At 32.3% G+C, this 140,997-nt stretch overlaps 4 protein-coding genes across 21 annotated transcripts; 1 reads left to right on the forward strand and 3 right to left on the reverse strand.

The window, feature by feature from the left end:
• Positions 1-10,570: 10,570 nt before the first annotated feature.
• On the reverse strand, positions 10,571-50,810 carry LOC148602414 (dnaJ homolog subfamily B member 6-like). 16 transcript variants are annotated; one of them, XM_088552926.1, is made up of 8 exons: positions 50,711-50,810; positions 31,923-32,032; positions 27,169-27,278; positions 23,331-23,504; positions 21,776-21,827; positions 18,098-18,289; positions 15,251-15,361; positions 10,571-13,706 (listed from the first exon to the last, which is right to left on the reverse strand). In XM_088552926.1, the coding sequence occupies exons 2-8, from the start codon at positions 31,985-31,987 to the stop codon at positions 13,610-13,612; spliced, it is 801 nt and encodes a 266-aa protein (XP_088409052.1). In that variant the 5' UTR covers positions 31,988-32,032; positions 50,711-50,810; the 3' UTR covers positions 10,571-13,609. The 16 variants fall into 16 exon arrangements, with proteins under 16 accessions (XP_088409052.1, XP_088409043.1, XP_088409051.1 ...); XM_088552917.1 differs by having other exon boundaries at positions 21,776-21,866; XM_088552925.1 differs by lacking the exon at positions 50,711-50,810 and adding an exon at positions 44,599-44,690.
• On the forward strand, positions 49,484-73,629 carry LOC148602415 (polyribonucleotide 5'-hydroxyl-kinase Clp1-like). Of its 2 annotated transcripts, none has more exons than XM_088552915.1 (13): positions 49,484-49,746; positions 52,041-52,112; positions 53,001-53,114; positions 53,845-53,970; positions 54,758-54,871; positions 56,215-56,242; positions 58,617-58,787; positions 61,857-61,946; positions 62,482-62,582; positions 63,536-63,686; positions 66,072-66,152; positions 67,317-67,410; positions 68,813-73,629. In XM_088552915.1, exons 3-13 carry the CDS (start codon positions 53,013-53,015, stop codon positions 68,925-68,927), a joined length of 1,173 nt encoding a protein of 390 aa, XP_088409041.1. In that variant the 5' UTR covers positions 49,484-49,746; positions 52,041-52,112; positions 53,001-53,012; the 3' UTR covers positions 68,928-73,629. The 2 variants fall into 2 exon arrangements, with proteins under 2 accessions (XP_088409041.1, XP_088409040.1); XM_088552914.1 differs by lacking the exon at positions 49,484-49,746 and adding an exon at positions 50,965-51,112.
• Positions 73,630-76,447: 2,818 nt separating this feature from the next.
• On the reverse strand, positions 76,448-87,281 carry LOC148602416 (carbonic anhydrase 1-like). The gene is made up of 7 exons (XM_088552553.1): positions 87,079-87,281; positions 81,392-81,544; positions 80,659-80,822; positions 79,420-79,512; positions 78,812-78,884; positions 78,182-78,330; positions 76,448-77,082 (listed from the first exon to the last, which is right to left on the reverse strand). Exons 1-7 carry the CDS (start codon positions 87,218-87,220, stop codon positions 76,960-76,962), a joined length of 897 nt encoding a protein of 298 aa, XP_088408679.1. The 5' UTR covers positions 87,221-87,281; the 3' UTR covers positions 76,448-76,959.
• Positions 87,282-93,312: 6,031 nt separating this feature from the next.
• LOC148602417 (uncharacterized) lies at positions 93,313-124,532 on the reverse strand. 2 transcript variants are annotated; one of them, XM_088551907.1, is made up of 13 exons: positions 124,239-124,532; positions 120,023-120,047; positions 111,327-111,450; positions 109,376-109,752; positions 108,636-108,789; positions 107,132-107,326; positions 105,211-105,372; positions 104,802-104,927; positions 104,427-104,557; positions 103,468-103,639; positions 100,852-101,115; positions 99,555-99,738; positions 93,313-95,922 (listed from the first exon to the last, which is right to left on the reverse strand). In XM_088551907.1, the coding sequence occupies exons 3-13, from the start codon at positions 111,432-111,434 to the stop codon at positions 95,900-95,902; spliced, it is 1,896 nt and encodes a 631-aa protein (XP_088408033.1). In that variant the 5' UTR covers positions 111,435-111,450; positions 120,023-120,047; positions 124,239-124,532; the 3' UTR covers positions 93,313-95,899. The 2 variants fall into 2 exon arrangements, with proteins under 2 accessions (XP_088408033.1, XP_088408031.1); XM_088551905.1 differs by lacking the exon at positions 120,023-120,047 and having other exon boundaries at positions 124,239-124,530.
• Positions 124,533-140,997: the final 16,465 nt, after the last annotated feature.

Genomic DNA, 140,997 nt, shown 5'->3' on the forward strand with positions numbered 1-140,997 from the left:
CAAGGTAAATATCAAGCTATGACACAAAATAAGTTTGTTTTTGAGGAAAAACAGTAATTTCATGAAAAATAATGCTTCAGAAAATTAAACGAACTCAAAATAACAGTAAAAGTAGGTGGTCCATAAAATGAGATTAAGAAGACATTGATTCTTTGTCAGAGTGGGTAAAGGTCGTGAGGTCTTTAATTTTTGAGCGAATGAAAGTTTTCAGTAGACCAATGAGTGTCAATGCTACAACAGTTTTCAAAGACTCCGATGTGGCCAAAACATTGTCTACTATACATGACAAATATGTTGTCGTACCAGAAGACAAAACCCAAAACAACATAGTTTTTGTCTGCAAAACGTATTACATCCAATTTTTATTATCAGAAATAGACGTAGAAAATAATACAGTGATAAGTCTTATTCTACCTCTACACTCTCCAGAGAAAAGATTACCATAAATATGTGCTATCCTCTTTTGGTCTCTCTACCAAAGACGATGATTGTGATTTACCGTCTATGTACTGGATTCCTAAACGCCACAAGAATCGATACAGCGTTACATAGCTGGATCTGCAAAATGTACCACCCAACCCCTTTCAAAGCTTTTAACTTCTGTACCCAGAGCTGTGAAAGAGGGTCTTCAGTCCTTCCACAACACTTGTTACTCTCGTAGTGGTATTAATTCAATGTGGATCCTGAAAAATTCGAAAGATCTTTTGGAGACAACCGGTTCAAGACAATTATCTGAATATAATAGCATTAAAAATTATGATTTTTCAACACTGTACACTTCTATTCCCCATACTCAGTTAAAATCCCGACTTAAAAAAACATTATATATCGTTGTTTTTCCAAAAGTACACCTAGATACAAATGTACAGTTCTTGGTAGATTCCTCATACCTTGTAAGAAATAATTCCAAATCATCTTCCAAATATACAGAGGAAGATGTTTACAAAATGCTGGAATTTTTAATCGACAACATATTTGTCCAGTGTGGTGGACGTGTTTTTCAACAAACGGTCGGCATTCCAATGGGACAAATTGTGCTCCTTTACTTGCTGACCTATCCCTTCACTCTTATGAGACTGACTTTATAGCTAATCTGATCCGAAAGAAAGAATATCGTTCTGCTAGATACTTTAATCTCAGTTTCCGCTATATAGATGACGTATTATCTTTAAACAATCCTAATTTCGGGGATTTGATACGTCGCATCTACCCCAAAATACTTGAGATAAAGGATACTACAGACACTGTGAAGTCAGTCTCATATCTTGACCTACACTTAGAAATCGGTGGTAAAGGAAAACTATTGACCAAACTTTACGACAAACGTGATGACTTTTCATTCAAAATTGTCAACTTTCCTTCCATCTGTGGCAACATCCCTTCAGCACCTTCATGCGTATGGAGTTTTTGTATCACTACTCATACGTTATACCAGAGCTTTCCGTAACTACGCAGACTTTTTGTATCGTGCCAGATTTCTGGAACAGGATTATGTTGATACAAGATTAATGTCATCACTACAGAATTTTTACGGTCGCCATCATGAACTTATAACCAAGAGAAAACGGACAGCCGGACCCCTTGGACGTTTTTAGTGGGAACAGAATTTTATTTAACTTTAAGTGCTGGACATTGTTTATTTTATCGTTTTAAGATTTTCTTCGTATCTATAGTATCTATATTAATTGACTGACATTTATTTATTTGTAATTTACTTTGGTCGCCCGATTGTTCTTTAATCCCCTGTTAATCTTTATGTTTGTCATTGAGCTGAGAAACCGCCCCTAGCAAAATCTGTCAATACAGCAATTATCGCTAAATGATGCAATACCTAAAAAAATTCGGAATGTTCTAAGTGTTTTATGATCCTCTGTAAAAATATAGAATATGTTTTGTCTAGTTTAATCGCGAGTTTGTCCCTGACTTCCAAACTGTACACATGTATTTTCACCAGATGTAAATAAAGGTGTATATAGTGTATTGGGACTTCGCAATTATTGCATCTCATGCAGTAAACCGTCAATTATAGACCATATACATAAAGACTGTAACCCGTCAGTTTAAAGGGTTATAAACTCCATCTGCAATATGAAAGGTGATTTGTTAAACGTGTCACAGTCTTCCTTTTCTTTTTCATCTACACCGGATTTTACTTTTTATGAGCAACTCGGCGGGTGTTTCTAGAAATCAGAGGATTATTACCCTACCGGTGCACCTGGTCCATGCTCCCAGTTTTTATTTGAGTCTGAGTTGCTCATTTACTTTTGCTACTTTGTATGTATTATTTAGTTACTTTATGTTTTTATTGTGTTTATCTGTTTTCCATGTCTGGTCTTTGTCCCTGGAATACATTCTTTTGATTTCCGCTAGAATCTTGGTTTCTTTGATTACTCTTTAGTTCGACCTAATTTTTTGCCCCACGGGCTTCTATTTTTATGATTTGTTTTTAAATAGACAAGAAGTTCTAACTTTTGACCATGCTTTTCCATTTTGTCAAAAATGATTTTAAGGTTCATTTTAGAAAAATATGCACGAACTTTGGTACACCAGAACACAAGACTGTTATTGAAAACTATCATTTGATATTATTATTTAACTGTTTTAATGAAATGAACAGAGAAAATGTTTTATTGCAAAATGTAATTACTAATTTACTTTTATATATCAGTATAATATAACGAGAATAGGTATGGTGTATATATATGTCAAAGAGACAAAAACCCACGGGGGGAGGGGGATCTTCCTATCTACCAATATACAGACGTGCCGCTGGGTCTGTTTATCTAGAGTTGAAATATATGATTGGGTCATAATTTTTTCCCTTTCCCATGTAAATGGGCTGTCATCTATAAATGGGTCATTTTTCTACAATTAAATGTATAGTTTATTATTTTCAGCAATCTGCTGGAGTCAAAAATGGTCTCTTAAATCAAAAAGATGTTAGGTACGCACAGGGAGTGTAATATTTAGTCCCTGGTACACAGTAGTAGAATATTTGCATAAAGTATATGAATGTGGGTGTTTTTTTTTTGCTCCAGCTGTACCCCCGTACCAAATTGTAGCAAAAGTGTCCCCCACGTGCAACAACCCCACCGGGATGAAAATGTCAGCCCAATACCACCCACCGGTCATCAATGAACGACGCGAAAACCCTCATACCACAAGGCAGGCTGCAGCTGGCCCCAAATTATCATCATACACGGGTACAGCAAAAGAGTTGTCCCTATATATACCCAAGTAACATAAAAATAAATAAAAGGTGAAAAGATATACAGGGGCCTGATATTCCTGACTTGGGACAGTCGCAAAAAATGCGGCGGGGCTGAAGTACTTTGGCGTGATCACAACCCTCCCCCTTTAAAATATTACCTTTGTGGAAAATATTACACAATTAAACCATAGACCTGTTATTAAATTACAATTATAGGCTTCTGATTAAACACACCGAAAACTCAGTTCAAAAAGGTCTCAGCTGTCTCCAGTTACAACGGAAATTAAAAAAATTGAATATAAATTACACAAATGTACAAACTAAAGACTACTAGCAGTTAATTGATACGCCAGCTCCAGCCCAGTTTAAACCTACAAAAAAGTTATGTCTAAATTCATAGACTCGGATCACGAACCATTTAAAATATATAAACAAAAGATAATTGGTATATCGTTCCACAAACACTTCCAAATATTTAGAGTGGGAAATCACTTTTGGAACCACGTGGGGTCAGGGAGTAACGTAACCCTCCATTCAAATAAATTCCCGTGAGGAGACGTAACTAGAAGTAGGCCATCTAGAGAGCAGCCTATGAGGACATGCTCTGACTTGTCATGAGATATTCAGTCAGGTATCAGGTATCCCACGGTCTCCACTTTCTGTCATACTTACAGATTCCCTGTAAGGGGCGGTCGTGCGAGATCTGTAGGATTGTCAAGACCGTAACCCCTCCCCCAGCACCATTCTATCGGCGCCTAAATCAGCAGTCCTCAAAGCCATGTCTCCCCTTAATTTAATCTGGTTATGGCCCTGTCTAGTGAGACGGAATATGCCTATCGTTATCATGATTTAAATATTTTCAATTCAATTTGAGTCAATGTATAATATAATTTTGTTTTCTTGCAAATTGATCGTACATTTTGAATTCAGATATCAACGTTATGTTTTTTTACTCATGCCTATAGCTGTTCTATGTATGATGAATTTACGGGCATGTCTAATTGTCAACGTGCATTATATGTTAATAAATATGTAATTTCATATTGGCCCTCTTATCGGTTTGAGGTCTGTCATATTGGTCGAGGTGGTCGTATTGGTCCCCAGGTATCGCCGAGGGCCAATACGGCGGTCGAGGCCAATATTATTGACAATTTTATCAACCAACTCCACTAAATGATTTGTAGAGCAGTCATTTTCGTGTTTTACCACGAACATACAGGTTTATTTGCATTATTCAGTCTTAAATATCCATTTTGAACAACAAGGAAGATTTTTTTGTGTTTCTGCAGCTTTTAGTCCTGGTGATCACGGTTCATTAAATCCAATTCTAACTCAAAATGGCGGTGTTAAACAACCGGAAGTTATGATGCCGTATAATTGGCTCTTTTTTCATATCGGTCCCGTATAGATGCCCGGTTTGAGTTCATATCAATTGGTCAGTTTTTGACATATTTTAACGTATTTTGGGTAGTTGGTTAATAATTGTTTTTATAGACGAAGTTGTTATTGTTAAATTAGGTTTATTGACTTTATTCCGTTAATAACAATATTATACTATTCTGCAGTGTTGTTTACTCGTCATTCACTGAAGACCCATGGGTAGACTCGAGCTGAGATTGTTCATCCCGGTGGGGTTGTTGTCTCTTTGATATATTCCTCATATCATTCATTATGTCTTTAATTCCTCAATAATGAGACATTTATGTGACAAATTCAACAAGACAAGATTTTGAACGATTTAGAAAAGAATTACTTTAAAAGTTAACTTACTGATAGGAAATTGTGATTTCATTACTTCTCTTTTGGTTAAATTAGAAATATTTTTGGAACTTTATAAATCTTAAGAGTATGGTATTCTCCTGACATTGTTCATTCATAAGGTAGAAAATGAATAAAATCGGTTGTGAAATTGTTACACAATTTGTATTGTTGTTTAAGTAGCAGTCTTTCTAAAATCAGACATGAGGTGATTCTTGTCAAAATCCCACGGAATTTATTTTTATTAGCCCACCATTGTCATCGTTGGTGACGCAGGTAAAATATCACTCGTACAATATTTCCAAATGAAAATCTAATCTGAGTAAAAAAAACATCTCAAAGTATTATTAAACACTGTATCACTATATTTCTGTCACATTGTTTTTGCAAACCTCCACTTCAGTTCGCATTTTTCAAACAAATGGGTATTTTCAGGATCACCATCCACCGTTCCTATGGTAACGTATCATCACACAACATACAACTTCTTTTACACATTTTCGTTTGGAACCTCCAATTTGCATGTGACCATATAGAAATAATGTAGGTACCTACAGCTTTCCCGATGGTGCTCTCTTCACAACCACCTAATGCAGTCCAATATGGACAATAGGTCGAGGAGATTCCTTCCATCTCGTCTAAGCATTGATGAACTACAAAATTTAATATGAATGTTCATTCTTAATTGAACTTTAATTGCACTTTCATACAGCTGTACACACATATGTGTACGGACAACGACATCATCATTCAATCATCTGCGATCATATAAAAATCATTCGGTTTAACATAACATTTCGGTAAGCTGTACACGTGTTTTGAGCAGCAATATTTGAATCATATATAAGAAAATGGATGTTTTTGAACCACATCAAATAGAAACGAATTTGGAATCAATCTGATAAAAGAGTGATCAAGGAAACCAAGATTCTAGCGGAAATCAAAAGAATGTAATCCAGGGACAAAGACCCGACATGGAAAAAAAACATACATAACAAAGAATATAAAATAGCCAAAATAATATAGACAAAGTAACGAAAGTAAATGAGCAACTCGGATGCCACTAAAACTGTGAGCATGGACCAGGTGCACAGGTAGGTTAAGCGTCCTCTGCTTTTTTTAATATTCCAGCCGAGTTGCTCATAAAAAGTCAAGTCCAGGGTAGATGAAAGAGAAAAGGAAAACTATGACACGTTGAACTAATCAGTTTTCATGATGCAGATGGATACACCGTAACGATCCACGAGTTAAATTAGACATAAGAATTGTGCAATATCTAAAATACTCAATACTACTTTTCGAACCTACCAATCATATTTTGGATCCCATCATTGTGAAAATATTGATTCAAAGGCCGAAAGAAAAAACTATCTAAACAGAACGTAGAATACTCTAGAAGGGAGTTTTTCTTTTAAATTCTACATGCAGTCGTAGGTCTTTACTCGTTAGATAACACATTGGGGGTGGGGTTTCAAAATTTAGATTTTGTGCTTTTGTTCAGCAATAGCTGACCGTTAACGATCTGTTTTCTAGGTATAAAGGTGTATAACTGTATTACTGTTTTCAAATATTCAAACCAGTTCACTTGTCAGATTCACAAAGATACTTTTTATGCAGATTTCATAATTTAACATGATAATCCCAAATAATAAGGAAAAAAATAAAATTGTGATACACTATGAATTAAAAAGCACTGTGAAATAGACCCTTTCGTGTTAACTGCGGGTAGTCGATTGTATGGCAAGCCGTTTTCATATCAATTAGACATTTAGATACCTCATATAATATTAATAGGACAATTTATTGGAAATCGTGAATAACCAAAATATTATCACTCGTGCCAAGAACTCTTGAGGATATAACTGGTGTGCGGAAAACGAGTGTGCGGAGTTAAATCCTCAAGAGTTCTTGGCACGAGTGATAATATTTTGATTATCCACGATTTCCAATTGATTATCCTATTTATTATACTTATTTTTAAAATAATTTGTCGAGATTTTCAACATGAATTTTAAATTCTGTGATTGATATCAGAGTTGTTATGTTTTGGCAGGATAAAGTCCGAGAGTGAAATTACCGAACTTATTTCACAGTGTGAATTATTGAAGTTGATCACACTTGGAACATTCGATAAAACACTGCTATCTATATATAATAAATAATATTATTTAAGATGTTTCAATTAATATATTTCTGATATATTAAACAAGAGTAATCAAGGAAACCAAGGTTCTAGCGGTAATCAAAAGAATGTAGGACAAAGACCAGACATGGAAAACAGACATACACGACAACGAACATAAAGTAACTAAAATAATACATACTAAGTAACAAAAGCAAATGAGCAACTCGGACGCCACTAAAGCTGGGAGCATGGATCAAGTGCACCGGTAGGATAAGCGTCCTCTGCTTTTCTAGAAACACCCGCTGGGTTGCTCATAAAAAGTAAAGTTCGGGGTAGTCGAAAGAGGAAAGGAAAACTGACACTTTGAACAAATCAGTTATCATGAAGCAGATGGATACATCGTAACGAACCACGAGTTCATGATGACGACCATAAAACTTCTGTAGTGATGTCTTCAATCTTGTAGCAACATAATCTTGTTCCAGAAGCCTGCTTGTTAAAAGTCTATCGTGATACAAAAAGTCTGCGTAGTTTCGGCAAGCTCTGGCATAACGTATGGGTTGTGATATGAACACCCTATACGCAGGTGCTGAAGGGATGTTGCCACAGGTGAAAAGAAAGTTTACAATGCTGAATGAAAATTCATCACGTTTGTCGTAAAGTTTTCCCTTGCCATCGATTTCTAAGTGTAGGTCAAGATATGAGGCTGACTTCACAGTGTCTGTAGTATCCTTTATCTCAAGTTCTTTGGGGTAGATGCGATGTATCAAATCCCCGAAATTTGGATTGTTTAAAGATAACACGTCATCTATATAGCGGAAACTTAAGATTAAAGGATCTAGCTAAAAGATATCCTTTCTTTCGGATCAGATCAGCTATAAAGTCAGCCTCATAAGAGTGAAGGAATATGTCAGCAAGTACAGGAGCACAATTTGTTCCCTTTGGATTGCGGACCGTTTGTTGAAAAACGCGTCCACCACACTGGACAAATATGTTGTCGATTCCAGCATTTTTTTGGGTAAATTTGGAAGATGATCTGGAATTATTTCTTACAAAGTATGAGGAATCTCTACTCAGAACTATATATTTGTGTCTAGGCATACCATCTTTTTTTGGAAAAAAAACAACGATGTATAATGTTATTAAGTCTGGATTTCAACTGAGTATGGGGAATAGAAGTATACAGTGATAAAAATCATGGGTTTTAATGCTATCATACTCTGATAATAGTCTTAAAATGAGGGTCTCAAGAAGATCTTTCGAATTTTTCAGGATCCACATTGAAGTAATATCACTACGGGAGTAAGTGTTGTGGTAGGACTGCAGACCCTCTTTGACAGCTGTGAGTATAGAAGTTAAAAGTTTTGAAAGGGGTTTGGTGGTACATTTTGCAGATCCAGTTATGTAACGTTGTTTGTATGGATTCTTGTGGAGTTTAGGAATCCAGTACATAGACGGTAAATCACAATCATCTTCTTTGGTAGAGAGACAAAAAGAGGATAGCACAGATTTATGGTTTTCCACAATCTCTTCTTTGAAGAGTGTGATAGCTGAATAGGTCTTATCACTATTATTATTTTCTACGTCTACCTCTGATAATAAAAATTGGATGTAAAACGTTTGGCAGGCATCCCTACAAATTTCCAATTTTGCTAAAATTTCTCAATCAATGGTCATGTTGGTAATTTTCAAACTTATTTCTAGAAAAATTCTTACACAAAATACACTTGTACTGCTGTCCATCCGGGAGACATAATTCATTGGCTTTGCAGCTATGTTGTTGACAACTTCCCGCCAATTCCTTAGATAATAAAAAATAGTCAAAAAAGTTAGATATTCTCATAGAAGCAAATATATATAGTGTTTGTATTATACTTTTTAGTTTTTGTTTCTACAAAAATATATGTTACTTACTGTAGTCTTTCGCGGTATAAGACAATATACTCTATATGTTACAGATTCTTCAAAACTGAAGACCATCTTTTGTCAAAAAAGCTTTTAACTTTTGTTGTAATGAATTTGTTTGTCGGGTCTTTGAATTTCGATGTTTTCCGTTAATACAACTTGGAGTTCGATTCTACGAAATGACAGCCACTTGCAACATTTTTTTCACATTATATGATTTTAGTAGTACATACCCATGGTATATCCTCTCTGAATGCCAAAATAGAATCTCCTTCCGAATGTATGATAGATACCCTGTCTTCTGATATGTGACACATCCGAGTTTTCTGGTTGTATATAATACTGGCGCACGTTTGGACGCTTAGACACATAACAGCGCACCGGTTCAGACTTGATAATTTGTTACTGTATATATATCCCGTAACATACTTCACACCTCGCTGAAACTTGAAAATGTTGACTGAAATAACCAAGACAGTATAATGTTGTACAATAGCTAAAAGACTGACAATTATAAAATGTCTCATATTGTGGAATAAACTACTGCACACATAGTTCTATGAAGCCTTGCTTACAGGTTTGCTGGACACGGGTATTTGTTATCTTTCCATTGGTCTGAGGTATTGACATACATGTAATGTAGAAATGTACCATCGAGATTTTAATGTTACCTAACATTTGTATTAATTTTTAATGCCAATTGTCCCCCTGAAGCTATACTAGTGTTATCAAAGAATTTTTCAATTTTATATTCTCTGTAGACCAGCTTAACGTTGCTACTCCTAACCCAGGCCGCTCGAATTGTAGTGACGATCTATTCTAATATTGGTCGTTGATGGTTTCATCAGTCTTTAATATGGTCTGAGCCAACTTTTAATAACGGCAAGCATTCTTTAAGTTGATATCTTTTTTTGTCTATATGATATATGTTAAGAGGTTAGCGAGGGTGTCCATGTAGAAACCAGACAGTTCCTATTATATGCATAACACATGGTAAAATTTATCCCACTGAATTTCCAATAGTACAGAAATTCATTTAAAACCGTCGATAGATGGCTTTTCATGTAATTTATTACTATTTAACCATTGTAGTCAATCAAAAACCAACATTCCACTTTGAGAAAGAGTAATCAAGGGAACCAAGGTTATAAGTATGGGAACAAAATTAAGGCTTAAAACAGCTCAGACTTTGGATTATACTTAAATGTTTGAGATTAAGTTTGACAAAGAATGAAAGGAATTAAATTTTAAAACTTGCAAGGAGAAATTTCTCTATTTTGTCCCAATATTTATAATTTGTATATTTGAGGTAGAAAGTTAAATTCTCGGAAACGCTTGTTTCAAAAGTGTTGGGTCCGTGACCCATAAAAACAATACCAACCTTCCTCTTTAATTTGGAAGCTCTTCATAAAATTTTATACAGATCAACTAACTTATATTCAAGTTATTACACAAAAATCGGACAACAATATAGACAAAAACAGTGCCAAACCATTATACAACTGAAAAAAATGCAGTCGAACAAAAATGACAATGGAAACAGATAATGCGGCTAAACAAGAAATAACAGCTAAAAGTATAACATTTATTTTCATGAAGTTTCCATGAAAACTCCAGCAATCAATATATGTATATTGTCACCAAATCAGTGACTATCATATATCTGTCCCAAAATATACAAACATTTTGACATTAACAACAACATCACACAAAAAGACGTTTACAAGTTTGCATGTATGCTTCTTCCATACCATCAAATATAGCCAAACATACAGAAGCTGTAATAAATCAATAAAAATTAAACTAGGTCATATCACCTGTTATTGGTTTATTATTGAAGATTTTAGACCCCACCTTATACAGAAAAAATACAGAGAGAAAAAAAGAATTAGTTTTAAAAAAGATGAGAAAAATGCTACGGTTATAAGCTGTATGTTTCTGTGACCAAGCTCACAAAGAGAATAAATACCCCCTGGTTCAAATGGACTTAAATGTAAAATGCATGTTGGATTATCTCCCTTTGGAGTCATCCTTTGTAATTATATTTCTTCATGCACATCTGCATATGATGCCCAATCTTTCTATAAAATTTCATCAAAATCTCTTGAGCAGTCAAGGAGGTGTTGCACTTACAAGGTTTAAACATTTTATACCTTTATTCAGTTAGTTTATCTTCAATTGCAGTCCTCCAACAGTAATTATGTTTTTTTTTGTTCAAATTAACATGAAATTACATTAAAATTTCTTGAGCGTTTTAGGAAGAGTTGGGCTTAAAAGGTTTTAATATGTAAAACTCTTAATTTGGATTATCCCCCTTTCAAGTCCTCCAACATCAATAATGTTCATTCATCTACATATGATACCAATCTTCCTATGAAACCCTAAAGTGGTTTAGGAGTAGCAGCACTTAAAAGTAATGTGGACAGACAGTGATTCCTATATTCCAATATCAATTATGCTGTTGTAGACTAAATGGTTAAAAAAAAAAAAAATATGAATTTATTTAAGAAAGTTTGGCTCAACATACTGAATAAGTTAAGCTGTAATAAAATTACATAATCTGTTGACTTGAAAAGTTGGACCCTTCCTCTTTAAGAAGTTAAAAAAAGAGGAAGACCTCCTACATCCAGTCTTTATAAGGTTTACAGGTATGCTACAGATCGTACAAAATAAAGAGGTACAAATTATTAACAAAAAACCAGATGAAGATACATATTAAGAACTGTTAATGCATGTGACAAAAAAAGGAGGAAGGATTCATAAATAAAAATTACATTATAGAATCACAACATCCATACATAATTAATAACATAAAAGGCTTCATGTGTTACCATGGCAACTCTCAACAATAAAGAGCTTATCTTAGATACTACAGAAAATACATGAACATAAAACATCTAAATAAAGAAAAACAGGTTAGACATTGATAATTCATCAGCTGTTCTTATATCACCATTAGATTAAAGTTTAATACTTGACCTGCTCTGAACCAGTATGTGGTTAGTTCCAACCTTAGGTTTACATTTCAGTATGTGGTTCATACTAACACTTGAACCTCAGATTTAAGTTATATCATGTTCATACCAATACATTAACCTCAGATTCAGATATATACATGTACTTCAGTATGTGGTTCATACTAACACTTGAACCTCAGATTTAAGTTCTATCATGTCGTTCATACCAATACATGAACCTCAGATGTATACTTCAGTATGTGGTTCATACCAACACTTGAACCTCAGATTTAAGTTCTATCATGTGGTTCATACCAACACATGAACCTCAGATGTATAGTTCAATTAGTGGTTCATACCAACACATGAACCTCACATTTAAGTTCTATTTTGTGGTTCGTACCACAATAGTTCATTGCAAATAAAGTAGCAATACAAAATGAACAGGAAGTAAAACAAGCGAAAATAGGTTCATATTTGGAAAACAAGCAGGGTTCCTCCATTACATTGTATCGGAAGGTATCTTTACATCATGCCAGACCATGAATAAGAAAATAATTTCTTTTTATTTCTTCTTGAAAAGGAAACAGACACTATATAACGTACTTGTACGTAAAATTAATGACTAAAGTCCCTGAGAGATATCATTATCTTCTTTAACTTGACAAGTTCTCGTAAACATTCCTAAATTAACCCTATTTCTTTGTGTTCAATTAAAATATGGTCTTTACTACATGTTCTTAAATTTTACCATCCTCGGCCAACGTTTTCGTATATGTAGATTGATTTCCTGTTTGCTGAGTCATCGAAATTGAAATAATGAAAACAAAATATTTTTCATGTTTCAGATATTTACCCCATCAATGAATCAATTTCTTTGGTAAAAGCATATCTGCAAGTCTATGAATGGTAATGACTCTAGATTATATTGTACTGTATCTAAGGTCTTTGTTTACGGGCGAAAAGTCTCAATTCATTACTTTGCGAATGAACAATAGCTATCATCCTAACAAATAACATTTATAATGGTGTTTTATGCACAAAAAAACATCTACGAGTAACTGAAAAGTATTCAGAACAATTCTATGTTGGATTTAAATCATAAAATATAAATTTTTTTAAACCTATATCAATAACAGTTTTCTTCAAAAAAAAAATTTCTGTAATTCTTCACAATAACTTATAAAATTTTTTGAAAATCTTGACAACAGATTGAGCCACACTCATGTAAAAAGACCCAGTTGATTTACATTAGAGTTGAAGATTTACATGCAAGTATGCATCAAGAAAACATAAATATGATTGGTCGACTCAAAAGGTCAACAAAGACTTCAAATGACATCGATGAATCTATGTCAATGAGATGTTTGAAAATTCATTTAACTGGACACTTGTTGAAGTACTCAAGTACTTATAACACAACACATTTTTCTGCACATTTCTGTTAATTAAATAAAATACAATATTTCAACTATACCACAAAGGAAAGTGCTTCTTTGGAAGTTAGTTGAATTTGTGCATCATTAACAAAACCATAAAAATGTATAAACAATGTAAACAATTACTGTCAAGTTTCCAAGGCAACAAAATGTCCAGTTAAAACATCTATATACAAGTTAACACAGAATTGCTTTGTTTTTAAATGTGGTCCCATTAATTACATATTGCCACAGGTTTGCCGTCCACTGTATGAGTTTTGATAACACCGTCTTCTTCGACAGTAACTGTTTCTTTACCATTTTCTACAATTCTGAAAGTGTAAAAGTTAAATAATCTGCTGTAAAATTTTTCTTTGCAATATATTTATTACATATGGTGTAACAGTCTACTTTGTTCATTGGTTATTATGATCATGTGATGCAAAGGATATTCCACTTACATGAAGCTTTGTTTCTATTTATAAATATATTGACACTATGTTTCTATTCATATGTATATTGATGCTATACTTATAAATTTTGATCTGGATATAAACTGTTTCGTTCTGCAATTACTTTCAGCCAATTATGGCAGAAGCACCGCAGACGAAGCAGACAAAAAGAAAATACATTTTCTACATATGAAATGTATAAATTAAGGATTTTCACTCAGACAATACATTATATATGGACCTGATTATACTGACCACGGACTTCATCCTCCATTAATTTAATCAGAGTAGGTCGGTATATAACATACTGACTTTGTTAAAAGTTCATATAACTGATAAATTTATATTCGTGACACTGCTCCATTGGATCAAATTGATACAGGGGAAGATAATGTAAGCATAGAAGGGTCTGAAAAATTCAAAACAAATTTTAGAACTGTCAAATCTATGAAGCAAATTTTTGGTTGTTCCCTCCGCAAGACTCCAACTTGTACTGCTGTGACATCTATGGCAACAACGCCTGTACCAAGTTTTTTGGAAATCATTCGGTGGTTACTAGGTAAAATCTATTTTTGTCTTGGCGTCCCAGACAAGTTTTTGATATGAACACACATGCCGGTATAATTGAACTATCTTTGTCACAACATTCAGGTCAAATTGTTTGAAAGTGCAAAATTAGTTTCAACATTATTCTCATTGGTGGATGGATTTTCCTTTTATGGTCATTTTCATATTACTGCTTTGGTTATTTGGATGAATCATGAAAGGTCAAAACAATGCAAAATCATACAAAATTATATTGTAGTTCTATTTTTAGGTCTTAATGTAATTATTGTTTACTATGTGCTAAGAAATTTATTGGTTTTAAATGACCTAAAAATAGAACTACAATGAAATTGTGTGTTGTGCAATCCTAACCAAGTATTATTACCCCATCTCATAGACAAATATTACAGTATTATTAACAAATACTATTGACACAGATTTGAACATATGGTTCAATCCCAACAATTATGCCACATCATTCAAGCTTAACTGGTACAGCTCTGAATAAGAATTGAGACTAAATGTTTGACACAGCATTCATTTTGTGGTACGACACCTTGTGATATGCTTTCATGCAGACTCAAGTTATTGACCAGATATGAGGAAAATGCTGGTTTCTGGCCCCTTTTTGGCCCTTCATTCCTAAAAAATTCAAATCACCACCCCAAAATCAATCCAAGGCTTCCTTTTAGTGTAATTTCATCAAGATCTATACACTTGTACTCAATTTGTCGAATGGAATTGAAAGTGTCTACGGAGGATGACAGCATATTACCATTAAACTACCAAACCCATCTATCTATAGCTTTAACCTATATGTTAGTATCACATCTCAAGATTTCTTTATAGATAATACATGACAGTTACAAGTTTCTTACTTTTTTGTTACTACTTTTTTCCCATTGACCATTTTCGTTGATGTTGAAGTTGAGCGGAAGTTACCTCCCCCAGACGGACCACCAAATGATGTGCTTGTAAATGTAGACATACTGAAATGAAAAAAAAAAAAAAAACATATTAATTAAACTACCATAAAAAGACTGTATGGAACTATTTATTACACAGTGATGAATCACAATTTTTGTGACAATAATGGGATATTATACTGCACAAGGTTGTGGGTAAAATATTATACTTGGCATGGGATAATATTGTTTAAATACAAATCGACACAAAATTTAGCTGCCAATTGTAGAGGTGGTCCAAGGTGCCAAATAACCCATCAACAATGGTTTTTGGTCTACTTAAATTATGCCATTTTTCGATGTGTATTCAGATCTTGAGAAAACCACACATTTATCTCCATAATCAACCAAAACATTAACTTTTGCAAAGTGACAATTTCATACACAATATAATTTCTATCTCAAAAGTGCAATAACTGACTGGTTTTGTGGTTTGTGCTTCTGTATTTCAAATAAAAGTAAATTTTGGTGGGTTTTTTAACATCCATGAATCACCTCCAGTCTAATTTTGTAAGGACTGCTACTTAAACGCTTGTGTAAGTGCAATTAATGTATATCTTATTCATGGATATTAATTTATATGTCATACAGGAAAAAAAATCGTTTTTTTAGCAAGAAAATTGGTACAGATAGTAGATTTTCATTGGCAAAATACAATCTTCTGATTTTCACTTGAACTGAACAACTAAAATTTGTGATGGAATTAATGTGAACATCTAACATAAAAATCATGATTAGTTAATTTCACATGATTTTCACTTCAATTGAGCAAAAATAAGATTACAGGTTAAATTGGAACCCTTATTTTCCCAAAAATTGATGTTTGCTTCCCAGTAAACTTTTACTGCCTGAACAAAAGCATTAAACCATAAATTTAATTACCTAAATATTTAACTTATCTACACTGAACATTTAAATCATAATCATGATCAAAATAGCTGTTATTCTTTTTACAAAACCAAGAAATAAACTCCCCATTCCAGATGAAATACAAGTGTCTGTGCCAATGTAGACCTACGTAATATTCTATATTCAGAAGTTCAGGCTAGTAGGGACAAAAACATACATTTCATGTGAATTTTACATGGATTTCTCATGAACTGTATTGAATTGTTGAAGCGATCATACTTTGATTAATCAGGACATCCTATTTACTTTTTTTTTTAAATATTGTTTTTTTCCATATTATAATGTATTTAGAAAAAAATGCAGGGGCAGATCCAAAAACTTTGAGAAGGAAGAGTGCCTGCCACAGTTCCTCAGGAATAATGGGGAGGTGCAAGGGCATTACTTGAATCTTTTTGTCAATTTTACACGTGAAAATAACTAATTCAAGTCAAGTAGTTAACTTCAGAAAGATAGAGTTGGTCTCCCCATGAGTTGGTATTCCACATGAATACAAGTGTCTGTGCCAATGTAGACCCATGTAATATCTTCATATTCTGAAACAATTTTGTCCATTTTATCAGAATTCCAGAAGGTTTGATGGGTCTATGTTGGCACAGGCATCACTACTTTGAAAAAAAAGAGATAAATATGTACCAAAATTTAGCCATTTTTGCAAATGTGCACATTTTTAACTACATTTGACTTGTCATTACTCAACAAAAACTATCTAAAAAATCTAATATGGCAATGTTGTTGTAATACATTAAGTCTCTGATGAAAATGCTGATTGGTAACTTTCTATTACCATGTTTAGAATTTCAGACTAGTAGGGGCCAAAAACAATCCTGAGTGTACCCTTGTGCTTTAAACTTTTGATCTTATCAATTGTCCAGTCAACTACCTAAGATATTTTATCAGGTTATACTGTTTGTCATTTAATCAATGGAAGATGAATCCTATCTCCTGAAGTTAACAGTTTTACTTGCTGTAATACCAAGTCAAAAATACTATGCGAGTATGTTTACAGTTTATTATGTTGTTATTGGTCAAGGGACAGAGGAAAGAAACAAAATAATCTTCAATGTTGCATATACTGATACATTATGATGCATGTACTGCATATTTCATGCACTAAACAAATTAGCTTATTTATATATTACATGTACCATACATGTACATTAAGCGCTATACACTACTTATACAATCGACAATAATAATAACAGTCAATTTCATTCCCAACACATTTTTTTATTTATGTACATATTTCTATGGGGTTCCAATCTATGTCATTTTTGTGGTTCACTCAGTCTCTAATTATCGATCAATTTTCACACCTTCTGACCGATGTTGGAAAAAAATTTCTCTTCTCTTGAGGGATTTAAATTTCTCCATAGTAGGGGAAATAATTTAAAAAAAAACAAAATCAATAATGAGAGGAAGATATGGCACAACAGAGGATTACACATACTTATTAACTTTGACCTAAAAAATCCAGTAATGAACAATTTATGCAAGAATTCAATTACATTAAAAATGACATTATACAGTTTAACCACCATGAAAAAAGAAACATTTATATTTTACTTACTTGGTGTCATTTCAAATACAGCAAAACTCATCTAAACCAAACCCTGAATAATCTAAAACCATTCAAAATCAGACATTTTTTGAACTACCTTTTATTTTAATTTTAATGTTTTCTGAACCTTGGTAAACCAAACACCTGTCTAAACTGAACCAAATGTAAAGTCCTACAAGGTTTAGACCAGTTTCACTTTCATACTAAACCTAGCGGAAGTTGTCATCTTTTTTATTAACAAACCGATCTTGGTCTATTAAAGTCATGCTTAAAAAGCTGGCAGAGACAATTACCCAGGATTATTAGGTGTCATCCCAAAGGGATGATTGTCAAAGACAGATGAAAATCCGAATTGGAGAGGAAATCCCGAGTGCAGCATCCCAACATGTTCAATGGGGTGTCCAAAGGAGTGAAATACACCAATTCTAGGTCGCCTGGCCTGGATTTGCGGGTCGCCTCGCCTGCTTCTACTGTTTCTGCGTCGACTGAAACATCACTGGACATTGGAGGCGTCATGTTGATGATAAAAAAAAGGGGGACCCCAAAAAACAAAAACCAAAGCCATGCGGGCGAGTACGACTAACATTTATAATAAAATATCACATGCAGTGCATTCTAATAGGTTCATCTCTCTAACTATTAGTTGTGTTAATTCATAACGATGCTCAGTACTACCAGAACTATGGAAAATTGTTGACATCATTGCTTAGATAGGGATATAAGATTATACCAGAGCTGTGGACACTGATGAATCCCTTGCTTTGATAGGTACAAATACATATCAGGAACCATCCCTCCATTTTCTGGATATTTAAAGGGATGCATTTATTTACTTCGGTATATTCAGGGGAGATTTGGAAGGGAACAAAAGAACTTCTAGAACAGAAACATTCATATGATCTCCGTTATGTATAGGCCATCTAATATTCAAGTTAAAAACATTTCTGAAGATTTAAAAACAGATATGTCACTTAGTTCATCTATAACTGGCCTCCTTTTAACATATTGAAATCAACTGGTAAACAAACTAAGAAATCAATTGGAAATGTTAAGATAAATAATGTATTACTATTAAATACTGCAATTCTATGGGGATTTGGTGTTTGATTGAATAAAATAAATTCTATATCACTAATGGTCATTGTGTAACTGATAAAGTAATTAGTTAGAGACCTTGGCTTTAAAAAGTCAAAATAGATGAAAACGATTGAGATGGAGAACTGTCATTAAATAGTTTTTACAAGATTAAATTATATATACAGACAGTTGGAGTAAATTTCAAATAAGTAAATTGAAGATCAATACCAAAAATCGAGGAGGAAAGGTTGTGCAGAACTGAAATATCCAGTTTCAAAATAGAAATACAGTAAATCCTACTTAAATCAAACTCTGGAAAGAAAGGAAACCTGTATAAACTAGAGATTTTATCAAGTACCTTCATATCAATTTCATTATGTTTTGAAACTGTGTAAACCATACATCTGCCTTAGTTCCAAAAGAGGTTCACTTTAGACAGGTTTCATGGTAATAAATTGCTGTTTTAGAGCCAGAAAGAAGGTGAAAATTATTGTAAATAATTAATACTAGTTATTGAGTGCAAACATTACATGTACATGCAAAAATACAGTACATATGTGATATAAAAAATCATTCAAAAAGGATTTCAATATATGTATTGCCGTATACAGTGCTTACTGGCTTAACTCCCTTGACCAATAACATTTCTCATGGTAGTATTCAGACTTCACGTAAAGATGTTACAGTGCATGCAATGACGATGTTCAAGAAATACAGTCTGTTTTCTGTTGCCCTTACTTCAATACCACATAACTGGAGACATCACATAAGTCTGAACACTATTTATGACATCATTCATATAATCCTAAGACTAATTGAATGAACAAGGATATTCTTCGATGAGTATTTTTTAAGTTTTGTGGCTAGAGTCTGAAGAACTTCAATATGTTGGTTAATTACAACTGCACAATTTAGAAAAAAAGATACGAACTTACTAAAAGACATACATTAAGATTTCATACAGACAAATATACAATATCTAGAGAATTAATCTAACAGGGGATATCTTCCAATAGAAAATTTCAAATCTCTATTCCCTGAACTACCTCGTTGTATGGGCTGTAATAAGTATTCATATACAAGGTTCATGTGAGAGATGCCCACAGCGAAATGTGTACACATACAGACACATTAGCCATAGACACTGGCACACACACCTTATGGTGAAATCTAAACACTACACAAGTTAATAGTTTTATTTTAATCACCAATAGATATCTTCTTTTTATTCCTAAGTAAACTTTGTCAACTGAAATGGACCCTAAACCAGAATAATGCTTCAGTTTGTTTATTTCAGTATATCTTCAGTATACTATGAAAGTATTCTTACATGTGTCAGTTGACTATAGTACATGTATTTCCTTCCAATTCCAAAGATCACCAATAGAAATTACAGCAAATACAATGATGATGCTAAACAGAGGGAGTTTATTTTCCCTTGTTTAATTAACAACTGAGAAACTGCCTTAAAAAGTTAACCGAAAAACAAAGGAGATTCAAACTTACTACTTGATTTTCACAAAAATTTGAAAGAAAATACTGAAATTTAGTACCAGAAAATGGAGTAACTTTCTGGCTTTTATTGGTAGACGTAAGTTTGTTAATAATTCCAGATATCTGAATCTATATCAGAGAAAAAAATTGAAATCCTCTTCTCAATTGTTCAGTTAAGGTTTTCATCAGGTGATTCCAATTTTATCAAGGGAAGACCAACTCCACGAACATCATTGTTATCTTTGCTGTAACACATAATTTCTATGTTAAGCAAGCAAGAAAATGACTAAAGTTGATAATACACAAGTAACAATCCTTCCATAATTGTACATAACACATCCTGTTTATCTTTGTATACCAGATTAATTTTCTGTTAATATGAAAACTGATGTAAAAATTCTAAACCGATAATCACTTAATCAGATAATTGGATAACCACAAATACATTCAGCTTTATGACATGCAAAAAAAAGAAAGACAGAAAACACTAAATGCAACAGAAAAGCTATGAATAAAACAGGGTTTGGAAAATTTGTTGTTTCAATAAAATAGCATTGTTTGTTGAAAATAAAGGCTGAACATTTTTACTCATTTGAATTTTACATTGAATTAGAATTAAGTTTTGATTTTATGAAAAAAATATTGCATAAAGAATTGGCTTTCATGATTTGACTTCAGACTGCATAGTTCAAAATAGTTCATCATTTTCATAATGTGTATTTGTATCCCTACTATCTTGTGTCTGTTTTGTTACTTTTATTTTTTTATTATATAGATAGCAGTGTTTTATCGAATGACCAGTGTAATAAATTTCAATAATTCACACTGTGAAATAAATTCTGTAATTTCATTCTCGGGCTTTCTCCTGCCAAAACGTCACAGTTTTTATATCAATCCGCCAATCACAGAATTAAAAAATTAATGTTGAAAATATCAATTAATTATGAAAAAAATCTATATCATAAATAGGATAATCAATTGGTTATCATGAATAAACAAAATATGATCACTCGTGGCAAGAACGCTTCAGGATTTAACCTAGTGCACAGAACAAGTTCCACACACTCGTTAAATCTAGGCATTCTTCAGCACTCATGATAATATTTTGGTAATTCACTCTATCCAATTAATGATCCTATTATTCTCTTATTTTTTGCCAAAACAGCATTCATACACTGTAAAACATTTATTTTCCTATTTTTTTTTTATTTCAGTTATTAAAGTATGAACCAACTTTGTTAGACAATATAATGTAAACTTCTTTTTTTTTTTAATTAAATCAGATAATTTTCTCAGTAAATTAATTCCAATATTTATGGTTAAAACTAAAAGCAGCACAAAACAAAAGAGGATCTAAGGGGAAAAAGCGGCTATTACATGGGTATATCTCCCCTACTTACCCAGAATCCCCTCCAAAATTGCTAAATAAACCTCCGCCCATTGACGGAAAGCCTGGAAAAGAATTTGTGAAGAAGGAACCACTAGTCTCACCTAAAATCATAAAAAATCCAGTCATTGATAATCAAAACTTTGACATCTACAATAATTATGTATAACTCCCACTAAAAACCATGCATAAGGGGACCAAAAGTGGTTTATGATATTCTCCAATGAAAATATTTTAGAATGCCAAGTTAACAATGTTTAAAAAATGACTGAGTTACTAAAAGTTGGGTTAAGCATTTATTTACAGTTAAATTGAAGAATAACTCTACTACAAAACATGAGTTTAAATTTCATTCAGAATTAATAAACCATTTTATATTATAACCAAAATATTTCTTAAAATATACAGCTTAACAAGAAAACAACTTTGCAGGAATTTTTCAAAGGGTCTACAAAATACATCTAGACTGATAAAAATTTAATTTCACATAGTCTCTGCATGACTTTTAGACAGAACTATACTTAACTCTAACTTTCAATGTCATAGGAACACAAGTACATCTGTGTCAGGAAAGCATACCAAAAAAAAACCTGAGAAATTAGTGAATGATGGCTCACTAGTGATACCTCCAATTCCATCACATAAAAGGAAAATTTATGCATTTTCACCCAACAGCAACCTGTGATTAAAGTAGCTAAAAAATGTGACGAAAATTTTGTTTTATTAACACTGTAAAAGGAAAATTCAAGTATTTTCAGCAAACAGGAAGTAGATGACATACTAGTACCCTAACACATTCCACAATTCACTATGAAACTCAGTATAAAATATCAGTGTAATTTACTGAAGCTGAGAATTTTGTTACAAACAAATGTATTAAGAATGAATGACAGACACAGCCCCCTCCCCCCTTGTCTTCTTTTTCATAAATGCTGCATTATCCATTTCAAATATTATCTTAATATCAATATTAATTGATAAATAAAATCAACAAGGTATCTCCCTTGTTTCTTTCTGGCTAAAAGCAACCTCATCACATTAAGCATAAGAGGATAAAAAGAAATGCCTCCCTATGTAACTAAACTACATTAAACATGGCATTTAGAACAAAGAAATTCACTTTAAATGACCAAAACATATTTCACAAGGAGTCTTTAAATAGATAACATCCTGCCAAGAAAAAGCTGTATTAATATTGAAACAGCCAATCAATATCTTTTGGAGTATTTCCAATGTCATTTCTTTTGTTTCAGAATTTGAAGGTAGAATGTACAAGGTTTCATTAACAACTGAAAAGAAAAATATGTCTGTAACAAACATATTGAGAAAAATTTCAATAATTTATAGGGATCAAAAGAGACAAGAATCAACTAACAAAATTATGACAAACTAACGAAACTTTACAAAAATAATCTGAACAGCTGGATTTACTGACTCTTTTCTTAGTGCATACTTCGCATTTTGCAATATATGTCTTAGAACTTTCCTTTCATTCTCATATTTTAATACACGAAGTCAACTTGCTCCACTCATATTTTTAGCTATTAGCCCCAGTTCCCTAACAATACCTCCGAAAAAATCTTCAAAAGGATCTCGACCACCAAAGAATTCTCTGAACACATCTCTAGGATTGTGGAAATGGAAACCATGAAAGTGGTCGTAGTGGTCGTCGAAGTCATAATCCCTGGCACCATTTATCAGCCCCTCTTTGCCATACTTGTCGTAAATTTCTCTTTTCTTTTCTGAAAAAATAAATATATAAATTAATCTTTGCTGATGAGAAAATATAAAAAATCTTTATTTCAGCTAATCTTTATGAATAGCACTTTGACAATTATTCAGCCCTAAATATGGAATCGTAAATTTGATGAAATTAATTGTCCCCATTAAGGTTAAGGGTTGAACAAGCTACTGTAAAGTGGGAAATTTTGGCCATAGTTTTATTTTGGTTGATTTGGCAAGTCGCTTCAAAGTGCCAAAAATTAAACAAACCAAAATATAAGAAACCTGTTATCCAATGTAAAATTAACCTTTCATAAAAAGTCATGTGACATTGTCAAAGATTGTGATTCACTTCGTATTTTGGTGGAAAAAAGGGTCAGGTATATTAAACTATAATTTAAAAACTTAGCTAATTAAGTTGACAATTTTAACAAATTCCTATAAGATAGATGTTTACTTTATTCAAACATTCCATATAACACCCATGTTGATTAACTATTGAGGGGAGATAACTACAACATTCTCTGCTAACAAAACTATTTATACACATAACATTTTAATTAAAACAAGATGAAAATACCCAAGGAGACAACAAGGAGAAGTTTTAGTACATTATGTATTAAAAAATGACAATATTGACACTTCTTACTGTTATCATTACAAAAACCTCTCCCTGTCAAAGACAGCTGGGAGAAGTGAGCACAAACAAGGAGAAGTTTCCACTCGTTTCTCCCTCTAGATTGAGAACCTGAATACCCAGGTACCTAAAGCAATACACTGAAACATGTCTATATGTAACTAAGAATAAACAACTCGTATCTCTTCAAATTATTCCAATCATTTTGAATTAACCTGTTTACACACGGTAAATCATTCATTGTGTATGGATACAGATTAAACAGAAATGGCACTTAGAAACAAAAATGGCTGAAGGCCATTGGAATATTTCATAAGGAATTATAAACTTCTTCATAATTGGGCTTTTCAGTCCTAAGTACTGATGTTTTTTTTTTATGAACAGAGAAACACATAACAAAAGAAAGACAACTCTGACTCAATAATAGAAGGTCTGAGGAAAATTATGATCAGATCAAAAATGGGCTTGAACTGACATAAAGTACAAATGCATAAAAAAAATAAGTCCATAAGTGTGAAGGATTTTGGTTAAGGATGTTTGCTGATCTGATTAAGGATAACAAGGATTTCAAAGGATTGTGATATCTCCTAAAATCTTTTATGCAAATACAACATACGCAGAAAAAAAAATCATGGGCCAGTGTAGTTGTTTTTGACATATAAGCATTTGAAATTTTGGAGGTAAAAGGATTTCTCTTGATTTTCCATAGGTTTTGTTATAGTATATCTTATCTATTAAAGGATATGTGACACAAAAAATATCAGTTTACAAATGTTTATATTTATAAAACTATAGTTTGATTAGATACTAGTGTAACAAATGTTTTCTCATCAGGTTAGCGCTAAATAAAGTTAGAATGATCCATTTGTGTTTTCATGACAACCTAATCAATAGGCAAAAATGAAAACCAAAAATAATGCTACATCATTAGTTCTCTATCTTCATTTGGGCACATTGACAATGCATACATGTGCCCAAAGAAATAGAACATAACTTGTATACATTATGCAGAGTGGTCCACTGGTCTGTGTATAGGTGCAATAATTGGGTTTAGAAAGTTAGAAGATGAAAGTTCTTGTCATTTTCTGTCCGTTTTTCTTTTTTGTTAAGCATACATCCCTGTGGTAAATACACAACTACTTAGGACTTGAACAGGAGGGTACAACTAAATAGTAAGACTGTGTATTGTTTTTTCTTTGCTGCTGGGTTACATTAATTAACAAGCCCTGTAGACTAATTATGACCAAAAGATATCATGGGCGGCAGCTTTAATAGAATTTTGGTTCCCTTAATTACTCTTTCAATTATAATTGAATAATTGAAATATAATTGAATTTCTTTTGTCTAACAGATTTTGAAATTAAACAATTTACATGGAGAATTTGAAACAATACATAGTAAATATTATAATAGGTAACCCTATGAGAGTTTAAAGGTACAGACAATATTTTTTATAAGTCAGTTAAAATAATTAATTTTAGCAAAAAAAGATTTACGATACGAGGAAACTTCAGCACGAAACCCTGATGGGTTATCAAATAAAATTATTAAAATCATAATAAAAAAATAAACAGGTTCGTATTATCCTCTTTACTGGCAGGGACTTTATATTACACTCCCTGGTACTGGTACGCTTGTCAGGAGTAACGTTCCGTAAAAAAGGGGTGAAATCAATATTTTCATTGAAGATCTGGATTGGAACAGTTTAAATCTTAGAATATGAATTTAATTTACTCCATGTAAAAAGTTTTTACTATTCCTATTAATCTTTGAACAGAAGTGGTGTTGTATCACTGTGGAAAGTCTTCATACATGTAATAATTCAATATTTATGTCATTGTTTATTATTTTCTTCTAGAAGTGGTTTAAATTGATACAACTGTAAGTATATATTCACAGGCAAATCAAAACTTTCAATATTTCATGCTCATTTGTAGAAATCATGTAACAAATGCAGGAGCCCCACGCATTTCAAACACTAGATCTATGAATTGAGAACCAATGACGTGACACTGTCACATGACCACATGGCTTATAATTTGTATGGCTCGGGTCATTATCGATTTTGAATCAACTGATCTGCAATTAAGCAAGTTAAATGACTATAAGGGGTGTTTTGATTATACATATTAGGTGTAATAAAATCAAATAAACAAAAAAATTAATAAAATAATTTTCTGTGTCATGTCTCCTTTAAAAACCCAGAAGTAATAATAAGAATTTGATAACATTTTACGGGCGTGTTTGTGGGGTAATCAGGCAAAAACAAATTATGCTATGAAATGACTGAACATGAGCAGGAACAACATTAAGACAGTTTTGACTGTAATAGTAATTATAGGATGATATACACCTACATTCCTCCCCAGTGACATCTTATCCGATATTATATCTTGTGTGATTAATGATACTGTTACATTCTTGCAGTGGTAGTGCACAGATTCTAATACAGGAAAACATGAAATCATTTATACTGTGTTGCAGTATTTCACTTCATACAGATGTTAAATCAAGTTTTTTAGAAATGTATTGAAAAATCAAACTACAAATGCATATTTTAGCTGGCAAGTATTCAGCAGTTTGTCTCATGAGTATTTCCTTCTAAATGTACATTTTTATGATATTTTGATGTTTCTGTTATTCAAAATCACATTGAAAGTAAAGCCTTTTACACCTTAAACATCACATAGGCTAGTTAAATGTTTTCTCTAATTGTGCATTGTATGCTCACAGCATGATAAGAGAAACAAACTCTTGTCAGGTGTGCAAAACATAAAAGTTCAACTTCCAAGACCATAAAAAAATCTAATATGCCCCCCCCCCCCAAAAAAAAAAAAAAATAAATAAATAATTGAAGTTTTTGACCCAGTTAGTGTCAAACTTAAAAGTTCTTAATTTGAATTGACTGGATGTTGAACCCAGGTCTCCTGTACTTGAGATCAGGATGCCGCACATGACCCCTGAGATGAACATGCCACCAAATGACCCCCTGAGATGAGCATGCCACCACCAGACCCTATGAGGCTGTTACCATGTCCCTCACTTACTGTCTGATAGTACTTCATAAGCTTCTGATATTTCCTTGAATTTCTTTTCAGCTTCTTCTTTTTTGTCTGGGTTTTTGTCAGGATGCCATTTCAGAGCTAGTTTTCTGTACCTATAACAAAGATGTACATCAAATTATGTAAGATAAAGAAATAATACAAATCAGATTTTTTTAAACTCGCTGACATAGACTTTAATGTTCTTAATGAAATTCAAGGGACACTTTTATTTGGAACATCATAAAACAATCATATTTTTAGATATTTTGAGTGACCCTTTTACTGAAGATAAAAGTCTGGTTGAAATTTGTCAAGAATTTCAACCAATCTCCCAATTAAGGAGGTAGACCTAGGGTAAGATAATTCATGAAATCAGTGATATGTTTGTATCATATTCAACTTCACCAAAGCCTTTCAAGCTTTCGTTTCAAGCAGAATAAAATGAATCCAAGTTAATTAGATGCTTACATAAGATTGATGTAAAATGCTGAATACAAACGTTCCAATGATTTTTAAGAGTTGTGTCCCTTACCCTAGGTCTACCTCCTTAAGCAAGAGTAGAAGAGATTATCTTAAAAACAACATGGTCAGCAACAAAACAAGGACACGTTTTTATATGACAATGGATAGGACAATGGATGGTCGAGTGGTCAGTAACTATTTACCAACTTATTTGCAGTAACATCTTATTCTAAACAAGATGACATGCACCTACTTCAAGCTTGCCAACATTTGCTCATAAAAATAAACCGACAGCCAACAGTTACATAACAGATTTATTTACTAATCATGATTTTGTCTATATTTGTCAAATGACTTAACACTAAACATCATGAATCAAAGCTTTAAAGTGACACTGATGAATGTATCTAGGTCTATCTTGTGTTTACATTTAAGGTTTGGGGCCATGTGGTAATTTCCTAGATTATATGATTGACCTCAGACAGGACCTCACATTAAGTACAATGATAATACTGTACTTTAAGTGGTATACATGTACATATATTTAAAGTAATTGTTGATCAAAAAGGTACATGCAGATGAAACCTTTGACATTTCAGGCCCCTCCCCAACCTTCATCATTATTTTTAAACTCAATGTACTTTGACAAGGACCTGCTAATCCTTAACATATTATAATTTTCCTAATCTTTAGTTGTATTTATGAATTTTAATGTAACAAAATGCTCACAACCTATTGACAAAAAAGGAACAAAATATGCACTTTTAATGGATGATTTGGCAGTAAATTATCATTTGATACCTTTAATTTGACCTTTAAAAATTATCTCCCAAAGGGTCTGTAGATTTATTTTTGAAACACTGTGTATGTGTTATTTGGAGGAAAAATAAAAAAAAAATCTGCTTTTAGAAATGTTAAATAAAATTCAATGAAGAAATGTACAGCTGAGGTTTATCACCTGTCATTTGATTATTAAAACTGAAGATGAAATTTAAGTTGGAATTAAAACAAAACTTCTTACATAGCAGTACAAATGTACATGTATTTAAAGTCTTTATATATAATACAAGTTTATTGCCAGAAAATATAAAATTTATTTGATGAGCTTCACAAGGGTTCCCCAAGCTAATTTGACTGTTTCGAGGCAAGTACAAATAAATATATTCATATTTTCAGCAATGTTCATGTATTGTTTTTATTCTGCAACCACATTTTTGAAATAAAACATGTGAAATTTGTCCAAAAAATTTTTTTCAGCAATCTTTCGAGTGCTGTGGTCATCAACAGCACCTTTAAACTTTCTACAAGTTTCCCGTTTTTGACGTTGCTCAAATGTTAACTGAAAAGGAAACCAGAAACGATATTATGCAGTGGAGGAAAAAAACTTTGCATTATTTGACATCCTTTATTTGCATGACAGAAAGCTTAGTGGCAGGAAAAATACATGTACCAGGATACACATTACCATTGGTATGACTAACATGTAAGTAATGTAAATCTCTGCTTCCCTTATATTTACTACAAAGAGTGAGGAAGGGTTCAAAAGTTCAGACAATGTAAACAATTCACTAATTATCTTAAATACTTCATTAGCCATAACATCCTGCAGATGTATATTACAGTAAACAGTTACTACTGACCAGCCATCAAATTGTCTATTAGTAAGCATCTATACATAAAAAAACAGCTCTCCCCAAAGGCCCTACCACTACAATGACTGACCAAAAAATAGAGGAATAAACAGGTCTCCCCATAGGCCCTACCATAACAATGACCAACTAAAAGTAGAGGAATAAACAGCTCTCCCCAAAGGTCCTTCCACTACAATGACTGACCAAAAGTAGAGAAATAAACAGCTCTCCCTAAAGGTCCTACCACTACAATGACTGACTAAAAGTAGAGAAATAAACAGCTCTCCCTAAAGGTCCTACCACTAAAATGACTGACCAAAAGTAGAGAAATAAACAGCTCTCCCTAAAGGTCCTACCACTACAATGACTGACTAAAAGTAGAGGAATAAACAGCTCTCCCCAAAGGCCCTACCATAACAATGACTGACCAAAAATAGAGGAATAAACAGGTCTCCCCATAGGCCCTACCATAACAATGACCAACCAAAAGTAGAGGACTAAACAGCTCTCCCTAAAGGTCCTACCACTACAATGACTGACTAAAAGTAGAGGAATAAACAGCTCTCCCCAAAGGCCCTACCATAACAATGAACAACCAAAATTAGAGGAATAAACAGCTATCCCCAAAGGTCCTACCACTACAATGAACAACAAAAAATAGTGGAATAAACAGCTCTCCCCAAAGGCCCTACCACTACAATGACTGACCATAAGTAGAGGAATAAAGATTGACAGTGACTTTAACAGCAGGAATCTATACTGAATATTACGTCAAAATCTCCATCACATGCCGTGTCAACCCAAGACTCCTATATCACCCCAAGGGCCACCAGCCCACAGGGTGATATAGGTCGAGGGTTGATAAGACATGTGATACAGATTTTGACATGTCATATTCATTATATCATATATAAGTATATATATAAGACAAGTAAAGTCTGCCAAGGGGTGCAATAAAGGGTATGGAATATAGGTCTAGAGGTGTTATATAAGGTATGGGATATACATGTAGGTCTAGAGGTGTAATATAGGGTAAACAAGAACAGTATATGGATTAAACAAACACTTAAAATGTATTATAAACAAATCAGCTATCTAAATATATGATATAAACTGATATCACAATAAACAGTAGCTATTGATCAGATTGTCCAAGTCAAGTACCACCATGTATTCAGATTTGAACAAATGACAATATTTTTTATATGAAAATTACCAATAATTACAGGCGCGGATCCAAGGACTGGCATGCCGGGCGTACGCCCCGCTAAATCGGTTAGAAAAACAAATTTCACCACAAGTTTCACCCCATAATATTTATGTGCATAACCGCCCAATTTTCAAGGCAAAGACCTCTCACATACTAGTAAACATTATCTCATATATAGGCATAAATAATAAAAAAAATCATATTTGATTTTGTCAGGCACATTGCTTTTCATGGCATTCAATTCAATTAATGCCCCCCCCCCCCCACCCCCCCAACTCAAATACTTGATCCACCCCCGAATTAGAGTTTTGCTAATAACAAGGCGAGTCCTTTTGTTAAAATTATTGCCTTTTGAATATTGGAATTTGCCATTCTGCAGAAATGTCTTCCTTTTGATTCTCATCATCAAGGCTTCAATCATGTTTTTCACATTATTTTTGTTACACCACAATTCATTCAATGATTTCTATGGTTTCCTGAATTCTGTAAAAGGCTAACCATTGATTTTCTGACAATATTTTGAGACTATGGTATAATGTATAATATGGTCTAAGGAAAAAATTATCTTGAGATACAGAGAACTTGAAACATTTCAGAGAATACTTGTACAGTGAAACCTGTCTTTAAAAAAAACAGAAAAAAAATCCCAAAACCTGTCTAAACAAAGCATTTTAAAAGTCTTATCATCTATGAGTGTATTCTTAACCTTGGTAAACTGATATCTGTTCAAACAAAGCAGTTTAAGGAGGTAGACCTAGGGTAAGGGACACAACACTTACAAATTATAGGAATGTTTGTATTTACCATTTTATATCAATTTCATGTACACTCCTTGAGACGTTACCCAAACGCACAATAGACAAACGCTCATATTGTGCGTTTAAACGGACAATAGACAAATGACGAAAAATAATAATATTGACATATAATAAAGACAGAAAAAATAGAAATTAAAATTAATGAAATTATATAAATTAATTATAGCAAAAAAATATAAAAAAAACAGTTGAATCAAGGAAATAATCAAAGTACAAAAATAAACGAATCCTTCTATCGGGCGTTTAAACGAATGTTCCCAGTGTGCGATTAAACGAACCCTTCTATTGTGTGTTTAAACGAATGCTCCTAGCGTGCGTTTAAATGAACGCCTCTATCGTGCGTTTAAATGAACGAAAATGATGTGTAAACATACGTCACGAAAAACGACGCTAAAATGGGAAACGTGAACGTCTCTAGGAGTGTAAGTATCAAAGTAATTTGGATTGATTTCATTTCTGTTTCAAATGAAAGCTTGATATGCTTTGGTGAAATTTAATATGATACAAACATACCACTAATTTCAAGAGTTATGTCCCTTACCCTAGGTCTACATCCTTAACCACTTTTAAAGTTCAAGAGGGGTACGGTTCAGACACTGGTTTCACTGAAAATGCTATCAGCCATATTTTACTTACGCTTTTTTAACATCTGTATCACTTGCTTGGCGAGTAATTCCTAAAACTTTATAATAATCCACCATTTTGTCTGTACACTATTTACAAGGGGAATGGAAAGCGGTCAAAGCCTGAAAGAAAAGGAGAAATTGAAAATAAACTAAAATTTTAATAAGATTTAAACCAATTATAAGACCCGCTTGTGTGCATATATTATTTAACCAACTTTTAATACACAATACTTGAGGTTAATCTATTGGTCAGCAGTACAATACACAATACTTGAGGTTAATCCATTGGTCAGCAATACAATACAATCAAGTTTGAAGTTGACCACTTATATAGAAAATCAATACAAATTAGCCAAAAAAGGACAAAACCTAGAATTCCAGAGTTTTCATTCTGTATGTCATAATAGGCATATATATACTAACCAAAGATACAACATTTAAACTTATACAGTCCAAGCCATTTTAAAGTTACCTTTCAAGGGAGACCAAAATTATGGTCACATAAGACAGGTGGTCTGTATATAAAGGTTAATTTTTACATATAAATGTATCAATACATATGCAAATTGCAATATAACACAATCAAAATTTTCAGCCTATTCAGTCATTTTGATTAAAATTTTGAACACTTAATGATTCTTAATGTTTAAGCTGCTACTAATTCTTAGTTTTCAACAAATTTAAAAAATCTGTGTCATCAAGTTTATGACTAAATATGAGGACTGAATAATTCTCATTTTCCCTGTCAAAGAGTAAAATTGCAAAAACTACTACAATGTACTTTCATTTTCCTTTTTTTTTATAACATATACCCTAAAACCCACAACAAAAGGGTATCAGACAGAATTGTAATACCAGCACCTGAAAAAAAGAAACAACTTTCAATAATCCTACCACACTTGTATAACAACAGATATCAAATCCTTTTGACATTCAAGTTTAGCTATAAACTAGCTAAGCTTAACAGTGAACCATATTATGCACATTTAAAACGCTTCCTTATTTATTTCAAGGATGTAAAATCGATAACCCAGTTAAAACTTTTCACAGTCACACAAAAATCAATTCTAGGTAACTCTAGATTGTTCTGTCTAATCTGTGTTTGGAATTTTAAAATCTATATTTATAACCTGTTAATTCTATTTATACATCTTAGCAAACTGAAATTTCTAACTGCAAAAATTCCTTTCATGGAAAAATGGGTCAAAGACAGACATGGCCAGGTTGTTGTAAAGTCAGTAAACAGAAAGTTACTAAGAACTGCAACGGATTTGAAATTGCACCCTACAATATTGGACCCCATTATGAAGTCCCATACTAAACATCTAGTGGCTGTCATTTATAGTTGCTGAGAAAAATGTTACGAAAATATTTTCCCCACCCGCCCTCATGACCAACATTCACCATTGAACCAGTGCAAGGTACACGGCCAAATAATGTGTCAAAAGCTTGGATAATATTATTTTTGCTTCTTTTACAATTTACAGGTCAACTCTCATTATTTCATATCATCTCTCAATAGTAAGCTTACATTACATGTACATGTACATGTACATCTAAACTTAAATGTCAAATCAGGAATATGAAAGGACTACTGGACTAGTATACTATTTTATCCAGTACTATTCACTTGAAAGGATGGACAAATTGTTCTAGTAGTCAGATAGGCATGCTTTGAGGTTAACCCATAATTTGTACTTTGTAAGTGGTAAAAACTTCATTAAACCACAACCAGTTGATAAATGTCAGTACATACTGAAATACTAATACAAGTACATGTATACCTGAATAAGGAGCAATGCATCTCTTCTGATAATTGACACTATATTGATACATGACAAAAAAAATCACGATAAAAAACCAAACACCATGTGTGATTTGAAATCATTGAGCAGTTTAGGTGGAGTTGTGGAATATGTGGAAAGACACACTGACGGACAGACAGACAAACAGACAAATGGGCAGTCAGACAGGGTGATTTATATAATACCCCAATAATTTGTTTGCTGTTATAAAAACTGACAAAAACAGCAAGGATTCTGCTACACAGGCAGATATTTTTCACATGAAATTTACTTAACATGAATTGCATGTAGACAACTAACGTGAATTTTACATGAAGGCTTGATTCACACAAATTTCATGTGAACTCTGACACAAACTTTATTTGCTCAGTTCATGTGGAAACCATGTGAAATTTGTGTGAAAATCATGTGAAATAATTTTGCCTGTGTAGAGTCAAATAATACATGTTTACATTGCATGTCATGTGTAACAGGTGAATGAAATCCGTGATACAGCAAGCATTATATGCAGAAACAGATTCAACCCTAAATCAACATTAACTCTTTATATGTACAAAATAGCAAAACTGTCAGGTCGATGTTCATTTACAGGAGAAGTACTTCAGTCTAGAAATTGCTTTTCAAGATCCAAACCCAATGTTCAGAAATGTCTCCAGAGTTAACAATAATTCAACAAAAGATGGACCAGTAAAATATCAATTCCTTTGGTCCATTATTTGGTGTAAGTTTTTGAAAGAATCAGGTAAAATGGAAAAAAAACATTATACATATATAAAAAAAACACTGTTTTAACAATATAATTCCAGTCAAGGATACTTTCTCTATTTGAAAAGACTATTGTTTGATCATTGTATCACTGGATTTTTTCAGAAGATTTTCAATGGAATGTTAGAAAAATGAGGTTTATGAAGATTTATAAGCCCTTAAAATGTTCAATTTCTGTGCATTTCAATAAAATTATAACTCAATTTACCAAACTGATATGGAAAATCTTGTCTTTTTTCCCTTGATTCTGATGGTAAAACTTTCAAATTGGTGGGTTTTTTAATATGAGGTTTCACCCACTGCCTGATTCTTAGAGACTTTTAAAAGAATGAAAACTTCATTGGACAGTATAGTTCTGCATATAGACTGCAATAGTATACGTGTTGCAGAAGCACTTACAGTTAAAATCTTAATGAACATTTTCATTATACAGAAGTTTTATATTACAAAGACATTTTGGGCAGAACAAACTTAACTTTACATTCTTCAGACAACCTTCATTTGAATACAGGAGGTTTTTGATTACAAAAAGAATTCAATATTACATAATTGTGATGTATTGTTTCAACACTGGTGCCAATCACTTATCATCCAATAAATTTTATTACAATTTTATATACAGTGAAACCTGTCGAAACCAAATCCCTTCTGAACTGCCTACATTGTTCACTTTAGACAGGTGACCTTGTGTTTGGTTTACCAAGGTTCAAAATACATTCAAACTGATACCAAGGGACTTCAAAAAGTGTCCGATGTACATAGAATTTTCAGTTTCTTCAAGGTTTAACATAGAAAATTTCACTGTACATGTACTCTGAACGTATGAATTTTCATGGTGTACTAATTTTCGAGGCAGACAAATAAGCAAATTGCAAAGCTCGTTATATTATCTGACAGATAGAATAATGTTTTAGAATCAGTCCTAAAATCAAACACATTTGAAGTTGGCAACCACAGTTAACAATCCTCCCCCACACAACAAAAGCGTATCACTGACGAACATCTCATCGTCATAAACCAGCAGTAAACATCAGTGTTTCTATTTTTACATGATGAATTATTACATACCTAAGTTTTTGTTTTTGTTTATAATGAAAAAGGTAACTGATGACATTGAACTTATCTTGTTTACTTTCATGAAAATCCCAAAGATTTTTGAACTTTTGGGTACAAGAATATCTCTATAAACCCTCTGACATGATGTGCAGTACAGGTGTACCATGTTTTAAGTTCCATTATTCATAAAAATCAGACAGGAGGTGATTCATACATGTCAAAAACCCACCAAATACACTCTTATTTCTAATTCAAAAACAGGTACATGTACAGACCATATAACCAGTCTTAGTTTGTTGCTCGACTTTCTGAAATAAGTTATAAGTGTTTTCCTTCTTCTTTTAGTTTGATTCGGTTGATGTTCGTGGGAAATAAATGGTTCTCTAATAAAATACAGCTCTAAATATAGAAAGGACTGTTAGCGATGCACCTGTTAGAAATCAGTCCAACTTATAAGCAGAACAAGGCTAGGTTCCAGAAATTGTGGACTGAATTAAGGGGGGTTCGACTTAAAGGAGAATCAACTTATTTGACTTAAGCTTAGGAAAATAAAGCTCTTTGATCTGCTCATAATTTAGTTGATTTGTTAGGGCACTTTGAACATATATTCCACTTTCTAACATTATAATGAGTTCAACATTCAGTTGGAAAAAAATAATTTCTGTGATAAAATTTGCTGTTATCATCCAAATCATAGGATCTCCCTGGTTTCTACATGGACAATCTCTTAAAACATCTAAAAACTAAAGACCACTAACATGTAGTACATTTAAAAGATCAGTAACATGTACTACCTTCAAGGTTTTCTTTACACCAGTCTTCCAAAAGTCATCACTTATTTTGAGAAGACAAAGTACTGGTTAAGGAGGTAGACCTATGGAAAGGGACATAACTCTTGAAATCAGTGATATGTTTGTATCATATTCAATTTTACCAAAGCCTATCATTGAGCTTTCAATTGACACAGAATAAAATAAGTCCAAGATACATTGATGCTAACATGAGGTTGATGTAAAATAGTAAATACAAACATTCCAATGATTTGCAAGAGTTGTGTCCCTTACCCTAGGTCTACCTCCTTAAGAATTGTTTCAGTTCCACCTGAATTTGTTTGAAGCAATTTTCAGTGTTGATTTCAAAGAAATCCTTCCCCAGGAATGAAGTCGGCCATAGAGAAAGATCTATTCATTAAATGGTTTAAGCATCCATTAAAATCATCAAAGATGAGATGATTCACAACTCCAGTATTCATCATAGTTATAATGTAGTATTACTGCAAAACACAAGATCAACTTTTGCATGCCAAGTATAAGTCTACATAACATGGCTTTAAAGATTTGTTTTGTTCAGTGGGTTACTTTCCAATGATGGAACCTGACTGAAGTGTACATTATTTACATGTTAGTAATATTGACCAGTTGCTGAGTAATTGTATTTCTACATCACATAAATCCACTAAGCACCAATTACAGAAAATGAAAAGTAGTATGAATCACATGTCCATCTTACACCATCATTTTATAATAAATCATACTTCTATGATTAACCATATTACATTAGGCTTCAAATCTAAACCTTTAAAGCTTATGCCAAAAATCAATTAAAAAATGTTCAATACATTAATCAGATAAGAATGCAACTGTTACTCATCCAAAGGAGATTAAAAGGAAAACTCTTACTACCAGATTATACAAATTACTTCACACACTAAGAACATATAATATATCAAATAAAACTTATGCCGAGCAAATTGGTTTTTGGAAGGATGAGTTAGAAAGCAATGAAGTCGACTTAGCCTTAAACTTTATTCAATTTGGAGAAAATATATGTCAATTATATTTCAAGAAAGATAGATTGTGGTAGGACGTCCTACGGCAGAATTTTTTTTATGGATTTAGGGATGTGAACAAATGACCAATTGAACAGATCTGACTTTGTACTGGTCTTACTCCCTCAGCCAGATCTTAAATGTGCTAGCACACAGAAGCAACAGCTCACAGGTGGAATGTCACCACTCTGACTCCTAAGCCAGAGTCAACCTTTCTCATGGAGTACTATGTGCTTGGTGGATAAACATTAATTACCAATTTTAAAGTCTTTGGTAAGACTCAGCTGTGGATCCAAACCACCAGCTCCTGCACTCAAGACAAGCAGGCTATCCTTAACCACCCTTAAGAACACTACAGTTATATGTGTTCATTATTATTTCCAGAAAATTTACTTGTAAATTTTTAGCAAGCAAACAAAAAAGCTTCCAAGAAACATCAATTACATCAAAATTACCCTCAAACAATATGCATTTACTTGTACAAAGAAATGTAAATGAGGTAAAAAAAAACCAATGGTTTTAATTAGTATATTGTTACTAATTATCTCCCCCTCAGAGTCATGATGTTCTAACTCCTACATCTAATTACCTGTAAAGGTGTGTACTATTTATAGATTATTAATTATGTTCTTGAAAAAGTAACAGGAGTTGCACTCCTAATGTACTGAGAAAAACAAGAAATAACTTTTGTTTCTATTAAAGTAACATGTGTGGTAAAAAAATAACTACTGATGATGTAATCCAAAAAAAAAAAAAACATGGCACATGCAGCAACACTATTTAAGCAACAGCATAAATAATTAAAGCAACAAATGATGGATATTGACATCATTCAAGTGTGGGGACACAGTCACTTTTTAAAAAAAAATGCTATTGAATATTTTCAGTATTACCTACAATGTACCTTTTGGGTCAGGGATTAAATTTAGGAATACTAGCTGGTAGCCCAGACCATATTTTTGTTTAATAATTTCTATATTTTCCAACTAAATTTTTCCAAAAAGTTTGGTAGCCCACCTCCAAATCTAGTAGCCATGGGCTACTAGGCAACTGCTAAATTTATCTCTGTGGTTCAGTTCACGTTAACTAATGTTTTTCTCATAATTCCTTTCAACAGAGCTCTGCTAAACAGCTTTCGTAGTACAAACAGAATATACATGTAGCAAATTACCAAAGTCTTCTTAAAATGTGTGTACCAGTATATACATGTATGTATGAAACAACAAAATAAATATTTTTTTTTCATTTCAGTTTTATATCTAAAGCAGTATTTAGAAGTACATGTACATATCCAAATATTCATATATATGAGCTCAGCAATAAGTGACAGTAGCTACTTTAAATTTAGTTTTGCTGTATTTTCATAAAGGTCACCGGACCCATGTGTGAATTGACAATTTGGTGACATTTTTTCTTAGTTTTCAGTGTAAGTCTCATAAAAAACTTTTATCACTTAACATCCTTTTCAACATCTCAAAATTATGTTTTTCATTCTTAATTTCATTCTGATTTCAACAACATCTTGTCTTCCATTTTTTTTTATCAAAACTTCACAAATTGCACAATGTACATGTACATGTACAAATTATGGCATGGGTCTAAAACCTTTTACTTCAAATAAATTTCTAAGTCAGTTTCTTTCTTTTTTTCACTGTCAGTAGTTAAAATTTTGGTCTAATTACTTAAGGCATAAAACTAAATCTTTCAACTTTATAACAAATTATTTTGGCATTTTAGAATGCTAACAATAATGATGTGCTCATTTTTATTTTATGCATCATAAACGAAAAAATATAACCGTAACTTTAAAAAGAAACATACCTTCTTAGTTATTTCTCTCTCCCTTAAAGCACCTGATCACAATTACCTTAAACCACCAATAAAAATTTGTAACACATTTCCATTACTGAGAATTGAATCACTTTGATCATAGCTATAGTATTATGTGACAAACCATAACACAATGATAACAGACTAATTTTCACCTGTAATAGTGTCACATTGATGTCATTTCAATACACATCCAATCCACTACACAATAACTGTGGGGATTACCTGATATTTTATGTTTGGTGGGGGAGTATGTTAGATAATAATGCAGTCAACAACCAAGGACAGGGATTAAACTTTACATGACTTGTGTCTCACCTTAATAGGCCAAAGTTATCAAATTTAATGTTACAAAAAATTAAGGATTTCATATTAGGCCAAAAAAAGAGTGGTTCAGGTCTCCAGTTTTGAAATATTAAGGTACATGTAGGTACATGTAAGCAGAAATTATTTTTGCTGATTCTTCTACATGTACATGTATAACCTTATTGGTACATGAAACTTACATATATAGAAAGGGATGTGAAAAATCTCACTTCTTGTATTATTATCAGCATAGTTTTATATACATGTAGATGTGATTTTTTTAAGTAACCATAATCTGGCCATAAGAATTGTGAAACTGAAGTCAACATTTGTCAAGAGTACATAGATGACAAGAAAATTAAAAAATCAAACATCAAAAATTTTCTAAATTCCTTTTTTCAAAACAGAACAAATTGGTCAAAAATTAATCATCAATGTGCAAAATGTATGAAAGATCCATTCTGAAATGCATTTACCTACTCTAAAACCTTTTTTTTTGTCTCCTTGAAAACAGTTTTGAAAATTAAATACACATACATGTATATGCATAAAACTTTTCTTCATGTTTGCCTGAAATTAAACATGTACATGTAATATCTGATAACTCATTGAAATCTTGGAAATTTACACCATACCAAATATTGACATTAGGTTATTCTATTATAGGACAGTCTTTGGATAAAACATTGCTGTACATGTAAAGTGTTTCATATATTCAGGTATCTACAGAGAAACCTGTCAATCCAGACTCCCATACTGATGATATGGTTTCTTTAAAGGTAGAGTGATTCAAAATGCAATGAACCTGTCAAGAAGGGGCTCTTGATAGAAGATGTTTGTATTACACAAGTTCTCAGGTAATTCATGGTTCAGTTCAGACAGGTTTCCAGTAATTAAGGTTTTAGTTTAGAAAGGTTTTCAGTTTATTCTAGAGTTTTGGTTTCTATATATTCCACTGTGATACAGTGTATCCTAAATAAAACTGCGTACATGTATTAAATTTACTTTAAACATATAAAAACACAACTTTAAATCTTAGTAAACATGTGGCCTAAAAGGATAAAAATCAGACTGAAAGCCTTTGTTCATATAGACTTAAACTTGGCACAATATTTACCTTACCAATGAAGAAACAGAGAAAGCATGTTGTTGTTAGTAGAATGTCCTTTAACAGGAAATAAGACCTGAAACCAAGTCAATTACTGTTTTAAAATGTCTTTCTCTTGTTTCACATATACATTTGTGTATATACATGAATATATGTATTTTCTAACTTCTTTTTAGTATGAAATAATTTTCCTCATAATGATCATTATATAATGACATTTAATAACTTGACATGTATTAATTATATGACTTGCATGTATAAAGAAATGAATCATCCAATCACATGTAAGTATAAATGTACATGTAAGAATCATTCATTCCTTTAGGTTCAGAACTTTCAAGGCTGGTAATACTTAAAGGGTCTATCAAACACATCTAAACTACTTATGATTTACAGCAAGTAATATAGCTAACTTCACGAAATATAATAAATGTTCCCTTTGATGAAATGACAATCAACAGATGAACCTATCATAGTAAACTTGACAATGGACAAAGAGATTTAAACTTTCTATTAAACCTCTGAAATTTTAAATCTCCTTATTTCATCAGGTAAATAATGGTCTTCAAATCAAGGGAAGAACAACTCTATTGCATGAAGTTAATCATGTTATTTGCTGTAATATCAAATACTTAAATGATTTTTAGAAAGAACCTTTGAGTTTCCCAACATCCAACATCACTACACAATCTACACACGTGCAGTGACTGTAAACTATAAAACTATTCTAGATCCTTAAAGTTCTGACTCCTGTAAATTCAGAAAGTGTTGCTATGTAATAAGTCATGTGATTAAGGGGATGATGTTACAATGCTTGATACTGGTATTTTTTTTAACTTAATAACATATCTTCAAAACTGCTGTTTTTATTACTAAATGATAAATGCATGTAAATAGATTCTAACATATTGTAAAACCAACTTATTAATAGACTGTATAATCAGGACAAATAATGTCACAGATTTGTAAAAATCCCAAAAATAAACTGCTAAAAAATAATTCCTAAGATAAAATCAAATGGTCATAACATAACTGCTTCCAAAAGTTAGCAATACCCTTTATATTCAACCTTAAAACTTATCAAACTACTCATTCAGACAAAATTACTGGTAAGTAAACTTTTTCTTCCCTGACAAAATAAATTAACTCAAAAATCCTAACATGCTACAGATAAAGGAACAGATCTAGTAAAACAAAACTCCATCGTATAACTACTATATACCTGGCAGGGTTTCTTCTAATCCACAAACATGTTAAGTTTTCATTTTAGATCATTAACATAATAATGTATTTATAAGGTTTGTAAACTACTGTTAGATATATAATAAAACATCCATACCAAGAGAAGTCAGCCTGAACCCTTTAAATCATACTTTGAATAAAGAGAATGTAGGTAAAAATTCTGTTGATGATTTTCACAGATGAGTTGAATATCCTCAATTACATCAGCCATGCAGATGATTGCATGTTATGAGGATGGAAGCTTTCCCTAGGTGGATAATTGAATATCAAACACTCCTTGCTATTCATTCAATTTTCTAGTTAACAAGTAGGCTTTGGAGTGATTTAACAAGTGGAGATAGAAGTATGATAATTTTTTTGCCATTCCAAGATAGATATCTGAAGAGACTATAGATATTTCTGGCAAAGAAATAGGTAATACATGGCCCTTATGACATATAATTATTTATCAAAAGTGTGATACTGTGTATGTATGGTAGTTTTGGGAAATTTACTCAATCATTCTTCAGCATATGAAGTGTATACATAAACTTGGACACAATACAATTCATTGTTCTCATAAACCAAATAACAATGGTATAGAAAAATGCAGAGCAAAATATAAATTTCCTACAGCCATTAGTTTTCCCAACAAACCTGTTTTGGCAGGGTCTGAGGCCCCTATCCTTTTTGACAATTTTTATAAGCACCCTATCCTTCCCTTGTCATTTTCCCTAAAATAGATTTTAATGCTTGCATGCTGTGCCATCAATGATATTACAACTCATTTACATGTGTCACTGCCATGTCAAATCTATTTTACAGTATACATGCAACTAAAAAAATGAACAATACATGCAGTACCATAAATACATGTATTTGTCAGTTCTCAGCACAAAATATACATATATACAATGTATCACCGTAAAACCTGTCACAAATGAAACCCCTTTGAACTCTGAAATTGGTTTTGTTAAAACAGGTGTTTGGTTTATCAAGGTTTAAACTGACATCAAGGGACTGTTGTCTGGTTTAGACAGATTTTACTGTATTAAAATGTCCCAGATACAGCACAATGTATAAAACGAAAAATGATATCCCCCATGTACATCTAGAATGTTCATGTAACATTTTATGAGAAGAATTCAACCTACATGTAGGTATCTTATTAGAACATGGTAACCAAAGGCTATAACATTTTGTTATTAATAGATATTTGTTTACATACAAGCTCACCACCTCTATGTTTGCATTATAAATGATCTGCATTTACATGTCATGTATTTAATGTACATTCAATGTACTGTACAACATGCATGTACATGATAGCAGCAGCTGTAGCATTACATTGTTTAAGTACATTTCAAGATTTCATAATAAACATATTGATCATACAGTGTGAATACATCACTTTAAGACTGGGAGCAATTCATGTTCGCTATTTATCAGCAATCTTCAAAATACCATCATCAATGAAATGCATACATGTAAACCTGCATGTAAATTTGTAGTGGTTATAAAACAGAGTCAATATCACTTCTAGTGAGGAAATCAAAACTTAAGATCTTACAAACATTAATGGCCTTGAAAAATATGATTATAAAGAGTCCTCTCTTTTAAAGTCATTCAATGAAAAGCTTCAGAACATTCAGCACTCCTTTAGAACTGTTGATTGGGATGGGATGAAAAATATTTCTATTCCAGCATCAAAGTAAGGCAATACATATACTGATATTTTTATAAATGCAAACTGTTTAAGGATAGTAAAGTCAACCATCTGCTTCAGAGGCACGTCTTTCATATTACTGTAACTAAAAATACATGTACTGTAAGGAGACTTATAAGATGGTACCACCTACTTTAATTATGATAAACTCTTCAACTGAAATTTAAGCATCACACAATAATTTGCTTCCTTCAACCTTCAGTGTACATGTACATAAAATTTATCAAAACCTTTAGAAACTGCATTTATGAGCAAACTCATCAGCTAAGTTATTGCCCATTCTCAGTATCTACCAAAAATAATTTTCCTCTAAGATTCAAATCTTGAATATCCTTAAAAAAAAGTTCATTAAAAAATCCACTTAGTTAGTTACAACATTAAGTGCAGTAAAAGAAATATACAGGGATTTCAATAACTTTTATTTTAACAGGAGGAAATTAAAATTTAAGAAGGTGACCTCAGATTTAGTTCTGTTTCAGTTTTATAACAAAATTAAAACTTTAACAGGTGATTTCGTTGAAGTGAAGCAGAAAAATTCACCTAGTGCCTCCTCCTGTAGAAAACCCTGAATATCTGCTACCTTGTACTACTGCAGTACATACAATATACATACATGTATGTCACTTCAACTATTTACACGTTATGGTATGGTCACATGTTTAATAACTACTAGAATGCAAGTACCTGAACAAAACAGTGGTTTTACTAATTGCATACCTGTTAATTGAACAATCTTTTTAACTGCATAGGAACTCAAAACACGAAATTATTTCTCTACATCATAGTGCATATGTATATGTACATACATGTATGTTAGTGACATTTTGTAATCAATGCACATGTTTACATGTATATTCAAGAAATTAATCAAAAACATACAAGGCTACCCTTTAAAAACAAAATTTCTTCGCAGCAGCATGTACATGTATCTATTATGTAAAGAAAAGTCAAGGAAGGCTACATGTGCAGAGTAGTATTTAAGTATACTAAATTTCATCTGAAAAATTGAAAAATTGATTAAATAATACTAAATCTACTTACATTTTATTTTTAAGAACTCCCGAACAAAGTCAAAGAGGGGAAAACAGACAGAGAAAAACACACTCCTAATTTAGAGGGGTCTGACTCACAACACAAAACTGCTACAAGCTAAGAGGCAAGGTGGGGGAGGTTTCCATAGCAACTGATTAATTCACATAGTTTCCTTTTTTTTCTCTTTGTGAAAGATTATTTACATCTATCTGTGATTGACAGAATGTAAATTACAATTTGTACATTATTGATTGATTAGCTGGGATGCTTTAGGCTTGGCTATTTTTAATTTCCATCATGAACTGGTGATATCAAATGTTTATGTACGAGTTAATTTATTAGGGTTGAATAATCTCTGATATAGATTGCTGATGCCTCTATGAAATCTCTGAGAGTATAAATAGTCAGCTATGCCTATAATATCATAATGAGTTTCTAAAAATAATTTAACAATAATAAGTTCGTGCATTTGTGTAGGTACATTCTGTAAATTTTGTTTTATTTTTCACTCTGCCTGTCAGTTCAGGTCACCATAGATAAGGAAACAATCAGGTGTTTCATAAAAAATACTAACATTCAAGTTTCGACTTCATGTTTTTCTAACTTGACCTACATGATGTATCAATAATTTATGAAACTGCCAAAACTGTATATATAAACATTAAGATGTACAATGTATGTTATGAATGAAAACTTGAACTACTGGTCATTATCTGCTCTTACAGCAAGTCAAATAGTTAACTAATTATCAATTCGTCATCCACTGACCATAAACTAAGTGTCAAATTCAAATGTTTTTATTTTTCAATTTTGCCTGATTCTCACAAATTCCATCATTCAAGAACTTAATTCAAACTCACTTCGTAATTCATGTTTGGAAATTGAAGAATTTTTAAGATTCCACCTTTTTCCAAACATGAAGTGGGTTTGAATTCCAATCTAGCTTTCTAGGTAGAAATCTGCCCTACATTATACCAATATGTCCTACTTGACTACTATAGAACAACTGTTTGATCTTTTGGACAATGTCCAAAAATTTTGAACAGCTGTAAATTAAGATGACCATAATCTTTATATCTGCCATCCACCATCATAATTGGCAGCTATTTAAACTTAAAAGGACAGTGTCAAAAAGATCACACAGGTGTTCTCTGGTAATTAAATAGGGTAAATTAGAATAATGTAGGGAGATTTTTAAGCACAGAGCTATTTAAATTACTCACTTGCCTACCTAGATTTGTATTGAAATTGCAACCAGTCTATTTCAACTAGCTGTAACACAAACCCTGAAGTTTTACAAGATTTCACATATGCTGTTATGATGTAGAAACTCATTTACACCTCTAACCACTCTAGGTCAGTAACACATGTCAATGAACATGAAATAAAACATAAAAAAAATAAAAAGTTACACCAAGCAGCATGACACACCACAATGGACAGGACACAATATAAGTTTTTTAACACACTTAAGCATAGGGACTTACAATTCATTGTGAACACAACAAATGGTTTAGACACTATATAACATGAAATTTTAAATTCAATTAAAAATTTTCAAAATCCGATCAAAATAAAAAAAAACTGATTTTTTCAGGTATGGCCCCTTTAACCCTTAAAACTTGAAAACCATATGAGATATCTGAATTTCAGATTCTGAAATCTGTATGCAAAATGCAGGCAGAGATTTTTAATGAGTAATCCAGTAAATTTTGTTGTTGAAATCAGACCAACAAGAGGCTCCCAGGAGCCTGAATCGCTCACCTGGTTAAACTTTGCCTTTCAAGGGCAATAAATTAAACAAAAAGTTGTCCAACAATTTTGACTCAAGAAAACTTTGATAGGACTTATCATAAGGATCATTTCAGTAAATGAAAGTCTAAATCTATCATAGTTTTCAAGGCATTGCCCGTCAAGGGCAATAACTCTTATAAGAAAGCGTCTGACAAATTTTATGCCTGAAGACTTTTTGTAGTCCTAAAAATAAGGATCATTTCAGCTATTGAAAGAATTTGGCTAAACCTAACGGTTGCGGAAATATATATGCGAAAAACTACTGTCTGACCCCTGTTCTATTTTTAGTAAAAGTGGCCATGTTTTTCAACGGATAAAAAAAAACCACTTCAATTCTATGCAGGATACCCCAAGGAACACTTACACAGAGTTTTGTTTCAATTGGTAAGATAGTGTCAGAGGAGAAGATTTTTGAAAGAAATAACATTAAAAATAGCAAAACACCTTGAAAAAGAGCAATAACTCCAACATAGCTTAATAGATTAAAATGAAAATTTGACCGCAGATAGATCTCATCATGCTGAACACTTTTACCTCATGTCAGAATTTGACTAAACCTAACTGTTTTGAAGATATATGTGAAAAACTAGTCTGACCCCTATGTTCTATTTTTAGTAATGGTGGCCATGTTTTTCAATGGATCAAAAATCCCCATACCAGTTCTATGCAGGATAATTCAAGGAGCATTCATACTAAGTTCGGTTCCAATTGGTCAAGTAGTTTCAGAGGAGAAGAGTTTCGAAAAATTGTTAACAGCGACGACGGACAATGATGACAATGGATGCCAAGTGATGGCAATAGCTCACATGGCCTTTGGCCAGGTGAACTATAAATGAAAAAGTCGATTTTTTAGGGTGTGGCCCCTTTGACCCCTTACAGCTCAAAAACCATAAGATATATCTGAAATCTGACTGCAAAATGCAGGCAGTGATTATTATGAGGAAACTACTAAGCAAATTTTTGAAATCGGACCAAAAATAAAAGAGTGGATTTTTTGGGTGTGGCTTGTTCCCACTATCAAATATGCAGCCCTGTTAGTATACAACACAATTTCACAAAATGGGTGATCCAAAATTTGGGGGTGCCTAGTTTCAACTAATTTTTTTCAAATAAATGAACAAATTTCTATTTACTAAGGTCTGCAATCACTTTACTGTACATGAATCTAATAAATAAACACAGGTATCACCATCAAATACTTCCACATGTAATTACATCAACACAAAGATTTGTACATTCAAACTTCATATTTATACAATAACTTGGACAAAAAGTGAAACTACTGCAATCTTGACTAGAGACATCTAAAATCTGAATAAAAAATGCAGGCAGTTTAACATCAAACCAAATTAAAAAAGTAGATTTTTTGGGTGTGACCCTTTTGACCCCTTATACATGTGCATTTGTAACTCGAAAACATTACAAAATGCTTCAAATCTGCTGGATACATTTGTAAATTACCAGAATTAAATAAGAAACACAATGAGAAAGAAATAATCAAAATCAGAAGAAAAACAAACATTGCACCTATTTCTACCCTTTTTGGCCCCTTATTCTAAAACGGTAGGGGCTACAAACTCCAAATTATAAAGGAACCCTCCTTAACTTAATTAAAATCATATCATAATTTCATAACAATTGGTGACAAGTAAAGGAATTGCAAGAAAACCAAATGTTTACAGACAATAACACTGAAAATGATAAAACAGAAAACGACACTGAATATACATAATGTACGAACACCATTTTTTTTTGGCAGTTGTATTAAACTTGAGCTACTTCCATAGAATCTAGTGACAAGTCTCAGTAATGTTTACTTTTTCCTGTTCCCTTATTTAAAACATTCATGAACAGGGTTCGTTATTTAATATGTAACATTTATATACATGTTTATCAAATAAATCATCTTTTATACAGGACTTAAAATGTTGTGAAAAGTCATCCAAAGACAGCTATGGCATTAGAACTCAGGACCTCTAGATCTGTCTATAGTCAACAGACTAACTGATTAAACTAAAGAAATGTTTTCAAGTAGCAGTCTTTAAAAGAATCATGCAAATACTGTAATACATGTACATGCATATTTTTATTTTTGTTAGTAAGTTGCTTTATACAAAATGTACATGTACTTGTAGGTCTACATGATAAAATGTATAATTATTTTGTCCAATCTGTCTGCTCTAAGGTTATAACTCACTTTTAAAATCAAACCGTTTCTATTGTATTTCAGTGTCATTTATAGTTATCTCCCTTAATTTTGAATTCTACAGTACATTTTATATAATTCATATCTCTTATGAACAAGGGTCACATGAAAAGCCACATGTTACTGTCTGTTTACTTAAGCATTTTAAACAAAATATCAAAAATAATAATAAGCTTTTCAGCCATGAATCACATTTTGCCTGAATATTAGATGGAGTGTTACTTAAATATCTAGCGAATAGAAAAGGCACTATTGTAGAATAGTTTGAATCGGACAATAATATAAACTTGGGTGTGCTATAAATGAAAAACAACATCAGGCTGCTTCCATACTTGTATTGGTACTGAAAACATTATGAACGTCATAAGGATATGACATACATTATTTAAGTAAAATGATATATTCCTGATATTTTGTGACATATTAGGCAGTTGCGAAGTATGGATTGCTGAACTGACAGGATCCAATAGACTGACAGATAAGCGTACTTTATAGTCCCAAACGAAAATTTCTGTGGTGTGCATCCAATACTATGAGTTCAGAAAATTCATCCTTCCTAGGCAATAGAACTGGAAACTTGGCAGATTCACTATCTGGCATATTATTGATTCTCCCACCTCAACAGATTTTGCTCATGTTGTCCCTTGTATACATGTACAAAATGTAATTTCAGGTGTTTACTAACAAGTGATTTGCTGATATGTTGTTCAAACTTTCATCTACAATCCAGGTAATTTTTTAGTTGCAAGTCTTGGATCCCTGATTTAGATACTATAATAATTTCCTGTACACCTAATTTCCTCATAATTAAGTGTTTTATGTATATAAATTGGTACATGTACATTTGTATGCTGTTATAGTGTTTGGTAGGATCTATATAGTTGGATATCAATAATTTCATTGATACTTTCACAAGATGTACTGGTTTGTTGTGAATTCTTTAAAGTAGTAGACACTTGATCATGTAGAATTGTGTTGAGAATGCAGTATATTCATCAATCTTCCATTGCAGCGATTTCGATTCATCTGTTATCCATTCTGGTCCTTTCATCCAGAAATCAGACTATAACAGGATCAAATTTTACTGGAAATACTCACTAAACGTGAGTGGAATTTCAATTAAGTGAGTTAAAGCTACATCATGCCAGCAAATTTTGGTGAGTGTTTTTTTTTATTGCCAAGTTTCACTTTCGAGCATCTGGATTATTAGAACGCTTGATACGAGGGTTATTTATCCTGCCTTAAAGCATTTTACTGACTGGGTAATACACAAGAAAATTAAACGGCCTTGAAAGGTCAAGGCCATTTGTTACATGCTGATGGTATAATGGGCAGAAATCAGAGGCCAAATACTGTCCCTTATGGCCATAACCAATAGTTGCTTGTTGTATTTTGTATTTTAGCTGTTTAAATTGTTTAATATTACTACATATTAAACAATTTAGCAGGTGACAATTTATTTTAGCATGTAGAAAAAATTAGCACTTGCTTTTTTAGCAAGTGGTAAAAAATGGGGAAATCAATCCCTGTATAATAGCTTCATATTTGTCACTTCTCTTAATAACATAAATGCTTGGTTTGAATCTGTCAAACAATACTTCCACTGATACTCCTTTGTAAAATCTTGCTGACTCAAAAACTGGTAATTGCTATTCAGCAGTAAGCCAACATAGAGTGGTTTGACTGTCATTCCATAGCACGATTCTGATTACATTTTGGTACGATTTCAAGTATTACTCTATCCTTACGGTACCAATATCGTAGAATAGTTTGAATAGGACAGTTTGATTTGAGTACTGAAACATACTGAATGTCAAAAGAACATGATGTAGTAAAATAAGACAGCCTACAATCAGGAACAATGTACACTGTATATTCAACACTGTCATGACTGTATACATGTACATTGAGTTCTACTGACACCGTCCCAGGTGAAAATGAAAGTAATGCATTGTCATTGACCATTGGCATTGTCATTTTCGTAATTTCAAGAACAATCTAGAAAACTTAAACTTAATACATTGGATTTTGTTGCTTTAAATTTGAGTTTTACTAATACAGTCATCAGTCATTCTTTTGACATCATGACAAAAATAACAACAAAACACTAACAAAACTCACCACTTTGATACTGCTGCATCTGAAAGTAGGACAAATCAGTGTAATAGAAACGTTTAAGTCGAACTTTTTCAGTGTATCAAATTTGCACTTTGAATAAACGTTTAGAGGATTTTGAATGACTTGGAGGTTATAAAAACTTCTTAAATTGTTGACCAATGTATGATTTTGGTATAACTTGAAATAATTGTTGTTTATAAATTTGATTTTGGCATTTAATTTCAAAAATACACTCTTCATATGTAAAGAAAAATATTTTGGTTAAACTTAGAGATTAATTTTAAAGATGGCGGCGTCCATGAAAATTTAGCACTGACATAAGATTTTACAACATTTTGTATTTTTTAGTTGTGTACAATAGATTTCTAACATTGCTTCAAGATGGCTGAAGAAAAGAGTGATCAAGTAATTCTATTTTCTTATCTTGCGATCGTCCGCCTCATTTGACCAGACTGACAGCTATTAGCCCGTTAAAAAATGATCTGATAACAGAGTCAGAGACCAATAGTTATCGGACGTTAAAAATCCTCCAGACGTTCTAATGTTTTCGAGTTTAAATCGTGCATTATGTTCTACCCAGATCGAACCCAAGTAATTTAAATGCTGATAACATTTTCAAAGATTTTCATTTTTTATTAACGATTTCGATTATATATTTACTCAACAACATTCAATCTTGATTTTGGGATTCAGTGTTCAGAGTTGTTTTCTGATTTGGCCGCCTGAATCACAGTGTCTTCATCTAACACACTTGACTCCCAGTGTCTCCACTCAACCATGTGGAGTCACCATTTCTAAATATTTTAGTTCGAATTTTTTCAAACCCTGCAACCTTCCTCTTTTTTATTTTGATACATGTATTGATACGATGTATGTCGGGTTTGGGTCAGAACTATGTGCCATATGAAAATTGGAGATTCAGCGGTACCTCTGAGTGCTGCCCATCTACCGATTCTAATGACTTTCAAGTTAAAATCGTGAATGTCACACCTACCTAGTTCAATACCGGAGTCATTTTTCTGTATGCTGATACCATATTAGCTACAAAAATTACATTTTTTGTTGAAGTTTTGATAATTTTTTTAGGAAAGACCCTGCTTTGTTGACACTTTGATTCCTAATACGTGTGAAGTGGCTCGAGATTATACTGAGTGTAGCTTGTTACTTTTTGAAAGGAATCAGTAGCAGACACAATTTTGAAAACCAGAATCTAACAGAAAATTTCATAATTCCTGTGAAAAATTATGTATCTGCTAACATTTTCATTCCAAAAGTACAAATGAACATGTACATTATCTTGCATTTCTACATTTTGTATTTCCAACTATTTCAGGAGGAATACAAGTTGGAAAAGGATCAGGAATTGAGATTTGAGGTAGAGGCTAGAGCAACAGCAACTTTAGAGGTATGATAATAACTTTTGAACTTAGAAAACTTGACTTACAAAAATGTACATGTACTTGTAATCAGAATCATTTATCTGCAGTTCAATAGTATATACAAGTGTACATCTAGATGTATTATATCAGTTTGATGTTGATTAAGCATGCAAGATACACAAACAAAAACAGGACAAGGCATACATTCTGTACATTAGGTTTCTTACCTTATTTAAGGACATATTTAAGGGACATAACTCTTGAAATCAGTTACATGTATCTGTTTGTATCATATTTAGTTTCACCAAAGCGTTTTAAGCTTTTTTTTGAAACAGAATGAAATCCGTCAGAGTTACTTTGATGCTTACATGAGATTGAATGGTGAACACAAACATTCCAATGATTTTGTAAGAGTTGTGTCCTTACCCTAGGTCTACCTCCTTGAACAATTTATTGCATGACATCTACAAGTATATCATTTTAGAAAATACACAAGTCAGGGTTTAGGAAGGAAAGGAGCCATTGGCCATTTGCCCTTTCTGGCAGGAAATGACCTTTTCATCTCATAGCAAACTATAAGTTTTCTTAACAAATTACCCCTTCAAATTGTTAATACTCTTGAAAAATCCTGAAAATGGCCCCTCATACACGTACATGTATAACAGTAGTAAGTAAAGCTAAACTTGAATAATAAATGTCACAAATCTTGCTGTGATTGGCCGGCCTATATTGTCAAACTACACAAATGTATTTACTGCTACCATCTGTTTACACACTGTGTAAATTTTTATTGTAAAAGCTTTTTTTTTTTTATGATATCAGGATTCGATATTTTGTTTTTCAATGATTGCATGGTTTTAAATTAAAAAAAACCACACACACTTGTAAATGATAGATGTTGTTATATTTTTTAGTTGCTGGATGGCATGGCTGAATTGTTTGGTTCAGAATTGACGAAAGGAAAGAAATATTTATTTGAATCATGTTCTAAAGTGGCGGTATATACCTGGCAAGGTTGTCTGGTTAAAATATCCTTTTGTTGTCTATTAATCAAGTGCAGAGATATAATACATGTAACGTAAGTATGATTCTGTCTAAAAACTAGGCAGGGGTGATTTACCATGTCTTAAGGTAATCAATGAAACTGTTCAAATACATTTGTTGCGTCTTTAAAAAAACTCTTCTTACGTTCATTTCTTTTGATCTGCTGTACATCATGAAGTAAAGTTTTACTGGTCAAGTGGTCATAGTGTAAAATTTCTGGCAGGAAATTTTCCTGTACTTTTCTAAAGTAGAACCTAGCCAAAAGTCAAACTTCAAAGTCATACCAAAGTCCAGTGGCCAACTTTCATTTGCACTCTTATTGTCAAACTTATACAGTTTCTATGAGGACTATGAAAGATTTCCAATCAAAAGATTTTTGGATTTAGTTGAATCACTAATTATAAGCTTCTGCCTGGTTTTAAGGCAGAGCTGTACTTAAATAACATGAGAAAAGGCATTGAATTATGAACATTTGCCAAAAATTGAAAAAGTTTAGTTCTAAATTAGTCACTCTGAAAAGTGACACCAAGTGGGAGTTTGAGAATCTTTACTCTCTGGGTGTACTGTATTTCTTGTGTTATTAACTAAACTCAGATGGCAAACAGTGAAAGGGTCAAGTTGATAATTGAAAAACTGAACATAGTTATGATGTAAAGCAGCAATCTCCCATTCCTGAACATGTACAATTATAGCTGATGACCTTAACCTTTGAACTTAGAGGGTAGAACTGAAGTGGCGTACATTGCAGAAAGCACTCCAATGACTATTTATGTCAATGTTCATGCTGCCCTTGAACAAATGAGACAGAAAGCAGAGGAAGAAAGAACAAGAGGTCCCAGAGTATGTACATGTATAACCCTTTTTTTATGATCTATTTATATCGGGTGTTGATTGACAATAGTGTTGAAACTCCTTCATGCTAAGGTATCTTACTGTACAGGCTACAAAATGTTTGTTTTATGTATCACATTTCTTATTGATATTTGCTCCTTCAATTTACCTTTTACTAAATATCTAATTTTATGATTGATTTTTTTTGTATGGGTTTGAAATTTTGCTCCTCTGTTCTTAAAAAGGTGTTTTTATTTTAGCACAGCATAATTTTCCCGAAGTTAGATCCTCTCTGTCCCATTCTATAAAACAATATATCATTTTTCTGACCTTTTAGACATTCCTTACCATACATGTATATTTCCTTATTCAGAAACCACTCATACAGTACACTGTCAATGATATGTACAGTACACTGTTAATGATACAAATGTGTATACAGTACACTGTTAATGAAATTTACAGTACATTGTTAATGATATATGTATATACAGTACACTATTAATGATATGTACAGTACACTGGTAATGCTATACATGTATTTTTAATATTATGTACAGTACATTGTTAATAATACATGTATATACAGTACACTGTTAATAATATATTCAGTAAACTGTTAATGAAATTTACAGTACATTATTAATGATATATACAGTACATTGTTAATGATATGCAAGTTTTCCATTCTCAAACAAGATTCAAATAATTAGAACCACATGGTAACTGAATCAGTACTTGTTAAGAGTGTAGATATCATCTCCATCATGGTATTTCTTTATGTTCAATAATTTAGGTGATGGTGGTTGGTCCAACTGATGTTGGTAAAAGTACAGTGTGTAGACTGCTGTTAAATTATGCTGCACGGTTAGGCAGGGCACCAGTTTATGTAGATCTGGATGTTGGTCAGGTATGTATTTTACAATAATTGTCTATTTGAAATGTACTTATAATATTCAAAGTTCTGCCAGTCAGAGTGAAACATGACTTATTATCAAAAGTTGATAAATATTTAGGAAGAATTGCAACACATGATTTTCATGTTTAAATTAATGGAAACATAGGTTTCAGATTGATTTAGAAATACATGTTTTTGTGCATTTGAAAAAATATGTTTTCAAAAATCATACAAAAACCTTTTTCTATATGATCTATGGTAGGTTATTTATTTCCATATTTTTCATTCTGAACATATAAAATCTAAGTCAGATATATTTTTCTGGTGTTTTTTTCCAAATAAATGAAAATCATGTTCCAGTTTTTATTTTTCTATTTTTTTTTTGTCTTTTTACTTGATTTTGATTGTAACTGATTTTTTATTTTTCTTTATAAAAAAAAACTGTGTTCTGTATTTGTTAACTTTTTACATGTAATATACATGTAGCAGTCTGGTCGACTGGTTTGGGTTTTTTTTTTTTTAGAATATTTACTGTCCACATTGGTTAGAGATTGTCATGTGATACTGGATTTAATCAATTGGTCAGAATGATATACTAGTACCTTTGATTTATCTGTGACTGTGATTTCATTATTATTCATGGGGTATTTACTTTTTTGGGGTTTTTGTGGGCAGTCTGGAACCAAAAAATCAGGAATTTAACAAACAGTTTTGTTTATGGATGACAGGCAACTCAGAGTCACATTGAGTAGTTGATGTCGTGTAAACCCTATTTTCTAATTTAACAACCAGTTGTTAAGTACTTATTAGCACATGTAGCACCAGGGCTATCATAGTTTTTTTAATGTTAATGTAAACATAAATATATCTTTAGAGTGATGTTTGTTATTATCAACCATTTCCATCCCACCACAGCTTATGGATGTGGTAAAAGTGTCATTATATTAACTGTAGATTTTACCATTTTACAAATGTAGTAATGATGCATGAGTTTTCAAATCAGAAGAAATTTTGACTTACATGAACTTTTACTTTACTTAAATTAATGCTTACAAAATACTTGTTATTAGTATCCATCAAAGCAGGTTTGGCTTAAGAAATAATTTTGCAGGAAAAGCAGAGAAATAGTCGATTAAAAGAAAATTATTGACCTACAAACCATGAATTCAAGTACCCCTTGAAATGTCTTTTCCTTTACCCATGAAAATTGATACTCACGAAAATGTAAACATTTAGCTGATATAATTTATTCGTCAAAACTTTAATGACAAAATAGAAAAAAAAATGGGGAAGTAATCTATGGAAAAAATGGTATGTATTTGCATAAAAGAGTGATGTTTTTGTTTTTATTTCAGGGCGAAGTATCCATTCCTGGTACCATAGGTGAGTAAACTATAGCTTAATTTATAAAAAAAATAGTAAATATTAACTACCACAGTTTAATGTTAAAATCGTTATAGGGCAAATCAATTTGAATAAAAATATTGATAAATAAAATATACAAAATATGATCTGAGCTAAATCTTATACTAAAATACTAAATTTAAGAAATGACGAAATGAGACTCCATTTTATCGTTGTTTTTTACCACAGACTGGCCATTTATGTTGCCTTATTGAAACCCAAAAAATAGCGGGAGTAAAATAATGACATAAATGGCCAGTCTGTGGTGGAACAATGATGAAATGGAGTCTCATTCAATTATTATTTAAATGGAGTCTCTTTGATTGTAACACATGCAGTACTAGATTCTTCATATCTTCTAGTTTATGAAAAGACATAGCCTATGTGTTACCAAAATGGTTATATTTGTGGAGCAAAATTCTACTGTTAAAATGGTAAGTTGTACAAAACTTACATGTAGCTATGATGTTTGAGTTGAGACTATCATAGATCTATAATTCTAATCATGAGATTCTTCATGCTTGAAGCCATTTTTGATTGATGGAGAACGTCTTTGCCAGAAAGTTCATACATGCATGAACGCCAGTCAACATGAAACCAATATGGCGGCCTTGTAGTTCGAAAGAGTGTGGCAACAAATTGAACGGCATAATATAGCCGTAAGAATAGTTTATTACATGCACATTGATTTTACCGGTCAAGTTTGTTTACAGAGAGTAATTTTCAGCTCGGGGAAAGAAACTTATAACTGAGTCTGACTGAACCCTTGAAAACACCTTGTTGTAATTTTCCTTCTTCCTTGTTGTATTTCCGTAATAATTATATTCCTGTTGAATTGTTTACATCTCGTATTTTTCAATGCCAACTAACACTTCGTCAATGCCGCCTTCACTGTCGTTATGCTGCTGATTATGTGTAAATATTCATCCGCACTCCCATATGTGTGCAAAGGAATGTGTGTGTATTGAAGCGTAAACATAAACACGGTGTATCAATATAAATGGCTCTCAGAGGGTAACTTTGACTGCCGGATAGAGTTATAAGGATTGAACAGCAATTTCCGGTCGTTCATGCATGTATGAACGGATCTCTCCACTCCCAAACATTACATGAACGGCCTTTGGCCATTAATTGAGTTTGGGAGCTCCGAGATCTGTTCATACATGCATCCACGACCGAAAATAGCTGTTTAATCCTATAATGAATCATATTGACTATCACCATTTTACTGTGACCTATGAAGCATGTCATAAATGTATTAGAATGTGTTTTATATAAGTCAATAATCAGAAATAAAAATGTTACATCTAGAGGTTAGATGTTCAAAGAAAAGTTAAATATTTCACTCCATTTTATCATTGTTTTACCAACAGCTGGCCATTTATGTTAAATTTGTTTACCCTGAGTGAAAGCTAGGGTCTAAATAGCAACATAAATGTTCAGCCTGTGGTAAAACAATGATATAATGGAGTTTCTATGATTCATTTCGATTCTAATAGGACTAGTTTCTTCATATTTTCTAAAAGACAAAACCTTTGTGTTGTGCAGAATGTTGACTGTTATGAAGCAAAATTCTGTTGCGATGTTGGTAAAACTGAGTAAAACTTATCTGTAACATAGGAAATGAGGCTTATATGTCTATGAAGTTGGTCATTTGGTTATCAAAGTTTTACCATGGCTAAGGGTTCAAAGCCTTTGATGGATGTCATATAAACATATTGATTTTCGCGGATTCTGTCAAATGAACCATTGTTTCAAAAACTTGTTAGTATTATAGGGTGTTAAAATCCATTTTGCGGGTACTATTTTCGGCAGCATTCTGTCCAGGGCTAAAATAGTGAAAATTGATACATTTACAGTATATCATTGACTTTACCACCAATATGGTTACTATGATTAATATATTACATTATAAATGTATTTACACAACTAAAGAATTTCTCTCAAACAAGTAATATTTTTCTAAATTTACTCCAGAATGTACCTAAATGGAAAAAAAAACAACACATCATTAGTGTTATAGGGTGTTAAAATCCATTTTGCGGGTATTATTTTCGGCAGCATTCTATCCAGCGCTAAAATAGTGAAAATTGATAGATTTGCAGTATATCCTAAATGGAAAAAAAAACAACACATCATTAGTGATACCACTCAGTTTTTAAAAGTAATTTGTGTTCAACACAATATTTTCTTTTTCCTTTGAACATGCACTAAAACTAACATCTAATAAAACATGAAAAAAAATGATTATATCTGGTAATTGCATAATTTTTTTCTGCCACATAGGCTCTGTGATTAACATTTATTCACTGTAAAATGTACTATATTCAGATAGTACCACTATTGTTTGTAGGAGCCTCTGTGATAGAGAGACCATCAGATATTGAGGAGGGATACAGTCTGAATGCTCCACTGATCTTCCATTATGGCCATACCAGTCCTTCATCTAACTACCCACTGTTTAAATTATTGGTGTCCAGGATGGCAGATTGTGTAAATCTGAAGACAGACAAGTCTAAAAAATGTAAATAATTGTCGTTGAATGGAATTAACTTTGGAATGAAATTATACAGTTCTATAAAAGGAAATCCTAGACTAAGATCAAGTTCTATAAAAGGAAATCCTAGACTAAAACCAAGTTCTATAAAAGGAAATCCTAGACTAAAACCAAGTTCTATAAAAGGAAATCCTAGACTAAGATCAAGTTCTATAAAAGGAAATCCTAGACTAAAACCAAGTTCTATAAAAGGAAATCCTAGACTAAGACCAAGTTCTATAAAAGGAAATCCTAGACTAAAACCAAGTTCTATAAAAGGAAATCCTAGACTTAGACCGAGTTCTATAAAAGGAAATCCTAGACTAAGACCAAGTTCTATAAAAGGAAATCCTAGACTAAAACCAAGTTCTATAAAAGGAAATCCTAGACTTAAACCAAGTTCTATAAAAGGAAATCCTAGACTAAGACCGAGTTCTATAAAAGGAAATCCTAGACTTAAACCGAGTTCTATAAAAGGAAATCCTAGACTAAGACCGAGTTCTATAAAAGGAAATCCTAGACTAAGACCAAGTTCTATAAAAGGAAATCCTAGACTAAGACCAAGTTCTATAAAAGGAAATCCTAGACTAAAACCAAGTTCTATAAAAGGAAATCCTAGACTTAGACCGAGTTCTATAAAAGGAAATCCTAGACTAAGACCAAGTTCTATAAAAGGAAATCCTAGACTTAAGACCAAGTTCTATAAAAGGAAATCCTAGACTAAGACCAAGTTCTATAAAAGGAAATCCTAGACTAAAACCAAGTTCTATAAAAGAAAATCCTAGACTTAAACCAAGTTCTATAAAAGGAAATCCTAGACTAAGACCAAGTTCTATAAAAGGAAATCCTAGACTTAAACCAAGTTCTATAAAAGGAAATCCTAGACTTAGACCGAGTTCTATAAAAGGAAATCCTAGACTAAGACCAAGTTCTATAAAAGGAAATCCTAGACTAAGACCGAGTTCTATAAAAGGAAATCCTAGACTAAGACCGAGTTCTATAAAAGGAAATCCTAGACTTAAACCAAGTTCTATAAAAGGAAATCCTAGACTAAGACCGAGTTCTATAAAAGGAAATCCTAGACTTAAACCGAGTTCTATAAAAGGAAATCCTAGACTAAGACCGAGTTCTATAAAAGGAAATCCTAGACTAAGACCGAGTTCTATAAAAGGAAATCCTAGACTAAGACCGAGTTCTATAAAAGGAAATCCTAGACTTAGACCGAGTTCTATAAAAGGAAATCCTAGACTAAGACCGAGTTCTATAAAAGGAAATCCTAGACTAAAACCAAGTTCTATAAAAGGAAATCCTAGACTAAAACCGAGTTCTATAAAAGGAAATCCTAGACTAAAACCAAGTTCTATAAAAGGAAATCCTAGGTAAACCAAGTTCTATAAAAGGAAATCCTAGACTAAGACCGAGTTCTATAAAAGGAAATCCTAGACGAAGACCAAGTTCTATAAAAGGAAATCCTAGACGAAGACCGAGTTCTATAAAAGGAAATCCTAGACTAAGACCGAGTTCTATAAAAGGAAATCCTAGACTTAGACCGAGTTCTATAAAAGGAAATCCTAGACTAAGACCGAGTTCTATAAAAGGAAATCCTAGACTTAGACCGAGTTCTATAAAAGGAAATCCTAGACTAAGACCAAGTTCCGAGTAACTTTAAATATAGAAAAAGTTATCCTTGACATCTTAGAGTGTAATGGGTTTTATAAATTTATCAAGTTGATATCCTTGGATTTGTTGCTTTTTTTGATTACAGCCTGAATCCTGGTTCCCTTCATTTCCACAATATTTTTAAAATGATATTATTTAAGATCTAAAGGCTAAAAATAATGAAATAAAAAATGATAATATTAATGATAAAATAACAAGCAAAATTGGGATCAGGTTAGGCTATATCAACTGCCTGTTTGACAATTAATATAATGAGAATAAGTATGGTGAAGCTGTCAAAGAGACAACTGCGATGAAAATGTCAGCCCAAGACCACCCACTGGTCTTCAGATAAGTATTTTAAAAATTTTTTTTTAATATGAAATTCCAGTTTTTTCTTATTGCAACTACATATCACAGCTGCTTGATATTTTGACATGTACTGTGAATGTTTTATTGTTTGTAGACTATCAGTTTTCGTGGAATTTTGTAGGTTTGGTTAACCACAAAATTTGGTTCTAATGAAAAGGAAAATTTCCATTCGTTTTTATGATAGAGTTGTCAAATTCACAAATCAAATAATCCACCAACTGATCATTTCCCCTAAACCACGAAAATTGGAACCCATGAACAAAAGTATTTTCACAGTATATGCTTTCTTAAGTTATGTCATATTGTGGATGTACATCAATGAGTTTGCTGATGGTAACATTATTGAACCATTTAAATCTATTTATATTGTTACCACTAAATAAGGGTTACAACAAAATTACCAAACAAAAATCCGATCCATAGTCAAGTCCTGATTGAATCTGACACAGATCCATAGTCTAGTCCTCATTGAATCTGACACCGATCCATAGTCATGTCCTCATTGAAACTGACACCGATCCATAGTCAAGTCCTCATTGAATCTGACACCGATCCATAGTCAAGTCCTCATTGAAACTGACACCGATCCATAGTCAAGTCCTCATTGAATCTGACACCGATCCATAGTCAAGTCCTCATTGAAACTGACACCGATCCATAGTCAAGTCCTCATTGAATCTGACACCGATCCATAGTCAAGTCCTCATTGAATCTGACACCGATCCATAGTCTAGTCTTCATTGAAACTGACACCGATCCATAGTCAAGTCCTCATTGAATCTGACACCGATCCATAGTCAAGTCCTCATTGAAACTGACAACGATCCATAGTCAAGTCCTTATTGAATCTGACAATAAAAATTTCATGGAGTAGCTGGTTCTTACTTGGTACAAGCATATCAAATGAAATAGTAGGTTAAAACAGTTCAACAAAAGTTTAAAAATGCTAAACTAAGACTTGTCTTACTCTGGGTTATCGAGAGTAATTAAAATCAAAGGGAAGTAACTCTGTGTAATTTGTTTTAGGCAATACAAGTGGTTGTATTGTAAACACAGGGGGTTGGATTAAAGGAGCAGGATACGATTCTCTGAAACATATTGCAGGATCTTTTGAAGGTATGTGTTCTAAACTTTTGGTGTTTTGATTATTCATATGTATATATTCTTTTTGATTACGGCTATAACCTTGGTTCCCTGGATTACTCTTTCATTTAATCATGAACACAAATAATTTAATTCAGAAGTAACGTGCTTTCTGATTGGATAAAAAATTTTGTCCATCATCTCATAGACCAAATTTTGTATATGACAGTGACATCATCAACCTTTTTCAATGATTTACAAGATGAATTTTTATACTAAAATTAAAATATAAGGAATGACTCTTATATTTTTGCAGTCGGTTTGAAATAACCTCAGTGTCTGTGGTGCACACTTGAAATAAACTGCTATTCAGGTTATTTAGTGTGCACCAGAGGCATTGAGGTTATTTCTTCATAGGCCGAATAAATATAACAGTCAGTCCTTATTTTAATTCTGGCATTCTTCAGCCCATGTGGTCATATTATTGTTACCAAATTCATAATTTATTATCATGATTATAACCAACTCATCTGTGTTTTTTGTATTTAATCTCACATGTCATTTCCAGTTGATGTCATCCTGGTCCTCGGACAAGAGAGACTTTACAGTGAATTAAAAAGGGACATGCCTGATTTTGTCAATGTAGTGCTCTTACCAAAATCTGGTGGGGTAAGTTGTTATATAAATCTAGTAGGGTAAGTTGCTATATAAATCTGGTAGAGTAAGTTGCTATATAAATCTGGTAGGGTAAGTTGTTATATAAATCTGATAGAGTAATTTGTTATATAAATCTGATAGATTAAGTTGTTATATAAATCTGATAGATTAAGTTGTTATATAAATCTGGTAGGGTATGTTTCTATATAAATCTGGTAGAGTAAGTTGCTATATAAATCTGGTAGAGTAAGTTGTTATATAAATCTGATAGAGTAATTTGTTATATAAATCTGATAGATTAAGTTGTTATATAAATCTGATAGATTAAGTTGTTATATAAATCTGGTAGGGTAAGTTTCTATATAAATCTGGTAGAGTAAGTTGCTATATAAATCTGGTAGAGTAAGTTGTTATATAAATCTGATAGAGTAATTTGTTATATAAATCTGATAGATTAAGTTGTTATAAAAATCTGAAAGGGTAAGTTGTATTTTAAATCTGGTAGGGTAAGTTGTAATATGATTCACCATGCAATGCGTAATCTATAAAAGTATCTGCCATACATGTTGTTTTATTTACTCACTAATTACAGCTAAATTTTAGTTTTAATTTTCTATTTTGAAAAAGTACATGAAAATTCCTTTCCAAAATTAGGTCACAATTTTTACAATATGACTAAGCAATACTGTATGCATAGTATGCTGTTTTCCTAGAGAAACATACATTGCCAGGATTGTTTACTAGTAGAGAAACATACATTGCCAGGATTGTTTACTAGTAAAGGGTCAATTAATTACGTCTAGGCCACTTAAAATTAAATGTTAAAAAGGTGATTAATCACCCTTGGCATGGTTTTAGATTGAACTATAGAATGATCTATGTAGAAATCAGACAGAAGGTGATTCATGCATGTCTACTAAATTGACCAGTACTTTTAAATATCTCCATTTCGAAATAATTTGTAGGTTGTTGAGAGAAATCAACACCAAAGAAGTGATTTCAGAGATCTCAGAGTCCGGGAATACTTCTATGGACCAAAGAAAAACGGTGACGATTCTTTCTTCCCTCATCCTACTGAAGTCAGCTATAATGATATTAAACTCTTCAAAATTGGAGGTAGGATATTGAAAATAACAACAAATGTATCAAAACAAGGCCACAATGCCTCATTCTCATAACAATCAAATTTGGATAAAAGTTTCATGTTTATTTGGATTACTGTAAATTTAGATATTTTATTGGTAGTTATTGGTTTATTTAGTGCTTCTCTTAAAAGTGCCCCTCCTTCCCTTTTATCTTAAGGCAATCAAAATTTATCAACCCTATTATCCTTCTGTCCCATCCCTTTTTTCATTTCATCATCATCATTTCGTGATCATTTTATCATCCCTTTCATGTTCATCGCCTGAATATAGCTGAAATATTGCCGCTTGGGCGTTAAACCCCAACAATCAATCAATCAATCAATCTTAAAATTGCTAATATCAAACACATCAAAATATTTCATTTGTGAACATTTTGACAGCCAATATATATCTGTGTACTAGGAGGTATGGATAAAAGCAAGTAATGTGAAAACCTGACAATTTTAAGGATTTATTTTACAAAAAAACACATTTACTGGCAACAATAGTAACAAGATTCATAAGTGAGCATTTTTTGCTTCATATTTTTAATTCTTTTGACAACTTTTTTTGCAAAAATATAACTCAATTATCGTTGTGATGAATTGATTGCTTTCTCATTAATTTAACAACAATAACAGTCATATTAGTAAACATTCTGTTTAGGATAGGATAATAAAAGATGTTTTTTTATCACTGTGATAACTAATAATAAAACATTTATCATTTTGATTGCACCAAAATAAAACACAACAAAATTAAACATGCATATTAACAAAGAAAGCCACCAAAATAACCCTATCTATTGTAGTGATTTAAGCACAAAACATTTTTTTAGTTATTTATTTTGATTAAGGCTAATGCAATTTTTTCCAAGCCAGAATTTGTTTCAGTAAAGTGGTTAAGGTGTTCATTCAGCTTTAAGATGTTTTTTGTTATACAGCAAGGTAAAAAAAAAAATAAAAAACAACAGTTTGGTTATTTCTCAAGTATTTCACCTTAGTTAATTCAACAACAACCAGTTTTTTAGGTTTTGATCCTGAAAGGATAATAGTTATATTATGTCTCTAGCCTATCAGATACTTCCCTTCTATTTATAGATCATTACACAAAATATAGTCCCAATGTAATTCTTTTTCATTATTCAATAAAATTTTTAAAATCTGTTAATGCAATATTCAGCTGAATAAAAATCTTTCATTTCTGCAAACAAAAAGAAAGATCTAGTCTTGTCATCAATTAAAGATTGAAAAGACTTTTTTATGATCGTGAAAGATGCATCTACAAAATCCAATTCTTGTAAACACACAAACATGTTCTGTGTTTGTTCCTTTTGAAAAACCGTCAAGTCAAAATATTTATTGTTCAATCAATATTTTATCATTACATAAACAAGAATGAAGAGCATTTATTTCACCAATTTCACCAAGAAAATACTTCAAATTGAAAGTGTTTGGTAAATCTGATGTCCATGCTGGAATTTATTTATTGAAATAAAAAATTGCTTTTTTTAAAGGAAAATGTATGATTTAAATAGTGTAGAAATAATTACTCTTACAAAGTATTTGTAAGTAATTAATAATTGTGAATAAATTTTATGTGGGGTTGAAAAATTCAAAGACCAAATGCTTTGTGGTGAAATGATAAAACATTGCAAGTGTGTGATGTTTGATATTGTTCAACTATTGATTTACTTTGTTGCAAAACAACCAACGATGCGTAAACTACTCAAAAGTTGGTTATGCTAGTATAACTTAGTCAAAAATTCAACACAATCCTTATAATTTAATTTCTATTCCATTAAAGTCAAAATTAGGGTTTTCCACTTCAGCAAAGACTTATGTAGTTTAAAATTATTCAAATTGCAGACTGCGGACCAATTAATGATGTCACAGTACAAAGTTAGTTTATGGAAAATAATCTATCTTGCCCAGATGAGAAATTTATTTTTTATATTTTTGAAATCAGTAGTTTAACATCCAGTTTATACATTTAAATACAATGATTCTTTTAAAAATAATTTTGGAAGTACAAATTAATGAATGCACATTTTACTTGCTGCTGACTTTGTGGCTCTGATTTTGTTACATTTTTAGCAATGGTAAACATCTCTCCTGTGGTCACAACACTTTAACATAACCACAGACTTTTATTGTTGCATATATCGAGTGTATAAACTGAAAAATTAGATCTTAACTCAGTGAGTTGGTGGTATACTGTAATCTTGGTCTTTCTGTTTGTTCCAATTTTATTGCAATTATTTCAACTCCCAATAGATACACGTATATGTAGATAGGCATATGTTGTAAGCAATTTTGGGTGTTGTCCAACATCTTAATATTTTTATTTGTATTGACCATACTAATTTCTTTTACAGCTCCTGCCTTACCAGATTCTATGTTACCATTAGGGATGAAGACACAAGACAATAAAACTAAACTGGTCCCTCTTCAACCAGGTAATGCTTAAAATTCTTTTCATCTTCAAATTTGTTTTAATCATCGAGTGATGAAAATAATGTAATACATGACAAAGGTTTAACATATTATAGGGAATGAAGTAGAAAAAAAAAACAACAAGTGAGTTTAAGACAAAAATCTGTACCACAAGAACTTATAATACAGTGAGCAAACTAACACAAAGAGAATCTTCACTTCACATGCATCTCAAAGCAGTTCAATTCTTTATATTGGATTATCTTCCCTTGCTGACTTATTTCACGTATCGCATAATTATATGTGTAAATTCCCTTTAAAATTTCATGAAAATTCATTGAACAGATTAGGAGAACTAGTACTTATAAGATGTAAATAATTGAAACTATAATTATCTTCATGCCATCTACATATAATGCCTGACCATAGTTATAGCCCTTTATGAGTAGTCACTTTTACAAGTTTAATATGCACCCCCAAATAAAAAAGAAACACACAAAAAAAAACAAAACAAAACAAAAGCAAAATAAAAACTCTTTTGTAAGAAAATTATATTAGATGTTTGAGAGTAATCAAGGGAACCAAGGTTATAGTGGTAATCAAAAGAATGTAATCCAGGGACAAAAGAGGAAAAGAAAACTATGACCCATTTATTTGACAGTATATTTTAGTTTTTTAAGATCAAAATAGTTCTTTTTTCAATCAAAATTTGAAACCCAATTTTTCCAAATCCAGATTTTAGCATTCTTTTTCTTTCTTACTGTAAATTTATTTCCGTTTTTTTTTTATTAGCTTGATAAAATTATGTCTGTAAGAAAATACCTGGAAGCTTTCTGATTAATCAGAAAGATATTTCAGCTTCTTGTATATCGCATGATTTCCTGTATATCGTTGATGATGACAAATTTAATTTAGGAATGTTCTGATTTTTGAACAGCTTATACGAAATAACCTGGTTTGCAGCAGTTTACACTTATAAACACTGAATCTGTTTATAAAACGTGTCCAAACCAGGTTATTGAGTATAAGAATTCCTTTTGATTTAATTTCCAATGTGTAACAGACCAAATATTAAGACTTTAATGATCAAAGTGTCAGTTTGTTTGGGATTATTTGAATCACGAAGTGCTGAACAATGAAGTTTCTTTTTTTGTAAACTTATAACTTTAACCTCTTTTTTTTACCAGGTACCAACATACTCCACCATGTTTTCAGTGTCAGTACAGCAAAATCTGTAGAAGACAATGTCTTAGAATGTAATGTGTATGGCCATGTTGTTATGTAAGTATTTAAGTTCGATTTATATTATCATTTATAACTCTGGTCATTAGTTCCCTACCGGTGACTTTCGCAAGGTTTGCACTTTGTCCTTCAGTCCATCAGTTGGGCAAATCAGTTTCTGCTCTTTTTTTGGTCATGATTGCAGATATTCATTTGATATTTAGTACAGCACTTTACCAAGTCAAGTTAAAGTTCAAGTCTTTTCCACTTCATTTATTTTTTTTCTGAGTTAAGGCCCTTGGGCTTAGAATATTTTTGCAATATCTCTGTCTTTCGCACTTTTATTCATCATGCTTGTAGATATTTGTTTGATATTTGGTAGATTGCTTAACCATGGCAAGGTACAGATCAAATTTTTGTTCTGGTCCATTAATGTTTTGCTGAGCTACTTCCCTTGGACTTATAACATTTTGTATGAGATTTACGTTGTTCTCTATGTTAGAAATTTCTTCCAGCCATGTAATACTCTCAAGATGCTTGTTTTATTTCCACATCATGACAAACTTGCTGAAGCTTATTACTGAAATTAAATGACCTGAATTGAAATTTTGCAACACTCCAATTTAACTCCATATGAAATCTATAGATAATATTTAAATATAACATTTCACCAACAATATCTCCATTAAACATCCTTGAGAGCTTTTTTAAACCTTGGATATCAAATTTATCATATCATTTATTATGTAAATAAAAAAGAATCATGGACATGAATTAAATCACAGGCCTAAACAGGAGCATCCATGAATTATTTCAAAACTTATTTGGCTATACAATTTTAAAGCTGTTGTCATCAATACAATAAATCTGTTACACTATAACATGGTAAAAACCAGTATTTGACATAACAAATCTCCTTAATAATTACTTTCCCCAATGAAGTTGGTAAACATATTGTTTTTACTTCTTTTTTTATAATTCTTCCTTTGTCTAATGCCCTGTTGTCAGCAGAACTCATTTGATATGGCCAAATGGATTTTAAGGGAAATTTGCACAAAAATAGGGTGCCATGTGCAGATGTGTTTAAACATTTTTGAAATTTCATACACAATCCTGACTTTCAAAATTTGTCAGAAATAAAAAAAATGTAGAAGAAAGTTCACACTAGGCCACTATTCAGGCATTTGATAGATCATATAATAATTTTGAAAATGGCCCCCATTCCAAAATGGTCACTGGTCTAATAGTACAAAAAATCAAAATTAAAAAAAAAATTCATGGAGGCATACAAAGGGATTAAAAATGCTCCTGTGACACTGGGTATGCTTAGGGATTATATGTAATGCTGTGTGTAACAAATATATCCAGTTGTCTATAACAATGGTCTTCACTTGTTTACCCAAAGCAGTAAACTCAAAGCCTATGTAGGACACCATATTAGACTTTATTTCATATTTTCCAGATCTGGTATGGACCCAGACAAACAGACCTGTACTGTACTTTCTCCATCGCCAGAGAAACTCCCATCTTCTATACTGTTATTGATGGACATGCAGTTCATGGATATTGATATCTGAGACAGAGAGAGTGAGAAAAAACATAAACATGCTGTCAACTGATATGTATATTGACATCTGAGAAAGAGAGAAAAAACATAGACTTGATATCAGCTGATATGGAAATTGACATTTGATTCCAGGAGTTGTAACTGTGTGGATTGCAACAAAAAGTGGATTGAAATGAACTAAGAGTATTGACTGAGTTACAGAGTTGTCCCCCTAAGAAGATCTAACTGCCATAGTATTCCAAGTCATCAAGTTTGATCAGTACAGAGTTGCTTAATTCTTATTTTTTTCTGTCAGACATTGGCTGATAGACAGGGGAAATCTGCCAGTCCTATTAAAGTTTTGCCATTTTTTCGTAAATGTGATGAGAATTTTTGGAAAAAGAGTTGCCAGTCAATGGGTCTGACAAACATATTTTTTTGTCAGACCTGGCAAAATTGTGGTCCATGGGTCCTAAGGTCTGGCAGATTTCAGCAACACTGTCAGTAGATGTGTTGTATAGTAAAGGTCTAATGTTATTGTGATTCTGACTGTCTGTTGAAGAATATTGACTTTGGAAAAATAATATTAAAGGCTGATAATTATTTATTGTATGAAGGAGATATGATATATATATAGTAAAAAGTAAAATAGTACAACCAGAAATTTCTGTCTGTATTTGATGAAATAGTACAACCTGAAAGTTTTGTCTGTATTTGATGAAATAGTACAACCTGAAAGTTCTGTCTGTATTTGATGAAATAGTACAACCAGAAAGTTCTGTCTGTATTTGATGAAATAGTACAACCTGAAAGTTTTGTCTGTATTTGATGAAATAGTACAACCAGAAAGTATTTGATGAAATAGTACAACCTGAAAGTTCTGTCTGTATTTGATGAAATAGTACAACCTGAAAGTTTTGTCTGTATTTGATGAAATAGTACAACCAGAAAGTTCTGTCTGTATTTGATGAAATAGTACAACCTGAAAGTATTTGATGAAATAGTACAACCTGAAAGTTCTGTCTGCATTTGATTATGTTTAATCTGAGAGTCAAATAAGATTATAATATATGTATAAAAAACAACAAATCAACTCTGATTTTTTTTAAAGAATTACAAACTTTTAAGAGGGTGTCTGTGCAAAAACCAGGCAGTGGGTGGCACATGACCAATTTTGTTTTCAAAAATATTTCGCCCATTCATATCACAAATGCATCCTTCCTCAAAGTTTAAGGAGATAGATCTAGGGTGTGGGACATAACTCTTGAAATCAGTGATATGTTTGTATCATATTCAATTTCACCAAAGCATATCAAGCTTTCATTTGAAACAGAAAGAAATCAATCCAAGTTACTTTGATGCTAACATGAGGTTGATGTAAAATGCTGAATACAAGTGTTCAAATGATTTGTAGGAGTTGCCTACCTCCTTAATGTTGGTTTTGGATTAACTGCAATGATGATTTATACATTATGTTTGAACAAATAATTCAGTGGGATAAAAATTTCCCTTGTGCCACCCATATCATAGGATCTGCCTGATTTTTACATGCACAACCTTTTAAAATTAATAACAGTTTTTTTTTACAATTTTGTAGAAAACAGTGCAAAATGGATGAAATATCTAATTTTTAACATTCTACATAACAAGTTATAAAATATTACGTCAAAAGAAGTTTCTGGACCAAGAATTATATTGCAGCAATTACTCTAATACAGGCATTCAATTAGAACTGTTTTGTAAAAACTTGAATTGATAAATCATCACTCCAACATTTGTAATTACTACAAAACTACTAGAGAAGGTTTGACTTAGAGTTAACAGTATGAGATGATTGCATGTTTCTTTTTTAAACTGCTCATCTTCGCAAATTATGAAATATTTACAATAACTTAGAAGCAGAGTTAAATTTTAAGCTAATTTATATACTTTTCAAACTCTAAATTCACAAGCTTTTTGGGCCGAGTTGTATAATTAGATAGACTTCAAATCATAATTTAACAGTTCTATTTGAAAAACAATGACAGATTCTCTTTAGATAATTTTAAATTTATTGTATTTTCCTTGCAAGAATCAGGCAGATGGTGATACACAGAAACATTTTGCAGAACTTATCATAGATGAAATGCATTTAACAAAACTAGAAAATACTCTTGACACATAAAAATAGTGCTTGAAAAGTTTGTCAAAATGAGATAGGCATAATTGAAAATAAAATGGTGAGGAAGTTTTGCAATGTATTTTAACTGAAGTTGAATACTAAAATCTTTCTATATCCAACCCAGACCTTCAATTTAAAGTGTACAGGAGTTGTTCTTAAAGGTTATTGAACTTTGCCTGATTCTTAAAATGTGTATCACTATTACCTTTGCCTGATTCTTAAAATGTGTATCACTATTACCTTTGCCTGATTCTTTAAAAATGTGTATCACTATTACCTTTGCCTGATTCTTTAAAAATGTATAACTACATGTAGAGCTATTCTTAAATAATTAAATTAATGCAGGCAGTGATTTCTAGTGGAATCTTTTGAAGGCAGCTTTATTGTTCGACTTGTATAAGAGTTGTTGAATGATTGAATTGGAAGAAGAAGGATGAAAGAAAGTAGAAAACTGAGTTACTTGTATGTTTTTATTCTGAAGAAAGAATCATTGTGAATACCTGGAAATATTGATTGTATTTTTATTTTTTAATTAATCTTGAGTATAGCATTTAACTACAAGTACATGTAGTATGACATTTTTTTTATGGGTTTCTTGATAGTAAATTTGTTGGGTACTGATTTCATTTAGTTATCTTTTTTCATTTTAAGTTTAATTATTTGTAAGAATCAGGCTATATGGGAAAAACCAAAAGCCAGGCATGTCAAAATCAATCTGACAATGTTATATCACTCAAGGATACTTTCTCTATTTGAAAAGACCATTATTTGATCTCTGCATCACTGGATTTGGTAAGTAATTTTTCAGTAGAATCTTAGAAAAATGAGATTTTTGACAGAGTTGTCTGCACTTGAAATAATCATTTTCAGTGCATTTTAATGAAATTGTAACTCAATGCTCCAGCATAGTATGGAAAATTTTGTCTAACAGGGACTGACACTTAACATTTTATACCCTTTAAAAATAGAAACGTACACAGTGGGACTTCTGATTTTATTTTTGTTGATTTTTTAAGCTTGTTTTTTTTGTATTGTTGTAAGTGTATAACACTTTTTTCTGAATTAATCTCATCAGAAAGTTCATTACTTTATTAAGGGAAAAATCTATGTGTGTTTTTTAAGTTTATTGAATATACTTGAACTTTGCCTGATTTTTAAAATGTGTATCACTATCACCTATGAGATCTGTCTGATTCTTAAAATATGTATAACTATACATGTATATCTATCCTTAAATTCTTCTTGCATCTGTCTAAAGCTAGGAATTTCTGGCCTTTGTATGTATTGTTTCATTTTCGCTTTCAGTTTATTTTTTATGTTGCTGGAATATATTAGGGCAACTATTTCCTTGTTTCTGTGTATAATGTTGTTTTTAGGTCAGAATCAGTCTGCCTGTGGTGTGAGGGTTTCTTTGTCACTCATTGAAGACCCATGGGTTGCCTTTAGCTGACATTTTTCATTCCAGTGGAGTTGTTGTCTCATTTACAAATTCACCGTATTTATTCTCGTTATTATGCATTTAATTTATATTCTCTTGCATTGTACAGAAATTGAAACATGCTGTATTGGTCATGTGACTAGTTGGAATTTCCCTAACAGGCAAAATTTTTCCCTAGCATCACATATACCATCTTTGACATCTCTACCATATTTACAAGATTCTGTTTCATAATTTAAATATTTTTTTTAATAATTTTTTTTCAGTAACATATAATAACCACAGAGCAGGCTGCCACTGGCCCAAAAACATCATTATACACAGTTACAGCGAAATAGTTGCTCCTTTATACCCAAGTAACATAAAAATAGACTAACATTTTCTTTCTGGTGGGGTTGTTGTCTCTGACATATTCACCATACCTTATTCTTCTTGAAATGATGAAAACAAAAACAAAGGCATACAAGGCAAGAAATTCCTGACTTGGGACAGGCGCCAAAAAAATGAGGTGGGGTTAAAGTAGTTTGGAGTGATTACATGCATGTATCTTTAATTCTGTCAACTTAAAACTACTATTTTCATTCTACATCTTCGTTGTTAAGACTGCTATGAATCTTCATGGTTACAGTTTGGTTGATATTTCTTTACTGCTCATTGAGTACATGATGTGTGTTAAGTAGCTGTCTTCATAAGAATCAAGCAAAATCTGAAAAAATGTGATACACCCCCAAAAAGGCTACATATTTTTATTTTTGTAATTATGTTGTTTTGTGGGTCTATTTTACAAAATGTGTAATTATTCATTCAAATCTGCCTGCTCTTAGGAGATAATCAACATTGAAAACCAATAGATTCTTTTGTACTTGAGTGTCATTTACAGAGTTATCTCCCTTACTATTGAATTCTACAGTGCATTCTATACAATTTTTATGTCCTATGAACACGGGTTATATAAAAAAACAAATGTTAATTTCTGTTTACTATAGCATTTTAAACAAGATATCAAAAGTAAAAATATGTAGGCTTTCCAACAATATATTACATTTTGCATGATTCTTAGCTGGAGTGCTACTTAATTGCCCCTATGTATGAATTCTAATTGATAATGATTGATGAATACAAAGAGATCAGAAATAGTGTTGTTTTGTTATTAGAACTTTCTGTTGACTTTCCTTTACCTTTAATGAGGTAGACCTAGGGTAAGGGACACAACTCTTACAAATCATTGGAACGTTTGTATTCGGCATTTTACATCAATCTCAGATAAGCATCAAAGTAAATTGGACTGATTTCATTCTGTTTCAAATGAAAGTATGATAGGCTTTGTTGAAATTGAATATGATACAAACATATCACTGATTTCAAGATTTATGTCCCTTACCCTAGGTCTTCCTTCTTAAGTTACATACCACCAATTAGCATTTGTGACAAACACAAAAATAGGCAAAAATTACTGCTTGTTCTGCACAGCATTGAGAAAAAATTCGCATTTGATTTTAAAATGTGAAACTCTTTCTGAAAGAAAAAAAAACATTTTTGACCTTTTAATAAGTATAGTTTTCCTCTTGTTCAGTAAAACCTCGTCTCCATAATGGTTTCTAAATAAACATCTACTAGTATCTTATCAAGACACTGAAATTTTCCTCGCTATTTATAAATTATACTTTTGCAGATGTAGGGGTTGTTCTTTAAGTTTTGCCAACAGTGCATCTTAATGTAACCCTATAGTGCACCCGAATTCATTTAAAAAAAGTCTGAAAAAGGTACGATGAAAATCCGGAATGTTTCTTTTCTGTCCGGTCACAAATTTCGCCGAGAATCAATAAAGGAATTGAATTGTTTATTGTCAGTATTTGGGCTACTGAAATAGGTTAACGATTTACCATCTTAAAAAGTAGAAAACAAATCAAGAATTTTATCTCACGGTTACTCCAAAATTAGCGGGAATACATAGTAGGATTGTCTCAAGGTTTATTATCCCACATTGACGTCGCAAATCGTTTTCGTGTTGTGATAAAAATAACAATATTAGGACTGGCGACAAGTCTGATGCAAACTGGCTCACTAAATGATGAATCAGATGCTGTAAGACATCATAACCTCACGACTTGGGGATGCGTCTCTTATGCAAGCGCAACTGCATATTAAATGAGTAATTACGATCAGATGAATACATGATCGCCATGAAAACATTTGAGGACAACTGAAATATGCAAAAATTTCCTATTGAGTTCTGCATACTGAAATTCCGGATAAATATTCTTGGTCCAGGAACTCCTTTTGACGTAATATTTTGTAGCTTGTTACGTAGGATGTTAAAAATTAGATATTTCATCCATTTTACATTATTTTTGTACAAAATCGTAAAAAATTGTTATTAATCTAAAAAAAAAGGCTGTGCATGTTAGAATCAGACAGATCCTATGTTATGGGTAGCACAGGGTAAATTTTATACCACTGATGTTTTTGTTCTGACCTAATGAATTAACAATGTGTATGTCAAAATGTATTTAGTTTTTAAATCAACAATGGATGGCTTAGAGAAAATAATTTTTAAAGCAACAAAATTTTACTCAAAGATTTATCTCCCTTTTGCAGTAAATTTTAATGCTTTATATGTAATTTCCACACGTCTTGCAAAATACAAGAAAAGAAAAAAATACCATTCATAATTACACCGATAATTTTGATGTGCTGTATACGTATTTCAACGAGTAACCTATCATCATCAGGATTAGAACCAATTGCAAGTGCAAAGAAATAATTTAATCCAAAAATAGATTGTGTACAAGGGATAATCAAAACAAATATATAGAGCGATGCATTTAAATATAAAAAATGGCAAATATAATGCATGTAGCATAATACCACATGACAGTAGTGATAAGAGAATTTTTACTGTAAATCGTAATTGGTGTTTGCCGTTTTTATACCTATTTCATTATCTACTCCTGTATAATTCTATACAGTGAAACATTTTCTAAACTGAATCCCCTTCTTTCAAATTTTAAAATATCTAAAACACTCAATCTTCCTTATTTGTATTGCACAGAGCTAGAGAGAGTAATCAAGGGAACCAAGGTTATAACGGTAATCAAAAGAATGTAACCCAGGGACAAAGACCAGACATGGAAAACAGACATACACAACAAAGAACATAAAGTAACTAAAATCATACATACAAAATAACAAAAGCAAATGAGCAATTCGGATTCCACTAAAAACTGGGAGCATGGACCGAGTGCACCGGTAGGGTAATGGATTTGGTTTCTATTTTGATGATTTTGGATTTGGGTACTTCTTGTATGCAAAAAATATTTCGATTTAAATCTACCAGTTTATTTGATTCTAACGCTGCTGATGAGAGGTTACTCCTTGCAACACGTAAACTTTAAAGTATATCGAAATTTGCAATATATATATTTCGGCTCGAATTATATCACGGATTATTATTTGTAGTATTACGAAACGCCGAGGCTTCATTCCTCTATTTTACACATTAGAAACTCTCGGTGCTGATTTGACTTCCTATTTCGATATGTTTGGTTATGAGTTCTTCTTGTATACAGGTATTTTTTCCATTACAATTGTATTTGGTTCTAATGTTTCTGACGAGAAGTTACTCCTTGAAACAGCATACCGAAACTTGCAATATCAATACGATTGGTATTTTTGTTGTATACAGTATAGTTAATTGTACTGATTCGTGATGGCAACTTGCACAGTATTTCATGTCTTGCGTAATTTTGAAATTCTCAATATACAGCATATAACAGAAATATTGACGTCTTAAACCACTGGACTTTTAATTCGAGTTTCTTGCTCATGTTAAAAAAGAATAAATTTTTTTTTCATAATAGTGTGTTATCAACAACTAACTAACACCATTCAAAGATAAATCAAGAATAAGTAAAATATATATTTCTAGCTTTTATTTGGGTGCTAATTATAAGATTAAAAAGTTGAGGTAGAAACAGGAATTAATGTGGCGCTAACATGCCCATTAGTTTTTTTAAATTATATAATTTGAACAACAGCAATGTTGAAATATATATTCATTTACTTCTAATGCGTATGCTATAATTATCATAATCAGAAATTGGTTAGATTACAAAACAAAGGATTCTATTTAATCTCATCCCTAAATGGTTTGTATTTTGTCTGCTGTATGATTTTAGGTCGTCGAGATCGGCCTTAAAAACTCTAATCCATTCGTCGGTTCGTTATTTATTTATTTATTTTACATTTAAAATATTTCACCATTTTAGAGCCCATTGTGCACAGAAAGTAAGTTAAAAAATTCACATGTACATTTTTGATTGATTCCAAGTTTTTTTATTCACATCAAGAGGCTGTTCAGTAAAAAAAAGAAAATTTATTTTCAAAACAAAGTAAAATGATAAATAATTATTTCAGAACATGACTCATGTTTTCAGCTATAGTTGAGTCTCAGACTGAGGTAGATCAACGCATAAAATTGCCCTCCACCAATCTAGTACAGGATGATCCTTGAAGTGGACGGAAATTTCCATACTTTGATATCAATTCTCCCTCCTTGTTCTTCAGAGTAAGCAAAGCTCTGTATGCCTGTAAAAATAAAACGTTACTGGACTAGTATCATAAATGAAAAGCCGTTCAAAATTATTTTTTTAGAAATAAAACCACGATTTTCTAAAGCTAGATTTCAATTACTGTAAACCGAACCGCGAAATTTCGCTCTGTGTTTTTTTTGCGATTTCTGCTATTAATCTACTTTCTAACAGTTTTAAATAAGGAATCGTTTCCAAATTCATATTTTAATTCTCGCGACAATTTCATTTTTTGCTTTACAAGTCTTATCGCTAAGTTAGTGAAAGCAAAACTATTATGAAAAGTTCACGGTTTACAGTGTATACATTGCGTCAAATGATTTACGCAAAGAAACCGTTGTTTGTGTCAAATTAATGCATTTAAATAGTCAGTTTTACTACATTTTAATTTATTGAGAACGATTCGATTGTTGGCATATCTACAGGAGTGGACTGTCTCTCTTGACCTTTACAGAAACGAACTGTCTCTCCTTATCTTAACAGAAACAGACGGTCTCTCCTTACTTCTACAGGAATGGACTGTCTTCCCCTACCTCTACAGGAATGGAGTGTCTCTTCTTACTTCAACAGAAGTTAATGTTCAGAAAAGGACTGTCTCTCATTAATTTTACAGAAATATACTTTCTTTTCTTACCTTTACAAGGAATGGACTGTTTCTCCATACATACAGGAATGGACTCTATTTCCATAGCTTTACAGAAACGGACTGTCTCTCTCTACCTTTACAGAAACGGACTGTCTCTCCTTATCTCTACAGGAATGGACTGTCTCTCCTTACCTTTACAGAAACCGACTGTCTCTCCTTACCTCTACAGGAATGGACTGTCTCTCCTTACCTTTACAGAAACCGACTGTCTCTCCTTACCTCTACAGGAATGGACTGTCTCTCCTTACCTTTACAGGAGTGGACTGTCTCTCCTTACCATTACTGGAACGGACTGTCTCTCCTTACCTTTACAGGAATGAACTGTCCTTCCTTACCTTTACAGAAACGGATTGTCTCTCCTTACTTCTATAGAAATGAACTGTCTTTCCTTGCCTCTACAGAAATAAGACTGTCTCTCATTAACTTTACAAAAACGGATCGTCTTTCTTACCTCTACAGAAATGGACTGTCTCTCCTTCATTAATAACCATCTAATGTTGTCTTTGCACGGTGGTACAGTTACAGAACCTCTATAGGTATAAAAATCGCGTTTGTATGGCAGCAACATAGAAGGATTTAAGTCGGCCTTCACAGTTTTGTCTATAAATACAAACAAAGTAGTTTTCAAATATGTTTGAAATATGGAAAGTCCTTACCGAAGTTGGAATTTGGAGGGCGAAGAGAACGGCAATTCAGCGACCTTAGCATATTTTAGTTTTGTAATAAAATTTTACACATCACATTCAAATAAAATTTACTGTTTTACTGCCTTTTAAAGGGGTACACAAAACCTAAGGGATATAAATATGTAAAAATCTGCAAAACGCTTTATTTTGTGACATTCGAATATTAAATTCAAAGCATCTTAGTGATCAAAAGTTTTGTTGATGAGGCTACTACTTTAAAATTGTTCCCACGAAACATGTGGTTAACATTTCTTGAAATTTATATATTTTGCTTCTTTTATCAAGGATAAAAACTGAATAAAATTCCAAGAAAATAAAACGAGCAAAATACATTTTAGAGAAGATCTTAGGTACCCCCTTAAGTTCATATTTAAGGGGGAGAACCTCAAGTTTACCTGATGGCATTTTTACTCGTGGTATAAATGTCTTCATAAAGGTATCGAGGTGATTAGGTGGTCCCCTGCGAACCTGAAAGTGATCAGTAACATTGAGATTGCGAATTGATTTTAATCAAATCAAATGACCAAAGTAACAGTTATTGCACTAATATGAAAGTATAGTTGGTCGTATCTTATGTTTCATTGAAAAGACCTTTATTACATTTCTTACTGAATGAACGGAAATTTGAATGTACATATCAATATATAGATTGTGTATGAAATTGACACTTTTTAGGGGTTATCGTTCTTGAATTGGTTTGATTTGGCTAATTTTAATGGGAGGTTTAAGTGTGGTTTTCTCAAAAGCACAGATCTAAATACAAAAAGGACTATTGTCACATAAAAATGTAGCATATGTAGACCAAAAATGCATCGCTTGTTCCGTGGGATTTTCTTAACTATTGAATCACCTTACCATAGGCAATGTTTGAATTTTATATGGACTGGTATTTAAATGCAAAGTTGGGTTTCACTGTATAGAATCTTGAACCCTAATGGCGTAAAATTGTGGAGAACCCGGTGACCAAATGCATGAACTTTGAACATTTATCGTGAATAATTACCTCAATAAAAACTGCAATGGCAACAATTCCATCAGGCATCATTGAAGCGATCTTTGGCATCCGGTATTTAGAATTGTAATGGACCATGTGGACCTGCCAATTCCAACTATATTATAATTATACTTATCAAAATATAATTCTGTTATTAAACTGATGAGCAGTACTAAGCCCAAAAAAAAACCTTATAAACTCAATGTTAATTCGTTCATGCGTATATCATGTGCTATTCAAACCATTAGAAAATCGCGCGTTAGCTACAAAACATTATCATTATCACTTTTGATGCACATTATTTTTGGCATTTTGTATAGCCTCCTTTTATTAAACAGAACCAAACGCCAATCAGATTCAGTCTCAGATACTCGGAAGATTTGTATAATAAATATTATGTTCATAAGTTGCTTAACATGGTCATGAATTACATACTAGTTAATTGTATGAAATGGAAATCATTTACGACTGATATTTTAAGACTATTGCGGGGAATGAATAAATGTAGCTTTGTTTTCGTTTAATTGGCCGAAATCAAGGGGAAAAACAAAAAAGGATCGGCACTAATCCTGCTTGACACGTTTGTTCTCTTCTTTTGGTCTTAGATAAAACAATGGTTTCTAAATGTGATATTATCAAATATGTAAAAACAATTGACGCAACAAAGAACGAGCAATTTTAAAGGAAATGGGGAAACAAACAACATCCCACCCCACCCCCCAAAAAAACAAAACAAAAAAGAAAAGCAAAAAATATCGCCGAAACTAGTCCTGCATTGACTTTTCTTATTTCATCGTGGACGTTTTTTTCAACAGACGGTCGGTAAATCAATAGAATAAAATGTACTATCTTAACTTGCCAACCGATTCTTTCACTCTTATAAGGCTAACATTGTATCTGAGCTTATCTAAAAGAAATAACACCGTTTAGCTTGATCCTTTTTTTTTTCAGTTTCAACACATTTTATTACCAAATCGGCGAGTGTTTCTAGAAAAGGTTTACCAACGGTACACCTGTTTCATGATCCCAGGTTTTGGTTAAGTTTTCTCATTCACGTCTGTTTTATCTGTGTGTAATTTTGGTTATTTCATGTTTTTTTATATTCTTTGTGTAGTCATTGTCCCTGGATTATGCTTTTTTAAATTACCGCTTCGATCATGGTTTCTTTGTTGATTCCCTCTTTCCTATCAGACAATACATGAAGGAAATCGCATATAAAGATAGTTATCAAAATAATATGTATTGTACCTCTACAGGGAAGAACTGTCCATCTACAGAGTGTTCAGAACCGTGAACCCTGTCATTACCGAAGTGGAAATGGAGATCATTAAGGAGAAATTTGTCCAGCGGCGATCCCGGTACGCCGTACATATATCTGGCTTTTTCTTCGAAGTAAAATGCAATGGTATGGCCTAAATGAATGATTGAAAAAAAAAAGATATTAGGGAAATGATAGTGGTTTTGTCAAAAATATCTTGCTTATACAAGAGTATTATAGCATCATTAGTTCTTGTAACAAAAAAAAACAAAACAAAAACAAAAAAAAAACTTACAGTTGATAAGCGGATGCTGAAGTACATCTATAGTTAATATTTATTTATTAACATGGTTATACAACTCATTCATCTGTATATACAGATTGTATGCATGTACAAGCTAATATTTACAATAATTTACAAAACTAAAAACCTTTAATATCAAAGTTAAAGAAATGGAAAATATATGTTATGTACTATAATCCTTCGACTTATCTTTTGTTATGAATTTAATTACCAATCTCAAAGTGTACTTTAATAGTATGATAACATTGTACAGCCGAAATAATGGTTCGAAATGCATGGTCATGAAAAAAAGTTATTAAGCTATACATCTATAAGGCTTTTTTTGGTAAGGTAGGTTAATTTTCATTTTGGTAATCGCTTCCTCTTTAATCTTGCTAAAACATACAATGGTATTATAGTTATCAAAGTGACCTAAATACCGTTATTGAGCAGGTCTCCGGGAAGTTGCTGGTTCTCCTGGTTGTATTTGATTTGGTATGGGGCACCGTATGAGACATATGTAGTGTTTATCTCGATTGGAGACTGTCTGATAGACCGGCATGTAGGCCATTTTTTATTCCACAACATTGGTCCTGTAGACAGATATCAAATGAATGTCAATTGGTCGAAATTAAAGGTTTTATGTATCTTATATTTGAAAATATTTATGTCGAGATATAGTCGGAAATAGAGAAATGGGGAAAATGATGAATTTCTTTCAATTTTCACGTTTTTAAATTTTAATAGAAAAAAGCCAAATTAATCCAAATACATATGAATCGACATATAAATTATAACAAAGTAGCACAAATTGAATGTTTTATAAAATGTTAAAGAAATAGTGTTATTGTTTTACCTCTTCTGAATGATTTAGGATAATCATTGATGCGAACGTGTCATGCCTTTTAGTTTTAATATATTTTACTGATGATAAGTAGCATACACAAATGGAAAAAAAAACAGCCTTTTTTCACCTGTCTCTGAAATAGGTATATATTCTAATATATTCTATACAAATATAAATATGCTGTATGAATGAATATGTAAGATTAACAAAAGAAATGAAAATCTTTTAAAAAAAATAAAATAGTAGTTATTGTAGTAACACCGATTACATAACACTTCGACATGCAAAATATTAATATCTCAATAATGTATGTTTTATGATCAAAAAAACATAATTCAAAGTAAGTGGGTCAAATGTAATGTTCGTAAATTACGCTTTAATATCAAACTTAACACACTTAACGTGATGACGTCACCCTATTACCAATAAACCTTATGAACCCAGGACACATTAGTTAAGACCTATTGGTATAATTGAACATTAATCTCCAGTAAAGTAAATTTAACATGCGATACTATTTTTATTAAGCACGGACAACGATTATATCAATGAACTCTAAGTCACGCACAGACCAAAACTACTAACTTATATATTTAAAGCAAACTTTTAAAAGTCGATACACTCCAATAAAATTTTATCTCTTTGGACATACTTCGGTTGAACTTGTCGGTGCTCTATTAAGCTTCCTTTTTCGATATTGTTGGTTTTTGGAACTTGTTGTATACAATTCATTTTTTTAAATATTCAACTGCCAAATTGTGTTCTTTCTCATGCTACTACTTGTAACACATATACAGCATACCAAAGTTTAGATATTTAAATGACTGGATAACCTTACCCTGGACTTGTCTTTTTATGAGCAAATCGGTGGGTGTTTCTAGAAAATCAGAGGACGCTTACCCTATCGGTGCACCTAGTCCATGCTCCCAGTTTTCAGTTGAGTCCAAGTTGCTCATTTGCTTTTTTTACTTTGTATGTATTATTTTAGTAACGTTATGTCCTTTGTTGTGATTGTCTGTTTTCCATATCTGGTTTTTGTTCCTGGATTACATTCTTTTGATTTCCGGTAAAATCTTGTTGCCCTTGATTACTCTTGCGTATTGTCATGTATAGTGTAATGACAGAAAAAGAAGCATTATTTGACTATAAATGACGGTAGAAATGCAAATGCAGTGAAGAATTTAGTTATGATTTTGAAAATGCATTTTTAATTTACATACATGTAGTTATTTTTACATAAGCTTTGTAATAATGAACAAAGTTATGTAGTTATGACTTATCACCAACAACAGTACACCATGCAAAGAAAGCACAAGCAAAATACATGGTATTCATTAACTCAAATTTATTTTTATTGAGATTAACAATAAATCCACATCTATTTAATATTAAACTCGTGTGATTTTTCATGTTAAAATACCTTTAAACGAATGCAACGAGGGCTTTATTATTGGATTTTGAATCACTCACATGAACTCGATTGCGCATTTTGTCATATGAACATTTTGACATCATAAGATATTATAACAGAAGAAAAAGACGAAAATAATAAACAAAGCAATCTAATAACAACCTTTTCACAATGTCAGAAAGTTAAAAAAAATGCTTGAATCCTTAAACACACACTTAAGATTATTGAACCACGGAGCAGTCAACTTCAAAATGACGTCACAGTATCATATCAAAATCTGAAAAATAACGTGATTTGCTCAAAGAGAACTGATCAACCAGATAGCTTGATGCATAGCAATTTAAATCGTTTCAAAGTATAATATGCACATTACATTTTAAATTTACATTACAATTTTCAAATGCAAAACATATTGAAAAGTATATTCATTTATCAAAAAAAGTTCCAAAGTATAATATTCAGATATTCCATTTCTACATGCATTATGCAGGGGAAGATGGAATTATGATTTTGATCAGGATGAAGTCCGTTAAATGATTTGTCCACTCTTCATCGGGAACTGCCAAAAAAAAAAGGAAAAAAAAATTACACAGTCCATGATTTTTTTGTAAAATTGAATGGTAAGTAGAGATTAACACAGGCCGTGTTGATTCCTCGGACGTAAATTAAATGAAGTATATTTATTCTATATTATTACTCCTGTTAATACACTTTTGCAAAAATATTTTGAGAATTCGTATAAAAATATCTTGGGTAAAAAACTCGTTTTATTAAAAATGCAGGCAAGTTTGATATTACGTGGATCAGGTGTCCTTTCATAAATACCGACGGTAAAACGACATATTTGTATGTTTATTTTCGCGAAAATGTCCTGTTCTTATACGTGTGTCCCAATGCCAATGTTCTCCATTGACGGTTTTTATGAGATAATTAATTGAAAAAAAAAGTGAATAACGAATGCCGAAGAACGCCTAGATTTAAAGAATGTGCTGAACTTGTTCAGCGCACATGTTAAATCTTTGTGCGTTTTGGCACGAGCGGGAGTAAAATTACCGAATTTATTTCACAGTGTAAATTATCAAAATTTATTACACACTGAACATTTGATAAAATACTGCTGTCTATATAATAATCTGTATGATCAGTCTTTAAGTGCGTAATCTTATTAGCGTTCTACAGACCTTTTGATGTTTATGTTACGCGTGAAATTTAATATTTTGTTTTTCAATTAGTATGACACAATGACCACAAAAGCGTAATGCCTCTCGCTCTAACACTATGTCCATAAAATAAAACTGTTGTTTTACATGATTGTCATTGACCGTTTACTTTGAAAGGGAATAAAGCGTAAACGATTAGATAAATGAAATTATAGTATCGTTCAATCCTGTTTCATACACGGAAAGTGTATACATTTGTAGAAATTATTTACAAAGACTCTATAATTAATAATGAAATTGTTAAATGAAACCCAGGTTGATATCAATTACCGTATAATTATGGTAACTTCACTTCAAAAGATGTTTTAAATAGACCGATTTAAATAATTGAAGTTTCAAATAACACTGAGGAGCACGAAGCAAACTTAAGTCTAGAAATTTCCGAATGATAGGAAACATAACGCTTCCCCCATAAAACGACTAGCACATATCTTAGTACAGAAAAATAGTTATATTTATTTAAGGTCATGAAGTAAATTATATTATAATTTGAAGATAAAGACATCAATTTCTTCATCCGTTAATTCGACCACACGAAAAGTGTGTATTTGTATCTTCAAGTTGCCCTAATGCGCAGATACATGAATATTTGTTTTTGTCTACATTAGATAAGAAAGTAGTAATTAACTAAGTCTTGTTTATAAAAAAATAAACAAATTCAGGAACCGTTTCAGGAAAACTTCCTGACCAATTTCATTAACGTTTGTTTTCCTTATTATACAAAATATATTACGTTGTATGTTTTACAGTAAGTCTTTCAAAATATACATGTATATTTTTTCATCAACAGAAAAAGGCAAAACTAATTGAGAAAAAAAACACACGATAAAATACAATTCGATTTTTGACAAAATAGAAAAAAAATATATAATGAATTAAATATAACAAAATGTTTTATTGAGACATTGCCTCGTTTTAAAAGTATAAATCTTATCCTGCAAAAGGACCAAGGAACGAAAAATGCGTCAACCCAGTCAACAATGTTTTTTTTTTGTAAATAATGTCTTTGTCCTAATTACTTCCATTAAACGTGATCTACATTTTTGTAGTTAGCTGATTCAAATAGTATTACAATGTTACATTTTATTTTAACATTGATAAGGGATTCATACAAATGTTAGATTATGTTGAAAATGAAAAATGACATGATTAGTTTTTTCGCAAGTTTTGTCTGGATTTTACGGTCACTGAACCTCATCAGTTGCGTCATCAGTTCACCTCATGTATCTTTGTGAAGTTTATATTCATTTAAAAAATGTTGTGTGTGTAAACTAAATACTTTAGTAATGAAATTCACGAAATGAATGAAATTTGAAATAAACACGAAAAAAGATTACCAACAGTTTATCAGTAAAACACCAATAAATCCGTCCAGCGAAAAAAGAAACAAAACAAAAACAAAAACAAAAACATCTACTACATTTACATCACAAAATAAATAAATGATATCTTAAGTAAAAGCTTATGAAGAAAGACATCGATCGAAAATAATATTAAACGTTAAGTTTATGTAGATACATATCGTCCAAAATACACGATTAAGCAAAGTGCTGCTACAACTCCTTTGTTCTTTTATAACTACCTAGCCACCGAGATCGCTCGTTTATTATGTTTTTACATTTACTAGTTGCGACCATTGATCAAGTAACAAAATATTTAAAAAAAGAACGGTAATAGCTACAGTTTCGTAGCTAATTCCAGCCTTAATAGATAAATATAGACAGGCGCTCTTTCTAATATGACGTGTTTCCAAACTCTTAAGAACACAGCCATGGTAAAAAAGTGATTGTCACATGACCACCATTTTGTGCAACACATGGGCTTCGTCTGTTTAAAGATAAGAAGAAACTAGTCCTATTAGAATCGAAATAAATCACGGAAAACGCATTTTATCACGATCTGGTCATTTATGTCGTTATCTAACCACCTCGCTACAAAGAGATATTAATGGCCAGCCCGTGGTAAAACAATGATAAAATGGAGTTCAGTGGGTAAAACAAAGAGTCCGTTCTTAACTAATAATTGAAAAGTCACATGACGTAGAAATACCATAAACGAATGATAAAAACTTATTGCATTGCAGAATATTGTTCAGAGTATAAATTCGAGCAGAAATAAAAAAAAATATATAATTCAATAATGCAGGCAAGACAGGAAAAACAGACAGCACAACAAAGAGCATGAAATAACAAAAATAATACGCACAAAGAAACAAAAGTAAACGAACAACTCGGACGACATCAAAAACTGTGAGCATTGACCAGGTGCACCAGTAGGGTAATTGTCTTCGCGAAAGCATGATCAGTTAACTCTAACAGTACGTTAATAGTTTCGTTTAATAATAATTGAATACTTATACAAGATACGTAAAATTACTAGTAGTATATAATTTGACTTTTTATGGCTCATTTTTCATTTGCATCAAGTCGTTAATTTGTTTTAATTACCAACATAGAAAACCATGTGTTGCATGTACAAAGACTAAATATTAAGACACTGACATCAATTATGTTTAGTCAATAAATCTATCTTGATCAAAAGAGATTTTTTTAAAATTCTTCATCTAGAATTTATCTCCTATATCTTAATATAAATTGTAGTTATACGGATACAGTACCGTTTCTTTTTTTTCTACAGCAGGTTTCTCACCTTTTGGAGAACTAGGATCATATCCAAACTCAATTGGCATCTTTTCAGCACCCGGTTCATCTTCTCTGATAAGTGTACTGCCCTTAGTTATTGAGAACTGATGGAGCAGTGCTAAAACGAACGGTAACAGTCCACCCAACATCACTGCGATAACTAGACACGGGCCACACTTCAGATGAACACCTCACTGTGACACTTCAGACATCAGGTAACTATAAATTAACACTGTAGAGTAGAAATTTCAAAAGTACATGTGTTATGTCACAAAGGACAGAAGAAACATCACACAAAAAGGTTACGCAGAAAGTTGTTACAACATGAATTTTATGTTCTACATTTCTTTATATCCGCTTAATTGCAACGATTTGTTTTAGTTTCATACCAGTATGTTGAATTCTTAGTCGATGATCCTTTCCGGGCAACCCCGAACATACATTATACATGTAGTTGTATTTCAGATTCAGATATTAATGTTATGATTTAAAATTTCCTAAAATAGGCAAATGTCACTGACCTTTACCGGAACTATGATAAAGTATATTAAAATAGAAGCAAATTAAAAAAAATCAAAAATACGTAAAAATTCCATATCTTCTTAGTTAATATTAAATAATTAATTGTCATAGTTAATGTATATTAGTCAATAAAGATGCCATTCATTGTTTTGCATTTTAAATTAATGATAATTTAATACTATATCTGATTGACCTAACAATAACTACGGAGAAATGATTTTTAGTGAAAAAAAGTTGCAAATAATTTGTTCTTGCATATTACGTGACGTTCTGTAAGAACTATTGTTCCACTAAACGCTAAAAACCATGTTTACGTCTATACCTATATAAGAACATCTTACACTTTACTTTTTTCTGTATTAATTACACTACCAACAATTTACCAACGTTAGACTTATACATAACCTGGCAGCCCGTTTCACAAGTTTCTCTCAAATATAACCCCAGGTCACCAGTGACGTCTTCTATCTTTTGATTGGTTGAGTGGATATGAAGTTATTTTATTTATTTTATACGTTCTAATTTTCAAATTTAAGAAATCAACGTTTAAATATTTCTTTCAAATTACTTAGATTACCTTTCGATATAAATACACAATAAATAAGTTATTTTAGATAATTTCATCTTGGTTTTTACTTAATTTCATAGGCGGCAATTTTTACTCATATATTGTGCATATCCGTCGCTGATGACCTGAGTCTATGTTTTTAGCGATCCTAAGGTCGCTTATGATATTGACCAGGGAACCAGATTAGGCTTATACATTTCTATTTTGTACTGTAACTATACTGTTATAATGACTACTGAAACAATACTGTTATTTCAATAACGTTACAGTATTGTCATTACAGTAACGTTACAGTATTGTCATTACAGTAACGTTACAGTACTGTTACTTTCAGTACTGTTCCTTTACTGAATTTTACAGTACTGTTTCACTACTGAATTTTACAGTATATTTTAAGCACTGAATGTTTCAATATATTTTCAGTACTGTATGTTTCAGTATTATTTTAGTACTGTATGTTTCAGGAGGTTTTCAGTCCTGTAAGTTTCAGTAGATTTTCAGTACTGTGTTTTAAACTATTGTCTCAGTTCTACATTCTTCAGTATAAGTACAGTCGAGAGAATAGAATATGCTTAAGCGACAATTTATTACTGACAAAAGATAATCATTATCTAGTTGAACATTTTGAATTATGTAAGAATAATCAAGGGAACCAAGGTTATAGTAGTAATCAAAATAATGTAATCAAGGGACAAAGACCAGACATGGAAAACAGACATACACAACAAAGAACATAAAGTACCTAAAATCATACATAAAAAGCAAATGAGCAACTCGGACTCCACTAAAAACTAGGAGCATGGACCAGGTGCACCGGTAGGGTAAGCCTTAAAATAAAGTTAAAGACAGTTTCAGATTTTGCCGGAAAATATGGTTCCGTTAGAAACATTAAAATAGATTCTAACTCAGAACAGTGGACTTATATTGGCTAACGTACCTCTGTCAAACGATCATAACAATTGAAATAGGTACACGTCGCTAAAATAGTAAAATTGAATGATTGATACATTTATAGACATTTTAAACATATATCAGCATTTTATTGTGTATTTATGGTTTTTATTTGAGATATAATGTGTGTTACTTGGAAATATATAAATGAATAAATTAATTTATTACCCATCAAAATAACAACAATGGTGTATGGCGATGAATTCGAATAAAGTGTAAGTAACACAGTCAATACAAGTTATTTACGTGGTCCCTGTTTTCTTTATTATAACTGAATATTGAAGAAACGCTACATCATCCCCGTCACACTGTCAAACAAATGAAATGATGGGTAATAGATCGATGATATATGTTAAGTATTGCAGCTTGATCCTTAATGTAGCAAGTTCAAGTCAGTATCGCGAACACAAATTGTTACTTTTTCGACAATTTTAGCAAAACTGTCAAAATGATTATCATTAGCAAAGGATATGTAGTTGTATATCATTTTAATTACCTATTTTTCAGCAATGCAACGAGCAACATTTCAATCTATGTATTGTGACAAATAAGTACACAATTATATCAATAATAATAATAAAAATACAACACACCCAATCTTATACAGGACAAAATAAAATAGATAGCAACTCTCTAACCTATATCAACATGCTGTAGGGCAAATGTTGCTTATTGCATACTTTTTTGAAAAGTGGTTTATTCGAATAAAAGACACACATGCCTTGCAAATGGTTTTCCTTTTGGCAAACATTTTTGAGTTTCGTGTGTGTAAAAGCCACGGTTTTGTTTAAATTGTTGAAAAATTTCAAATTGTGTTTACGATCCTTAATTTGCTCCATTTCCGACCACGCTTCAAGACTTGACATATACCGTCTAGTTGTATTGGCTATATTATCGAAATGTCAATCTCGACGTTAAAAGCTGTTCCTGAAAGTAAATTTAAGAAACAATATTTAAAGATATACACTGAAATGCTTAAGTAGCAGCCTTTTTAAGAATCATGTAAATTCTGTCATATGTCATACTTTAAAAAAAAAAGAATACAAGAGTTTCATTTTTGTTTTTATATTGCTTTGTGGGTCTTTATGATGGAAAATATAATTGTTCATTCTGATCTATCTGGCCTTTATGAGAGATCCGATTGTTACCGTTGTATTTCAGTGTCATTTACAGAGTTATTTCCCTTGTTTTTGAATTCTACAGTACATTATATTATTTATATCTCCTGTGACCAAGGATTGAAAAGCGATATAATTTCTTTTTTCTAAGCAATTTATACAAAATATCAAAATTAAAAATATGTACGTAGGCCTTCGAATAATGTATACTATCACATTTTGCATAATTCCTAGTTGGATTGCTACTTAAAAGTATCTACTTATTTGTCACTAATTACCACTGGTATAATTATATAAAATATTAAAAAAATATTTAAATGGGAAATGATATAGGGAATCAGTTTGAAATTTAAAGCTCATAAATAGTATGAAATTTTGAAATGTATAAAAATTTCTAAGACACATATATGATGGTATTATAAACAGTTTGAGTCTAGACTCAGGACCTCATAACTAAAAAACTACTCAAATCCGCTCAAAATAGTCTTCTTTCTTGTGACGTCATTAAAAAAATCCCAAAACTTTGATTTGGGTTATCATGGAATAAGATCAAACTTAATTAGAATAATTGGCGGTCCGTAAAGCATAAACTGTCCCAAAGTTGCTTCTATGACCGTTGTGGAATAAATAAAGTAACCTTTATGTTAAAAATGTTACAAACAAATAAATTGTTCAAGCAAATCAAGCTACAGTTTGAGTGTCAGTTTCTGTAAGAATCAGGCAGTTGGTGACACATGGTATGAAAAAAATCACAATGTTGAAAGTGTAATTTTACTATTTGTACCATCAGAATCAAGGAAAAAGACAAGATTTTCTCTATTACTTCGGTAAATCGAGTTGTAATTTCATTGAATTGCACTGAAAATTAACATTTCAATGGCAGATAACTCTAATTTTTTCTAAAATTCGTTTGAATAATTTCCGAATAAATCCATGCAGTGATGCAGATATCAAATAGTTGTCTTTTCAAATAGAGATATCATTATACTGGCAATGCCAATAGTAAAGTGATTCATGGTGTAGAAACACCCACGGAATAAACAATGCTTTTTTAATATACATATGCTATTTATTTACATAACAATATTTATCTGCACTTTGGAGAAAACATCACATTTATCTCCCACTAAAATTAACTAAATCAAACAAAATCAAGAACAGTAACTCATGCAAAGTTCCAATTTCATGTACAATCTATATAACTTTTTTTTTTTCAAAAGAGCAACCACAAAATGAAAAACTAAGGCAGGTTATGTGATGAGGAAGTGTTTCTGAAGGCGAAATTAAACTGAATGCGGTGGGTTTATGACATGCATGAATCACCTTCTGTCTGCTTTTTATAAAGACTGATACTTAATGATAATTGAGGTAGTATCGCTGTTGTTCCCTTTGTAGGAATAAGTCAGGTTTCATCACATTTTATGATGAAACAACAGTGACAAAAATCATGGCTATGATCACTCTCTGACACTCATGATTTCATTTGGTATATATCTGTTACATGTCATGTTCTTAAATTCTTACCTCATGATAGTTTTTCGTAAGGTTATCTTAAACATGTATGATACATGTATGTTATGCGTAGATCTGCTCGAAAATGCTTGTTATCATTTCAAATTATCTTTAAAATAGATCGACGACAAAAAAAGCAAAAAACTACAACAAAAATTGAAGAAAGTTTTTTTTAAAGATTTATTCTATGTTTTATGGGCAATTCTACATTTTTGCCGTTAATATGATAGTATAACTCATTGAAACTTGTCCAAACCGGATTCTTTTTGACTGAATATGAATAAAAAAAAACAATCATATTAATATTGAAAATTTTAGTATGCTCAGCAGCATTAGAACTAAATACTTATGAAGTTCAAGATTAAAAAACAATAAAATACAAGAAATTCTCATAACCAAATACCATTGAAATCCAGCACCGATGAGTTCCATCAAAATATTTCAAAGGATCTACACATATTGTCGTAGCCCTATGTTTAAGTAGCAGTCTTTTTTAAAAATTAAAAAGTAGGTGATTCATGCACGTCAAAAACCCACCAAATCACTTTTAATTCTGATTCAGAATCAGTTACAGATCACATAAGTCATAGTTTTTCCTTCGAATGTTGCGCTTTTGAGAAAAAAAATACATAAATAGTACATGAAATTATCACTTTACAAGAGTTATAGTTCTTGATTTTATTCGATTTGGTTAATTTTAGTGGGAGATAAATGTATGATTTTCTCAAAAGTACAGATCGGTCTATGGAAAGGACAACTGTTACGTAAAAATATAGAATATGTATTTTGAAAAAGCATTGATACGAAAATTGGTAACAATAACTCACACGACCTTTCGCCCAGGTGAGTTATAAGCAAAACTTTAAGAGCTTTATCAAACTTCTAGTGTAATTGATATCAACAAAAAACACAAAACATATGACATTATTAATGTTAAACGAGCATGCAGCAGGATGTGGTCCTTGCAAGAAATTAGTGTTAATCCCTCAGGAGCACCTGCGTCCATCACAGTGTGAAAGGGGTTTATTCTGGTGTGTTTTTGTTGTTTTTATTTCTTTTGTGTTTAAAAATTTGTTTTTCGTATTTATCCCTTTGACGTTCCCGGTGTTATTTCGTTAATTAGTTTCTTCTCATTTCCTCACTTACCTGAATACAAAAATATCAATTACAAATAAATACTGCAAACTTCTGTATACTGTATATATATACTGACTGAACAAAAATGTAATCTTCATGGAAATACCATGCGTGATATACATCCCAACCATTGTGTGAATTTTATGTAAAGGCTTACACGTGATCATATTTTTACAAGAGAGAAAACATACCATTATTGCATGTCAGATAAATATATAAACAATGAAGCGTCATGTAAGGAGAATCTTTAGAACACGCGATAATCGAAAGTCGACCTATGGGTAAATATTATGTAGCATAAAAGGTGATCATTTGAGCTTCTGTATGTTCTGTTGTACTCATTGTATAACAGAACTATCACAGCGAGTGCTATTATCATCTTTAGGGAATAGAGTCGGTCTTCCTTGGATTGAATTACCATAACCAGATGAAATATCATCATATGGTGATTAATTGGACAATTATCAAGATTTACACTCTGCATTCATTGCAAAAATACAAAAGTGAAATGTGTTTTTAACTGAATTGAAAGAAAATACATCTAAGTGAATTTCAAGTGAACTACCTAATGTAATGAAAAGCTAATTCAATCCCACCATATTACTCGCTGTAAAGTAATGTATAAAGTCCATTAACATTTACTTTAACAATTAAAGTATATAAAAGTATTATATATAAAATATAGATTTATTCAATTTATAATGTAACAATATATATATATATATATATGTGGTTTGTTAAGACAACTAAAACAATAAAATGAATGATATATACAGTGTAAAAACTTAAGTACAGCTCAGCTCAAAACCAGACTGAAGTTAGGCATAACTTAAAGCCTCAAAGAAACTGTATTCGACAATACGAGCGCAAATGAAAGTGGGTCACTGGAGATATTAACACTTAAAGTTTGGAAACAATCTACCTCTAGAAAAGTACGGGAAATTTTAATAACATAGCAAGCCAAAAAATATTTCACGATATATAGCAGAACCAAGGCAATGAAAACGTAGAAAACGTTGTTTTTTTATTAACTTAAAAATGTGTTTCATTGATTATCATGAGACATCATGATGAATCACCCCATGTCTGATCTTTAGATAGATCCATACTTAAGACTATAGTGATAAAACCGAATTCTATTCTGAAAGTAAACAGTGAATGAAGTACGAGAACTAAAAATAAAGCTGAAGTTAATGATATATCATTGAGCGAATCTCCGAGACACAGAAGCTGTATATACATTTACGATAATGAATTGACACCTTAACTTATCACAAACTTGACTGAAATACAATGTAACACCGATTTTTGCATACTCAATAAATACACTATCTTCTGTATGATACATGTACCTGTCCCAGAGTAATACCATTTTAAGATGGCGGATAACATGGTTTAACCCTCTCGTAAGGTTCACTGGTGTCACTTCTGTCCAAATGTTCAAATTTGAAATTATTCGCCATAGTCGATTTGACTTAATGCTGTTATTTGAAATCGTCGATATTTTATTTAAGTATCACAGCAGTAACATCAGATCAAAATATTTAAGGAATGACTGTCACATTTTTTTTCGGTCTATGAAGAAATAACCTCAATCAAGTGGTGCACACTAAATAGCAGATTATTTTCAAGTGTGCACCACGGGAATTTAGGTTATTTTAAATAAGCAAAACAAAGTAATAATAATAATAGTCATTACAAAACTTGGTCTATGAGATGATGGACGAGTTTTTTTATTCAATTAGAAATCGTGTTACTTATAAAATCAAATTATTACACAATAAGAACAATGGAAAAAAATATAATGCAATTTACGGTTATATATATATAAGCTGCAGAGTTATGATGATTTAATTTATAAGTAAAGCCAAATGCAATATAAACATTAATATCAAGAGACAGTTAACGTTATCTTTATTCACTTGCTTTTACGATCTTTATGTCAACGGAAAAGTCGGAAAATAATGCATTACTTGTGTAAACACATTTTGTATATATGATACAAATGATTAATACATCGCTTTTGTGCCCTTGATAGAACAATGGCAAAATTAAAATGGCCATGCATGATGTATACATGGCGTTATAGTCTAAATTCAAAGAACATTAAAATATGTTTCTAAGATGTTCTAAATTTAATGCAACAAGATCGTTTGATATTCGAGTTGTAGAAGGTATTGAGGAATACTCAATTTAGATGTGTTAATGATGTCTGCTCTGACGAAAATGCACACTTGATATTTAACCTTTAAAAAAATCATACATTGTAGAAATAAAAATATATTTCTAAGTAGTATATAAGTCTCGTCACGTGACTCTGTGGTCTCTCCAGAATGGTTATAGAAATAAAAAATATATTTCTATGCAGTATATAAGTCTTGTGACGTGACTGTTCTCACGAGAATGGTAACCACTCTACCCAACGTGCATCTGCCATTCAAATGCATGACAATTTGTCATTTACAGAGTATTGAGTTCAGTATTAAAAAAACATCTTTTCGTGTAAAAGTATCGATAAAAACGATTAATATCTACATAATAAAAATGTTAAGAAAAGCATTGTTAGAAGTATTCATTGTAATGAAGGTTTTGATATACAGGAAGTACACAATAACATGCAGATCGGTCTTCGGATTTCAATAGTTCTGCATAAAAAATTACGGAAAAATGAAACTAATATGAGACGTACAACCATATATGTATAACAGCTTTACATATGCAATGAACACTATACACTAACAATACACACTGTTGATTGTAATACCATTTTTAACACATTTCAATCGTCATTCGATGTTTGTAATGAAAGTGTGTTTCTATAGGGATAACAGTTGCTTTTTCTTTTTTTTAAGATCCCTTATTTAGTTATTGTCGACAGTGAATGTCAAGTAATGATATTTTCCCCAAATAATGTCATATTTCAGAATGTGTATATACATGTAACTAATTTATCCAGTGTCGAACAACACGCATGCGTTCTTACATTGCACCTTTTATAAAAACAACATTAGTTTTCTCCTCTACGGACTTTCATACATCAAACCTGAAATGAAAAAAAAATGAAATACGTAAAAACAGTGAACCACAATCCTGTTTATACCAGAATCATGTCTTTGTTTTTTTTGTTCACAATTTCACCGTGTTTTGTTTGGGATTTTGACGTATTTGAATCATCCCACTGCTCACGCTTCGGTATTAATTAAGAAATAATTCGTGGAGGGGGTAGATTTGTACTCATTTTAACATAGATACGGCAGTTATATTCGATTATTTAACACCGAGCGACAAATCTACTCCCGGAAGGAATTATTTCTTTTCTAATTTGATAAATACTGTATTTTTGTGACAAAAATTTCCCTAGGCGTAGCCAAAATAATGGCTGTTCCGTTTAATCTCCCCCGTATGGAAGTTGTATTAATTTTGTATATTTATGTCATCGTATGTGTTAAATGTGTGTACTTATTCAATTTATTTCAATTAGATAACTTCTCAGCCGTTAAATCATCGCGTAAACGTTTTTAAATGAGTGTTTTGTCTCGAAGAGACAGTGCACAGGTAATAAAGGTGTTATTGTACTGACATATACTGTTTGACAATATCAAGACGTTATATTAGAAATGAATTTTAAACCTGGCTAAAGCAAAACAGCTAAACAATAGTATAGTTAAAAGGGATCTGGCTTAAACCGTTTTCATTGTATGAATTACGTTTTACAATGTAAGTCGACAGTATAACGACTAAAATGTCGTGTCTTGTTACAAGAACCATTTCAATTGACAGTCAATTTTTGGAATGGTCTTACAGTATTGGTAATAAAAATACTGAAGCATTTATATTTGGGCTTTTCAGATACATCAAATTTCATGTACATGGCCTACACATGGTACCAGGAAACAGAGACGATCTACATAAACAATTTAGCGAACAGAATAAAATACAACTACTAACAAAAAGATAAGACATCATGCAATAGTCAATATGAACTTCCACAAAAATACAAAACAAAGCAAAAAACAAAACAAAACAAAACAAACAAACAAACAAAAAACTAAAACAAAGAAAACGTGAAGTAAAGACCACCGCAGAGATTTTATTGCATTATCCAAGTATTTATACCTCATAACCTCAAGAACTAATTATTACAGTGTTGTTCACAAAATTTGCCTTTTTAAGATACTGATAGTTCAATTAAATTATTTGATATGCACTATGGAAAAATGGCGGAACCATTTTCCGACACTTTTTCCTATATAAGCAGTCAAAAAATATCTACGTGACAGATGCTTCATGATAAATTTAGATAGCTTTTCGGTCGTTTTTCAGATGTATTGAATATATTTGAGAAAAAAAAACAAAACAAAACAAAACAACAAACAAATAAACAGAAAACAAGCAAACAAACAAATAAAAAAAAACAAATTGAGAAAAGTGACTTGACACCATTTGCCAGATTCTTACGCCGGAAGGTATTAAAATAACAAATAAAGAAGAATATATAACATACAATATAATTACACTATAGGGGGTCAACTTCAATGATTTCAATATTCAAGAACATTCTCAATATTGTAGCCCATAATTATTTATTACCTACATTTAACTCCCGGCATGCAACAACATTAAATGTTAAGTATTAGTCCATATGCATAAAATTCAGACACTACCTATGGTAAGATAATTCATGGTGTAGAAAAACCTACCAAACAAACGATGCCTTTACAGTCTACATATATTACACATTCACATAACGATAATGGTTTCATTCAGATCTACACTTTTTAGAAAATCATACATTTAACTCACACTAAAATTACCCGAATGGAACCAAATCAAGAAATATAACTCCTACAAAGTGCCAACTTCATGTAGAATCTACATAATTTTAATTTCAAAAACGCAACAACCAAATGAAAAACTAAGACTGGTTAGGTGATCAGTAACTGTTTTTGAACAAGAAATAAAACTGAATACAGTTGGTTTTTGACATGTATGAATCACCTTCTGTCACCTTATGTCACAGCTGTACGAGTTCGAGTCCCGCGGAGGGAACGACCAAAAAATTTGCTTCGCAAATTTGACAGTTCTAAGATCGTTGGGAATTTTTCAGACCCTTCTATAAGTTAACGTTATTTTCCCTGTATCAATTTGATCCGATGGAAAAGTTTAGCGAAAAAAGTCGTCACATTCTGAGACGTTGTATAATATTGATTTGTTGTGACATGCATCATTAATTTGATCCTCTATCCTACATAATAACATCTAAATGAACTGTCCCGTACTACCATACATCGTGTACTAAGTTACAGCCCTAGATTAATCCTACGAGGAGGAATGACCCGGCCAGCGAAAGCTGTATTTTCATATAGCCTAGCTGGCCGAGTGGTCTAGGGCGCTGGACTTTGTGCAGGCGGTGTTGCCATAGATGTCACAGCGGTACAAGTTCGAATCCCGCGGAGGGAACGACCAAACATTTGCATCGAAAATTTGACAGTTTTAACATCGTTGGGAATTTTTCAGACCTTTCAATACGTTTACATATCTTCCCTGTATCAATTTGATCCGATAGAGCAGTGTAGCGAATAGAGTCATCACATTCTGAGACGTTATATATATATATGAACGGGCATTTTGTAGGGACATTGTTGACTGGTGATTCTCCTATTTTCAAAAAAGGGCCAAACTTACACTCGACAAAATTGTCGTCGGAGTCGATAAATTATGCGTAACAAATTGCTTTTGATATTTCAAACATAACATGTTAGAAAAAAGTTTAAGAAAATTTTTCAAAAATGGGGTTTGCATGTATAATTGATAATCAGTGTCTGGTTTCATAAAACATAAAAACTGAGATTTTCCTCAAATCCTTCCGAAGCTAAAGTTTCGCCAATCGGAAACTTAAAAAGTTTTTGGAAAACTCAGGAATTGATGATATTCTCAACTTTTTTATGAAACCCATGCCTGGACACTAACGGAATAAATCTCTGTAGAACATTTTTCTTCTATTTTGTATTGGTATATAGGTCTTCCACTTCAAGACAATTCTGTTTTCTTAAGATATTCAGTGTATCACATCATCCTGTAGATGTTTATAAGTATTGCTTTGCTGTGTAGCTTTAAAAACACCAGACGTACGATAAATATAATGATTAATATGCTCCTAATAAAAATAGGAATTTTAATGAACAGTGCATTCAGACCAGATAAGCTACATTTTGCTCCTTGAAACACGTGAGTGTAATTGGGTTGAACAAAACCTGCATATACACGAATCTTCATATCAAAATTTGGCATTTTGAGAGGATGTCCATATAAAGATCAGGCAGATCCTATGATTTGGGTGGCAGAGGTTAAATTTTAAACCACTGAATTGTTTTGTTCCAGTGTAATGTATATATCATATGCATGTAAAATAGTATAGAGTTTATTTTAAATCGACAATGGATAGCTCGGAAAATGGCTGAAAGTTCTCTAACGAAGCAACCAAATTTTTCTCAAACTACTGAGTTATTTTCCTTTTTTCAATAATTTCAATGCTTTCTATGTAAATTATTTCTCTTCAATCATAACAGTAAATCATAAACCAACATTCAACTTTGAGAAAGGATTCATTTGTGATATGAAATATCACTGCCTGGTGTTACCTTGGACTCACTCTTAAAAGTTATAATTTCTTACCAGCTATACTTGCTGTCAGAAAACAAGCAACATTTCCACAGATCATGGCCCGAACAATCACTTTCGTTATATCGTGTTTCCTTGACGGCGCCATTGCTCCCAATGCACCTAACATAATTCCTATGGAGCCAACGTTTGAAAATCCACACAGAGCATATGTTGCTATAACTAATGACCTTGGACTCTGTAAAGACACATACAATAATTTCTTACACAAAAAAGTACCAGTGAAAGTTGACATACATGCAGTGCTTATGTATTACTTGTTTCACCGGAATAGACCATTTCATGCTAAATGTGTCATAGTCGATGAGTGTACGTGGAAAAACATGGTCAATGTATACTTCCGCCGGAGGAAAATTCTTTTTGTTCTACCAAAGCCCTACGTCGCGGAAGTGTATATTAAGCATGCTTATTGACTTATATTTCTTTACTTTACAGCTCTCATCCGAATTTTTACAAAATATGGATGCATGCGTTTACTATCTATTCGCTTTTCACTTATTATATCATTCTTTTTTAGTTTAAAGCTCTAATTCAAATATTTGTCATTGGCCTGCATATATGAACAAATAAAACAGGAGTTAATGAATATTAAATGAACGAAATAAGATTTTATAAAAAAATTGATGAATGTCTTAAAACATTTGTAATAAATGAAGGAGTTTGTGATCAACAGATTACATGTCAATATGAACCATTACTGTTTTCATTAGACACAAGAACTTTTCTTCTAAAAGCACGCTATTTAACCTATGTTATAAGCGCTCAGTGGTAAGATAGCTGCTGAAAATTGGGCTTAAACCGTGAATGTAATTCTCTTTATGTAACTATACCGTTATTTTCTTTTCGTTGAGGACCGTCGGAATAATTTAGCTCAGTATATTTAGTTAAATAATTGGTAGGTTCAAAACGCTTTGAAAACAGCGGTGTTAGGAGATATGCAATCTTGTAATTGGTGAAATATTTACCAGAAATGATTGGACAGTTAAAGAGTAATCAAGAGAACCAAGGTACGAGCGGAAATCAAAAGGATATATTCCAAGAATAAAGACCATACAGAAAAAAACAGATACACACAAAAAGAGCATGAAATAACCAAAAATTACACGTACAAAGAAACAAAAGCAAATGAACGACTCGGAATTCACTAAAATCTGGGATCATGGACCAGGTGGACCGGTAAGGTAAGCGTCCTCTGCTCTTCTAGGAACACCCGAAGGAGGCAGACGAAAAAGCATTTTTTGCTAAAAATCCCCAATATAATTACCAAACAACAAACTTTTATATACATTACCTTTAAAACTCCGCCAACTAAGGTGTGGTTAAAATCTGTGTATGTTATATCTAGTCCTTCATATCTGTAGCCTCCTGTATAATTGCTATGACTTGTGTACCATGTTAAATTTGCATCGTTTTTAATAATCGTTGATAATGAATCATATGCTACAAACTCGTTGATGAATGTCTTTATGCCAATAAGTTTGCCTACAATTCGGCAGTCAGCAGGGGGAACGCCCATCACCCACGATACGGGCCAAAACACATAGGAACAAATGAACTGCAATGAGAATATATCACAGGAAGTGACGTGAGTGTACAGCATTGTAATATATACTATCATATAGTATTAAATGTTTGGCTATTCAATTCAATGAAATGAGTCGATATTTTCCCCCGTTTCTCGCTCTATTAAATAAATTCCTAGAAAAAATACGGATGCGTTCCGAGTTACAATTTTCATATTGCACACTCTGGTTAACAAAATAAAATGGCGGAACATGATACCGCCTATCTTTTCAGCAGAGCCGTATAAACCGAACCCCTAGAAAAAGGAACAAACCAAAGTCAATAAATAGTTGACAAAGGCAAAGTGAAGGTTTTATAGAAAAAGTAAACAACTGTAAACTGTACTTGAAGGGATTTTGAACATGGTGTACAAGTGTCTGGTATCGAACGTTTTCGAAATTGAACGATTCGACAAGGACCCGTATTGAATAACTGTACAATTAACTTAAATTTCAATGTTCTATCAAAGTCACAGTCGTAAAAATGATCATAACCGACCGAGAATGTATATGAAAACTTTTCTAATCGACTCATTTAACAGTTTACAGGACTGAGTGAAAATCAAAATGTTTAAGTTAAAAGAATAAACTTCAAATCTCAGGTACATATAATACTTCAGGAAAATAAGAAAAAAAAACTTTAATTTGAGACAGGTGAAACCCGAGACGCTTCATGACCAGCATTAAATCAGGACATATTTCATATTTTTTTGTCAGCCCTGACAATATAGTATTATTGTGCAAGGTTTTCCATATTGGTTTACTTAATGGTCCAAAGCTAGTCATAATAGACTGAGGCGCAGCCGAAGTTCAATATACATTGCTAACCGAGGACCAATAATTCAGCCAATATAGAAAACCTTACGCAAGTATATCTTAATTGGCTAACTAGTGCAATATGCTATGTCACGCCTAGCCAATATGGATTTTTTTTGCGTATTGGTTCACTTAAGTATTTTGTATTGTATTGACAGTTTGATCATATTAAGGCTAACATTCGAATGTTACTCAATAAAGTATTTTTATTTTATTACCTTCCAATATTACAGTAAATACTGTTTGACAATGGCTCTGGCAGAGAATCATATTATAATCGCACGCTCGTGTATCATGATATATATATATATATACATTATCGGGACATTTTTCACTAATATTCATGCAATTACCCTATTTTATTATCGTATTATATCATATATTTAAATTAAAATATATCTTTTTTGTACCTGCAGTATAAGTGTTTGTTTAAACCCTATACCACATACCATACCCTAAACACACCTCTAGACCTATATTGCATACCGTATATCCTATACCGTATATCACACCTCTTGACCTATATCATATACCCTATATCACACCCCTCACGGACCTATATCGTATATCCTATATCACACCCTCTCACGGACCTATATCGTATACCGTATATCACACCCCTTGACCTATATCGTATACCGTATATCACACCCCTTGGCCTATATCACACCCCCTCACCAACCTATACCGTATATCACACCCATTGACCTATATCACACACCCTCACGGACCTATATCGTATACCGTATATCACACCCATTGACCTATATCGTATACCGTATATCACACCCCTTGACCTATATCGTATACCCTATATCACACCCCCTCACGGACCTATATCGTATACCGTATATCACACGCATTGACCTATATCGTATACCGTATATCACACCCCTTGACCTATATCACACCCCTCAAGGACCTATATCGTATACCGTATATCACACCCATTGACCTATATCGTATACCGTATATCACACCCCTTGACCTATATCGTATACCTTATATCACACCCCTTGACCTATATCTTATACCGTATATCACACCCATTGACCTATATCGTATACCGTATATCACACCCATTGACCTATATTACACCCCCTCACGGAATTGCAGTATAATTAAAATCTATGATATAATGAACATGACATGTCAAAGTCTGTATCACCAGTGGTATCAACCCTCGACCTCTATCAACCCGCGGGCCGATGGCCCTTGAGATGATATTATAGGAGTCTCGCGTTGATACCGCAGATTTTGTAATATTCAGTATATATATTGTACTATAATTAATCAAACTATAATTGATACTATTAATAAAAGCACAATTAATATAAGAAAATTGTAAACAAAGAAAATCGGAGATGTGAAAACCAAGGAAAACTGTTACAATACATTCATAACCAATCGTTTTTTAATTTGTGTCCTAAATCATACTTTCATAACCAATCGTTTTTTAATTTGTGTTCTAAATCAAACGTACCGATCCGATTCTGATACTCTTTTATTTTAATCGTATTAAGTATTACCTCAAACGTAAGTGGTTCTGTGAGACCTGCTCTTTCTCCAAACCAGGTTAGAGTGGCGTTTAAAAACGCCAGTAGTGAAATAAATGCGATAAGATTAACGGCGATATTGGCGACCAGTTTGATGGACTGACTTGCACCATTCGAAGCAGCTTCAACAATGTTACGTTCAGTTCTGGAATAAATGAATTTGTAATATCAACAGCAGAGATTTACCGAATGTTTCCAGTGTAAAAAAATCGATAATTCACACTGTGAACATCAATCCTCACCAATTTATAAAACCACATAGATCTATAAAATATATACAAGTTCAAAATAACAATTCGTGACTTTCAGTTGAATTTTTTAGAACCATTGCACTTGATTCATATACAGTTATGCCCTTTGTGATATTTGAATATAAAAGAAAATAGCCATAATACCTTTGGGTTTTACTATTGTACTTCTTATCAAATTTATTAAAACAATTTTATAGGATCTTTTGATAGCTCTTACAAACATGTTTTTCATTAGAACAATTAGATTTTTTTACTTGTTGGTATTGTATTAACACTTTGTAATATCTTCACAAGAAAGGAGAAAAAAAAACAAATGAAAAATTTTCACAAAGTTTTAAGAAGCATTGAATGATTAACAATCATTTTACTCTTCATCTTTTGTTGACATAATGCATTATCCATAAATACCATTTGAGGCTTTAATATTTTCATAAATAAATCATTAATCATAATGCAATCATAAAATAATCAAAATTACAGGGTATTTTGAAAAGAAATTGGTATTACATTATATTACATGTAATCAGATTTTTTTGCCGATTAATGATTACAATGATTAATTGAAGAAAGGTAATCAATACAGATGATTAACGATTACATTCACAATTACCCCATTTCTGCTTTCCACATATGCATTTGCAAACTGCTACAAAGACAAAATTAATTTTAAATTTTTGTTACCCTTTTTCCATTTCATAGACATCCTTTCCGATTGCTCTTGATTTCTTGGTCTCGGGATAAGACAGTTTCGACATTGCCAGTGCAGCAGGTGCAGACATCACAGAGGCAGACAGGAGATGTTTGGCGGGCACCTAGAAAACATGACGCAGTCTATAGATCAAGTTTTCATAGAAACTGAGCTAAAATGGTTAAATTTGTTTGAAAAAATTAAAAACGGTAGTAAATGTATAAGGAAATTTATGGGTTGATAGACGTAGTTTTCTGTATGAAATAGCCTGTGCATTTATACCGGTGTATACTTTTTCTTTCCTTTTTAATAGGTTAAAACATTTCTAATTTACATGCAAATAGGAACAAATAACCAAAAAAACTTACACCAATCAGAACATAAGCTGCCATAACGCTTCCGGCAATAGTCGCAAATCCTCCTGTCATAACGGCGTGGATTTCAGAATTAGTTAGCCTAGCTAAAAATGGTCGAATCATCAATGGTGCCTCACTCTGAAATCAGAAGCAACTTCTTTAACGACGGTTTCAGACTACAGGAGTATTTACATGTTACATAGATGGTTATTTTGGAGTATATCAATATATTCAACTTCGTCCGCTTATTTTGCCTCATATTATTTTTCGAAGAAATGAGACATTTGGATAATCATCGAACTCTTTATAATGTCTGGTGAATTCCCTGTCTTCACTATATGCAAACTTATGAAAATATGCAGTTTGTTTTGCAGTTTTGTGTTTGTAAAGAAATTTAATGTTTAGAAGACGTATTTTGTACCTGACCAATAAAAATATTTCCTGCTGCATTGAGGGACTCAGCTGGAGATGTTCCGAGTGCAAATGCTAAAGCACGTGCTATATACTTGATTACAAACTGCATCACACCCAGGTAGTATAGAACAGAAATGGCTGTACTGAAGAACACTATAACCGGAAGTACCTGTAATAAAAAGGTAATTCATTTTAAGAACAGTAACCTTTATCTACACATTTTTGGCCTGCTCGAACAATGTTGTCAGTAAACAAACGTACATACCAAAAAATAATTATCTTGTAAACATACTCTTTTGTGGGAGTGACAGAAAATTTACTTGTGACAAATACGTTTTTGTATATGGAATAGGTTTCTATACACGTTTGGTTTCAATAGTACTTATTCGCTTTAAGTGTCAAATGGTAAAGCGGTGCATAACAAACATAGATTAAAGTGTTTGTGGATTTGGAAAATTTCAAGGAAGTGCTGATTTCTAAGGTTGAGCAAAGTTAGATGTGACATCATTGCAGGTAGTTTGTTAACATAAATATTTTTGATCAGGTGGCCGACTTAATATTCAATCAAATTATCTACCAATAGGGTATGTAAGTCTCGTCATGTGACCCCGTGATTTCACGAGATTGGGTCCTAGTCTACCATTCAAAAGCATGGAGACTTGTCATTTAGAGAGTGTTGAGTTCAGTGTTGAGGGCAAACATCTTTTTGTGTAAATAATACCGATAAAAAATAACAATTATCTATTTCTACAAGATAAAGGTAATAAGATGAAGGTGAAACCTTTTAACGCTCCCGAAGAAACATTAATTAAAAACAACTTTAATAATTTTTGTCAGCTCTGATTTGATATTTCATACTTATAACCTTCAAGTATGGCAAATTTTGTAATGATGTATATTTGTCCTAAAGCATTTTACTGATTGTTGTGGTCTGATATGTCTGTTGGGCAATTTGTCCGGTATTTATAAGGAATTAATGGTTACCATGGTCCGAAATGTCTTTGGGTCGAATTGTCCGGCACTGGTTAACATTATGGTTCTTATATTTGCGAAACGTCTTCAAAGATTTCTTTTGTTGCATTTAGTTTCGCTTCATTCTGTTCATTTTGTATAGTTAAATTATGTTTTTATAACGATTTGATTCATTTTATCGAATAGATTCGTTTCGATTCTTTCTTTTATCGATTATTTTCGTTTCGTTTTGGTTCGTTTTCGTTTCGCAATTTTTAGGACCCGAGAATTATGGGTAATATTGATTACGTAATTTTCGTAAACATCTGGACGCCATACTGCAGACTATAAGGCCAACCCTATCTTGGAAAATCTATGATTCGATTTGTATTTAATTATCGAAACTAGCAAATATTTTTAGAGACTGGTTTGGCTCTTAATCGCACATATACAAGTATACGCAAATGAAGCTGCCATTATGCTGTTTTTCAGCTCCTGAAAATGCAGGTACAAACCGGATATTATGCTTTTTCTTGCCATAAGTATACAGAACCAAGTTGATGATACAACCATTAACGCTCCCTTCGGGAGCGTATTAAGAAAAAAAAACATAAAATAGAAGATTTTGCATTGTTATACAGGGTTTCATACAGGGTTTCGAGTACCCGACAGTAAACAATAAATTGCAGATCGGTCCTCGGTTTTCAATACGTTCTACGTCGTAAATTCCGGTAAAGAAAATGAAACTAGAATGAGACTTACATACCCTATGGTTCGAGCACAAAAAAAAATGTCACATAGACATGTGGTATTCTTCAACAGTTTTATGTTGTATGGGCTGACACTAAATGCAAAAATATCTGCACTGTTGTCTTCGTTGATATCGTCAGTATTGCGTAGTTAAATGAAAGACGAAAAAACTTTTACCCAATCAGAAAACATGGTATGTCCGAATTGAAATAGTATCGAGAACGTACCGCAAAAGCGAAGAAATGTTCTCTAAACGTATTTTCACCAAACAAGAATCCAGCTCCTTTATCAGTGTGGGCTAAAAATTCAGTCACCCTGTCACCACACCACTGAAATGCGTCATTGCCTACAGGCCATTTCAGAATACACAGGGCGAAATAAAACTGGATTTCCAGGCCCCAAAAGACAGGTCGCCAGTTCACCTAAAATATCAAATAAAACATACAAAAATCAGAGTCCGTCTGCTCAGTAATCATATATTCCGGTTAACATTTGACTTGAAGTTGGTTAGTAATTGACGAGCTTACCAGCGCGTACAAAGATAGAATCAAAAATAGAGTCAAGCAGCTATAATTTTAGAAAAGACAATGCACCCTTCAGTGTGCAGTCGTCTCACGAGATTAGTATAAAATGAGAATCGATTCCATGACTTCCGACAGTGTAACATGTAGCCGACGATCTGTAATAATAAATGTAAATTTAGAATGTGATCGAAGAGAGATACAACGTTACTAGACCGACATTGTGGGTAAATGATAAACTACATGTATATCAAAACTACTTTTATAGAGAGTATCATTATGCAGTTGACTGCCCACGAAGCAGTGCTATTGCTTGGAATGTTGATAATGTATATCAACTCGCAAGCGAGGGCATTTATCAATGTTAAAGGCATCATTACCTCTCAATAACATTAAAATGCATCGATAATGCCCTCAACCCCAAGAGTCATTAGTGTTTATTTAATTGAAGGATCTGACGCGGCATGACTCAACACACGTGACAATGTTTAGGACTGATAGAATAGCTCATTCGTCTCTGGTGTGAAGCAAAGCATAAAATAAAACGAGTTAATACTTCCAATGGTAAAGTGATTCGTGGTGTAGAAAAACCCACCAAACAAACCATGCTTTTTCAGTCTACATATGCTATATTTTCACATAACGATAATTATTTCTGTATCCAGATCTGCACCTTTGAGAAAATCTTGCATTTATCTCCTACTAAAATCAATCAGCCAAACAAAATCAAGAACGATAAATCTTGCAAAGTGCCAACTTCATATATATAATCTATATGATTTATATCTCATAAGCACAGCAACCAAGTGAAAAACTAAGACCTGTTATGTGATTAGTAATTATTTCTGAACAAGAAATTAAACCGAATTCAGTGGGTTTTTGATATGCGCGAATCACCTCCTGTCTGATTTTTATAAAGACTAATACTTTAAAATTGTTCCAAATGACGATTTTTCTCGGTAACGTCAAGGTATATATTAACTTCACTTAGCGACAAACATTTGTTTTCTGCTTTACTCGCTTACTAAATGTTGGAAAACTCTGACAGTTTTTAAATCATTGACAAATGTCGCATATTTGGGATAAAGTCGTCATTCTCTCTTTTACTTCTAGTATGCAAAGACTCTTGTCATTTCTATTTTGGCTATCTCAGCGTTAATGTAAGTTCCGAACGTCAATCGTCATTCGAGACTCGTTCGAAACGACTTACCCTTGCTGGATTGTGTGAAGTGACGTAGAATACAATGATAAAAGTGGCTACCCCAACCAGGGAGTAAAGATTTTCTATCTCTTTCAATATAACTTCTACGATGATGACAGCAATGTTTCCAGCGATGGCCAGGATAATAAAACATATATGAATTCTAAAAAAAATCAAACAGAAACAAACGATTTAAAAAGACATACATTTTTGTATTGCTTTCAAAACGTTTGAAATGAAAACCACAACTCGTCTTTAAAAATAGAATCGAAATTTAAATTGATTCTTTAAAAAACATTTAAAAAGTTTTATTTTCTTTCAAACTTATATGGTTTGTGACTTTGTATTTTAATTTAAGTTTTGTCCCATGGCATTCAATTGTAGGAAGCTCATTTACTTTCATCTCTTTACTTCCTCTTTGCTTCCATCAGATAAATCTAAAAAGATACTTCTCCGTTTTAGAGAAGTACGGTTTATGTATATTTTCTCTAATTTATTTGTGCATTCTTTTATTCAATTTGTTTTCATTTTTAGTTTATTGTCTGTTTTCTATGTTGAGTTAAACTCGGATTTTGGATGTTTAGTTTGTTATCGTTCTGATCATGCTCCCACCCTTGCCTTTGACGCAATATTCATTAAAATTAATACAAGTCCCTTTTGTTTAATAGGTTAGGGCATTTTAGTGTTTTTGATGTGTAACTTATTAATATCGTCACCATAAGAATGTTCTTTTCGAATATAACACTTACACAAAACCATATTTGTTCATGAATCGATCAAACGAGTTCTCCATCCCGGTGAAATCTGGCTTGCATATGGTGAAGAAAATTTGCAGACATATACCAAGAACGATAACTACTGTCAACACAATCAGTCGTACATTTCCTTCCTCTCCAATCTTTCCCTCTTTGGTTTGACAGTACATACACCAAATAAAATAAGCAAAATAACCTAGAAGAAGTAAAACGTAAAACGAATATTTCACAATATCCTTGTTTTCTTTATGCCATGCGGAAATGGCTGTCTGTATCGAACCAACAGTGTTTGAAAAAATGTTTCCCTCAAAGTCAAGGTCGTCGCTATCTTCATATGGTGGTGCCGGGTCTGACATGCCATTCTGGTCCTCCTGTATATTGAAATTAAGTAAGATAATATACATTTTTTTTATTGACGAAGACCACCGGAAACTACGTAATCAGAACAATTTGGCAGGAGTTTCTGTTTTCCATGTCTGGTCTTTGTCCCTGGATTACATTCTTTTGATTACCGCTATGACCTTGGTTCCCTTGATTACTCTTTCTACAGACAGCAATAGAAACTCAAGTAACTCAAATGTTAAACTCCATATTTCTAGTTTTTTGTAGACCTAAAACTTAAAGCTTTCTGTTTGAATTCTTTTGTATGTTTTTGTTGTTATTATTCCTGTTTTTTCTTTGTCCTTGTTCATTTTAGTTTGCCTTTATAATTAAGTAATGGATTTGCATCGGTTATTTCTTAAATCGATCAATTACCAGTTGAGCAGATGACATCACATCAACAAAGCACGATCTACGGTTTGTACGTATCTCAAGTTATCTTTGTTTACTAAAAGTGTACCCCTTTGCCTTTTTACTTCACCTGGCCTTACGTCATGTGAGCTATTGCCAACACTTGGCGTCCGTCGAAGTATGTCGTCGTAATTTTTTTCTTAAAAAATCTTCTCCTCTGAACCACTTAGTGGATTATTACCAAACATGGTCACTAGAGGCCTTATGGTATTAACTTTTAAAATTATGTCGATTATAAATATATCAAGAATGGCCGCAGTTGCTATATTTAGGCCACAGGGGTCAAGTCACCAATTTCTACATTTATCTAAAAAATAAACTGTAAGAGATATTGGAAAATAAAGGTGACCCCCCTTTTTATAGCTTGGATAGCTCAAAAAAAGCTATTGCCCATGAAAGGCGAAAAATAATATTTTTGCAGCTTTTAATCAATATCTTGAAAAGTATAAAGGATAGAAACTAAAGTTCCCATTGGACCGAAGTTGTAGGAGGACTCCTTTTTAGAGTTATTGTCCTTAAAAGGCGAAGCACGAACCAGGTGAGCGATTGAGGCTTATTAAAATTTTGAATCTGACAATCAATTCAAACATTATAACAGGCCATACTGAAAAATTATATTACTTTAATTTCATAATTAAGTCCGATTTTGGTTAATTTGAGCCTTTTCTCTGTTTTCAGCAGATCCAAGAAGCCGTCAGGAAAATAAAGAAAGATCAGGCCTAACATATGTACAAGCTATGTTTTCCAAATATACTATACTGAATACTTTAGATATGTCAAGGTATTGTTCCACGTATGCCCAATATATTCTAATCTTGTTTCTAATACGGTAGAAACGAGTGTTTCAGTGCGAATAGGCGGCAAATTAACCTTCTTTAGTAGAAATTGGAAATGGGAACGGTCTTGTAATGGGACAATCGGTTTTAAACTGTAGTGAGTGTTGATATACGTGTATTTCAAAATTGTATCGAATTGTATTCAAAACAATAATTTGATTTTATAAATATACAATATCAGTACATATATACCAAGAGCCGTATTTACCACATTTTTTAATGTAAGTTTTGGGAGTTGATGTCACATTAACCTTAAAATGGATTTCAATGTGAAATAAAAACGTATTATCTGATCTGTTATTATCAATATTTTTCACCTCTGGCCCTTCATAAGCTTTGTTTTCGTATCCTTGACCGTTGTGTTTTCCTGTTTTATCTGGATCAATCACGTGTACATGTCGGAGTTGAATGCCGTCTCTTTCCATGACGATTCTTATTTTTCTAAAATGATAAAAAAAACCACCTTTTTATGATTTATATACATATACATTAGCACGGCCCGATATCTATGAAAATTTATTGCCAGCTGTTTACTCTGGTCCCTAATCTGGTTTCCTTGTCAATATCATCAGCGAACCAAAGATCGCTACAATGTACCTCTTTTAAAAAAATATTATACACTAGTCTATGTGTGTGTGCGTTTTTTTTCTGCTTGGATGAGAACGTGATATTTACATCAAAAGATCAGTTAGCATTGAATTTATGTAATACATGTATTACATAGTTTTCGATTTAAACACAGGGTCTCGTTACAATAGGCTGTATGTAGGTCATATATATATTATCAGGACCCCGATATATATATAGTCTTCGCCAGTTGTTTTTATCTAGTTCCGGTAAATTGAAAACATTCGGGTCATCATGGTTACGAAAGAGTACGCAATCATATCATGGGAACCAAGATTTTAGCGGAAGTCACCCGATTTTCGTGCCACTTCGGATGTTGAAAGTAAGCCAAAATCAGTGACAGAGAATATTTGACGGTTAGCGACTTTGAAGACTTCAGTCTTTGTTTATCATAGGCCAGTGTACAATAATGGTCGTTATGGGATGGCACGGTCTAACTTGAAACTCGAGCTGGGTTAACATTACGCAAAACTTCAGGTCCTCTATCAAAATAAAACTTGTACAAAAGTCATTGCAATTTAGAAAATTAAATGACTTAATTACAATAAAAAAGACAAAAGAAAAAAAAGAAAAAAAAAGATAGCATGAAAAGAAAAGAATAGGGAAAAAAATGTCACATCAACAGCGCAAACTTTGGACTGACCATTGGCCCAAGAATTCTGACCACAAGTAGGACTGATTTTCAAAAAAATTGCTCTAATGCCAGAAATTTTTATCAGAATATGTACAGAAAACCCCTTAAGTTTCCCCAAAATGCAACTTTTGGAAAAAAACAGATTGGAAAAAAGTAAAAAAAGATAGCAAAAGTAGTTTTTGAAAATGCATTTCTCACAATTTTGCTCTAAATTAAACAATGAGTCGGGCACTTACAAATGTGCATAGTATAAAACAATTACAATGTCTGTGTCTATGTGTACTATTTAACGCGTTCTGTGATTTCAGAAAATACGTCTTCCAAAAGCCCAAGATGGTTGGTAAGCGCTTTTAGGTGAAAATGTAACTTCTTGGTTACAAAAATAAAACATAGAAGCAGTTAGCCTTATTTAGCGTGTTAAGCTTTAAGCCAACTTTCCCTGTATTTTGTTCACATGACGACCTATCTGCGCGAGCTTTAAATAGCCATCTAATAATTGACTTGCAATGGCTAAAAGTTGTATCTTTAGTCGAATCGGTTTGACCGAGTGGTCTAGGGTTCGATCCTAGGTATCGGAGTATAATTTTGTGAATCAAATCATGCTCTCCCGTTACAATAGAAAAGTACTTACGAGTCAATGCTATACATGTACATGTATAATTAGGAATATAAATATGTCACGAATCAATTTTTCATGTATATTGGAAGCGAATTATTCCTTTTATTATCAATTTAGATCGAAGATCAGAATTGATATACATGTATCAGTCGCCAGGGCCTTTACATTTGTAAAGCCTGACAGCATCTGCAATTATCATACATTACCGCAGGAAGGCAGCCCTATTGGTATAACCCATGGAGGTTCAAATGCGGAAAGTAGGGTCACCTTTGTAAGTATTTCTAATAATATCAATTCAATTCTATGTTTTTTACGTCAATAAACAAACCAAATAAACAACTTTTGCTGCGAACTAAATATACTGATTAATTTGGTTTGTGTTAACAACGGTCCAATTAAAAATAGTTGACCTCTAACCTCTTATCTTTACCTCTTTATTTCTATGCATTTACCCGAATAAACCAGTAGTTCAGTGTCGATGTATTAAAGTTGCTTAGTTATTTTATATGCATAGAAATCTTTTGATGTTTGGCTATAAATTGATCCCTGCGAGATTATAATAGTCATCAATCATAGATTTAAAATATATAGAAGAATGCTGAGTATCAAGGGGAAGAGCTATTTTCAGATATTTCATGCAGGTCCTGGCGGGTAAAAGGGGAGCTGGTTCCGATCAAGAAACGTGTATAAAGAAGAGGGGTTCATGGTATTATTTGCCACTAATATTTTGGCAATTTGTTTACAAAGGGGTAGCATATATGTAAACACAGAAACCATCCTGACGTATCACCCATGCTCTGTTATTACGGTTATCACATCGGAAGCCCGGAAATGAAACTTTGCATGGACGATATCACAGGAATTTCGATAATTCATTCTCGGGTATTGTGTCATGTTTTAAAGTCTAGTGTTATTGCTCTAATCATTCTATTTGACTATTTTGACCATATATATGTTACTATAATAGAGCTGTAGGTGCATGGCTAATGTTCCTGAACACGACATGATTGTTGAAATTATATTCTTTATTGTTTACGGGTATGTTAATTTACGTGTCTTTGGAGCTATGAGTCCAGAAATTATGCGCTTTTACATGACACAGATGTCAATGGAATAACTTGTAGCTATAAAACTTATCAACTGAGAAATTTAGCTAGTTGAGAAGATCATGTATCTAAGGATGTGATTCATTTCAATGATTGTGGCTTTAACAGACAGTTTCGACCTGGAGATCGATAAATTGAATTTCCACCTGAAAATTAAAAAAATTGAGAATGGCCAACTAGTAGTTTGTAGTTCATTTATGCACTATTTCGGAGAGTTTTGTATACATTGATCTAGATGTTCCATGTAAGCCGATATCGAACCTGAATACAGAATGTACACTCCTTGAGACGTTTAGGTTTCCCGCACTCGCGATACCCAAACGCACGCTTAACGAACACTTCTATCGTGTGTTTAAACGAACGCTCCTATCATGCGTTTAAATGCACAATAAACAAATGCTCCTAGCGTGCGTTTAAACGCACGATAGACGAACGACGAAAAATAATAATATTGACATATAATGAAGACAGAAAAAAAGAAAATAATTTAAAAATTAATAAAATTATATAAATTAATAATAGCAAAAAAATATAAAAATTACAGCTAAATCAAGAAAATAATCAAAGTACAAAAAAAAACCGAACGCTTCTATCGTGCGATTAAATGCACGCTTCTATCGTACGTTTAAAAGAACGCTTCTATCGGATGTTTAAACGAACGCAAAACGATGCATGAACGCTAAAATGGGAAACGTGAACGTCTCAAGAAGTGTATAACGCAAACTGGCGCACTGTTACGATGCATCATGAATTTTGGTGTGTATATGTTTTTTTAATGTTCTTCGTGATCAGAATGGTGAATTTAAAAAATAAAAACAGAGAGTTCACTATTTATCATTTATAACAATAAGTTTGTGTGGAGATAGATAGTTTTATTCGATCCCCGTACTCTACATTCAGTCCATTTGCACTTTGACGATAATTTGAAGCGAAAAAATCAAACGAGCGATATAAATTCATTCAGTACATGAGTACTTTGATTCAGTCTATTTCGAAAAACCGTAACTTATGTCTGAACAGTTCAACAGACAATCAAAAATGAAGTATTTTCGAGTTTAGAATACAATATATATATATTACATAGATTATATACGTGTATACAAATGCACATCATACATATCAAATTATTCATGCTCTTCTTTTCTTAAATTTATAATCGGTGCTGTTCTGTATATGTATTGTGGGTCACATGACTGAAAGGCCAATGACCTGGTAATCTAAGTAAGTTTTGAGAAATTAATTCTTGTCTTTGTCGTGCCTTTAAGAGATTGTCGTTGATTTCACGGACTGGTTAAGAAATGATAAAGGAATTATGTCAGCAGTTTCAATTAAATTTCTGCCTTTTATTACAGTATTAGATGATTCGTATATTTCATGCATGTTAACTTTGCATGATCGCCAATTTGTTCCACGTTGGGCTAGGTTTTCACATGAAAATAGTAGACCTAATATTTACAGCGAGTAACATAGTTAACTTCGGGGAATAGAGTTGGATCTTTACTACCAACCTGAGGTAATTATCTATCCACTTGACAAAGACATTTTTATCATTTTAAAGGTATTTTAATACATGCTTTGTCTACAGTTTATATCTCTTTCTCAATTGTCAACGTAACTTCCTCAAGCAGTTCATGAGGTATTGATTGTTCAATCAAGGGAATCAAACTATTCCCTGAAATGAACTCTAATTCTCACTGTAAACAAAACAAGCTTCAGGTGTCATACCACATTTTCTAGTCTCCATTACTTTCTATGTTGCATTCGGCTATTTGTAAGGCTAAAAATCATCAGCACAGATGCTGCTGGAGGGGTTTAATTATGGTGATCACCCTTTATCCTTTAAGAACGGTTAAGTGAAAGCAGATATCACTATTTTAGTTTTGAAATTAAGCCAAATCAAGGAGTCTAGAGTCTTTGTTCAAAACTTTTTTCCCTACACCAAATAAAGAAAATGAAGTTTTAGATTACTGCTGATTCATTCAGCTATCAGATGACACCAAGTTTGTATATATCTACTAAACTAGAAGAATGGTAGGGTACAATAATGGGACTACTTCGTGTCATTAGGAACTACTTTCTTGTATGCGCAGGCGACTGGTTCCCGAAATAGTGATATTACACCTTCAAAGCACATGGTTAAGGAGGTAGACCTAGGGTAAGGGACATAACAAATCATTGGAACGTTTATATTCAACATTTTACACCAATCTTATGTAAGCATCAAAGTAATTTGGACTGATTTCTTTCTGTTTCAATTGAAAGCTTGATAGGCTTTGGTAAACTTTAATATGATACAAACATATCATTGATTTCAAGAGTTATGTCCTTTACCCTAGGTCTACCTTCTCAAACAGTACAGTATTAATAACCGTAATAATGGTTCTAACAAAAAATATGTTTAACTTTACAAATATTGAAAACAATATGATAAAAAATATTATATGAGTATTTGTTTGGAATTCTTGCAGCTTCCATTGACATCTGACAAAACCGTCTGTGTAACGAAATATTTTGCTATAATAAAATAATTGTATGCACATATATGATGTTCGTACAAAATAAGTTAGATTATCATTTCCGTTATATACGCTGAACGTCAATATTTTTACAGTTCAAGAAAGAATAACTTATTTGTCGTCGCCTGCTTTATATGTGCAAATATCCGGCGTCGTTGGAACAAATGATAAATAAAATATAAAAATATTTTTAAACCATGTCCAATAACAATCGCTGAAAGCATAAAAACAGGCTCTCTGGCTTATTTGAGTGTCTAGAAATAGTTAGGGGAGCCGGTGCGACATGGACACACCTAAACACAGTCATGTAGTATTTGACTTATTTATAAATTACAGCACACAATACACACAGTTTTGGTGTACTTTAACATTGGCGGATCCAGAAATTCAGAAAAGAGGGATGCTCCAGTGATCTCAATATGTTTTCTATGTAATCACCCAAATGGAATGGGACTTGGATTCAGCTATGTTTAAATTTAAAAAAAAAGGAAATAGATTTAGCTTTAAAATCGCAAAATGGCAATTGATAGTTGACATATTTCACATGTATATGACAAACTTCTGTGCATACAAAGATATTTCATAATTAAAGGGAGGACTGACAACTACTCAGATGCACATAAAGAGTCCCGGTGATGTGTAGGATAAGGTATTTGCACATAAATTGAAATTCTTTGAAATCTAAATCTGCTGAATGATACTTAAATGTAAAAACATTAAACTTAAAACTCAAATTAACTTATTTTTGCAGGATTAGGACGACAAAACACCTCGCTGTTACATGTACACACATGGAATGCTGAACAGTTATAACATTGTTCGAATCCGATCAAACAAAATAATCCAAAGTTTAAAAGATTAATTAAGCTGTATAGGACACATGATAATGGTGCGATGGACTGGAGATTAGATGCAAGTTGGTGTCCAAATATATATACGTTAAGGACTTCACAACTTCCACGCACATGCATTATTTAAGTACAAATATTTCTAGGAATCAGGCAAACCTAGAAAAATCAAACAAATTACATATATTACCCAATATTCCAATGTAGCATTTACACTCATAACGGTCCCCTGTACTAATTTAAATCGACAATTGTCTTGAACTGTCTTGGACTGGACCTTCAGATAATTTTTTAACAGAAAGTGAAAAATTAGATATTTTAGTAATTAAAAGCATTTCCTTCTTGCCCCTGAATTCTTCATTTCAGGTGAATTTCAATGAAATCATAACTCATCTTACCAATAGAATATGATTGATATTATTAATTAGTGAAATTATAAACTGACAAAGTGGCAGTGTTTTCATGACCATGTTTGACACACACAACTAAATACAACTGCATCTAGATATAATGCAAGATACAAACAGCAAGGCAGAAGACTCAACTTCATCATCGGGTTGTTTCTCAAGCAAGGCATTAGGAGACAAGTCTGTGGAATGATGTCTCGCTATCAGTTATTGCAATTGGTGTATAATATATGTAAGCAATTTAATCTAGTTGTCGACTATAAATAATTATATTTTTAAAGTACGGTAAAAAACAATCTCATTCGTGCAAGTCATTTACATATAATATTGCTAGCGTGACATTATTCCAGACGGGATATATGTCTCCTAATGTTTTTCTTGTATGGTTTATTTTAGAATATCTTCAACCTTGAGGTTTGTATCTTGCAATATGAATATAGAAAAAAGTTATAAATAATAATATATTGACCTGTTTAGAGAATTTGACATTTAACTTGAGTTGTTTATAACGTGATCTAAATATTGTGCATAGCATGTGACAGCTTTCGGTCAACAGGCGCGTAGCTGAGGCCAAATTGAAGTATAGGCAAAATTACGGCAGGGGGTCTGGGGTCTCTTAAGGCCCCAGCAGGTCCAGTTCGCACCCCCCCCCCCCGAAGCTCCGCGGAGATCGCGTTTCAGAACATCATTTATACCTCTCCTGGATGTATTTTATCTCAAAAAAAAAAATAATAATAAATTGGCAAAATTAAGTGCAGGCAAAAGCTTTTTTGCCTAACGGCAGCTACGTGCCTGGTCAAAATATCACGCATTATTATATAGATATCAGTGATTTACCGAATGTTCCCATGCAGTGTTAAAAATCGATAATTCACACTGTGAAATGTTTTTGGTAATTTCACTCTCGCACTTTCTCCGGCCAAAACTTCACAACGCGAATATTAATCCGCCGTTCACAAATATGAAATTCATATTGAAAATAGCGATAAATAATGTAGGAAATCTATAAAATAAATAGGATAATCAATTGGTTACCGTGAATAACCAAAATATGATCAGTCGTGCCAAGAATTAAATTAGATTTAAATCGTGCGCGGAACAAGTTAAATCTAAGCGTTCTTCGGCACTCGTGATAATATTTTGGTAATTCACTCTTTCCAATTCATTATCCTATCATTCTTAATGGCCGCATGATTTTATTGTTAACCTATACTTAAGTAGCACTTCTGAATCAGCTAAGCATCATGCTAAATGTGATACATGATTAAAAATATTTTTATTTTTGATATTTTGTTTAAAATGTAATTTGGAAACGGAAGAAATCAACATGTACCTTTTCATATAGTCATTGGTCGTAGGAGAGATAATTTTTTAGATAAATCTGTAAATGCAACTGTAATGCAAAAGAAATGAATTTTCGATGTGAATTATCTCTAAAAACCAGACCGTTTGGAATGGATTAATTTACATTTCATTATATGGATTCATAAAGCAACGCAACAGCAAAAATAAACATAAATCATGATGCCTTTTTTTTTTGGGGGGGGGGGGAGTATATCACATATCATAGAATTTGCATGATTCATACAAGGACTCCTATCAAAACGGCACGAAACCCGGAAAAGCATACTCTTCCATCATTTTAAATAAATTGAAGTAAAAGATGGGACCTTATAGGAATGACTTTTCATATATGTAAGAGAAACTAGTAACGTTAAAGTATCCAAATTAAAAACTGTTATAAATGAAATTAAATATATATTAGAATAATTTTTACCATTATATTAAATGAAATTAATATGAATAAAACAATTATAAATGTAGATAATATTTTTCTACAGACCTCAAACAGAATTATTTGATTCAAAATTATATCCCTTTTGAAAAAAAAATTCGTTTTCTTGATTTAATCACAATAAAAAATACCACAATTAAATCTAATTTTAAATCCACCGAGATATTTGAATTAATCTAATTGATTCGATTACGCCGTACAGTATGTGAATAAACAACTACTAATTAATGAGGAGTAAAATATTGTACCCCCTCTGGAAGCACCCCTCCTGCTGGTATATAATTATAGTATTTCATGCATTCATTTGTCATGTACTATTGCGATTGCTGCTAGAAACGTGCTTTATAAGAATTAATCGGTTCATTCAAACAAATGATAAATTAAATGTAACAGTACTATTTTATTCCGCCGTGTTTTAATTTTTGTTGACCAAAATTTTCTAGACTGAAGCAGATACAAACCTAGTTTGTCTTTCGGCTGTTGCACCTAAGAAATAAAATTTATAAAGATTGTGTATGAACTTGCCACTTTGCAATATATAACGTTCTTGAACTGGTTGGTTTAAGATGGAGATGAATATAAGGTACAGATCAGAACAAACTGTAAGAGAAGACAAGCGTTGTGTAAATATATAGCATATGTAGACCAAAATAAAAAGCACCGTTTGTTGGGGTTTTCTACACCAAAGATCACATCAACCCGTAGCCAGTGTCTTAGTTTTATATGGACTTGTCTTCAAATTAATGATAAAAAAGAAAAGGATATTGTTATCTTGGGATCAGTAATAGAGCTTTTTACTCTCTCTCTTGTCAAATTAACAAAAGCTGTTAAGGATTGAAAGATTGCTAAGCTAAGTTTACTTCAAAATCAAAAATAAAGGTTTCATGGATAGAGCTTAATATGTTTAATCATTTATATAATTTATTATGAAATTTCAATTTAAATAGCAGACAAAATAATAATAGACATTTGAACTAAAATAAACTTCTTGTAGATATTTTTTAAGGGGGGGGGGTTCTTCAATTTGGTGATTTAGATATCCAGACATCACTTTAGAGTTTATGGTATAATGAGTCATTGTTTATCTCGCCATTTTTTTTTCACTTTACCGATTCTCCAAACCTTTACCATTTTGTTTCACATTTCACATTAGTAAACATGTTTAAAAGTTGTATACACTATTGTCATCGAGGTGAAAAGGACAAACCATGTTTAAAGCAGTATTTATTTACCTAATTACAATTGTATCAAAAGCTGAATACGAGGTTTCAATACTATTTAAACTACTCATTTATTGAAAATAAGTCATTCCACTGATATACCGGTTATTTTATCGAGACGCCTCGGGGGTTTTACCTATTGTAAACAATAACAGAACAGTATAAATTTAGTATTCGGCTTACTTACACTGTAGTTAAACTACGGTTCAACGAATTCATTGAATTAGAAGGTAGAAGTTATATGTAATAAGTTTGTACTTGTGTTACCCACACAAGAAGAAAGATCATTTTCAACATCTAATATAGGTAGAACGGTACTATTTATTTTGCCTAGGCGACAATAGTGAAACTTTTGAAAAATTCACACCTTTAAAACAATGACGGAGCTATAAACTGACTTTTTTCCAGTAATATCTTCATTTCTCTAACTAAAATTGCGATCAAAGTCAAAGCAAAACGGTCTCGATTCTTTGGTATTTCAAGCAGATGATGTTTGGGGTCAAAGTCCCCCTTTTTCTGCGAATGGCACATTAAATTTTAGAAATTCATAATATTTATTTATAAAATGGTATTCAAAAAATATAATGCAATTTTTTAAAAGTATAATAATGTAAGAGCCTTGAATTAATAAAACATTTTGGGTACCAGCACAATTTGTCCAATTACAGTGTCCGGAAGTATTTACTTAAGTAGGGTACACAAAAGGCAAACCGAAAATAATGAGAGATAGTACCGTTCTACCTGTAATAGCTGTCACAGAAATACACACAATAATTAGACGGGAAAATGAATAAAAATATTAAAAATCTTAACTATATATGGTTAGTAACATTGCTCAAATATTCATCAAAACATTTAAGGATTTAGTAAAAAAAAATCATGTGCAAAGGAAATCCAAAATATGGTGCATTTCAAAACAATACGGAGTGCCAGTTTTGGGCGGGTTCCGAATGTTGAACTGTTGACTAAAGTCTTTAATTAGTTAAAACAGCAATCAAACGAACCAAGATGGTAGCGGAAATCAAAATAATGTAATCAAGGGACAAAGACCAGACATGGAAAGCTGACATACACAACAAAGAACATAAAGTAACAAAAGTAAATGAACAACTCGCACTCCACTAAAACCTTGGAGCATAGACCAGGTGCTTCGGTAGGGCAAGAGTTCTCTGCTTTTCGAGGAACAGCCGCCGAGTTGCTCAAGAAAAGTCAAGTGCGGGTAGACGAAAGAAGAAAGGAATGACACGTACGCGTTGAACGAATCAATTTTCATGGTGCAGACGGCTACACAGTAACGAGCCAAGAGTACCATAAAACTTCTGTAGTGATGACTTTAATCTTGTAGCAAGATAACCTTGCCAGAAGCCTAATTATAAGAAGTTAAGCGCGATACAAAAAGTCTGCGTAGTTACGGCAAGCTCCTGCATAACATAGGAGTTGTGATATTAAGACTCTATTCGCAGGAGCTGAAGGAATCACGTGCATTCGAATACATTTCTTTTTACACATGACACTACCTCTTCTTATTCACTCATTCAGCGAACATAAGAAATTAACTTTCTTATTCTGGTTAATATCCAAATGCACCTAATGCTTGCATAAAGACCAGCTGCCTGTTAACTGATTAAGAAACCATAAATAATCGACTGATATTGGTTATATGTTCAATCTACCTCCCGTCTGTTTGTCTTTTTTTCTATTTTTGGACACGGTGTTATCATTTGACCTACATTTGTATATAGGTTACAGACCACCAATTCAACCAATGAGCATTTGGAACGTAGGCAAAAATAGTCCTACGCAGAAATTACCCCTGTTCCTCATAGTGCTGTGAAAAAAGTTCTCATCTTATTTTAAAAATTTAAACAGTTTCTGAAAGGAAAAACATTTCTGTACATTTTATAGGTGCATTTTGCTTCTTGTGATGTGAAGCCTAATCTCCATAATGATTTTTAAATATACCCCTATCTTGTGAAAACACTGGGATTTCCCATGCTATTTATAGACCCTTCACTTCCGGTGACCAGTACTGCACTGCAAGTCTGCTAACCCCACATGCCATTCTGAGGATTGTGAGCTGACATATGTAGAATCATGCTGATATATAGTCATCTGCAGGTTAAAGTTAAGGTAAAGTCCAGAGAAGCCATTGAATATTGTGAAATTAGCATAGAAGCCTATGGGAAGTGGAATTAGTGGTTTTTAGCCTATATAACAAGAACCGGATATCATCCGTGCATGGTTTTTTTTTTCTGAGGACTAGCCATGACGAAAGGGCCACGCTGAAATCATTTTACATGATTGAACGTCCAATCAAAACTGGCTACTGTAGAGCCATTGCCATAAGGATGGCCAATTTTTACAGAAAATTGTCTGAATGGTGCATTTTCCGTTGATTTCTTAAATGTAGTGTTTTACGAATGAAATAGGAATTTCTACTCTTCCCTGTATTGAATATCTTCAATATTTGTAATCGTGGGAGAAATTTGGAATGTTTTCACTTATTCTGCTTATTTTCACTTTTGAAAAGACGTAATTTTACACACGCGAATGAAATCTCACAACTTCAAGTGTGATTCGAATCAGATTTTGTTCGGAAGCTTTAAACATTCAATACTTATGTCTATACAATATCATTCTATACAATAACGCTATTTACATAATATGAATTTAAACTCTCAATAAACCACATAGAAAACAAACCAAGGTCTATAAACTTCGATATAGTTAAATATTATTAGTAGAGTAACTCCACCCAACCTGACTGCAGCAAAAATAATTTAACGTATAAAAAACATGCGTAATTTGAGGTCAAGAAAGCAAAATAGTGCAAGAGCTAAAATATAACTTTGAGGTTATTCTTTGAATTTAGGACTAAAGGAGGTAACATAATAGAGGGAGCGATATAAAAAGTTTGAAAAGATTTTCCATTTAATTTTACATGTCACACTGTTCTTTTCCGCATGTTTGATGATTACGAATTTCATACATATTTTTTTTAACACAATAACCCCGAAACTTTGTAATGACAAAAATTCTGTACGAGAAGTCCGCGAACGATGTATGACATTCGGTACTCTTATTTTAGAAATTCATACGGATAACCCTGACCTCAACTCTTTCAATAATATCCTAGACAGTCAATTAACAGTTGTACATTGCTTACTTTCACAATTATAAGAATAAACAATAGTTCAACGATTTTGATTTGTTTTGATGTTTGAAATATAATTTGGTAGAACGGAAGGTCCTTTTTTTTCAAATTAAAGTATTTTGACAATACAAATGTATTTTCATTTCAGGGACAAACAAACAATATGGTCTCCATCTTAACCCATAACAATTTTATTTTGTGCTTTATCAAAGAAACTTGTAAGTTATTTAACGGAATAAATTGACAGCGAAATACAGCTGGAGAGAAAAATGCACAAATATTGATGAAAAATCTTTGCCATACCTTTAGCCTTTTGTAAAATGTCCCAGGTAAAAATGAAATAGTTTAAGATGTTCAGAAGAACCCGTTCACAGTCAGTCAACCGGGAAGAAAGCAATCAACCTCGATTTACGTTGTTCGGTTGTCTTTTATTAGTTAAAAATCCTCCTACATTTCGGTAAATAAAAATGTCTCGAAGAAGTGTCACAACTTTCCACACCTTTGTTGTTGTTTACAAGTGTGAAAAAATGTCTTATTGACGATGATGAGACGAATGTATGTCATAAAAATAGATTATCACGGGTTGTATTCTGTAGTAGATGACACCATAGGTCTAAACCTATGGCCGTGTCATTGGAAGGGATGATATCCAAAGACAGTCCTAAATTTTTTTAAATTTTAGTCGTATTTAAAAAAAATTAAGGTTTTAACCAATGATATGTCCTTATTTTTGGTCCAAACTTTGGGGCCTTTATTTGGCAGTGTTAGTATTAAGACTATAATATTTCATCTTGTAGTATAAGTTTGTGACGTCTTGATATACCTAACTGAATATGAATTTATTGGTAGCAGTCTTAGTAAGAATCATGCAAATTGTGTAATATGTGATCCATCCAAAAGAAGACATTTTTTTTGTTAATAAGCTGCTTTATAGGTCTATATGATAAATTGGATAGTTATTCATTCAAATCTGTCTGCTCATAAACGATAATTGACAATAAATATCCGACAGTTTCTGTTGTATTTTGCGTCATTTGCAGAGTCATCTCCATATGCTTTGAAATCTACAGTACATTCTATATAATTAATATCTTTTATGAACAATTCTATATGAAAGGCCAAATGTTACTGTCTGTTTACTTTAAAAGCATTTCAAAAATACAAAAAACCTAAAAATATGTAGGCTTTCCAGCCATGAATCACATTTTGCAAGATTCTTAGATGGAGTGCTACTTAACATGTATAATTGGTTCCTCTAGACTTCATAAAAAAATTTGAATGTTACTGTCTGTAAATCCAGACCCTTTTTCCTTCTCGTTTTGTATATACACTTCAGCATTTCAATAAGTCTTCATCTACTTTTATTAGAATAAAGATATTATTAATTATTATTATTATTATATTTCAGTGTGTATTCCCTTATCAAGTGTTACACTTTAACCAATTACTCCAAAATGCCTTGATGGTTCTGTTTACCCGATAAATTTCGAGGGAGGTTATTCCCTCCGATTCTCATTGACTTGTTCTCGGGGTTCATTTGATACTGCATGATAACAATGTAATGATTCCTGTTCGCGCTGTACATTTCTCGATTGTGAAGGCAGCGAGAAATGTACAGTATAACAAAACATTTTTCGACTGTTCATTTGGGAAACAGTAAAGGAGAAAATTCGGTAAGGACCTCTTTTTTTCCCTTAATTTGTGCATTAAAAATGATTATTAACACTGATTTCTTTGTAGTAGTAGTAGTATAGTAATATGGTCGAATACAAGCTGGTTATGGTGAGATTTATGACGTTATTCAAGAAATAGCAGTATGAATTTATGTAACTTTTACAAAAACCTTAAACGCTTGTAATACATTTGTAACAGTTCTTCAATTTTAAGATGGTTTTTGTGTGGAACAGAAGTGGCCACACATTTGTTCACTCAAGATACTTTTACACGAGTTGTAACTGACAATTATACACAAATTATATGAAGCATGAGAATGAACACGCATGCGGCCGTTGTTAAAAAAAAGAAAAACAGCACAAAACCTAGTGTTTTCCAGCCTTTTTTAACAGATTTTTTCAATTTCACCCAAGTTTGAAGGGCTAATATGTTCAAATTATTACCATCAACCAATCGAATCAACTATAAAACACATGAAAGAGTTAGAGAAACATCACTGAATTTCCTTCACGTAGGTTTAGGTTGCACTATATACAAATGGGATTTAGGTACATTGTTTCGTACACATAACTGACCCGGTCTAATTTTGTAAAACTTACAAATAAAAGGTGAAACTTTGTTACAATATTGGTTGTTGGTAGTAGAGCAATCGTACATAAGTAGATGAAATACTTGTGAAAGTAAAAAGGTGTAAACTGCATGCTTTAAGCTATCCGGAAAGATTCAGGTCCTCACCGGATTGGATTCTCTTCCCTGCACCAACAGGCTGTTTTTCAAAAATGCAAAATTTCGCAACTTTAAAATCATGATTAAATGAGCAGAAAAAGGTACATTTTTTATTTGCTTTTTTTTTTTTACAATAATACCATGCTAACTTACTTTTCGTGGTAGTTTTTGAAAATTAATTTTGGAAAGGCACACAAAGTTTGTTATGAAAACTGATGTATATTTTTATTATGTTACCATGGCTACAGATTTTTAACAAAATAGAAAAGAATTTCTATCTTTTTTATGGATCTCCATAATGTAAGGTTTTGAAAAATATTTACTTTTTACAGGAAAAAGTTGTTAGATTTGCTTGTTTAAGTGTCTCAATATAGCTTTATTTCCACAAATTGTCATAAAGTTATCTGCAGTGACCTATCTATATAGTGGAACTTTATGGCAGGTTTCATGCACCATACATTTAGAAAATGATATTATTTTACCATAGAAACCAATGTTTTATAAGTTTGTTATAGTAAAGTGAGTAAGAAATTATAACTTGTGTTAATATGCTGCTTAAATCAGTGAGTGGAAGTCCTTAGCAACCAAATATGCTGAGTTTTTATTATGTAAGATGCGACATCATGAAAGTTCCCTTAGCTGCATATGTAGTGTCAAATTTATTTTCAGTTTATACATAAGTTAATCAACCGAACAACCATTCAATGCACAATTTAAAAATATTAAGCTGCAAAGAAATCACCACGAAGAATTTCGCATACGATATAAAATTGATCGATGATCAGACGGTAATTAAATTTTTATTACAGCAGTCATATAACTATTCTAAATAACTTCCTTTTATATTTTCAATCTACAAGTACATTTTGTTTTCATTTTATAGTGCATGCTTTTCTGTATAAGAACTCTTATCTGAACTTATCTGTTAACTAAACACGTCATAGACATTTACTACCACAATGACAAAAGGTTGTTGTTAGTTAAGAAGTAGTCTTTGTAAGAATCATGCAAAGAATGTAAAATGTGATACACCCCAATAAGGCTACACATTTCTATTTTTGTTATTAATATGCTGTATAGTTTTATATGATGAAAAGCATAATTATTCATTCCAATATGTCTGTTCTTTGGAGATAATTCACATTAAAAATCCAAAGGTACTGTATTTAAGTATCATTAATAGAGTTATCTCCCTTAATTGTAAATTCTACAGTACATTCTAAATAATCTATATCTCTTATGAATGAGGGTTCTATAAAAATCAACATGTTATTTTCTGTTTAGTTAAACATTGACAAAATATCAAGAATTAAAATATGTAAGCTTCCCAACAATGTATTAAATTTTGCATGATTCTTAACGGGAATGCAACTTTACTTGCCGACAAAAATCTTAATTAAACAACTTTCAAATGTGATTTGTGGATATCAAGACACGGTCACAGTCATCCAGTGCAGTCATCAGTTTACTATTTATTGATACAAGCTCGAATTTACATTACACCAAAATTATATAACAGCCAATCATATAGACCTTTATCTCATAGGAATAATAAATGTTGTGAAGTGGCTCAAATTAAACGGTTAGACAGTAAATAAGAATAATGAATACGTGAAAACAGCCACGTTTAAAATGTAAAAAGGAACTACATACAAATAAAATAAAAATAAAACGTTAATTATGGACTCAAATTCTTGGCCTTACGGCCTACGTCAGGGGCAAAAAAAAAAAATCTGGGAGAAAACTGATATTATTTGCCGACCAATACCACAGACAAGGTGCCCTTCAAAATTGATCTTGATCATTGTGAAGATGCGTCAAGTTTAAGATGAAAAGTTGTAAAATTGTATGTGAGCCGACGAAAAGCAATTGAAAACCGGGTTATAGTCACAAAGTAAGGAGGGTTTCAACATTCATTCCAAAGGGGGGAAGCAATCCAAAGAAAACAGATAATACGTTGCTCTATGAACTTTCGTTGTTAATCGCCTGCACATGTTTCCAAAAGGACAGTTACAAATGTATATTCATGTCGTCAACACTGTGGTTTACCTCCCGAACATGTTCACATACCACACAATCCTTTCGTTTGGTGACGTTTGTATATAGAGCATGCTTCACGCATGCGAATCGACTATTCTAATGTTTACCGGGCGATCTCTTTTCGCGCCACAACTCATTTGCGCCAGTTTATTTCTTAAATTTCTTAATTAGATTAATTGCGCCAAAAATTTGAATTCTTTTTAACTTGAAATGATCTAAATTTTTTTACTGTGCTTAAGTCGTCAAAATGCTTTAAAAATCTTTCTGATGAAAGAACAGTAAAATGACTACGTAACTATGGAGCCCCCATTTAGGACATGCAAAGAAAAAAAATATTATATTTATAATATATTATATTATGAAATAGATATTGTTGGCTCAAAATAATCATATTGTGCGCACTATACATTTTTTATGGCACAATGTAATATTTTTTCTTTGTGTGTTCGTAGCGAATTTCGTACAAAATACCTATTAGTATATTATTTTATACAGGAGGAGGCGAAATTTTAGCTGTCCTGTTGATAAACTTTTCATTGAGAATTTGTAAGTATTCATATAGAATCTATTAAATCGTTTCCAGGTCTTCATGTTTTATTTTTTTTTCAAATAATCCTGCCAAATACTTTTCTACAAACATGCCATCAATTTTTAAGTAGAAACACTAAAACGTTTAGAAATAAGTTGCTAACAAACCGTGTAAGTTTAGATGTTTCAGCAATCTTTACTTTGGGTAGAAGTGAAATTATTCTACTATAATAACCAGTAGTCACCAAGGAAAATAATTGGCAGACAGAATCTAAGCTTAAGTACGTTGAAAAAACATGACAGATAACTTTCTTACATGAAATTTACAGCAGTTTTGACAGAAATCGTACTAGTCCATGAGCTGGGAGGGTCCACCCTACAACCCCCCACTCATCAACTTCATGGTGATTTTTAAGTACCTTTATACCTCCCATTACCGAATCAATTTGTCGCCAAGGAGTATTCTCGGATTCTTTTTCAGTAAAAGCCTATATTTGTACCCCACTAGGTCGAAAAGCCAAGATGTTTGTGACTCAATTGTTTGAGCGTCCAAGCCTTCCTCGAACAGCAAGTGTGAACAAACTAAACACGTTTAGGTATCATTGTGTAACCCAATGTCTCAGCTTTACAATGACACCAAGCTAATTGCGGCAATACTTAGGGTTTTGGGGTAAAATAAAAAAAAATGTACCCCTAACCCACCGAAAAATCGCCTTAATTGACATATTTTTCCATGTCAAAACCCCTAGAGTATTTGCGCTTCTGTATAAAACGGCTTATTTGATATTTTCTGTTAAGTATTATCACAATTAGTACTTCTGGGGTTCGTATGATGAATTTTGGCGATTTTCATATTAGTCAGATTTTATAAAAAAAATTTAAAAAATGGGATTTTCGATTTTTCCGTAAGAAGACACATAAATTCGACCATACAAGTTATTGCTCAACTAAAACGTTTTACATTTGGTATCATTCGATAGATCATTCAATTTTGTACATAAATAAACCAGGAAAAACTAATTCTCAAAAACTAATTTTAAAAATGTTAAAATATTATCCCTAACTGTTATAAGCCTTGACGCGAATAATCATTTATTCTACTACTTATGATAGTTCAATAGAGTAATATTTTCAGACTCAAATGTTCACAGAAAAATAAAATAAAATAAAATAAATAAAAAGTAATAAAAAAATAATTTGTCAAATATCTTGCCCGAATTTATCCGAAACAAAACCACAAACATATGTAATAATTCGTTCTTTTTAAAAACAAGACATGTAATTTTGTATAAATAAATTCTATAAAGCTGTAAGACACCATACATACGAATTGATCATTTGTTTCAGATGCAGGACGTGTGTGTTTTTCTTGCAATGGTCTTATTGACGGTGACGTCTGTATAAGGGTTGAAAAGTGTGGGAATGATGAGGTACTGTTTAACTGACATATGAACAAAAAAAAAACTTGAAGTATAAGAGAATGAATTTCCATGTGCATATTTTGTTTATTGCACTTCGCGCTATAATCAATATGCACATGGAAAATTTATGTTATTTTTCACCAGACAAAATTTTTATCATAGCCAATTCTTAATTGGTTAACTCTGATGAATGACTTTATTTACTTTTATTTCGGTTCAGAATCAGCATGCTTTTTTCTACTTTGGGTTCGTTGTTTGGAAACTTATTAAGTCTCGTTTTTTAATGAATTCTTTGTTGTCGCTCTAAAATTTCCATTGTACAATTTACATATTTTTTTATCATCGCCCAAACGTGGCTAAACCTACATTTAAGAATATTTTTTGTAAGAATCAGGCAAAAGGAGAAAAATCTAATACATTCATGTAAAAAAGCCCATCGATCTGTTACTTTATTTTGACTCAATGAAGACTTTAGGTGAGTTTACGTAATATTTATTTTTGATTTTAAAGGGGAAGGGTTATGATCACTCCAAAGTACTTTAACCCTGTCGCATGTTTTGCGCCTGTCCCAAGTCAGGAAATTATGGCCTCTGAATGTCTTGTTTTCTTTTCACCTTTAGTTTATTTTTATGTTACTTAAGTATATAGGGGCAACTCTTTCTCTGTGCCTGTGTATAATGATGTTTTGGGGCCATCTGTAGCCTGCCCGATGGTATGAGGGCTAACTTTCCTCGTCGTTCATTGAAGACCAATGGGTGGCCTGGGCCGACATTTTCGTCCGGGTGGGGTTGTTGTCTCTTTGACATTTCCATACCTATTCTCGTTATATTCGTATTTCATTAAAATGTTAGAAAATTGAGGTATTTGACAGACTTGATTCTTAAAATGCAAATATTCAAACTACACTTTCCTAGTGGTGGGTTCTTACATACCAATGTTACATACATTGACTGATTATAACAGAGGCTGATACTTCATATGATTCCAAGCATAATATTATAGTTCGGAAATTCTGTCAAGCTCCTTTACCGTTCAATGCATGTAGTTTTAAATTTGTTACAGTCAGAAATACACGAGCGGACCAAACAAACCAAATTATGATGTTGGATGCCCTTATCTAGAGGTAAAGAAAAGAATGTTTTATTCATTTATTTATATCAACACTACCCACTTTTGATTTTCAAATGCCGAAAAAAATGCGATGCTAGCACGTTATACTGGTGTAACACTAGCGGAACGTGCTCTCGGAAGTTAACATTTACGTTAAAACATGAGAATTCAATAGACACTTCGTTATTTAGTATTAAAAAAAACCCAAAAAGGAACATTTAGTATAAGACTAATGAAGGGAACCATAGCGGAAATCAAAATAATGTTATACAAGGACAAAGACTAGCCATGGAAAATCGACACACACAGCAAATAAAGAGTAATCAAGGGAACAAAGGTTATAGCGGTAATCAAAAGAATGAACATAAAATAACCAAACTAATACATACAAAATAACAAAAGTAAATGAGCAAATCGGACTCAACTGAAAACTGGGAGCATGGACCCGGTGCACCGGTAGGGTAAACGTCCTCTGCTTTTCTAGAAACAACCGTCAAGTTGCTCATAAAAAGTCAAGTCCAGGGTAGACGAAAAAGGAAACGAAAACTATGACATGTTGAATAAATATATTTCATGGTGCAGATGGATACACTGAACGATCCATGAGTTCATGATAACCTGTAGTGATGACGTCAATCTTTCAGCAACATAACCCTGTTCCAGAAGCCTAACTGAAAGAAGTCTAGCACGGTACAAAAGTCTGCGTAGTTATGGCAATTATCTCTGGCATTATAAATATAACAAAGTAAAAACATATATGTAAGAGGGTGATAGAGCGGGTTTGTTACTCGTCAACCTCGGCTTCGCCTTGGGGTGACGATGATTTTCTCGGGGTAACAAACTGCACTATCACGATCTTTGCTAAAGGTTATTTATATAAAAAAAATACGCTTTAGTGAAAAAAAAATCTTAGCCGACATCAAATCCAAGCCACCCGACCTCAGTTGGTGTCTTATATATTACAAAGCCAGAAAGTCTGGCATTAGTATGAAGATTCCTTTAAATTTGCAATGCTTTTCTTTTTAAATGCAGCTATGTAGAAAATACGTTACTGGGAACTTATTCGGCAGAAGAAATCATAGCCACATATTCTGTCGCCAGTGTTGCAATGATACAGAAATATGTAATGCTAATCTGAAGTGTGACGAGAATTTTGCAGGTACACTTACAACTTGGTAAATAAACTTAATCGTAATTATACTAAACGCATATATCATTAAAATGTCATAGGAGTTGAGGACCAGTAAGATTTTAAGTACCAGTCTTCATAAATATCACACAGGAGATGATTCCTGCATTTCAAGTACTAAAAAAATTTACATATTCAGAGACAGCAACTAAACGCATAACCAGTGTTAGTTTGTTCTACGGTTTTTTGAAATTTTGAGATGAAAAATTAATACATTGTACACAAAATGGACATTTTGCAAGTTATCAATCTTGATTCGATTAATTTAAGAGGGAAATGAATGTAGGATTTTGCCCAGAATACAGATGTGTATTGTGAAAGGAATATGGCTACGTCAAAAAAACCATGTATGTAGATTGAAAAAGCATCGTTTGTTCGTGTCTGAATTTAATATGGACTGGTACCTAATCATTCACAACCTGATTGATTTTTTGTTTGTTTGTTGGGGTTTAACGTCCGAGCAGCAATATTTCAGCTATATTCAGACGATGAACATGAAATGGATGATAAAATAAACACGAAATGAAGAAAAAAAGGATGGGTCACAAGGATAATAGGGTCGACAAATTTTGATTGCCACTGGAAAAAGGGGTGGGGGTGGGTAAGGTTGGGCAATTTAGCCTCCTGTGGCGGAGCGCAAAGGTTCCTACTCCTATCGAATACCACAGCAGGGTTCTTTAACGTGCGAGGAACGTGGCATCTTTCCCAACACGGTGCACCACTATGGTTTGCGGTCAGGTTTTCCGTATTATAGCCTGACAACCCCAGCATGTAACACGCCAGGGGTACCCCATTCCACCACCTGGGGCACACATCCCAGTTGCTCTGTGGGCAGAACGCCTAGCCCCCAGCTAGGTTTCTGAGCACTATTTAGTCGCCTTATACGACAAGCTTAGCGCTGCTGCAGGCCTATTCTTTTAACACCCGGACCTGCACGGGGCCACAACCTGATTGAATGTTTGTTCTTATAGGGAAGTTCAAATAATTCAAGAGCTATTTTATCTAAATGAACAAGGTACGGAAGCGCATTAGGGCCACATAAACATTTCATTTTTTATCTTGCAGACTTCTGTCGGTAAATTTTACACTTTTTCTGTAAATTTTGTATATTATATATTTTACTCATATTAATGATGAATTTACAGAAAAAAGTATAAATTTTATAGAAAAAAGTATATATTTTATAGGAAAAAAGTATAAAATTTACAGAAAAATGTAAAATTTACAGAAAAAAGTGTCCAAAATAAAAAAAGTGAAGCGTTTTTGTGGCCACAATACGCTTTCTCAACAAGGTGTATTTGTACTTGACGTAAACAAAAATACCATCATGCATACAACACATGTATAACAGTCACTGTAAAAGTCGACGGGATAAAATGTATCAATGCGATTTTTATCAAAATGAAAATTGCAATGGTTCATTAAGCTTCTTAAACAACAGTTCGTAGCATGAAGCAATTGAAGGCCACGTCTAAGCCTTAGATTGACTTAAGTAGCACTCCAGCTGAAATTCATGCAAAAAGTTATATATGATTGCAAAGCCTACATATTTTTATTTTTTATTTTGTTTAAAATGCTTTAAGTAAACAGAAAATGACACGTGGCTCTTCAAAGAACCTTTGCTGATAAGAGATAAAAAATATATGGAAGGCACTGTAAAATTTTCAATTAAGGGAGATAACTATGTAAATAACTATTGGATTTTCGATGTGAATTAACTCTTAAAAGCAGACAGATTGGAATAAATAGCTATATCATTTCACCATATAGATCTATGGAGCAACTTAAAAAAATAAAAATGTGTAGCCATTTTTCGGGTGTATCACAGTTTACATAATTTGCATGATTTTTACAAAGACTTCTACTTAATAACATGTGTTATAAAACAAATTTTAAATCATGATATTTTCTTTAAGTCCCAGCTAACAAAGATTTATGAGTCACCCTGTCTGTCTCCTCTGTCTGTCTGTCTGTTTATTATAAGCGCAAACCCTGCAAGTTACTCAAGGCTTTTGATGTCATTTGAAAGGAATGTTATGCATCAATGTAAAATTACAAAATTGAAGACAAAAGAACAATAGGCACAAGGTATAAAATACTTTAAATACAAAATGATCTAGAAAAGCAAGTTTGTCTTACCACACCAGTGGCACCCGTCTTATTGCAATTGTGTAAATTCCGGTAAGCGTAAAATTCAATGGGTTGGTACTGAAATTAGTCGCAAAAATCCAAATAAATATATCTTGTTTCGTCTGTGAGATAGAAACCTGATAACTATCAAATTGTGATGACGACCATAAAAACTTAATAAGAATGATATCAACGAAGGCTGATCATACCCCTATCATAGAAGCTTTAAAATATACATAAGAGTACACTATATTAAAAGACATGTATTATGAATTTTCCATTAATTGTAGTGCAAAAACAAAGTTGTTTGTCTTGTGAAGGTATCGATGACCCGTCCAAATGTGTATACATAACTACATGCTCAGATAATGAGGTGATTTTTACTAGGAGATCAATACCCCATTTAATCTATGAATATCAAAAGATAAAAGATTCTACTGATTTTCTATGGAGATTTAAATCAATATAGAAACCCTTAATTTTTTCCCTGGATTTCTAAAATTATAAGAGGTAGCTTAAACCATCAATGTACTATACTTCCAAGGAAAAAAAAGTTTATAGTAAAGACATGTTCACTGTATCATGTTTTAACCCAGTTGGTTTTGAAAATATTATAAAAAATCGATTCCATTGACTCATTAGTCTTAGAACTAATTTTGTTTTTTGAGTCTCTTGCATGCATATTGATTATCACGTTATTCTTCAAAAAATACTTTCTGTACACCTATTTGTCTGGCATATTTAACAAAAAATTGTGCCTTTTTCAATATATTTGTTATCTTCACAAACTGTCTTCTGGTGGTAAGACTTTATTCAACTTAGACTGTAAGCACTCAATGGTAAGTTGTATTATTCTTGCTTGAAAACTGGGCTTAATACTTAATAGGTGTCTTAAGCCACTGACTTGTTTTTAAGGGTGCACTATACAGTTGCATTAAAGTGCACTGTTTCGCACACCAAGTTGACGCAGTCTAATTTTGTAAAACCTAAAAATAAAGTTAAAATTTGTGTATATATTGATTTAATGTAGTTAAACATTTATACATAAAACATATGTAATATATGTCGTAATTTAAATGAAGAAAGGTATGAGGAATGTTTCAGTCCCCTCTTTGTTCTCTGCTCAGCATCAGCTGGCTAATTTTCAAAACATCTTATTTCGCGCGAACTTTAGGAACTAAAATTGCAAGAAAATTAATTTAAATGAATATTTTATTAACCTTTTTGCCATCTCCTCCGTGCATCCTTTCATCCTGTGCTAGTTTCTGAGTGCCTGATATTTAATACCTGTTCTGGAAAAGCACCCCTGATTTCTACTTAAAGTTAGTAATATTTTTTCAGTATTTTACTATCGCTACTGGTTTTCATGACAGTAATTTACTCCTTACACCAAGGATAAGAAAAAAATGTACTTTCTATGAAAAAAAAATAACACTTGAAATTCCATGTGGATTGTCTCAAAACAGCTATAAATCAATAAAATAAGACCATATGTGCAGAATTGACCTTACCCTATATAACTATATGTACCTAAGGATTGGGAAATCAAGGGATTCAGGATCAAACGGTGATAGTAAAGAATAACACGCATATAGAAACAAAGTAAATGAACAACCCACTCAACTTTAAACTGGGAGCATGGACAACGTGCACCTGTCGGTTAAGTGTTCTCTGCTTTTCTAATATAGAAACATACGCTGAATTGCTAATAAAATTCAATATCCGATGTCGACGAAGACTTTCTAAATTATGCAGTTCATTTTATTATTAGAGTAAAATTAGTTTCAGCCTACTGTTTAACATCTCCTTGTAATAATGGCAAAAGGAGATATGCAGCCTAATTTGAAAACAGATAATGAATGGCAATTTTACGATTTAAACCTAGTATTACATGCGACTGTAAATTGAATAATCTGTAATTGTTATAATGAAAAGAAATAATGGTAAATACCCAAGTAATCAAAAGGTCAAAATGACGGTTTACAAACTGTAGAAGCTGCTTGCATCAGGACAAGAATAAAAGTAATATACCCCTAGTATACTCGAACATTTACATTCAAATCATCAGCAGTCAATTTAGGGTTAATTTGCAATCAACTAATAGACACAAGATTTTCTTGGAGGTGGTGGTGGTGGGGGGTGGGGGGCTGCACGTACTTTTAAATTACGTTTTTTACTCACATGAAAATGCAAAATTGTTGTGCACATTGATTACATTTATGTTAGTCCAGCAGAGTTGTGATATATTGTGCTTTCGATAAAATAGCGATAGATTTGGCATGCTTTTAGTGTTCTTTTCAAATCTATATATAGATCCAACTTGCCTTTCCAGTATTGCGTCCATTTCCAAGATAACCTTAATAGAAGAAACTATAATGCTAAGTCTTTAACCCTTAAATGTATTTTAGCTGTGTACTTATGGACTATCCAATGCTCTGGGTCGTCGATCGTCGCTTGGATCACACCATATCTGTGACTCGTGTTGTTTTAGGTCTTCGTTATGTAACAGAGATTTGCAATGTGTTCATCATCTACGTAAGAAAAAAGTATGTCAAAAAGACAACACCCCCGGGGGTGAACAATGTCAGCTCAAGGCCCCCATGGTTCTTCAATGAACGACTAGGAAACTCCTGACTTTGGCGTGATCAAAACACTGCCTCTTTTAAATCAGGCCACCTCAAATACTGAATGTTATGACACTTCGGTATGTAAGCATGAAAAATGTGTATGTCCGTCAAATGATTATTTCTGGGATGAGAAAAGATGCAAAGAAAGTGAGTACTCTAGCTTATTATAATATGCAATTTAATATAAAAAAGTTTTTTTTTTAATATTGCAGTATAGCTGAAATTTATAGTTTTATATATTAGCTAGATACTACAATATATATGAATTCAAGTATGATAATTATCTGGACAAACTTTTTGCAAGTTTTCAAATTTTTAATTCATTAACAAAAAAACTATAAATGAAAATTTTTCAATAAGGAAAATGTCCAAGATTTTCAGCGGAATAGGGAAGAACAAATAACTCTGTGTATATGCCACATATGATCATTAATTCTCTAACAAAGAGCTTGAGTATAACAAAAAAGCTTAACAAAGTGTGCATACCAATATTTGCCGTTATTTTAAGAAAAGGAGAACATCCTCCTAATTGACCATTTAGACAATCAAAATCAAGGGAAAAAAACAAGATTTATGCACTGAAAAGGGCAGACATTTAATGGGCAGGTAACTCTGTAAAAATCATTTTTCTACCTTTCTATTGAAAAAAAATCAGATGATTTTTTTAATGTTGAAGAATAATTTGCAGTCGTATATGATAAAGGAAGACAGAAGAACTGATATGTACTTTGTAATTTTCGTAATTTTTCTGTCTTGTTCAGAGAAAACAATAAACAGCACTTGCAGAGGTTTAACTGAATGCAAAGATAATATGTTTTGCATCCATGGACGTTGTACATGTGTTAAAGAATACGACTTTTTGGACTGTTTGTAAACCAAGTATGTGTTTCAATGTAGTTTTGATTTTTTTTAATATTTTACAAGGACGACCTTTAATAACCATACTTCAAAATGTACACACAGAAAACTTAGGTTACCAAACATTTTTTCAAGGTTTTATTTTATTTTTTTATTTTTTTTTTACATAAACCCTGTTAATAGTTTTCACTATTTCTAAACTATTCAGATTGGTATATGACATGTCTTTAAAATACTCATGAAGAACACATTCCTGATGACTTTCAAAAGAAAATTAGGGATCACCGTACTTTTTTATGTAATATTAAAGAAAAAAAAAAAAAAAAAACGACAAAAATTCCCATTGAATTTCTATAAAAATTTTTCTCACCATTAATCTCCCCTATGAAAGATTTTTCCTGCCAATTATCTTCTCAAGAAAGTGTCTTTTTGTAATTTATGCTTCTAGTTTAAACATTCAAATTTTAATGACAAAATTTCTATTGTAATAATTTAAACATATTTTTGCATCATTTCCAACACTATTACATAATTGAAAATTAAGTCTGTATGAGTTTGCCAGATGACAGAAAAAGAATGCTCCGTGTAATTCTACCAGAACTACTAAATACAAAAATACCAATTATAATGTATAGGATTATTTCAAATTTCGGTATGATGTACACGTGTTTCACGGATTAACCTCTGCATAGCAGCATAGAACAAAATAAGTAGAATGTTCAAGATTGATAAGAAGTACTCAAAACCAAAAACAGTTTTCATAGGTGTGTGAAATTATAGTAAGCTCATTTGCCATTAATATTAAGACTTTATTCGAAGAATACTCATAAAAAGTTTTATCAATTTCATTGGACTTTTATTTTTTAATCAAAATTATTTTCATAACAAATATTATTTCATATTAAACCATCTTTGATTTAAAAAAAAACTTTTATCTAAAACGTGAAGCTATGCAGTAAAATAAACGGGTAATCTTAATTCAGTTAAAACTATAGTATTAATAAAGTTAATATTACAGACATCACTAGGCTGTTCGTTTATTATAAAGTTAGACATGTGATCATGCCGATGTAAAAAAAATATGGTTACTTAATTTTCAAAAATATGTATTTATATTAAACACTTCAAAGAAGCAAGAATTTGTTGGTTTTTTACATTTTATATTAACAAACTGGAGTAAATATCAAAAACAAAATGTGCACATTTTTATGGAGTTTGTAATCAAACCATAGATATGGCTAAATATGGCACATGACTATCTTTTAATTAAAAGAGATAACATGGATATTGTGATGTATTGATATAATTTTACTTAGATTTCTGAAGAGATGCATTAAAGTTTCGAGACTTTCGCTTGAAACAATTCAAATGATTTTCTTCGTCAGGACAGGACCGATAATTTAATCAATGTATAAAATTCTACACACTGATGATCCATTCTTTGAATACCCTGGAATTATCCGTCAATTATTTCTCTATTTCGTTATTTATTGGTTTCCCTTAAGAACATTTGCTTTTGCTTCTTCTTTTGTATTCGTTTAACATCTTAGTTACAATGTGTAACCAAGGGAACCAAGGTTATAGCGGAAATCAAAGAGTAACCAAGGGAACCAAGGTTATAGCGGAAATCAAAGAGTAATCAAAGGAACCAAGGCTATAGCGGAAATCAAAGAGTAATCAAAGGAACCAAGGTTATAGCGGAAATCAAAAGAATGTAATCCAGGGACGAAGACCAAACATAGAAAACAGATATACACAACAAAGAACATTAAGTAACAAAAATAATGCATAAAAGGTAACAAAAGAAAATGAGCAACTAGGAGCATGGACCAAGTGCAAAGGTAGGGTAAACGTCCTCAAATCAGAAGACATAGCGTACACGTATACACCGTTAAAGAACTTTTTAACAAGAAAATGTAATATTTGTTTACATTATATGCTGTGATGCAGTTTAAAACTCATAGCCTAATATCTACCTGTTTAAGTGTTTTAGTATGTAAATTCATAAACAACAGACTTATAACATTACATACGGAGATTGACAAAGAAAAGTTTTAATTCCCGTCGTTACAGCTTTTTATAAATATCGTCAAAGGTCATTTGACAGTCGATATATGTAAATAGCAATGTTAAGTCATTTGAAATTTGTTACGGTCTCATGAAAGGGTTTATTATAAATTTTCATGGTTTTGCATTTGACATTTTATTGTTCTAATTAAATACGTCATAAGGCAAAACGATTCATTACAGTAAATTTAATTATAGATTAAAGATAGCTATACTTACCCACCCACCCACCAAACCCGAAACTAAGATATCTCGTAGTGTCATTTAATTATAGAATTGCTTAAAACTTAACAGAAATGGCAGAAAGTGCGGATATAAACTCAAGTGAGTGCACAGAATTTTTCCAGGTTTTGGAGAAAAAGATATACCCGTATACTGCTGAATGAGGGGAAACAAGAAATGGACGGTAAATATAACAAGTCTATTCTCGCGAATCATAGAATGACTAGTAGTTCAAGTATATCGGAAAAATATCTATGGCACAACACTACGGAAGTTCAATTGGAATATGAAATACAAAAATATTACAATGAGCCGAAGCGTTGACATAAATACATTTAAAATTAAAACGGCCCCTAATCCGAAGTTGATAACAAAGTGAACTTAGAATATAAACGAAGGGGGAAGAGATTAAATGAAAAAAATCAAAGCAAAAAAGTATTGACTTGGTACTTGTATATGAATTACAATGT

Source organism: Perna viridis, chromosome 11, assembly GCF_037379345.1.
Source record: "Perna viridis isolate PV_CMFRI_1.1 ecotype Kerala chromosome 11, ASM3737934v1, whole genome shotgun sequence".
In the NCBI taxonomy this organism is placed as follows: domain Eukaryota; kingdom Metazoa; phylum Mollusca; class Bivalvia; order Mytilida; family Mytilidae; genus Perna; species Perna viridis.

Bases quoted from the DNA above. Each gene is read 5' to 3' on its own strand.
- LOC148602415 (XM_088552914.1), top strand. From the start codon at position 51,089: ATGGCTGAAGAAAAGAGTGATCAA. The intron at 53,115-53,844 runs ATATCCTTTTGT...TAACCTTTGAAC, and splicing joins GGCAAGGTTGTCTGGTTAAA to TTAGAGGGTAGAACTGAAGT. The intron at 63,687-66,071 runs GTAGGATATTGA...TTTCTTTTACAG, and splicing joins TAAACTCTTCAAAATTGGAG to CTCCTGCCTTACCAGATTCT.
- LOC148602416 (XM_088552553.1), bottom strand. From the start codon at position 87,220: ATGTTGGGTGGACTGTTACCGTTCGTTTTAGCACTGCTCCATCAGTTC. The intron at 80,823-81,391 runs GTATTTAGGTCA...TCATTCATTTAG, and splicing joins CGGAGACCTGCTCAATAACG to GCCATACCATTGCATTTTAC. The intron at 78,331-78,811 runs GTAAACTTGAGG...TTGTATTTATAG, and splicing joins ACGAGTAAAAATGCCATCAG to ACAAAACTGTGAAGGCCGAC.
- LOC148602414 (XM_088552917.1), bottom strand. From the start codon at position 31,987: ATGGTGGATTATTATAAAGTTTTAGGAATTACTCGCCAAGCAAGTGAT. The intron at 27,279-31,922 runs GTAAGTAAAATA...TCTTTGTTATAG, and splicing joins GATACAGATGTTAAAAAAGC to GTACAGAAAACTAGCTCTGA. The intron at 18,290-21,775 runs GTAAGTAGGGGA...GTGATGTTTCAG, and splicing joins AATTTTGGAGGGGATTCTGG to TCGACGCAGAAACAGTAGAA.
- LOC148602417 (XM_088551907.1), bottom strand. From the start codon at position 111,434: ATGGAAAGAGACGGCATTCAACTCCGACATGTACACGTGATTGATCCA. The intron at 108,790-109,375 runs GTAAGTGTTATA...GATTTTTTTTAG, and splicing joins ATGAACAAATATGGTTTTGT to AATTCATATATGTTTTATTA. The intron at 99,739-100,851 runs GTAATGTATATA...GTGTCTTTACAG, and splicing joins TAGTTGGCGGAGTTTTAAAG to AGTCCAAGGTCATTAGTTAT.